Source organism: Medicago sativa, chromosome 7 (assembly GCF_051527215.1).
Source record: "Medicago sativa cultivar Bolivia chromosome 7, Bolivia_mono, whole genome shotgun sequence".
Lineage (NCBI taxonomy): Eukaryota > Viridiplantae > Streptophyta > Magnoliopsida > Fabales > Fabaceae > Medicago > Medicago sativa.
In genome coordinates, this window is record NC_140755.1 from 36271105 (window position 1) to 36392735 (window position 121631).

At 35.9% G+C, this 121631-nt stretch overlaps 3 protein-coding genes, 4 long non-coding RNA genes, 1 other non-coding gene and 3 pseudogenes across 12 annotated transcripts; 8 read left to right on the top strand and 3 right to left on the bottom strand.

Moving 5' to 3' along the window:
- The first annotated feature begins 21288 nt into the window (after window positions 1-21288).
- LOC146905963 (U-box domain-containing protein 13 pseudogene) lies at window positions 21289-22730 on the top strand (annotated as a pseudogene).
- Window positions 22731-22738: 8 nt separating this feature from the next.
- On the top strand, window positions 22739-32835 carry LOC146905964 (protein spotted leaf 11-like; annotated as a pseudogene).
- On the bottom strand, window positions 26973-31595 carry LOC146905965 (uncharacterized). 3 transcript variants are annotated; one of them, XR_015019281.1, is made up of 6 exons: window positions 31116-31595; window positions 30947-30979; window positions 28873-28921; window positions 28530-28597; window positions 28057-28156; window positions 26973-27256 (listed from the first exon to the last, which is right to left on the bottom strand). It is a non-coding gene; the product is annotated as an uncharacterized LOC146905965 (long non-coding RNA). The 3 variants fall into 3 exon arrangements; XR_015019282.1 differs by lacking the exon at window positions 28530-28597 and having other exon boundaries at window positions 31167-31595; XR_015019280.1 differs by lacking the exon at window positions 28530-28597.
- Window positions 32836-34500: 1665 nt separating the features above from the next.
- LOC146905966 (F-box/kelch-repeat protein At3g23880-like) lies at window positions 34501-36958 on the bottom strand (annotated as a pseudogene). The gene is made up of 2 exons (XR_015017919.1): window positions 35692-36958; window positions 34501-34788 (listed from the first exon to the last, which is right to left on the bottom strand). The product of XR_015017919.1 is annotated as an F-box/kelch-repeat protein At3g23880-like (transcript).
- Window positions 36959-46462: 9504 nt separating this feature from the next.
- Window positions 46463-48309, top strand: LOC146905967 (uncharacterized). The gene is made up of 2 exons (XM_085724084.1): window positions 46463-47225; window positions 47840-48309. Exons 1-2 carry the CDS (start codon window positions 46463-46465, stop codon window positions 48130-48132), a joined length of 1056 nt encoding a protein of 351 aa, XP_085580210.1. The 3' UTR covers window positions 48133-48309.
- Window positions 48310-51472: 3163 nt separating this feature from the next.
- LOC146905968 (uncharacterized) lies at window positions 51473-53818 on the bottom strand. Its single transcript, XR_015017922.1, has 2 exons — window positions 53481-53818; window positions 51473-51882 (listed from the first exon to the last, which is right to left on the bottom strand). It is a non-coding gene; the product is annotated as an uncharacterized LOC146905968 (long non-coding RNA).
- Window positions 53819-57660: 3842 nt separating this feature from the next.
- LOC146905969 (uncharacterized) lies at window positions 57661-58939 on the top strand. Its single transcript, XM_085728691.1, has 2 exons — window positions 57661-57761; window positions 57916-58939. The coding sequence occupies exons 1-2, from the start codon at window positions 57661-57663 to the stop codon at window positions 58937-58939; spliced, it is 1125 nt and encodes a 374-aa protein (XP_085584817.1).
- A 23-nt stretch (window positions 58940-58962) lies between these two features.
- On the top strand, window positions 58963-74746 carry LOC146905970 (uncharacterized). 2 transcript variants are annotated; one of them, XR_015017920.1, is made up of 3 exons: window positions 58963-59428; window positions 61233-65499; window positions 74536-74746. It is a non-coding gene; the product is annotated as an uncharacterized LOC146905970 (long non-coding RNA). The 2 variants fall into 2 exon arrangements; XR_015017921.1 differs by lacking the exon at window positions 74536-74746 and adding an exon at window positions 67304-67514.
- A 3897-nt stretch (window positions 74747-78643) lies between these two features.
- LOC146905971 (uncharacterized) lies at window positions 78644-79204 on the top strand. Its single transcript, XM_085728692.1, has 2 exons — window positions 78644-78979; window positions 79187-79204. The coding sequence occupies exons 1-2, from the start codon at window positions 78644-78646 to the stop codon at window positions 79202-79204; spliced, it is 354 nt and encodes a 117-aa protein (XP_085584818.1).
- A 5793-nt stretch (window positions 79205-84997) lies between these two features.
- LOC146905972 (uncharacterized) lies at window positions 84998-86843 on the top strand. The gene is made up of 2 exons (XR_015017923.1): window positions 84998-85203; window positions 86582-86843. It is a non-coding gene; the product is annotated as an uncharacterized LOC146905972 (long non-coding RNA).
- A 19581-nt stretch (window positions 86844-106424) lies between these two features.
- Window positions 106425-106532, top strand: LOC146905973 (small nucleolar RNA R71). Its single transcript, XR_015020863.1, has one exon. It is a non-coding gene; the product is annotated as a small nucleolar RNA R71 (small nucleolar RNA).
- Window positions 106533-121631: the final 15099 nt, after the last annotated feature.

Below are 121631 nucleotides of genomic sequence, written 5' to 3' on the forward strand. Positions count from 1 at the left end.
CCTCACAACATCAACAACAACAACTAATCATGAATTCATCACAATTCATCAACAACAACATCTCATATCAACAATTTTTGGGTGAAACACAAAGCGTACATATGTACATGATTTAAGCTTGCAATTTCATCATCAACAACTCAATTAACATTCAATTTACATACCCAAACATTGCATCACAACATAAGCATGAATTTCACAATTAAAATCAATTCATCAATTTCATAAAAATGGGTAAAAGGGAAAAGTTATGAAATTATGAGTGAAGCCTAACCCTCTTACCTCTAGCACCAAGAATCTCTAATCCAAGCTTCAATTTAGCTCCTAGATGATGACTTCCTCTTCTAGCTCTAGCCTCCAACCCCTTTCTCTTGTTCTTCCTCTTGAACCCTTATCTCTATCTTAATGTGAAAATGAATTGAAATGTTGGTAAAGCCCTCATTTCACTACCAACTAGTGTTTATATAAGCTCTACTCAATTGGGCTCAACTCACAATGTCTTAATGGGCCTAACCCATTTCTATTCTAACCCCAAAATGTTACTACTCACTTAACGGTAAAATATAACACTAACGGTCACTTAACGGTAAACCAAATAATTACCCCACTCTCCAACACTTAGTAAAATAATAACTCTCACTAAGCACTAAAAATAACCTTCAGCAAAAATTACAAAATTACCCCTGCTCTCAAAATGATCAAAATGCCCCTAAGTCCAAAATGACTAAAATACCCTTCTAACCCCAAATTCTACGGATCCCAACCAAAAATACACATGGAGGCAAATAATCACACAAGAGCACATATAACACAATTAAGAATAATAAAAATAAATCTAATCGAAAAATCGGGTTGTTACATTATTAAGTTGTAAAACGTTGAAAGAAAAGCTTCGGAATGCACCACCGACCACACAAAGAGCCAACAACCAAAAAGCATGCTGGCCAACCCAGAGAATTTCGCTATTAGCGACCCTGGGGCGATTTTCTTGGCTAAATTTCGCTATTAGCGAAATAATTTCGCTAATAGCGAGTTTCTTCGGGTCTGTGGTGCTGATTTTGCAATTTTGATCCAAAACTCGTCAAATTTGATCCTGCAATGCACCATAATCATCCAACAACATATATTGACTTTAAATAACACATTTCATGGTAAACTAACACGTAATCGACAAGAATTGATCAAAAGGACATTAGGGTTCTAAACCTCTCATTAACATAAATCCATACTTTTAACATGAAATTTACACAACCAAAGGGCGGTAAACTATCTATGGAACTCACCTAAACAAGTTTCTTGCATTTCCTTTAAGTTCCTAGCTTCCTCAAGATCAAACCCTAAATCAAGAATCCAAACTCAATCCATTCTCTTTGTTGTTTCTTGTCCATGAAGCTTCTAGGATCCTTGCTTGATTACCAACTGCATGATTTTTGGAAAGTTTAGGATAGATTGGAGAGGGGAGGGTGGCGCCATCCTAGAGAGAAGGAGGAGAGAAATATTTTACCAAAACCTAGAGAGAGAAAGAGGAGAAAATTACGAAGATTTCCACCCCAAATACACTTATATACCTCTTTGCGCGCAAATACCAGAATGTCCTTCGTCTTAGTCGTTTTAACCTGACACTGATACATAACTCATATTTGACTGATATTACTTACTAATATCTTCCGTCGTACTTAACATTCCTCATCATATTAGCTTTCCATGAACATTTATCATCTAATACATTTAACAGACAAAATTTCCTTTAGCTGACGAGCGGGATATTACAATAAATATATTTAATTGTAGCTATTTACGATTTTATATGTATATATCAAATAAATTATTTCCCTAAGAATTTTTAATATGGTATGTTAGGTAATGATTTAGTAATTTGTAATTTTTCGTTAAATTTTTAAAAAAGTTTACTTTTTTTAAATGCATATTTTAAATTTGTATTGGTTCTTTGAAACTTTAATACCTACAGGAAAGACTTAAGGTTTCTGGGATTTAATGTTCACGTTGGTTTATCGGATTGATAGGAAGAAGTCACGTGGCCTCCATTTCCTTTTCAAACTTTATATTGAAAATTCATTTCTAAAAAAAATCTTTTATGCACAAAGTGTGACAAAGGAGTATATCATTCCTACTAATTGTGAGAAATTTGTATTTTTTCTGAATGATTATAGCAATGTTTGACAAAAGAGGATAAAATTTTGAAGTCAATTACCTATTTTAGGAAAAACAATCTAAAATTTAATGGTGTGACCAGTTGTTTTTAATTTGGAACATGGTTAGAATGTGGACACATGGATAACCAATAATCTAAAATCTTATCCCCTCAAAAAAAAAAATCTAAAATCTTATACCATTAATTCATTTATTAAGCACGCTTAGGAATTACATTCATTTATTGGATGTTGATGATGTTCGGTTATCTACTAAGATTATTGAGACCATTATATCAGATGAATTCTTAGCTGCTTCAAGTTGGGAGAAGAAGGTTACGTTGTTTGTAAAAAAAGCATGAAATGTCTTGGTTAGTTTTTGTTTTTCCCGCATGCATATTAATGTACTATGTGGATGTAATTATCATGTTCTTTATAATTTAATTGTACAAAATTTATGTTTGTAGAATATTTCTGTTTCGGTGGCCAAGCATACTACAATATGGAAGTGTAGTTGCGTGAAGTTAGTAAACAATGAGACTGATGCCTTCTACCCTTGTCAGATTAGAAAAAAAAAACAGAAAGGAAGACCACAAGGTTCATTGGTATGCAGGATGGAAGCAATTTCTGAAAGAGGCTAAACTAAACGTAGGAGATAGGCTATGTTTGCTTGTGGATTATCCTCCTCACAACATATATGTTGAAATCGAGAGGTTGATTTCGAAATTTATCTTTTTGTATGCAAGGTTTTAATCTCCCACTGACCAAAAGTTTTCTTTAATTGTTTGGATGCAGGGCCAAAATGTCAGGGCGTATCTGATTATACATATATGGCTACTTTGGTGGGTTTGATTGATTGGATGGTGTTTGTGGATGCTAATGTTTGTAGCCGATGTTTCGTTTGGTACAAGGAAGAAAGTCCTCTTAATGTTCCTTCTATGGTGGTTGTATGTGATGTTTTGTATTTTAAGATAAAACTTTTATTATTCTAAGGTTTGTAATTCCCACCCTCCAATGAAAATTGTAGGAGAGTAGTTACATTCTATGTTTGCTTAATGGAAGTTTCTTAATGATGTAATTTTGAAGCTTGCAAATTTTCGGCGTTCATACATGTGAATAGATGTATCGTCCAATATTCATATGGTGACAAACTTTAACCCTTTGATTATTAACTTCTTGTGAATTTGAGAATCTGACGTGGACACCAAATTTATATATACATATAAATGGATATATCCTAAAATATTCACATGGTGACAAACATTATTTTTTTTATAGTCAATCTAAATTTGAATCAAAGTTGATTAATATACAATGAATTCTATTCTAAATTTGTAAGAGTTTGTTTAATTTATAATCTTGAGTGGTTAATGTAAAATTTAAGAGTGTATTTGTATTTAATTTTTAGTGTTCATAAGTTTTTTAATGCTCTCGCCTTGAATGTTGAGTATTTCCTCATTTATATATATAAATAGATGTATCTTCGAATATTCATGTAGTAAAAAAAATTTCTCTCAAAAAAAAAATGTAGTAAAAAATTTAATTTATTTGATTACTTAGTATTGATTCCAAACAAAATTGATCAATATATAAAGAATATCGTTAAGATTATAGATATGTTGTATGGAAAGAAGCACTTTCATATTAAGACTCTTTCTAGTTTCACCCCATATAATCATAGTTACACCCAAATTTATTAAAATTTTTACAATAATACCAAAATTACCCTCTTCATCTAAATTTCTAAAAACCCTTCTTTTACTATCATTCTGAACCCTCGCCCCTTTTTCACTCACAAACCACCATGGATATGCAATCAATACATACTAAAATCGTCAATTGAATCAACAACTCTTCCATTGATACGTACTAGATTAATACAAGTAAATGAATTTCATAAATTTCTTCAAGTTTCTATTTATCGTTTGCTCTATGATTTATGGATGTTTATAGTTGTTGTTAATTTCACGTTTGTCTATCTCCATTGATTTGTTTGATTTAAGTTTACGTAGAAAGGTAACGTAATTTAAGTTTACATATAGGTCTCACGTGAATTTAGTTTACGTACATATTCTAAAAAGGAATAACATACACCTAAACCCAGTTTACTTGGTGTATGTAAACTCAGTTTACATAAACTACGTAAACTCAGTTTACATGAACTAAAACTCAGTCTTAATTTACTTATGTAAATTCAGTTTACATAGTGTATGTAAACTCAGTTTACTTAACTCATGTAAATTGAGTTTACATACCCTAAACTCAATTTACATGAACTAAAACTCAGTCTTAATTTACTTATGTAAATTCAGTTTACATAGTGTATGTAAATTCAGTTTACATAGTGTATGTAAACTCAGTTTACTTAACTTATGTAAACTGAGTTTACATACCCTACGTAAACTGAGTTTACATACACCGTGTAAACTGATTTTACTTATACATAATTAATGTGCAGTGAACATGAATAAAGGGTATATTAGTAACTTTGGGGTGTAACTTGGATTATTTGGGGTGTGGGCAGTATCTGTCTCATATTAATGAACAAGTGTCTTTCAAATAAGACATTTTATAGATTCTATCGTATTTACTTTTACATTTATTTTTTGCATTTGAGGAAGATTTTGTAAAAGTTTTGTTTGATTTTTTTTTCTCCATTAATTGTGAATTTTTTTTTGTAATTTTTATATTTAGACTTTTATACCATTTTATTTCCATGATGAATAATAATGCAAATCATGGTGAAAATGCCTCTCATTCTTCCGTTGCTTCTAATTTTCCTCAAAGGGATGGAAGGCGTAATCTTGAATGTTTACTATCCCAAATAATGGAGGTCTTAAATAATGATTTCACATTATCTCGACCAATGAATCGGTTATTCTTAATCTAAAGCGGTTAATAAATAACATCGATGTATCTCACTGATGATGAGATGGGTTTTTGTCTTGCAATTAGGTTTTATGTTGATTTATTTCGTGTCAACATTCGTGAGTTGGACGTGGCCCTTACAAAATTTAATTTTGTTCAACAAGAACATGATGTTTTTGAAGATGAATTTAATTTGAACTGTTGTGAAAGTGACTCAAAATTTGAGTTTGGAGGCCAAAATTGATGTTTGCTGAAAGTACAAATCGGGGCCCGATTTTGGCTGTCTTTGGGAGCAGTTTGGTGCTGGAAAAATCGGCGCCCGAATGGTAAAAATCGGGGCCCGATTTTGCGTGCTGTTATTTTTCAGAAACGTATTTTCTGGGCCAGATTCGGTACAATTTTATGGGAGTTACTTTTACTATAAATATAGGCATTGTATCAGTGTAAACCTGGAGATAGAGGGGGCTGAAACAAGGGTTTAGAAAGGCAACAACAAAACTAGGGTTTGTATAAAGTCTGTCTCTTTGAAACAAACACTAGGTTTTGAGGGTTGCTTCACCTTGGGAAACACTATTAGGATTGAGTCTCTTGGTTACGGGAAGAGGCTGGGATTTGGGTAGAATTAGGCGGGAGACTTATTCTTGTAACCCATTGATATCTCTTTTGTAACGTTACTCATCATATAGTGGAACGGAGGGCTGCTCTCTCCCCCAGACTAGGTCAATTTGGACCGAACTGGGTCAACAAATTCTTTGTGTTCTTTCTTCCTTTTCTCTCGCTGTTGTTTTCTACTTTTGGCTTGTGATTATAATTGTTCCATACACTTTGATTTTAGTTGCTTAATTATCCCTTGCTCCACACATCAAGTTGTTATTGGTGTGAGTTTTTCATCGAATTCGCAACAATTGGCGCCCACCGTGGGGCAAGGGTAAAAGGATAATCTAGTACCATGGGTTCGAAGTGGGATATTGAGAAGTTTACCGGAGATAACGATTTTGGGTTATGGAAGGTAAAGATGGAAGCGGTGTTAATACAACAAAAGTGTGAGAAAGCTTTGAAGGGTGAAGGTTCGTTACCGGTCACCATGTCACGAGCGGAGAAGACCGAGATGGTGGACAAGGCCAAGAGTGCCATTATCTTGTGCCTAGGGGATAAAGTTTTGAGAGAAGTAGCAAAGGAACCAATCGCAGCATCGATGTGGGCAAAGCTGGAATCTTTGTATATGACAAAGTCTTTGGCTCATCGGCAATTCCTAAAGCAACAACTTTACTTATTCAGGATGGTAAAGTTAAAGGCCATCATGGAGCTACTTGTGGAGTTCAAAAAAATCATTGGTGATTTAGAGAACATTGAGGTGCGTCTTGAGGATGCGGGTGCTCTGATGGTGTGGTGTTGTTTGGAGGATGAAGAAGGTGATGTGTCTCACCTTGGGATTGATGCCTAGTGGAGCGGTGTTCGTCTGGAGAGACGTTAAACACTCAACATCAGCCTGGAGAGGCGGTGGTAAGAATACTCATGATCAGTCTGGAGAGGCGGAGGCAACAATACTCATGATCTACCTGTTGAGGTGCATGGAGTTTCAAGGTTGAAGACATAGTGGGATGTACGCATTTGCTAGTTGAGGTAGAGTACGCTCAGCTTGAGGTGAAGTTGAACACACCGGTAATGGTACGACTATGGAGGACCTTAGGTGCTATGCTCTATGGTGAGCAAGGGATTTCTTCATGAAGACGGAAGGCATTCCGAAGGTTGAAGAATGTATTGCACGGCTTGCGGGATTACCCTAAAAAAAGGCCAAGGGTGATTGGATGCAAGGAGACCTTCAAGGAAGCGGGAGATGTCATGTGTTGAAGATGTCATGGTGAATGCTTGTGGAACTACCTAAAACTCCTAGTGTAGTTGGACTGCAAGGACTCTTCGAGAAGACGGAAGACGTTCCGATGGCTGAAGAGGTTGAGGTAAAGGCTTGTGGAACTACCTAAAATTCCTAGCGTAGTTGGACTGCAAGTACCTTCGAGAAGGCGGAAGACATTCCGATGGCTGAAGGGATTAGGGTGTAAACTTGTGGAGCTACTTGGTGTAGTGGGAAGCAAGGGAAAGAGCAGCAAGGTGTTGATGTTAAATGGGCATCATCACTAATTTGGAGTCAAGGTGGAGATTATTGTGAAAGTGACTCAAAATTGGAGTTTGGAGGCCAAAATTGATGTTTGCTGAAAGTACAAATCGGCGCCCGAATGGTAAAAATCGGGGCCCGATTTTGCGTGCTGTTATTTTTCAGAAACGTATTTTTTGGGCCAGATTCGGTACAATTTTATGGGAGTTACTTTTACTATAAATATAGGCATTGTATCAGTGTAAACTTGGAGATAGAGGGGGCTGAAACAAGGGTTTAGAAAGGCAACAACAAAACTAGGGTTTGTATAGAGTTTATCTCTTTGAAACAAACACTAGGTTTTGAGGGTTGCTTCACCTTGGGAAACACTATTAAGATTGAGTCTCTTGGTTACGGGAAGAGGCTGGGATTTAGGTAGAATTAGGCGGGAGACTTATTCTTGTAACTCATTGATATCTCTTTTGTAACGTTACTCATCATATAGTGGAACGGAGGGCTGCTCTCTCCCCCAGACTAGGTCAATTTGGACCGAACTGGGTCAACAAATTCTTTGTGTTCTCTCTTCCTTTTCTCTCGCTGTTGTTTTCTACTTTTGGCTTGTGATTATAATTGTTCCATACACTTTGATTTTGGTTGCTTAATTATCCCTTGCTCCACACATCAAGTTGTTATTGGTGTGAGTTTTTCATTGAATTCGCAACATGAACGATCAACAACGTGCTGCAATTTCCAGTGCCATTGAGAAACTTTGGATTGCAAAAACCTCTGCTGATGATTATATCAATAAACTTGAGGAAATACCACAAGAAGATTATGATAAACGGTAAAAAATTGTCAAAGGTATTCAAGACTTGCAAGTTTCCTATATTGAGTTGTCCGAAGCAATTGATGCAAGTTATATTAGAAGAATGGATCTAACTTCAAGGTTGGCAGAGACAAAAATGGATTATGAAGAATCTCTCAAGGGGAGCAAATGAAACACATGGTTGCTTGAGCTTATATTGATCCCGCTTGGTCCAAAGTAACAAAGTTGACTAAAAGGCTAAAAATACCCAATTAATGTAACTCTATATTATGTTATTATTGGTGAAAACTTGCTGCTTTCAAATTTAAAAATCCTCTAAGGTTAATCAATTAGCCTCAGAAAACAATATTCAATAATCATCAAAATCTAAGCAAAACTACATAATACCTTATTTAAAAGTGACTTTGCACCTCAAACATGCTTATTACCAGTATTATTTTTAAACGGCTATTATTACACATAAAATGACATGAAAACCTAAACACTGAGAACCCACTTATATAACTATCTATTTTTGTATAGTTTTTTTATTTTGAGATTGTTAAGACCTCAAACATGATTAGTCAATCCTCTAAGGTTAATCATGAATTTACAGAAATAGTGTAATATCCCGCTTTTTCATGTCGCGACGTAATGCCTGTTAATGACAAAATGCGCGCGTTTAAGGTTATGGGTAATTTTGGTATTTGAGCGAGGGGAGTATTTAAGGACCTTAGGTCCCAAAATATTCATTTGTCTCAAGTTTTCTTCTCTCTAGGTTTTGTGCAAAGACTTAAGCTCTCTTCCCTCTCTAGAAATCGATCCCCATCCTTTCTTTAATCCATCATCACTTAGTGTTTTCTTCTTCAAGCAAGCAATTATGCAAGGAATGAGTAGCTTTTGATGGAAACAACTTAGTATTCTTGAAGCACACTTCCTCCTCTTGATTCCACTTAGCTAGGGTTTGGTGTAGGCATAGAATACTTGAGTTTCACTTCAGTTCAAGCAAGGTGAGTTCTTAGATAGCTTATACTACCTTTGGGTTGTGTGATTTCTTGTGAGACAATATGAATTATGTTAGTTTATGTGCTAGGAGAATTAGTACCCCTTTTTCCATTTATCATTGAAATTCTGTTGTTTGTTGCCATGTAATTGTTCTAAACTGTTTTCTATGTGTTCTGGGTATCTTGTGTGCATTGGAAACTCAATTTTGAGGTTTAGAGGTCAAAAACACGAATTCTGCAGGTCTGGTACTGAAGAACCTCGCTTAAGCGAGAAAATCTCGCTCAAGCAAAATCAATGTCGAATCAAATTTAAATCTCGCTTGGCATCTCGCTTGGATCTCGCTTACGCGAGATTCCACAGCATAACACTTTTTTTGAAAACTTTCTGTGATGCAGTGGTTTCGACGAGGTTTTTCCTTGCAGATTCTTATAACTTTTAAAAACCCCTCAAAGGCAAGTATTCATTGTACATTGCACCTAAAGATATTGGTAATGAAATGCATGAACAACATTAATAATTTCAATGACGAATAACACATGAGATGTTATGACATGATCCTGGATACGGGTAGGAAATAACACTAAGTATGGAAGAAAGCATAGAGCCTCGACATAGAAAGTCGAGAACTAGAATGTTATGCATGAACTTATGTATGTTAAGATGTGAAGCGAGTAGTTTAATCTATTCACTAAGAAAGTATAAGTAAGACATAGGTGTCGTGCCTCTTGTAATTCACACTAGGTTGAATCTCAAGGGGTTTCCATTAGGTGAAACGGGATAAGCTTCGGATAAGGGGCCCATACGACACTAAGGGAGTTCCGATGTTACCTTAGATAGGTTTCCATTGGTTAGATAGGGATTGTGCTCGGGATTACTCCACCCCGGGGATCTCCGTAAAAATGAACTCAGATAATGATATTGTTCAACGCTAACCTCTAACGTAATGAATACAACTATGTATGTTATGATTTTAGACTTGAGTTAGTTATGAAGATTACCGACGACGATCTTAGGTTTTCCTATTCGTCCGGTTTAGAGACGTGTCATGAATATGATAAGTTTTGGCCTGGATGCATTAGTGTATCTCGGTAAAGCGATCTTAGGTTCCCTCGATTGCCTTGAAACGTAAGTTGATAGATAAACCTTTGGCAATATGATATAGCAATGACGGTTCTAGTATGCACTACCGCTAGATAAGTATGTCCACACACGTATAATCAACCGTCAGGTTGTACTGTAGACACGAGGTAACCGTAGGTTTTCCCCGAGGTTACCTATAGCCTAAGATTAGATAGAACTCACTGAGACATTATGTCTCATCCCTTTCCTTATTTGTTCAGGTTCATCGGTTTCTCGTGGCAAAGGTAAGGAGAAAGCTTTGGATTGATCGTGCTTTGTGGAACCAACTTGGTGTTGGACTAGTTGATGCATATGTTACATTATAAGATGTGTTGTAATAAATTTTGTAAACAAGTTTCGTTCGGCTATCTTGTGAAAAATAATGTAACATAAGACTTTGGTTGTCTTTGTATCTGAACTCTCGACATGATGTCGTTTCTGTATATTGTATAATTAATGTATCCAATATCAGTTTTATCGCACTTATTGAATATTCTAGACACTTTCAATTTGGGCGTTACAAATAGTTTATTTATTTATTTTTTAAATGAAAAATATTCTTCTATACCATCAGATGTAGAATCAGTATCATCATGGTCAATGCTTTATATCTCCTTTTTTTTTATTCTTTGTAAATCAGCTGAATGTTCAATGCTCTATAATTTATTGGGTTAATAGTGTTTTGCCCCCTATAATATAGGTCATTTTTGGTTTTACACCCTGTAATTTTTTTTTGATTTACCCCCTGTAAAATATTTTTGTTTTGATTTACCCCCCTAATAGGTCATTCAAAAACCAATTTTTTATTTTTTTTCTTCAGAAATTCTGGTTTTTGAATGACCTATTAGGGGGGTAAATCAAAACAAAAATATTTTACAAGGGTAAATAAAAAAAAAATTTACAGGGTGTAAAACCGAAAATGACCTATATTACAGGAGGTAAAGCACTACTAACCCTAATTTATTTAAACATATGGCAGATAATTTACAAGCATTTATGTGCATGAGTACAGGAATAAAATTTGCTCAGTAAGATTACAAAAGGATACTACACTTTATTTATGTACATTTATATATTCAATGCATGTGGGTTTTGACAGAAACTTCACTTACATACGCTATTTGGCTTCTATATATTTCTATTTGGCCACCACCAAGGTTGTCAGACTCGCGAGTCTACATTGACTCAAAAAGGAACAACGTAGAGGAATTTCACATAGCACCCTGCAGCGCAACGCCGTTATAATGGCTGTTACTTACTATAAAGATCTAATCGCCAATAAAAATTGACTAATCCTTGGTAAGTATAAGTTAAACCATGATTTTAGTTCATGCTAAGCTTACAAACAAGTTTGTCATACAAAGAGAGAATCGAAAAAAATTGGAACAAGTACGTTGTATGCCGTACACAAATTCATACTAATTCAAACAAGCAAATCATCGAACAGAGACTTACCTTCAACAAGTCGATATCAAGCTTTCAATCTATCCCTTGGCATAATACCAACAAATTACATTGGTACTTTTAATTCTCTTTACTCTATTATCTCTCCAATTGTAGTGAATTACTTGATCTTGATGATTGATTGCAAATATCACTATATCACCATTCCCAGAAACACATAATGGGTTTACAATCGATCCAGGAACATAATCGTACTCATATTCACGAGGCCTATAATCCATTTGAAGATTTAGATAACTAATTTTAAGGAATTGAACCCAAGAATCTTCAACTCCAAATTCCTCCATTTGTCATATGATAAAATGTGTTTTCCTGTAATCATAAGAAAAACAAAGACAATCATTCAAGATAAAAAGAGTTGGAGGAAGTGTTGGAGGATTGCATAGCTCTTCCTCACAACATTGAGGTAGTAACAACCGTGTATATGTCTCAGTCCCCAACTCAAGCGAGATAATCACAAATTGTTCAATTGTAACATTATTCAAATGACAATTATATCGGTGACGGGCAACCAATTAATACTATTATTGAAATAAACACCCTGACTCGTAGAAAAACATAAAGGATGATACACCATTTAATTTTATTATCTTTTTTTCAAAGGAATTTTATTATCTTTTTATCACTTATATATTTAATTTCAATATCGTTTAATCATCACAACCTTCCAAATATCTTTATGCATGTGTGTCTGTTTTTTTGTCACGCTAATGCGTATAATTTTTTTTAGCGTTGCATAATGCGTATAATATTTTATAAAATTTTGAGTTTAATTAAAAGTACAAGTATAGATGCCTAAAACAATTACACTTATATATATTTTGCACATCTCTAATATGAAAATTAATGTCTATCAAAAATACAATCTTAACCCTTTTTAATTTTTTGACACGTCATCAAAATTATATCCTTTTGCATCTTTTACTTCAACCTCCCCTATTTTTTCTCTCTTAAAAACAAATTAAAACAAACTCACTCGATTAAACACACTAACTTAATATTATTTTAAAGAACAAACAAAGTTAATCTTAATCTCAATCAAAACAAATTTTCCTATAATTTAACTTCTAAACATCCAAATAGTTAAAAACACTTTATCTATTCTCTATCTCTAATTATGAAACTTAATGTCTACCAAAAATATAATCTTACCCCTTCTTAATTTTTTAACACGTCATCAAAGTTATATCCTTTTGTGTATTTTGCTTCAACCTCCCCCTATTTTTTATTTCTTAAAAACAAATTAAAACAAACTCACTCGATAAAACACACTAACTCAATCTTTTTTTTAAAGAACAAACAAAGTTAATTTTAATCTCGATCAAAACAAGCATTCCTATAATTCAACTTCTAAATATCTATAGAGTTAAAAACAATTTACAATCTATTATCTTTTTCTCTAATTATAAAAGCTAATGACATGTAAAAACACAATTTTGTCTCAGCTTAATATTTTGTCACCTCAACATATATTTACCATTTTTTGTCTTTTGTAACAAAAGATCCTATTTAGTTGAGAGATAAAATAACTTTTAAAAGATTGATCGACCTTAATCTATCTTAAAAAAAAATTCTCTAATCACGGGCACAACCCAACAAACCCGCATGCGAGCGCGAAATCAGGTTACAAAAAATATGAAAAGTGAACATTTGCGAACAATAGTTAATGGACCGACTGTCAACACGATATTAAAATTCAAGTGTCAACAACTCCCTAAATAAATCAGTAAACATAAAAGCTCTTTCGATCTTGAAGAACCAAAGTGCAGACAAACAAGAGACCTTGAAACGTGCAGATCTCAACATATTTGAAAACAATGGAAAATCAAAGAAGTCAGTCCACCATGTCATATTATAAAATAATATTTTTTTTATTGTTGTTTATTATTAATTATTATATCTTTTAGAAATATGAATATAAAACACTCAAAAAATGATAAATGAGTCACTAAATAATATAGTTATTCAATTCATATACGGGGCTCATAACGACATCTTTATCAATATTGAAATCTTTATTAATTTTAATATTTTCACATATTTTTATTTTAGCACTTCATAATATTTAATATCAACTATTTCAATGATTTTATCACGGGCAAATTACTCAAAAAAAATAAAAAAAAATCATGGTCAGTACATTAACCTCGAGGTTTCTTAAATAACACAAACATCCGCTATATTTTTTAACTAAACACTAATCTCCTTTTTTTTTTTATCAAACTGACAAGGACTTCCGTTATATTTTAACACGGTCTAAACTTTGTTAATTCTATTTTTTTAGCAATTAAATTCTTCATACGAGTATGAACTCACATAATTTTCGACAACTTATTGTTCTTGAATCAAGGTGATATAATTTTTAAACTCTAATGTAATAAAAACGCATATATCGAAAATTATTTCCTTTTAATTGATCAACCACAATGTCCATCCACCAAAATTCTTCTCATTTCTATATTCTCTTTTGATCTCTTATGTAATTGTCGATGTTTGATTCTAATTGGTGGTAAAAACAAATGTTGTTATTGTTTCTCCATTGCAAGAAAAAAAATCTCATTTAACTTAATTATGAAAATAGAAAACATATACAAACAAACCAAAATGACCGAAATTAATATATTTACAAAGTTATTGAAATGGATAAAATGAGGGGAGATTGATGTGTTTGAAAAATTAGAAGGGGTGTCTGTGTTATTTAAAAAAATCTCAAGGGAAGTCAATGTAGTTTGCCCTTTTATCATTAATGTCAGCTTTATTCATTAGTTTTTTTTTTCTTCTTATTTTCTTAATTCATATAGCAACACAATGTGCTTTGATGCATAACCCCCGCTTTGAATTAACCCGTGCGAAGCACGGGCCCGTGCTTAGCACGGGTTTGTTGCTAGTTTATTTTGTAACAAACTATGCATATATTTTTCTTATTCAAAAAAACTAAACATGTATGTTTCAATCCCCAATAACTATTTTAGTGGTCCCAAAACTTTAGTTTGAAAGTGAAGGGATAGATGTTGTTTCAATTGTTCGATGCTAGCCTCATCATTATCAATGATGATGATGTCGTCGACATAGACAGACAGATAGATGCAAGTGGTCGGTGAAGAATGTGTTGGAACATTAGTGTGATGTTGGAAAATAAATTGGAAGATTAAACACCAAGTAATCATACTTTGATCTAATGTTGTGTGAATTGAAAAAATAGAGTGTGGGGGTCCCACATAAAATAGAACACACACATTAGTAGTGTTTAAATTGCGGTATTTAATTTTAAATACTTAATAATAATAAAAATAATAGTAATTATTATTTTTATTCAAGAATATCACTTCCCATAAATTTAACTTATGGTGGTTGTGATAAGAATAAGAATTTAATTGAATTTCTTATATTTCCTTCATTCAAATCTAATAGTTTGTTTCCTCCACTTTTGTGGATTTGTTTCTTTTGATCCTATCTACAAGTGTTGTTGAACTGATTAATGGATAAACTTCATTTTAACTTTATCCATTAAGAGTAACTGTTGTCGCAATTTGTGCTAAAACAGTTACAGAATCTCTATATAAATAGAGGACTCCACTCAGTTCAAAAAAACACACCAAATCGGACAGTTGATGCTTCCTGTGCGGTTTCTCTCTTCTCCCTCCGACTTGTGTTAACGAGTTTCTTCTGCTTCTACTCCTTTCTGTCCCTTCGGAATTGAGAGTGTTCTTAAGACCATAGTCCCTTTTCGGTTTAATGTCCCGTCGGAATTAAGAGTGGTCCTAAGTTCATAGTCCCTTCGATAATCTAAGTCCCTTCGGAATAAAGAGTACTATTAAGATCATAGTCCCTTTCGTAATAATAATGTCCCGTCGGAATTATGAATGATCTTAACAGTATATAAATTATTTAAATATTTTTCTATTTGAGGAGAAATGGTGGTATCACCATATTTGAGTGGTCGTAGTACCATATTGAAAGTTTGGAGAACTTAAATGTTAGAATGGTGGAAACACCATATTTGAGTGGTCTTAACACCATATAGAATGGTAATAATACCATATTAAAGTGGTTTCAGTATTAAAGAGTGGTCTTAGTACCATATTTGAAGGTGTAATTCTCGAACGATTAACTACAGTGCAGTAGTTAATCGAACAGTTGTAGCTGGGCTTGTTTTTCCTGGAGGCGGCGTGGTTGATAGTCTACCTTGCACAATTTTGGGTAGTGCCACGAAATGTCTTAAAGAGAGTGACCTGGTCGTGACTCAACCTAGTAACAACGTCGATAGATAATCAAATTTGGAAATTCAAATACAACAGTTTGGAAATCCAAAAAAACAACAGAATGCAAGGAGATGACAGAGTTATCAGCTTCACATCTAGTCATGCCATGCTCTTGGAGAACATTGCTAAACCTTTCGAACCAAAGCTCGAGGAGATTGTTTCAAGCCATAGAGAGATAGCCGAAGTTGACAAACAAGGTGAGAAGTGCCATTAACAATGAATCCTGGTGGTTGTGCCATGTGCACTATTGAAGAATAACATGGAAAGTATAGAAACTCAGATGATCAAAGATAAGGAAGAGGAACACACTACACAACAGTTACTTGCAGCGCAAGCTAACTAAAACCCTAGGCTAGTTTTCATAGCTGTAACAAACTACAAGTTAGTTAGAGCTTAGGGCACAATCACATGTGTGATGTACATGCTAGCTTAGTATGGTACTCATATAGTTGAACTATAAATAACTGTAAGCATTGTCTTCACCAATTAATTCAATGATATTCTCTATTTTCTTCCATATTTCTTTCTTCTCTCTCTCTTTTCTGTTACAGTTTTACTTTCTCAATATGGTATCACGAGCCTCTTGATTCAAGAGAGCTTCTTCTTCCGCTTCGTTTCTTTGTTCCTCTTCTTCAATATCTTCTTCGTTTTCCTCCTCTGTTTTTCTGCTTCCATGGCACCTCGCAACAACAATGGTACAAGTTCTTCATATGAGGTTGCTCTTGATCAAACCAGCCCGTATTTTGTTCACCCTAGTGATGGTCCATCCTCTGTAACGGTTACGCCATTGTTGAATGGTTCTAACTATCATTCTTGGGCTCGTTCGATGCGTAGAGCTCTTGGGGGAAAAATGAAGTATGAGTTTGTTGATGGCACCATTCCACCAGTTACAGATCCGTTTGATCCTTCTTTTCGTGCATGGAATCGGTGCAACATGTTGATTCACTCATGGATCTTGAATTCAGTAGATCCTTCAATTTCTCAATCTATTGTTTTCATGGAAAACGCCATGGATGTGTGGAATGATCTCAAGGAGCGTTTTGCTCAAGGTGATTTGGTACGAATTTCTGAACTTATGCAAGAAATCTATTCTTTACAACAAGATTCCAAATCAGTTACTACATTTTACTCTGAATTGAAAGTGTTATGGGAAGAACTAGAGATATACTTGCCTATGCCTAGTTGTAGTTGCAGAGTTCAGTGTTCTTGTGAGGCTATGCGCACTGCTAGGAAAAATCACATTTTGTTGTATGCTATGCGCTTTCTTACTGGTCTCAATGACAATTTCAACATGGTTAAGTCTCAGATCCTTCTCATGGATCCTCTTCCTCCAATGAATAGGATATTTTCCATGGTGTTGCAGCATGAAAGACAGGGTAACTTTACACAAGGTGTTGAAGATTCTTTACCCTCTATCAATGCTGTGAATACTGGTAAACCTAAGCATGGTAATTCAGGAAATGTGTACAAGAATACCAATCAAGGTTCTACTTTCAACAAGAATAGGGTTTGCACTTTCTGTGGTAGAAGCAATCATACCATAGAAACATGCTACAAGAAGCATGGATACCCTCCTCATCTTCAAAGGAATTTTAATAATTCTTCTTATGCTAATCATGCTGCATCCTCAGAGACTGAAGGTTCCACTCCTGATGAGACTGGGAGAGTTGCTTCTACATCTATTACACCTGAGCAGTATGAAAGGTTAATGAGTTTACTTCAGGTTTCATCTTCTAAACAAGATTCAGTGCCTGCACAAGCTTCTGCGAATCAGGTTTTTTCTATGCCATCTGGTCATACATCAAATGGTAAGCCCAGTACTAGTTCTATTTTTTCTTTAACTTGTCATAGTTTTGCTCTGAACTCCTGGATCATTGATTCAGGAGCTAGTGATCATATCTGTGGAAATGTTCAATGGTTTCATTCTTACAATGAAATCACTCCCATGCATATAAAACTGCCTACTGGCCACTATGCAATAGCTAAACATGCTGGAACCATTAAGTTTAGTTCAGATTTTTCCATTAAACATGTGCTTTATGTTCCTGAATTTCAGTTTAATTTGTTATCTGTGTCAAAAATATCTGATTCACTAAATTGCATAGTTATATTTGATGGTTCCACATGTGTTATTCAGGAAAAGAATACTCAGAAGATGATTGGTTCTGGTGAAAGGAGGGATGAATTATACTACTTGACTCTACCAGATAAGGTTGCTTGCAGTTCAAGTACCATTGATAAACCTTTCACTACTTTACCTGATAGTGCCCTGTGGCATTTCAGACTAGGTCACCTTTCTTTTTCTAGAATGAATGCTTTACATTCTAAATTTCCTTTTGTAAATGTTGATAGCAAAGCTACTTGTGATGTATGCCACTTTGCTAAGCATAGAAAACTCCCCTTTATTCCCAGTTGTAATAAAGCTAAACATCCTTTTGAGCTAATACATTTTGATATTTGGGGTCCCATTTCTGTTAAATCCATACATGGTCATTCATATTTTCTTACTGCAGTAGATGATTTTAGTAGATATACCTGGTTAACTTTGATGAAAACAAAAGCTGAAACTAGACAACATGTTATTGATTTTATTACTCTCATTGAAAATCAGTTTTCCTGTCAAGTTAAAATCATAAGAAGTGATAATGGCCCAGAATTTCTCATGCCAAAATTTTACTCCTCTAAAGGAATTTTACATCAAAGAAGTTGTGTGGAGACTCCTCAGCAAAATGCTAGAGTGGAGAGGAAGCATCAACACATTTTAAACATAGTGAGGGCTTTACTTTTTCAATCAAATCTTCCAAAACATTTTTGGTCTTATGCTGCTATTCATGCTGTTTTCATCATGAATAGAGTGACCAGTCCTATAATTGACAATAACACTCCTTATTTTCTTTTACATAAACAGCCACCTGACCTAAATCAATTGAAAGTTTTTGGTTCTTTGGTTTTTTCTTCCACTTTACAAGCAAACAGAAATAAACTTGCTTCTAGAGCAAGAAAATGTGTTTTTTTGGGATATAAACATGGCATGAAAGGAGTAGTTTTACTTGACATTCACAATAAGGAAATTTTTGTTTCCAGAAATATTACACATCATGAAAATATTTTCCCTTATCAACCTGTTTCTTCACCATCTTTATGGAAATACTATCCTAATACTTCTCCTACATCTTCAAATCAAAACCAAAATCTTAATCCTTCTATTCATGATAATCTTACCTCTTCTGACCAAAATTCTCTCCATACTTCTCCTACACAAACACCACTAAACATAGATGATGATACTCATTCCATCCCTGACCCTACACATGCCCCTTCATCATCATCACCAACAAATACTAGAATTAGGAAGACACCTGCTTATCTGGCAGATTATGTATGTAATTCATCAACTTCTTCTGCACCATCACCAAAGTCTTCAGGTATTCTTTACCCTATTGCATCCTTTCACTCTTATGCACATTTATCACCATCACATAAGTCTTTTTCCATGTCTGTCACTCAATGTACTGAGCCAAAAACCTACAAAGAAGCTTGTCAGTCTGAATGTTGGTTAAAAGCTATGGAATCTGAACTAGATGCATTAGCCAAGAATGGAACATGGTCCATTGTTGATCTTCCCAACAATGTGAAGCCTATTGGTAGCAAGTGGGTTTACAAAGTCAAACACAAAGCAGATGGCAGTGTAGAAAGATACAAAGCCAGATTGGTGGCCAAGGGGTACAATCAAGTTGAAGGTATTGATTTTTTTGATACTTTCTCCCCAGTAGCAAAACTTACCACAGTGAGAATTTTACTTGCCATAGCTTCAATCAAGAACTGGAATTTACATCAATTAGATGTAAACAATGCTTTTCTACATGGAGACTTACAAGAGCATGTTTACATGACCATACCTGAAGGTGTCTCTAGTGAACCAAATAAGGTTTGTAAGCTACATAAGAGTCTCTATGGTTTGAAGCAAGCAAGTAGGAAGTGGTACGAGAAGCTGACCTCTTTGTTGATAGCAGAAGATTACACACAGTCACCATCAGATTACTCCCTTTTCACTCTTCAGCAGGGTCCTGATTTTACTGCTTTGTTAGTTTATGTAGATGACATTATTCTTGCTGGCTCATCTATCACAGAATTCACTAGAATCAAAACCATACTTGACACTCATTTCAAGATCAAAGATTTGGGAACTCTAAAGTATTTCCTAGGTTTAGAGGTTGCTCACTCCAAAAAGGGAATCTCTATTTCACAAAGGAAATACTGTCTTGATCTGTTGGATTCTTCTGGTCTTCTAGCTTCTAAACCTGCTACCACTCCTTTGGACACCTCAATCAAATTGCACCAAGACAATAGCAAACCTTTTGCTGATGTGTCTTGTTACAGGAGACTCATTGGAAGACTCCTTTACCTTAACACTACCAGACCAGACATCACACTAGCAACCCAACAACTGAGTCAGTTTTTGCATGCTCCTACTATTTCACACTACAAAGCTGCTTGTAGAGTCATCAGATATTTAAAACAAAATCCTGGACTTGGATTATTCTTTCCTAGACAATCTGACCTACAAATCCTTGGTTATGTTGATGCTGACTGGGCTGGGTGTATTGACTCTAGAAGATCAACAACAGGCTTCTGTTTCTTCTTGGGTTCATCCTTGATTTCATGGTGTGCAAAGAAACAGGCAACTGTTTCCAGGTCATCTTCAGAGGCAGAGTATAGAGCACTTTCCACTGGGACATGTGAATTACAGTGGCTTCTCTATCTTTTGAAGGATTTACAAATCACATGTACAAAACAACCTGTGTTATATTGTGACAGTCAGAGTGCAATTCATATAGCCTCCAATCCAGTGTTTCATGAGAGGACTAAACATTTGGAAATAGACTGCCATCTTGTCAGAGAAAAGGTGCAAAAAGGAATACTCAGGTTGCTTCCTATACCTACTGAAGAACAACTTGCAGACTTCCTCACCAAACCTTTGCCACCTCCAACGTTTCACTCCTTTGTTTCCAAGCTTGGCATGATCAATATCTATCATGCTTCAGCTTGTGGGAGGATATTGAAGAATAACATGGAAAGTATAGAAACTCAGATGATCAAAGATAAGGAAGAGGAACACACTACACAACAGTTACTTGCAGCGCAAGCTAACTAAAACCCTAGGCTAGTTTTCATAGCTGTAACAAACTACAAGTTAGTTAGAGCTTAGGGCACAATCACATGTGTGATGTACATGCTAGCTTAGTATGGTACTCATATAGTTGAACTATAAATAACTGTAAGCATTGTCTTCACCAATTAATTCAATGATATTCTCTATTTTCTTCCATATTTCTTTCTTCTCTCTCTCTTTTCTGTTACAGTTTTACTTTCTCAATATGCACCTCCTCCTGTAACAGGTCATCCCGAAATCCTAATCCTATTTATGCGTGGCATTTGGATTACCATCGATTATCTCCATCCTATTATACTTTTGTGGTTTCCTTGGATTCTATATCTATTCTCAAAACTATAGGTGAAGCTATGTCTGACCCTGGATGGCATGTAAAAGATGTAAAACTCTTTGTAAATCTGTGTAACTTGTGTCTTGTGTAGATCAGACCTCATATATTTATACTAGTATTTACGATCAATACATTGAATGCTTTAATTACTTAGCACTAACTTGGTAAGTTGTATAGTCTAGAGTTACCAACAATCAGTCTAGAGACTTCTATAATTCTAGGATTAATTAGCCTAGTGAATATCTAAATTTAACAATCTTCACTCTTTCTACAGACATATGACCGAGCGAAATGGCTTGATGCAGGGAATCGAACATGTCCTCACACTCGGAAGATTATTTCCAGCTCCATCGTCACACCTAACAATGTTTTATACCACTGGATATACAACTGGTGTAAGGAAAATGGACTGGAACCACCTAGAAGGTTAGTAAATTTCCGGCTCTGTATGGAAAGATCAGATGGCTCTTCTGAACTAATAGATCTTGATACCTTAATGAGGAAACTTACTTCCGGTTGCATTGAGGATCAGCGTTGAGAAACTTACTTATGGGTAGTCAAAGGACGGAGAGGTTTTTGTTAAATTGGCATATTGAAGTATTGTGAGTAATTAAAATAGGGATGTTTAATTTGTAGTTAAAAGGATTTTGTTGTCTTTTTCACATCTTTATAATTTGAGAATAGTACTTTTGTTGCGATCTCTCAAACGCTCATCCTTGCATTTCTTCTTGCAATACATGATCATGCTTTTCAAAAGTTGATTGCTGAAGCTGGTTTTATACCCCTCCTCGTTGATCTCCTCTATATTCATGATGCTGGCACCCAAGAGAATGCGGTTACTTCTCTTCTCAATCTATCTATCTACGAAGAAAACAAAGACCACATCATGGCTTCCAAGGCTGTGCTGGGAATCCTTCATGTTCTCAAGAGTGGTAATATGGAAGCTTGTACAAATGCAGCAGCCACCTTATTCAGCCTCGATGCAGTGGATGAGAGCAAATAGGTAATTGGTGCATCTGGAGCAATCAAAGCACTAGTTACTCTCTTTTGCGAAGGAAGTCGAAGAGGAAAGACCGAGTCTGCGAAAGCACTATTCACACTGTGTTTATACCAAGGGAACACAGAACGGGCTATTAAGGCCGGTATTGTGCCCAAATTGATAGAAATGTTAACAGAACCAGGTGGAGAGATGCGGGATGATGCATTGACAATCATGGTTCTAATAGTTAGGCACCCGGACGGAAATGCAGCAATTGGATCTATGAATGTTGTATCCACTTTGGTGGAATTAATAAAAAATGGATCTTCTGTGAACAAAGAGAACGCAACTTATTTGATTGTGTACCTTTGTCGTCGAGATCCAGTAGTACACTTGCCAATCCTCTCTTGGAATTGGCCGAAAATGGTTCAGAATGTGGCCAGCGGAAAGCTGCACAATTTCATAAGTTGTTAAACATTTAGAGACCATTATGAGTATACAATTGCAATTGTCAGCTAGGTTTTTGGTGCTGCTGTTGTCTCTATATGTTGCAGCTGCTGGTATAGGTAATAGGCAAAGAAATTTTTCCTTTTAATTTTTTTAGTTAAAATTAAAAGTAAAATTCGATTATAGTCGACAAATTATTTTGTTTAATTGAATCACTTGTGTTAGAAAACTAGTTTATAAGAGACTTTTGAGCACCTTTGATCTTCTCCCTTTTTCCAAAATTAATTTTCAGGAGCGCATGGTTTAAAATATACTCATTATGTATGGGTCTCCTAAAATAATATAACTATGTACGGGTAAAAAACCAAGTCAACCAAAGGAATTCCAACCACCTATATCAAATCAGATTTGTTTATTTTTTTTTTCTTTTTCCTATTGTTTGGAAACTCGGTATTCAGCACAAGATCAACTAATTTGAATGGTTCAATCCCATCATTACTTGCGGGGGCCATTTTTTAATCAGAGCAAAGCTATGTATGGACAAGCCCGCCAAAATTTGCAACAAATAAAATCGAACTTGAAACCTTGAGAGAAACACACAACAAGGTCCAAAGTCAACACAACTTAATCAACTATAGTGGGTTTCAAATTGTATTTTTTTAAAGAAACAATTCAAATCAAATTAGACTCTCTAGTACTTCAATCTTTTTTACCTTGATCCGATTTGATTACAACATAATGGTTAGTTGTATAGGTGCTTGTGAACTCGATCCCAAGTTTCTACCTTCCTCCCTCCCCGCGTGTGCATGGCCTTGAGGACACTCATGTATTAAAAAAATATTGTTGGATGATATAGTCGTCTTATGAAATCCTCACACTCCCAAACTGAACCCCTAACAAATCTTTACTAATTTCTCATTTATTTAAACCATGAATAGTCATCTTATGAAATCTTTTTGTGTCAGCCATATTATATGTGCGATGAAAACTCTAATGATAAACATAAGTTGCCAATATAAAGAGAAACACTTGTGTGGACCAGGACCAAGAATTTTGCTCCCTTCAAACTCGAGACTTTGCATAAAGGCCTCCGAGTTTAGTTCCACCGGAACCACCTTTAGTTGTGTACTTCTTAATGGTGCGTGTAATGCTATTATACTACTAATTTAAATTTCAACTATTTACTTTATTTGATGTGTTATTAACAAGGTTTAGTATTATTGATGATGTCACGAAAATCGAGGCCTAACTCATCCCTACAAAACTAGCTTTGTAAGGATGAGTTACGCCTCGATATTCGTGACAGATGATACTCGATTCACATGTAATAAAAATTATGGTTTTCAATTCTTTTTAGAGGAAAGACACTACTAACGTGTCGTGCCGTCTATTCGTTTTTTTAAAGTCATTATAATCTATCACACACGGGTGGAGGTTTTGGAGTTCGAATTCCGGTCTTGACATCCGATCTAATAATTTTGGCATTTTTTTTTGGTTGAGTTAGGATTTGAGGACTCTATCAGTTTTTCTATCGCTCACAATATCAATTTTGATATATATTATGATAAAATGTTTTTGATATATATGATTAAAGCTATTTTTATATTGTCTAATATTGTTCCTATTATTTCTTCAAACAAAAAATTGATCATATTTTAGTGGGCTGTTCATATTTTAATTTGGACATGTCATTTACCAGTGTTTGTTTTTTCTTTTGTAATTGGTTTTGTTGTTTGCTATTGTAGATATTTGAGAGAGAGAGAGAGAGATAGAGAGAGAGAGAGAGAGAGAGAGAGAGAGAGAGAGAGAGAGAATTAAATGCAAATTTAGCGATCTTGCTTCTCATTTTGAACAAGCTATAAGCGATATTTCATATGACAAACTTGATATTCCTGTGGATCTCACGGAGCAGGTGAAATATTTTACTTGCTTTGTAAGTATAAGTTGAAATGTGTGTGAGGTTAACTATTTCAATAGGCTTAATTGTGCAATTTTAATTCCTTTGGTTGCAATTGCTTGAAATTGGGTCGGCAATCTCATCATTACCATTTTGTTCCTCAGTTTATTAACCGTGCAAATATTAATGCTGGGAGTCTATGTCACCAATGTGTGCTGTCTTGGTCTAACATTGACAATTTGAGCGTGCACAACATTACAAAGGTATCACGAATTACGATTAGTTTAGGGCTACATGCACAACCCGATTTTTTGTACATTGTAGAGAAAGAGAGGTTAGAGCACATCCATCTATTTAGATAGTTGGGGGAACCAAGTTGTGCAACTTAAACACAATCTCATACATTGTTAAAAATTGAAACACAATTTCATGATTTTATGAACAATGTAATAATGTGTGTTTCATAGAACATTAGGCCGTGTTGGATTTATAAAGCAGAATGAAATGAAGATGATTTTGAAGTTAAAAGTAAACTCATGAAACATTTTCCCAAACCAAATAAATCATTGATTTCTCATTGATGTGTTGCTTATTGCATGAAACATCTTCAATTTCAAGATATTGATGTTCGGCTTTTATTGTTGTCATCAGGATGCACTTGTTAGTGCTTAGTTTAGAAGGGCCAAAGAGCATTTTGATCCACTTGGTCGACATTTATGAGCACCTGTTGTCTATCTATAACAAAAGTTCTGATGTGAATACTGAACCTGCTCCACTGCGTTTAATCTGTGATAAGCTACAATTTGTGAGTGTGGATGATATCAAACACGAGTCACGTTTACTACATAAGATGATTGTTGAAAAGGGTCGTCGCTATGAGAGAAGCACACGGGGATTGTCAACTGTGCTGAAAAGAATTGAAGATTTTTTGTTGAAGGAATCCGAAAACATTGCAAAGTTTCCGAGTGGGGATTGACATTTACCTCCTCATACTGATGAGCCATGAGTGAAAATACGTTGTCAGTCACCAGTTGTACCGAAGGAATTTTGCTGCCCAATATCTCTTGAGCTAATGAAAGATCCTGTTGCCATTTCCACAGGACAGGTTTTGTACCTGAGAAGTGATTGCTTAATTATTTTCTCAATAGGAATGTGAAAAGAAAAGAAAAAAAAACATGATTGTGTTATGCCGTGAAACGTTTCTACTTGGTGAAATTGTTATTCTCCTTCATTTATATAATTATAATTATAATTTCTCCTTAGTTTTCGTGGAATGACCAACTATGTCAAATTTTGTGGGATTGATGGCGTGTCTAAGGAGCACTCTATGGATTTAAATTTTAAAGAGCAGTCAATAACCAAGAATGATGCTCTGTAAGAAACTGCAAGAACAGTGAAGAAAGTGAGCTTTAAGATTGGGGTTTCTTATAAATAGGTAGGCATGTTTTTCTTATATAATGGATATATATACTTGGGAGACCAAATGAATCTTTTTTATGTTACATACTAATAAGTTTTTACTGGAAATACTTGTGAAAATATTATCAATTTTTCACTTAGAGTAATTTGATGTTACTTTGAGGTAAAATGCTGAAATTTGAAACATACATTAGTTTAAAAAATAACAGTTTGGAAATATGCAGTTAGCCATTAAAATCATCATGATTTGAAGAGGTATAAAAAAAAAAAATAGTGAATTTTGCGAAATGGAAGTCTTGGGTGTGCTGCCAGCAGTTCTTTATTGATATTCAAATTATTTTAATATACTTGAAAAGACTAGTATGACATTATTTATAAATTTTTTATGTGTACAAACTTTGTAATCCTATATTATCTTCACCCTTTCGGCAGACATATAACCGAGCTTGCATAAAGAAATGGCTTGATGCAGGGAATCAAACATGTCCCCACACTCGGAAGATTATTTCCAGCTCCATCGTCACACCCAACAATGTTTTATATCGCCGGATATACAACTGGTGTAAGGAAAATGGACTGGAACCACCTAGAAGGTTTGTAAATTTCACTACTACAAAATACCCCCTTTAATAGCGCTTATTTTGGCTCTTAATAGCGCTTCTCAAGCGCTAAGAAAGCCCCCGCTATAAAAGGTCAGGAGCCTATAATAGCGCTTTTGAAACGCTATTAAACAGCAGTGTTTCAATAGCGCTTTTAGAAAAGCGCTAATATAGCCTTATTTTTGTGCTACTTTTATACAGATGTTTCTTAGCGTTTTTCGCAAAGCGCTATCTTAATTATCCCCCCTTTAATAGCACTTTCATAAAAGCGCTAAAAAAAGTCCTATTTTTTTATTTTTAAAATTACATTTACACCTAAATGCATCATAATTAGGTATTGACCAGACAAAAAATATACATACTTATCGGAAACACTAATCATCCATTAATAGAAATAAACAACAATAATGTGTTGATCATAAACTTAATTACAAATGACATCAAGTGTACTCTTGCATAAAAATTCAAAGTCTAGACACAATACGTATATATATGAACGATGACAAACCTAAATTAACTAACAAAACCTTGGCTTTTTCCTCCAATTTTCCATACTAATTGGAACCTCCCGACGAACGATTCCAATGTAACTGACAAAACCCTGCCTTTCTTCCCCAACTGGTTGACCACGGACATTCCAACGAACCTGAAGTAAGATTGCATGGTATACAAAATGAATTCAGCAATGCATTAACAAATTCAAAAAGAATACATATTCACATGACATAGTATTTTTAATTGCGTGACGTGTTCACCGCTAAGCTTTTCACAATTGGCCTCTGTATACTACCTAAGAAAAATGGGATTTGTCATCTCATGTATACTCCATATATAAGACTATTTATGAGAGACAATCTATGAAGTATAAACACTACTAGGACTTAGAGATGTCGTGGTGTCTAACAGGCGTTAGTGTCCAACATTTCTATGACACTCGTACGACACGTGTCGAACAACTCAAACAACGGTCGAAAAAAGTTGGTTTTTTCTTTACTTCAACACTCTTTGGACTGTGTTGAACATCTATCTAACACTAATACGAGGCATGGCGCACAAGTAGGATAAATGTCTCTTTTTTTTTTCTTTGCTTCCCCACAACGTCGATTAAGAGTTAAATATATGTTGAAAAATGTTAATCAATGAGGGGTTATATACATTAAAGTTGATGCACATTTATGCATTACGGTGTCAATATCCTATGTTTAATAGATAATTAGCGGTCTCAATTTACCAATGATGAATGATAAATTGTCTAAAACACATTTTTTTAAAGAAATTGTCTAAAACACATGTCTATTTTAATAACATGGATTAGCAGTAAATCATTTATCCACCAAAAAAGAACATTAGATTTCATTTATAGTTGGCAGCTCGTTCTATATAATGAAGTCTTAATTAACTATCATTAAGAATTGAAACTAAAAAAGAACATAAGACCAATTTTACCATAAACTTTCAATATCCAACTTCAATGTCTTTACTCAAGCATTTCTCTAAACCATCCCATGTGCCACAAACCGAATTCAAATTCTTCTTGCTTGTCAATCTACAAACAAAAAATAGCAGAAAAGTTGGATGAGAAATTATAACAGCTCTCTCGAAGCCATTTTTATTAATAAAAAATAACGTTCAATCTCCGTAAAGATTAGCATGTGTAAGTTAAGCTTTTCATGAAATTTTCTGCAGTATTAGGAGTATCTATCTACACAATATCAGTCAATGAAATTTACTAATAATCATCATTATAAAGACAATTCATCCATGCCAATGATCTGTAATGAACTCTTATATGTTTAGATACAATATAATAGTCTTATGATACTGTGGTAAAGTATTGTTGATAAAAAAACTAAACCGAGAAGCTATAGTATTCAAAATTTTAAATTTAAGGCACACTTTCTCAATGTAAGGGACCAAACCTCTAAGTATGAAAAATGACATATGCTGCATCGGTCAAGGAGTTGTACAAAATTGGTAACCAAGTTCTCTGTTAGAAGAAGCAAACAAAACAACTTTATTGCAAGTAGTTCAAAGATATTTATCGAATTATTATGCAATATTGATTGAATGTCATCATAAAAAAAAAGCTTTATAGCTTTTGGTCTATCTCACAAAGGATTACAAAGTACAACAAATTTCAATCAGAGCAGAGATAATTCATCAACAGGAAGACACATGAATATTTATTGAAAACCATTCTAGTTGATTTAATGCCAATATCTCAAACAAAAATCTAAAGTACCAAGGAAGAGCATAAGCTACCTGTAAGGAACCATGGAATCTTCAAGTGGAGCACATACCCCTATAACCACTACATCAGGAAGCACATGTTGATTAGTACAATATCAACACCCTTCACTACTACAAAGGCAACCATTTAGTGAGAAACGGATGTATGCAACTATCCCAACTGTATATAGCATCATCCAGTGAAAATCTTAATCTCTCAAAGGCAGGTGTGTAGGCTACACAGTGTAGCCCAGAGTCAATTTATCAGGAAACCAAGTTCAAAATACATTATCTAAATTAGAAATATGACATCATATATTTGAACATTACCAAACCAGGAGCTCACTCGCTCGGTACCTTATGATGCATGGCCAGAACAAGGCTACGGATCAAAGCTCATGTTTAAATTTACTCTCATTTATATAGTACACCCATACAAAATGAGATAGCTTGATATGTTCTAATTATACTCCCCACATAACCTAATTGAAGAACAAGAATTGATTATGACTGGTTCAAATTACTTAGACTAAAAAGTTGAGGCAATGGACTTTGCTCAGAATAAATTCCTAAAACATTAATGTGTTTCGTTAACAACGATCTACATATTAGAACTAATGTATAATTGTCACTGATGTGTAAATTTGAACATGTTAAAGATGAAACATTTAACATTAAAAATGAGTCCATAAAGAAAAATATCATGAAGAGGTATTTCAAATGTAACCTAGAGAATGCTCAAACATTGATTAAGAGAAAAAAAAAGTCTCTGCATATACTTCAATGATACAATTGACAGCTGTAGGAAAGGATAATAAATTAAAGACTAAATCATATTAGAGACTACCAGATTGAAAATATAATGCATATTTGAGGTCAAGGGATGTGTTGAATGCTTTCAAAGCACTGCAAATAAAAGCATTATGCCCATATTTTTTTTGAACAAGAGAGACGTGTAATGAGCTTTCTATGTCCTAAACTTTTAGAGTAAGAACAACCAATAAATGGTTAGTACCTGTAACTAATTATTACATAAGAGCAAGAAAAATGAAATTGAAAAGGAATAAGATTAGGAGTGTATACCAGGGGCCCTGAAATAAACGAAATTGCATTTACATGACATCACTTGCATTTATCAATGAATGAAATATATACATTATAGACCAAATACCCCTTTTGATCCTTTAAGTTTGACCTTTAAGTTTGTCAAACTTAAAGGACTTAAAGGACCAAAAAAGGTATTTGACCTATATTATAATTAATTGTAGTTCTTCACTCCTTAAAACTCTCCAAGACAGAGTGAAATCATTTCTCTAATGTTTCATTTAGAAAATAGTTAAAGCATATAATAAGCATATTACTTTCTTACAAATAGGACTAATTGGTGTCAAAGTGTTCAGCACTTGGATGACATTGGGGTGCCAATGTCGTGTGACATTGGTCAACCACAATGTCACAAGTGACTTTCTTCTCACAATTTTTTGTTTTTGTTTTTTTGTACACTTGTGACATTGTGGTTGGCCAATGTCACATGACATTGGCACCCCAATGTAACCCAAGTGTGTGTTCTAATCTAAAAAGATATGACAATCCCATATTTCAAGAGGTACCAGCTATGATAATCCCAAATTCATGCATATACTTAATTTCTATGGGCACTCATCATCCTTAACACTATGGGCACTCAATTTCTAAGAATTGCTCACCATATTTCCATTGATCAGAACCTGTTGTTGTTGAAGAGTCACACTTGCCTTTTACATAGTAAGTGTATCATGAATCAAACACAATAAGAAAACCAACCACAAAAGCAAAATACACCCAAAAAAGAATTATATTAAAAAACACAAATTAAAACCATATCAGATCCAACAATAGTCATCATCTAAAACGTAAATGAATCCACAACCAGTATAATAAAAAGAAAATCTCATAAGGGATTTTATTTTTGGGTTTTAATAAAAAATTTTGATGAAGTTTTTCTGGTTTTAATAATACAACAATAAATAAAATTGCTGAAACTTGACAAAAAAAAACACAATTTTTAATCCAAAATTGAATTTTTTAAAGGAAAAACAAGATGGATATTGGATAATGAGGAACTCACCTCAACCTCAAGTAATGCCTCAACGCTTTCCACCTATATCACATAAAAGGGTTGAAAAAAAATAAATAATAATAAAAGATAAAAATACAGAAAAAGAAACAATTTTTTATGATTACAGATTCATTGTGATCAACATCCCAGTAGAGAATTTGTTAATCCTTATTTTTACCTGTTATTTTGGAAACAAAGAGGGAGAGAGATTTCTCCTATCAGTACGTACCTAATTCCAGTTGTGATTATCCTCTTTAGGGTTTGAATTGATTTCTCATTTATGGGTTCAATCAATTTTTAGGGTTTCAATTGATTTTTAGGATTTTGAATAATGGTTTCCATGGAATAATTTTAGGGTTCAATGAGGGAAATAAATGATGGTGCGTTCTTGAAGGAGAATGAGTTCGACGGATGAAAAAGGAATCTCGTGAATGGAGGGTGAGATTCGACGGAGGAAGGAACAGTGGTGAGTGATAGAGGAGAAGAAGAACATCTATTGAAGGGTTAGGTTCAGGTGGAACTGAGCAGAAGAATAGAGAAGGGTTGGGTTCGAGTGAGTTGGGCGAGAATGGAGAAGAAGGCTCCAGACTCCAGTGAGTATTGAGGTGTGACTTACATAGAAAAATGAAGAAATAATACTTGGTCTATATTTTTTTTCATTTTTTTTTTATTTTGGATACATGCATATCAGAGTGCTTTGGGAGAAGCGCTAACAAAAGGATACTACTTGTATTAGCGTTCATCCAAAAGCGCTATCTAACCCCCATTTTATGACACTGTAATAGCGTTTTTTGAAAACCGCTAATATATGGTGACCTTTATAATAACGCCCGACCAAAAGCGCTAAAGTAAGTCTCCATATAGCATTTTTCATAGCGTTTTAGTAAAAGCGCTATTAATGAAGCGCTATTGTATGCCAAAATTGTAGTAGTGTTTCTGGCTCTGTATGGAAAGATCAGATGGCTCTTCGGAACTAATAGATCTTGAATTGATACCTTAATGAGGAAACTTACTTCCGGTTGCATTGCGGAGCAGCGTTGTGCAACAGGTGAGCAATATACCAAACAAACTTATTTTTCTGTCTCCCCGTCCCTCTCTCCTGTGGTCATGCAAACACACGTTCACTGAGTGTGAAAGCAAAAGAACCAACCCAATCTTGTGCGAGACTTTTTGCTAGATACATTTGGTTCTAAACAAAGTTTGATGTTGTATGTGGTTGTACAATGATCACTTCTTTCATTTGAATAACCGGAACTAGTATCTCTAATCTATCCATTGTTAGATGACATAATGTTTTGGATTTAATAAATTAAATTTAGGGTTTTATTGCAGGAGATCTCCGTCTTGCAATACATGATCATGCTTTTCGAAAGTTGATTGCTGAAGCTGGTTTTATACCCCTCCTCGTTGATCTCCTCTATATTCATGATGCTGGCACCCAAGAGAATGCGGTATCTTCTCTTCTCTATCTATCTATCTATGAAGAAAACAAAGACCGCATCATGGCTTCCAAGGCTGTGCTGGGAATCCTTCATGTGCTCAAGAGTGGTAATATTGAAGCTCGTACAAATGCAGCAGCCACCTTTTTCAGCCTCTCTGCAGTGGATGAAAACAAAGAGGTAATTGGTGCATCTGGAGCAATCAAACCACTAGTTACTCTCTTTTGTGAAGGAATTCGAAGAGGAAAGGGCGAGGCTGCGAAAGCACTGTTCACATTGTGTTTATACCAAGGGAATACAGAACGGGCTGTTAAGGCCAGTATTGTGCCAAATTGAATGTTAACCGAACCAGGTGAAGAGATGCGGGATGATGCATTGTCAATCATGGTTCTGATAGTTAGGCACCGGGAGGGAAATGCAGCAATTGGATCTATGAATATTGTATTCATTTTGGTATAAACACAGTTAGAGACCATTGCGAATATACAATTGCAACTGTCAGCTAGGTTTTTGGTGCTGCTGTTGTCACTGTATGTTGCAACTGTTGGTATAGATAATAGGATAACATGATTTATAAAAGTAAAGAAATTTTTCCTTTGAATGTTTTTAGTTAAAATTAAAAGTAAAATTTGATTTTAGTCGACAAATTATATTGTTTAATTGAATCACTTGTGTTGGAAATCTAGTTTATAAGAGACTTAAAGCTAGCAACAGTTTACTTTAGTAAAGCTACAGCATTTGTTTTATTATTTATTATTATTTTTATTTTTATTTTTGGTGTTAAACTTCCTATTCCAAGATTAAAAAAGCGTAGTAATCCCGAGTTCGGATGGGAGGTACAACATTTGTTTTATTGTTTTGAATATTGAGTGCTTTTTATGATTAATAATTTAAGTGTAAATTTGGGTTATTTGCTAAGAGACCAATCATTTGAAGTGAAATTTCATGAACATGAATCATTTACTTGCCAAGAGTAGTTGAGGTTGCATGAGTAGCTTAAAACAAGAGGCATATGGCTTCACTTTCTCTCCAAAAAAATCTATCGAAAAAGATCTCATAAGAGCCAACTGTGAGGGTCATTAAGTATGGGTCTCCTAAAATAATACAACTATGTAGGGGAAAAAAACCAAGTCAACCAAAGGATTCCAACCACGCTATATCAAATCAGATTTGTTTATTTTTTTCTTTCTTTTTCCTATTTTTTGGAAACTCGGTATTCGGCACAAGATCAACTAATTCGAATGGTTCAATCTCATCATCACTTGTGGGGGGGGGGGGGGGGGGGGGGGGAATCTTTTAATCAGAGAAAAGCTATGTATGGACATGCCAGCCAAAATTTGCAACCAATAAAATAAAATCGAACTTGAAACATTGACAAAAACACACAACAAGGTCCAAAGTCAACGCTACTTAATCAACTATAGTGGGTTTCAAAATGTATTTTTTAAAAGAAACAATTCAAATCAAATTAGACTCTCTAGCACGTTAATCTTTTTTACCTTGATCCGATTTGTTTACAACATAATGGTTAGTTGTATAGGTGTTTGTGAACTCGATCCCAAGTTTCTACCTTCCCCCCTCCCCGCGTGTGCATTGCCATGAGGACACTCATGTATTAAACAAAATATAGTTGGATGATATAGTCGTCTTAAGAAATCCTCAAACTCCCAAACTGAACCCCTAACAAATCTTTACTAATTTCTCATTTATTTAAACCATGAATAGTCTTATGAAATCTTTTTGTGTCAACCATAAGTTGCCAATATAAATAGGTCACCCTTTTTTTTTTTGAAGAGGAAAATAGGTCTCCCTTTAAACTCGAGACTTTGCATAAAGGCCTCCGAGTTTAGTTTCACCGGAACCACCTTTAGTTTTGTACTTCTTAACGGTACAAACTATCAACTTCTTTAAAAAGTGAATCAGAAATAGGTTAACTGTATCCAGATCAAAATGGTACAATTACTATCAATTCTTTGCTAGCCTAGCTCTTCTGAGCATTTAGTCGCTATCTCTCAGTTGAGGAGAAAAGAACATATCACATGATCAAAACTTTTCGACTGCTCAGAAAATTATGAAAAAACGTATTTTGTTAACAAAATGGTATGAATAAAAAACATATGAATGTACCAAGAAACATATGTAATGCAAATATGTTGTCATCATCATATAACATATTATCCAACAACCAAGCATTTTCCTACTAAGTTGGGTTGACAAATAACATATTATCCTTGCAATCAAATTAAAAAAAATAAAATGATAATCAGTACGTAACAGCCTGCAACTTCAGTTCTTGATATAAATAAGCTAGCATTAAGAATTGATCAAGTCCTCTTTGTATGAGCATGGTCAGTGCCTCTGCTTTATTGGGAGAGCAAATGAAACACATGGTTGCTTCAGCTTATATTGATCCTGCTTGGTCCTAAGTAACAAAGTTGATTAAAAGGCTAAAAATACGGAATTATTGTAACTCAATATTATGTTATTATTGGTGAAAACTTGCTGCTTTCAATTTCAAAATCCTCTAAGGTTAATCATCAAAATCTAAGCAAAACTACCTAATACCTTATTTAAAAGTGATTTTGCACCTCAAACAGTTATTATTACACATAAAATGACATGGTTAAATAACCATTCTATATTTCCTTTTTAGCCATATGCACTACAATTTATTCTCTGTAGATTACCTGAATGTTCAATGCTCTATGATTTATCTAATTTATGTCACCTAAACATAAGGCAGATAAATTACAAGCATTTATGTGCATGAGTACAGGAATAGAATTGGCTCACTTAGATTACAAAGGATACTATACTTTATTTATGTCCATGTATATATTCAACGCATGTGGCTACATCCAAGGTTGTCAGACTCGTGAGTCTACATAGACTCAAAAAGGAACACAATCTAGTGTAGTTTCACATAGCGCAATGCTGCGCAACACTGTAACAATGGTTGTCATACAAAGTTCTTAGTTCATGCTAAGCTTACTAACAAGTTTGTCATACATAGAGGGAATTGAACAAAATTGAAAATAAAATAGATAATTGTTCAACAATATAATCAAATCAAAACCATCATATGAAAATAATCACAATGTGTATATATGAATTGAATTGGTTCAGCTATGCTGTAAAAGGGATGATATTGAACTATTGATGATGGCATGAGAGATTTATATCATAGTACCATACACAAAGCTCAAAATTAGGATAGTAAATAAAACCATGATATGAAAATAATCACACAATTCACTGTGCACTATACACACACTAAAATAATTTCAAATAAGTAAATTATCGAACAAAACATACTTTCATGAAGTCGATACCAAGTTTTCAACATATCCCTTGGCCTCTAACCACCAAATTTGATTGGTACTTTTAATTCTCTTTACTCTATTATCTCGCCAATTGTAGTGAATTACTTGGTCTTCACGATTGATTGCAAATATCAATGTATCACCATTCTCTGAAACACACAATGGAATTACAATCGTTTCGGGAATATAATTGTAGTCCAACTCATGAGACCTATAATCCATTTGAAGATTTAGATAACTAATTTTAAGAAATTGAACCCAAGACTCTTCAACTCCAAATTCCTTCATTTTAAGAAATTGAAATCATAAGAAAAACAAAGACAATCATTCAAAATAGAAAGAGCTGGAGGAAGTATTGAACGATCACGTAGCTCTTCATCACAACATCGAGGTGGCAACAACCGTGTATATGTCTCTGTCCCCAACTCAAGCGAGATAATCACAAATTGTTCAATTATGATATTCTTCAAATGACAATTATATCGGTGACGGGCAAACCAATTAATACTATTATTCAAATAAACACCCTCCCTCGTAGTAAAACATGCAGGATGATACACCAATTCCACAGGGAAACAATCAATATTTCTCCAAACATTATCACCTAAAGTAAAAACTCTTACCAAAGATGTCACAAGGCTGTTCTCAATTTTCAAACTTAACGACACCACCTTGTAAGTATCCATTAAATTATCATAACCAAACACGAACCTGCAAATATTTTCCCAGGGATCACTGTTGTGATATTGGCGAAAAGACATTAATGTTTCAGATATAGTCCTTGTGGCCGGGTTCAAGAAAGAGAACGAGTGGTCGGTATACGTAGCTAAATCTGATGAAGAACAACCTTGCAAGCAGACCAATCCATTGCACGAACCAACCATGCCCCTGGCGTTCTTGAAATTGAATTGGTAATAAGGATCGTCGTCTGTAAGGGTGATAGAATTCGAGGAGGAATCCACCAAACGAGAGATGGGTACTGCCCTACTATCTACTAAACCTTGGGTCATTTTTGAGAGAAGTGCTAGGTGTGTCATTCGTGTCGATTGCCTTTTAAGGTGCATTTTGACGAAGACTGAATCAGAGAATAGGGTTTTCCACGACTTGCATACACACTTCATCCGTAACAGAGATTTTACATCGAGAAAAGTTAGGAATTCGACAATAAGTTCGGCATGGAGAATTACCAGAAGCGCCGCCAGTTTGGGCTGAGGAGGGATATTCATGAGAACGGTGCGGTGCTGTTGTTGAAAGTGAAACCCTTTGAATTATTGTCAAGGAAGAAACCCTATCTCGGATTTTGTTTGCGAGTATTCATGATATATACACAACGCTTGTATCCCTAGTTGTTATTTTAATATTTTTTGAGCAAAGTGTTATTTGTTTTGTTTTTTTTTTTTTGAGGGCAACTTTTATTTTATTTTTATCTTTTTAAAAAAAAAATTGTTAAAAAAGAGCGAGGTTATCTTTTTTTTGGTGGTGGCCGGGGTTTGAACCCCGGACCTTGCATATTTTATGCATTGTCCATATCAACTGAGTTATGCTCACGAGGACAAGAACGGGGTTATTTAATTACTAGTACATATTTTTTAACCTACTAATCCATTTTATAAATACTAGAGAAAAGACGGGCTTGCTCTAAAGTTTGAGAATTTTGAACTGTGTTTTTCTATGAAATTTTGAATTTGATTAAAAGTAAAAATATAAATGAGTTGTTGCTTTCAAATTATAACAAACCAAAATTTATCTATTTTAATGACACAAATGATATAACAAAAAATATAATCTAAATTATTATCTTTTTAATGACACCAACCCTAATCATTATCATAGAAAAAAATTATTTTTGGGTATAATTGGGATAATGAAAAGGTTTGGCCAAAATCTTATATTTTATTTATATATAGTATAGATATATTCGATCTAGTTTGTTACACTTTCTAAAGCATAAAGGAAAAACTCGGAAATATATTTATATTGTGTTTGTTACATTTTTTTTTTACTTTTGAATTCACTCCCATCAATTATATTCTTTAAAGGACAAAAGATACGGAAAAGTTGATATATCGTGGAGAATAAAGATTGAGTTTGTTAGACTTTTTTTTAATATTTGAATTTATTATTATCTATTTGTTATATACGTTATTTGTATTTTAATGGTAATTTGGGAAAGAGAAAGAGAAAGAGCCAACCCAAAAAGGCTAAAGGGGGCTATTTTCTTTATATATATAACTAGCGAAAAGATGAGCACTTTGCGCCAACGTTTGAAAATTATGAACGATGTTTTTTTATGAAATTTTAATTTTGATTAAAAGTAAAAATATAAATGTTTTTTTGGAGGGTTAGGTATCAGATCTGCTAGAGAGGCGAATACTTGTCTTTTAGGGAAGCTAGTTTGGGAACTTTTTCATAATAAGAACAAGCTTTGGGTGTCTCTTTTTGCTGCCAAGTACTCAGCAGGGCCGAATTTACTTAGTGCTTCCATCACGAGCAGCAGCTCCCCTACTTGGTCTTCTATTATCCGTGCAAAGAATGTTCTCATCAGTGGTTACTCGTGGCGCCCGGGATCAGGTTCTTCTTCCTTTTGGTTTAGTCATTGGAGTGAGTTCGGTCCCCTAGGATCTCTTGTCCCCATCATCGACATCCCTGACCTCCACCTCACGGTTAAAGATGTTATTGCTAAAATCCAAAGGTCCCTTATGCTGTACACTCCTCTTCCTCAAGTTGTGACCGACTGCATTAACAATATTAATTTCAGGTTCAATGATGCCATTGACGACGCCTTCATTTGGCCCCATAATAAAAATGGTACCTATTCCGCCAAAAATGGATATCAGTGGCTGCTCTCCCTCTCCGGAACTGACACCGACATCCATTCCTGGTCTTGGATTTGGAAACAGAAAATCCCGGAGAAATATAAATTTTTCATCTGGCTGGCTTGTCACGACTCTCTCCTTACCTCGACCCTGCTTCATCACTGGCAGATCGTTGTTTCTGCGCTTTGTTATCGGTGAGGTGACTTTGACGAAACTGTTTTACATTGCATCCGTGACTGTAATTACTCAAAGATCATTTGGCACCACATCGGTTTTTCGGACCCCTCATTCTTTGCGATAACAGATATTGAGGTTTGGTCAAGAATGGTTTAAAAGGCATCCATGCTAGTTTGTTTGCTGCAGGGTTATGGTGGATTTGGCGGAGCCGCAACGCGAAGTGTTTGAGCAATGAATCCATGTCGCTTCAGAGGCTGGCTTCGAACATTAGCTATTTTGTGGAGGACATTAATTTTTGATTCTTCTAGCCCATGCCGGTGATGGATTCGGACATATATGTTAGATGGAACAACAACAATTTCAACTGTACAATTTTGAACGTTGATGGGAGTTGTATTGGTTCTCCGACTTGGGCAGGTTTCGGTGGTTTAATTCGTAACAGTGCTGGCTTTTATCTGTCAGGATTTTTAGGATTCCTTCCTTCTTCTTCTGACATTTTACAAGCAGAACTAACTGCTATATATCATGATATCACTCTTGCAATTGATATGGGCATCTCAATATGGCTGTTTATTCTGATTCCCTTCTTTCAATTAACCTCATCACTGGCATCAGCTCGAAGTTCCATATTCATGCTGTTCTCATCCAAGATATCAGAGACAAGCTTTCTCTAGGGAATTTTTCGCTCCACCACACTCTCCGTGAAGGAAACCAAAGTGCTGACTATTTGGCTAAGCTAGATGCAATTTCAGATGTTGCAATTCTTATTCATCAGTCGCCTCCTGATGATCTTCGCCCTTTGTTAAAGTCTGATGCATCAGGGACTATGTTCCTGAGATCCTAATCTCTTCCTGTTTCTTTTGTTTTCTGTTTTTTTTCTCTTTTTCTTATCTATTGTAACCAAAAAAAAAATATAACAAATCAAACTACAATGATTATATATTTCAATGTAAACAACAACGTAATAAAAAAAATATAATCTAAATTCTTATTATTTTAATGACACCAACAACAATCTTTAGTATAGAAAAATTTGTTAAGGGTATAATTGGGATAATGAAAAAGTAAGTATAGATACACTTATCTAGTTTGTTACACTTTTTAAATGATAGAGGAAAAAAACGGACATTTTTGTCTGTTACACTTATATTTTAATATTTAAATTTATTCTTATCTGTTTGTTACATCTGTTATTTGTATTAAAAATTGATGACATTTTTGGAAAGAGAAAAAGTCAGCCCAAAAAATGCTGAAAGGGGTTGTTTTCTTTATATATAATATATAGATTTTAGATTATAGATTATGGCTGATGCTACTCACACCCCAAAAAACACAAGTTACACCCCAGACTGACTAATATACCCTTAAACTAAAATAAAAATTTCAAATTAACCTAAAAGCCTTTCATCCATTGCTTAAGACTATCACTTAATCATTGAAATCTGGAAACGTAATCCTAATTCACGTATTCCTCCTTCCAAACACTCACCGCGTTTTTGAAAGCTATCGCTCTTATATACATACGTAAACTTAATTTACATTAACCTATTACTTGTGAATAATATGTATGAATTGCTATTCTTGAATATATCCTTTTATTTCCAATGTTCATAATAAATGTTTTTCATGGATTATGATGATGTAATGCTAACCCTCAGTGGTTTACCACCTACCTTTCTGTATGGACGGGTAGATGGAGTGCAAGATGCTTAGTTGTTGCTTGTTGATGCCGAGGAGTGGAGTTCCTCTTTTTCATGCAAGTGTCTAGATTAGGGCTCTGATCTAGGATAGTCTTTGCATGTTGTTTATTTGACTTTGTATTTTGGGAGTTGTGGAGATATTCTGTTATTTGAGATTTGGAGAATACATTTGTATTATGTTTGGAGATCCAGAGATTTTTATGAATTTATCTGTTTGTTCCGCTGCTATGTTGTGTAACATGATCTTTATGCATGTATGATTGTGGTTTATTCGGAGACGTAACATCTATTTCTAGAATATTTCTGATATATTCGCGCGTTTTATCGCTTAATAGAAATAGGGTGTTACAGTTACATTTGCAAAAATATTAAAGGACATGTGTAATATTCATCTTGTAAGTAATTATAGAGATTGTTTGAATAATGTTTAGGGGCATGTACAAACAATTTTATAAGTTTATTAGTAGAACAAGAACAATGTTCAACTCACCTAAACATTTTATTAAAAAAAATGGATGCAAAATAAAGAATATAAAAATAATGATAGTTTTATCACACACCTAGATAAGAGTAACAGATTACGTACCCATCAAAGACAATGAATAAAAAGAAAATGAAATGGGAGATAAATTAACATTCATTGGTAGAATGTTAGAGTAAATAATTATGGAAAACACAATTTTCAATGTAACCACAACTACCTTAGCAAATAAGAGTTGTTCTTTCAACAAAATTCTCCTATCTCCGAAACCTGCACATACTATATATAAAAAATAAAAAAAGGAATTCCATTGTAGAAAATGAAAGAGGGAAGTATGAAAATAAATTTTTTGACAGAAGGGAAGTATGAAAATGAAAACTAAAGAAAATGGAAGGGACAGAAAGAGACACGTGAGCAGTGGAGGAGCCAGGATTATTATAAAGTATAGGCAAAAAAAATTGTAACACATTCAGATGGGTTTACCTAAGAAATTGCAAGCAAATAATAAAAAAAACTAAAGAAATTGCCCAATTTATAGGGGTTTATATAAGAAATTCAGAGGGATTTACATAAGAAATTGAAAAAAAAAATTGGGCCAGAGCCCGGGCAACTGCCCAGGCTAGCCGGGCCTTTAAACCTCCCCTGCGCGTGAGTAGTGGTTAGTAATCAAAGGAATAAAAACAATCGATAAAAAATGTAATTGAAATGGCCTATATAGCACAGTTAGTTTTTTATATGCAAATTAAAAATGAGTAGAATAGCAGCAACTAAGAAATGTAACCGATTATCTCAATGAGAAAAGGTAACCAATGGATTTTTTTTTTATAAATAGACCCATGAGGTATTAATCATGCATCATTCATAAAGTCAAATTAATGGAGAGTTAATTAGTAATTTATATGGGAAATGAAAATTAAAATGAAAATTGGCATGTAAAAAAACATGTATTAGAGCAAGTCTCAATCTTAGAGCAAAAGTTAAAGAAATTGGGAGTTTTGTTAGAAGAACACATCAGCAAAGTGTAGCTTAGAATACATGTATATTGATTGATTGATTGATTGATTGATGATTGATGATCATTTTACAACTATCTTAAACATGATGTAAATATTGTCCATGAAGGTTAGAAGAGCAAAATATTACCACTTAATTTAAATAATTAAAAATAATTTAATATATAAATAATTTAATTGAAAAATAATGACAGATTTTTTTTTATCCAGCTTTGCCATGTCAATAATAAGGATGACACATCACCAAAATTGACGGCGGATTAAAAAAACTCTAGAAATGTATGATAGAGAGACCAAAAAGCTGGTTTAGAAATAGAATGACGAAAATTTCAGTGAAGGTAAAATAGGGTCTTCAAAAGTGCATAGTATAATATTACCGTAATTAGGAAATATCAATAAAGAGAGTGATAGAGAAGAAGTGAATTTTTGTCCTCCTGAGTTTAATTCATTTGTTGTGGACGTTGTGTTATTTATGTAGGGGTAGGAGTTCGAACATCATATTCTCCATCGTAAGAGGTAAATTTCAAGTCAGTAGTCTACTTGATCAAAAAAAGAAAAGAAATTTATCCATAAGCACAATTGTGATGGTAGTTACACATACATTTGATATGCACTGGTACAAAGTTGAATTTAAAATTCTCCACTTCGCGACACTTAGTGTGAGTTTCGGCGATAAATTCGTTAGAAGAAAAAAAAAGAATTTTGTACCGTAATCAGGCAATCTTTTGATTGTAATTAATTTCATATTTTATTTGCAGTAATCTCTTAAACATTTTCAATGGAAAGGCACTAACAACAAAGGAATTCACTTGGTAAACTGGAAGAAAGTATCTAGTCCGAAACAGGTTGGCGGATTGGGCATTAGGAAAGCTAGAGAAGCTAATACCTGTCTTCTTGGAAAGCTTGTTTGGGATTTGGTTCAGTCAACAAATAAATTATGGGTCAACATTCTCTCCAATAAATACACTTCAGGGTCAAACATTCTTCATGCCACCTGCAATAGTACCAGCTCCCCTTCATGGTCTTCAATCATTAAAGCAAAAAATATTCTTTGCAATGGTTACATTTGGCGTGCTGGATCAGGCTCCTCCTCCTTTTGGTTTCACAATTGGAGCTCACATGGTTTGATTGGTTCTTTGGTTCCCATAATTGACATACATGATGTCCACCTTACCGTTAGAGATGTCTTCACTCACAACGGCCAACACACTCAAGCTCTCTACACTATTCTGCCTCCAACAATAGCGGAATTCATAAACAACAAGCAAATCAGATTCAATGATAGAGTTGAAGATGCCACCATCTGGAGCCATAGCAAAAATGGGGTTTACACAGCTAAAAGTGGTTATGCGTGGTTAATTTGCAATTCTGATCCAGTTATCACCACGCCTTCATCTTACACTTGGTCTTGGATATGGAAGCTAAAGATCCCCGAAAAGTACAAGACGTTGATTTGGCTCGCATGCCACAATGCGATCCCTACCTTATCACTTCTGCACCACCGTCAAATGGCTGCCTCTTCTACCTATCCGAGATGTGGAGATGATGAAGAAACAATTCTGCATTGTCTTCGGGACTGTCGATTCTCCTCCCATATTTGGCATAGGCTCGGTTTTGTTGCTCAGGATTTTTTCACTGAAATTAATCCGCGTAATTGGATCAAAAACCATTCTGCTGGATACCTTTCTTCTCTCTTCCTCGCTGCCCTCTGGTGGACGTGGCGGCAGCGTAACTCCATGTGCCTTAGCCAGGATCCTTTGTCCCTTCCTCGGATCATCTGCAATATCCACAGTTCAGTGATTGACATTCGGACAGCTTTTCATTCTGCTCCTGTCCAGCATTCGGAGAGTTTAGTTCGTTGGAATAATAACAACGCCAATTGTGTTGTGCTAAACACAGATGGAAGCTGTTTGGGCTCCCCTATGCGAGCAGGCTATGGAGGGTTATTGCGAAACTCATCAGGTTTCTTCCTTGAAGGGTTCTCGGGTTACATCGGTACAACGACGGATATCTTGTTTGCTGAGCTTACGGCAATTCATAGAGGTCTACTAGTTGCAATTGAATAGGGAATTGAGAATTTAGTCTGCTATACAGATTCGCTTCTTTCAGTAACACTGCTATCCAACAGTACATCTCGCTTTCATGCGTATGCGGTTTTAATCCAAGATATTCAAGACCTGCTTTCCTCAAGAAACTTCTCCATCCATCATTGTTTTAGAGAAGGAAATCAATGTGCTGACTTCATGGCAAAGCTTGGAGCAACTTCGAACGAAGAGTTTGTGAGACATGCATCCCCTCCTTATGATCTTCTCCCTCTGATCAGACTAGACGCCATGGGAACTTCGTTTCCTAGAGCTTAGGCTTGTTTTTTTTTGTTTTTTCTTTTTTGTTGTTGCTTTTCCTCCTTTTTTAGCTTTGTAACCAAAAAAAAACAATTTCAAGTTATCCCACGAATTCAGTTTGTGAAATAATAAATATTATAACGTGTGCTTAGTATGATTTTTTTTTAGGGAGTGTGGTTAGTATGATGTAAAAAAAAAAAACACAACAATGATAGGTAGACACCCTTAATGTGTACACCGCTTTGTACCACTCTGAAAAATTTCAGTTAACCCAATATATGGTCTGTGTGACCACATTTTTTTAGTGCGTGACCACTATTTATTTGGTTAATTAACTAAGTGGAAAAATAGTGATCGCACGCATTTTATAGTTGCGTGATCACATTTTTCAGCTTCTAAATGCTGAAAAAATAGTGGTCACGCAACTGAAAAAATGTGGTCAAAGAGACCATATATTTGGTTAACTGAAATTCTTCAGAGTGGTACAAAATGATGTACACATTAAGGGTGTCTATCAATCTTTATTCAAAAAGAAATAGTTATGCTTAATATGACATTCTACAATAAAGTGTAATTACCACCATAAGATTGATTTTAAGTGGTAAGCAATTTTGATAACTTAAATAAGTGATCGTGAATTATTGAAAATGCTATAAGCTATTTTCCTTTTTTTTCAAAAAAAAAAAAAAGAGTTCAATCTTCAGCTATTGCATACAAAAAAAATAATAATAAAGTTGAGAGGGGAGAATTGATCTTAAATGCGAACTAATTTCTCAATGAAGATTAATCAACAATAACTTTATACAATTTTCAAAACATGTATAACATTTCTAAAAATTTGAAAAGTATCAAACTTTATTTTAATTAGTTTTAAAAATGGGTTATTTCTAATTTGTCTTTTATATTTCCTCTATCGCAATTGTTTGCAACACAAGTCTTCAATTTCCTTGTTAGGAATTTAAAATAAACAAATGCTTTAAAACTAAATACTTTCAAAAAGCAAACAAACCCTTATTAAACATGTATTATACATTTTCTCTACTAAACCTTTGTGTAATGTGCATAGCTAGTTATGCACTCGTCAAAAGAAGAAACATTGATATGTAAGCCATCAACATAGTGCAATATTAATTTGATAGGAAACATTTTAATATCATAATTAAAGTGTCATAATTTTCAGAATAAAGTATTGTGTCTTGATAATGAGTAAAAGTAACACATTTCTATTTCCAACGCATTGATTACATATATTTTCATAAAATATTACCATTTAGAGGTTCTTGTTTTTGTGAGGGAACCATTTAGAGGTTCTTAAAGAGCGTCCCAACGACACTCGTTAACATTTCCCTTAAGTATTTAATGGAGGCATTTGAGGGACAAAATAGTGGTACATACAGACAGAGCAAGAAATAATTTTGACAATGGTTAATAGGTCTTTACCCCCCTGTAATATAGGTCATTTCCAGTTTTCCCCCTATAAAATTTTCTTTTTTGATTTACCCCCCTGTAAAAAAAAATTGTTTTGATTTACCCCCATAATAGGCCAAACAAAAACGAAAATTTCTTGAAAAAAATATAAAGTTGGTTTTTGCTTGATCTACTAGGGGGTAAATCAAAACAAATTTTTTTTATAGGGGGTAAATCAAAGTCAAAAATTTGCAGGGGAAAACCGAAAATGACCTATATTACAGGGGGGTAAAGATCTATTAACCCTTTTGACAATTGCAAAAATGTCCTTCAGAATTTGGTGAGGTCAATAAAAAGAATTTTGATTGTCATTTTAAAAAAAAATAAATATCGATTGTATTTTATTTTTAAGAAAAGGTATCGATTTTATAAGAGTGTAAATATATACCATACCATACGTATATATTCCCCTTCCTTTAAGAAAAAAAAAACTAATATTCTCGCTGGTGCTCAAAACTAATAAGTATATATTCCCCCTACACTTCAGTATTCCCTTGAACCCCTTCCCAAATTTGTCCTTATGTCTTGCACTAACAAGCATGAATAAAGAAACAATTTAGTTTGCCCCTTAAATTCAAATAAAGTTCAATGAATTTGGGCATTAACTAAAAAACATAAATAAAGAAACAATGTTTATAACACATAAAGAAAACCGCAATGATATTAGGCATTAGCTCCTATAAATAGATCAACTCTCACACTCTCTCAACACACCAACATCACTCCTCTCCCTCTCTTTCAAGGTTGCCTTCTCTTAAACCAAAAAAATGGCCAAAACTCTAGTATTGCTTTTTGTCTTTCTCCAAATAACCTCTTTCATAGCTTTTGCTGAAGAGCTAGAAACTTTTCATCACAAACCAGCAACTCCACTTCATCCTCCAACTAAGTCACCGGTTCATAAACCATTAGCTAGCCCACCTCACCACAACCACTCACCATCCCATTCACCTTCTCATATTCACACTCCTTTACATCCTCCTCACCCTGCTAAACCCCCGACCCATAACCACCATCAACATCAACATCATTCACCATCCCCTAGTCCATCTCATGTTCACACTCCTTTACATCCTCGTCACCCTGCAAAACCCCCAACCCATCACCACCACCATCATCATCATCATCATCACTCTCCCGCACATGCCCCTATTAAGCCTCCGGTTCACACTCCTTTACATCCTCCTCACCCTGCCAAACCTCCAACCCATCAACACCACCAACATCACTATCCATCCCCTGCCCCTTCCCATTTTCACACTCATTTACATGCTCGTCATCCTGCAAAACCCCCCACCCCTTATCATCATCACTCTCATGTTCATGCTCCTATTAAGCCTCCAGTTCACACACCTTTACTTCCCCCTCACTATGCTAAGCCTCCGACTCACCACCATCATCACGCCCCAGCTCATGCCCCTACTCACACACCTCTTGTTTCAAGAAACTTGGCCACTGTTGAAGGAGTTGTTTATGTCAAATCATGCAACCATACTGGTGTTGACACCCTAAAAGGAGCTACACCACTTCTTGGTTTGTTTCTCAACTTTATATGCCTCAACTCTATTTTATTTTATTTGTCTTTTTATTTTAAAAAGTATTTTCTTTTATTTTTATTTTTGTTTTTCTACTATCTTTTGTCATGTGGAGCATTGCCTACAATCTTGCATGAAGAGTCAAAATATATAAGTAATATATTATGTCAAATTTAGTTTATTTTTCACACATTCTTTTGGCTTAATATTTGATGTACAATGTAGATAGATCTAAAAATATTATTACAACCATAGATCTAATATATTGTGTCTGTGTATATACATTTTGTTTGTGTTTTTTTCATTGACATGACAAGGTTGTAGAAGAATACTTCCATAGTTACACCATTGTTATGACAAGGTTGTAGAAGAACTTCATTAGTCACACAAACATAATAACACGTCATTATATTTGCCTATAAAATAACACATTATTTAATTATTTCAAAAAAACATTTTATTTAATTATTTTATTTTCTACCTTTTTTATTAGTGTGTGTCCAAATTGTTATGTATTATTTCATAAGAGTTTTGACCAAAACCTTCTCCAACGTTATGGGTTATTTGTTGCTAAAAGACAATTAAATTGTTATGTTATTTGAAAAATTGAAGGTGCCATTGTGAAGCTCCAATGCGACAACGCCAAACACAAGTTTTTCCTTAAAGCTAAAACTGATAAGAAAGGCTACTTTTATATCGGAGGCCCAAAGAACATTGCAGGTTATTCAACTCGCCATTGCAAAGTTGTTTTAGATAGTGCACCACAAGCACTAAAACCCTCAAATCTTCATGGTGGTCTTACCGGAGCTCTTCTTAAGCCAGTGAAACAATCAGTGTCTAAGAGGGTTTCTTCAAAACTCTACACTGTTGGACCGTTTGCATTTGAGCCCAAATGTCATCATTGAGGGAAATATCAGTGATTTAAGTTGACATAAGTTTCTTTTAGGGTTTAGGCCTTTGTTTTAACTCTGTGTTAAAATATGGTGTTTGGATCTTGAATATAATAAGAAAACGGTTTATCGCACTTGTTTACTCTAATCATTATTACCCACCGCCGCCCTTCTCTTTTGGGTTGTTTTTAAGTCGCCATACCATCTCCCTATTTTTGTTGCTTAGAAGTTTTCTTATTTTTGCTCTATGGCATTTTGTTTTGGTCGTTGTTATGGCTCAGCTATTTTTCCTGGTAGATCATTACTTTTTTTTTTTTTTATCTATTTACCTCTTATTCAAATACATATATCTTGTGCTTGGATTTGAGTTTTTCCAATTTATCTTTGCCGATATTAAAAAAGACAACATGTGATTCCTCTTGTATAAGGCACAATATATGTTCTCATCACTCAACTCAGTTCAGAGGAAGTAGAAAATTACATTACATGACCGTTATATTATTTTGGTACAAATCTAAATGTATTTTACTTTGACTTCATATAAAAATCTAGTACAAACAAATATTTAAAAGAATTAAGATAACATCCTATCTTATATAAAAGAAGAAATCGAGCAATGCAAACGAAGAGGAGGTGTAGAAAATTAGATACATAACCGTAGAAATATTTTGAAACAAATCTAAACATATTCTACTTTGATTTCCTTGATTGCCTTCATAAGTATTGAGTTGGAGTTCTTAGAGCAATCATGGCTTTACTTCCTAACACGAAGGAATTTAATTTATGTAAGTTTACTACAAAGAACAAATAAATATGGTGGTAGAAAGTGTAGAAAATGCACCAATTATCTTGTTTACATTGTTGCACAACTTGAATATGCAAGATATGATCTTACATCAATGTGAATGAAAGTGTCAAGTGGGGGAAAGAGATGAAAATATATGTGTGTGTTAAGTAGTGGTTAGAAAACGTTGTACTAAAATTGAAAAATTAAGCTAAAATATTAAACACTATTTATTTTTGTGTGTATAGGTTGCATTTGCAAGAATATTAAGGGACATGTACATTGATCACATTATAAGTAATTGAATTTTGATTGAATCATTTTTATTTATTTTATTAGTGTGGGTTATATTTGCAAAAATATTAAAGGACATCTTGTAAGTAAATAGAGATTGTTTGAATAATTTTTAGGTGCATCTACAGTCAATTTTATAAGTTTAATAGTAGATCAAGAAAAATGTCAACTCAGCTAAACTTTTTATTAAAAAAAATGGATGCAAAATAAAGAATATAAAAATAATAAAAGTTTTATCCCACACAGTGATAAGAGTAACATATTACATACCCATCAAAGAAAATGAATAGAAAGGGAATGAAATGGAAGATAAATTAACATTCAGTGGTATAATGTTAGAGTAAATAATTGGTGGAAAACACAATTTTCAATGTAACCACAACTACCTTTGCAAATAAGAGATTTTCTTTTAACAAAATTCTCCTATTTCCAAAACCTGCACATACTATATATAAAAAATAAAAGAAGGAATTCCATTGTAGGAAATGAAAGAGGGAAGTATGAAAATAAATATTTTGACAGAAGGGAAGTATGAAAATGAAAACTAAAGAAAATGGAAGGGAGAGAAAGAGACACGTGAGCAGTGGCGGAGCCAGAATTATTATAATGTCTGGGCAAAAAAAGTTGCAACACATTCAGAGGGGTTTACATAAGAAATTGTAAACAGATAATCAAGAAATCTAAAGAAATTGTCCCAATTTATAGGGGTTTATATAAGAAATTCAAAGGATTTTACATAAGAAATTGCAAAAAATTTGGGCTAGAGCCCAGACAACTGCTCAGACTAGCCGGGCCTTGAAACCGTCCCTGCACGTGAGTAGTGGTTAGTAATCAAAGGAATAAAAACAATTAATTAAAAGATGTAATTGAAATGGCCTATACAACAGTATTAGTTTTTTATATGCAAATTAAAAATGAGTAGAATAGCAACAACTAAGAAATGTAACCGGAACTACGTTAGAAATAATTTTTGCCGCCGCTCCTAGGGTTAGCGCCGCCGCTCCCCCTTGTGAGGGATTTTGCCGTTCGTTGAGAATCTGTCTCCCCTGAACGTGTTTGTTGTGGCCTTGTGCTATTTCCTTCGATATTACTCCTTTTTCATAAAGATGAAGATGACGATGATTATCTTGCCTTCTCGATCATGTCCTTTGTGTTGTGAGTGATTTCTTTCATAGTCAGCGCTGTTGTTACATGTGCCATATCTGTCCATAGTATTCTTTTCCTCATAGATAAAGATTATGCTAGTTCCATTGCCTTCTTCGATCATGTGCTTTGTCTTGTTGCAATTGCCGTCATCTATATTTTCATACAAGGTATAATCCTTTTATTACACATCTATCTTTCTAGAAATTAAGGATTGCTTCAAGTTCTTTATTCATACAATTAGTGGTTTTGGGGATTGCATTTGGTGGTGCATACTATGAATAACCTAGTGATTGATGAAATTGATGCCACGAGTTGATTTGTTTGAAGGTTTGTATCAAATTTTACTTAAAGAAGATGAGGAGAGTTTCCACTACGGATATTGTTATTGATGATACTGCCATGTCTTTGTTGAATACCGTTGAGAGTAATGAGTATAATAGGATGGAATTGTCGAGGTTTGGGGAACCTGAGCGTGGTTCCAAAATTAAAATATTTAGTCCGCTACTATAAGCCAGACGCCCTTTTCTTAAGTGAGACGTTAGTCCACTCGAATAAAACAGAAGCTTTTCGCTATTTGCTTGGTTTTGATAATTGTTTTTCTGTTAGTAGCAATGGTCGAAGTGGTGGCTTAGCACTATTTTGGCGTAACTCTTTTGCATCATTTTGGCTTAGCACTACACCATTTTTCAGTTTAGGCAACGGCACAAAACCGTGGCTATAAGGGTCAAAACCGTAGCCAAAACGAACACACCACGGATATCCGTGCGTGGTATATACGGCCGTTGCCTATTCGTATAGGTCACGGTTATTTCACTTTAAGCCACCAAATGCTACAACCGTCGCCTAAATGTATGAAGAGGCCACGGATTAGCTAATCGCTTTAGACCACGGTTTTGTTTAGGCCACGGCTTGCAGTCACAGTTTTAGGCCACGGTTATTCCTAAAGCCACGATGCAAAACCGTGGCAAAAAGGAAACTTTTTTTTTTAAAAAAAAGTATACATTACTAGCGTATCCCCCATATACCCTAGGGTGATGTTGGATTTTTCAAAATAATAGTAGCCTAGCCCTTGATTCTGCACATACATTTTATATAAGATACTCCTAATGTCTTTTTATCAAGATGCACACAATAATTAGATTTTTTTCAATTTGAATACATCAAATACTTCAAACAACAATCTTGAAATTATACAAGTATTTTAATAAGTACATGCCAAAAATAACATCTAAATGTTTAATGAAGTGGTTACATCTTAAATCAAAATTATAATCGATTGACAATACACTTCAATTTATACTAGACTTTTGACACCTAAACTTCAAGACTTTCAACATGCTAATGAGCCCAAGGCTTTTTGCAAGTGCTGAATGAATTCTTTCTTGAATAAATAAAGAATAAATAACGAGGAAAAAAATATAAACTTACAGTCATGATAGTTAAAATTAATTAGCTACAATATACTCTTTTTCCAATTAAACTCGTCTAATTTTCTCCCAAGTCTCCAAACCGTATCTTCTTGCGAATCTCCGCACCTTTGTCTGCAACATAAAAAATAAGATCAAATAGAAGAATATCAATTGAGACCAAGCAGTCCAGAAACGCCCTTACTCACTTTTTCAATTAGCATAGGACAATGCAACCTACAAAATTAAATATAGATCGTTTTGTAGAAGGTAATAGCCTCACCATTCAAATACAAGATTTTGGTAAGACATGACATTGAACGAATCAATTTTAACTGTGGAAAACAATAATTGTAATGTTAAATCAGGAATAAATGTACATACTTTTCGGTTAAAGATTAAATGAGGACGCATAATTGTTTGCTCCTCTTCTTGAGAAAATTGTTATCTCTTAATGAGATCTTAAATAGTTGGTGCACATTACTCTATAACTACTTCAAGATAGTTAAGAACCACAAAATTGCAAAAGAAAAAATGAACTATGAAGAATCTATAAAGGATGGATATTGACAAGACACTAACACTACTAATAAAAAAAAACAAAGGACACCGGCACACCGCTGCATATATATTTAGTTCCCTAATATATATATATATATATATATATATATATATATATATATATATATATATATTAATTTAGTTATATAGGTATCAAACATCGGTTCAAGGAGTGTCAAAGTAAAGGAAAAAAACTATTTTATTTTGGGCACTTACATGACTTGTCCGACACATGTAGTACAAGTGTCAAACAAGTGTCGGACACCACGACACGTCTAGATAGTAGGAATATTTTTTCTGCTCATTCCTATTAGAAAATTGTTAGGAAGAACCCAATATGCCCATTAACAAGTCATTGGGGGTGAACACTCAATCCACATGTTAACTTATATATGATGCTACGTGTTTCTTAACCACTTTATGTTAAACTATAAACAAATTTAGTCCAGAATGAACAAATAAAGTATAGACTTTCTAACATTCATTTGAAAAGTGTAAAGAGTACACATGTCATCATAATTATCTAACCTCAAGCAAAATCATCTCAAGCCTAGTTAAAAAATTTCATCCCTATTCCATAGTTACCATTAGTGAACGATTGTGACTCACTCCTCGTCATTTATTAAACTCATCTTTTAACATTAAGACTAGAGAAATTATCCAAATTAAGACACTTGAACCAAACTCATCAACATCAGTATCTTTTTCAACATAAAAAAAATCATGATGTAGCTATCATATCAACACTAGGAACAATTCCAGAAGTTATAAAATAACTTAATCCTACACAACTAAAACCTCTAATACATTTGTTAATGTTATACAACTTTTAAGCAACTATCAACAAACCCAAAATACCCGCTCATAAACTTACGCTCAAAATAGAATTTGTTTATTGTATAAAAATAACCTAAAAATTCCAATTTTAGATTCAAGAAAAAAGGGAAAATTAGAGTAACAAAATAAAATAAAATAAAAAAACTCAGTTTTTAGGTATAAATGAGATAAGATAAACATTCAATTGAACATAACAGTCCAAGTCACACAAAAATTGTCAAGATCAAAGCCAATTTCAGATTATATAGAAAATGAAATTTAGGGGTTCATTAGGAATTTAAATTTTTTTGATTTTCAAGTATAAACTGAGCAATTTAAGGAAGGAGGAGACTTACCCTTGAATTGAAGATGACCACAACGCCGTACAAACTTCGACACGGTGGTTCTATCAAATTAGTGTGCGACGAAGATAAAAGGGTGAAAATGATGTGCTAAAAATGAAGCTCTATTTAGTTCAATGGAAAGCTTGTGTGAAGAGACAATAAAAATGGTCTTAATTTCTCCTATCAATGCATGTGGCGGTCGGAAGTGCATGGAAAGGAGTATGTTGGCGGTGTGGTTATGAAGAGAGAAAGGGGCTTAGTTTTTGTGGCTCTCAAATTGTGTTCTACTGTATCGATGGAGATAACAAAAGAAAAGAAAAAAATAAAACAAAAAGGATAAGTGGGTGGGGTTAAATTTTGAGAAGGCCATGAAAGATAAAAGATATAAATTATATAATCATTATTGTGTGGTTAGTATATCATGAACGTGTAACATGAAAGATGGAATGTGAGAAATAGAAATAAATAATTATTTTATTTTATTAGGTGTACTCTTAATTAAGAGTTCAATAGTGGTGGGTTGACGGTTCTAAATAATTTTGTACACATAACCATTCAAAAAAATTTAGAATTGTTATATCAATTAATATTTTTAATTTACGTGACAATATAGAATGTTTTGATTGCTCATACGTGTAAAGTTTTTTAAATTGTCAACCCACCACCATTAAACTCCTTAATAATGGTTGAGATTCCATTTTTTCAAATAAAATAAAATGTTTTGATTGGTCGTATGTGCAAAGTTTTTTGAACCGTCAACCCACCACCATTAAACTACATAATAATGGTTGAGATTCCATTTTTTAAAATAAAATAAAATAAAACAAAATATCTTTAAATTAATAGGATTAAAAAGAGAAAGCTTCTAGAAATAAATTATATCAAACTAACGGAAAGATGGACTCTCACGTGTATGTCTTACCGCTCTTTTTATTGCGCTAATGCTTGTAAATTATGAACGGTATTTTATATAAAATTTTGATTTTGATTAAAATTACAAGTACAAACATTTGCGACTTTCAAATTGTAACAAAACTTTTGTCAATAATAATTTTAATTAAAATTTAAAATAATATTTTTAAAGGATAAAATAACACAATAAATAGTGCAATGAAAGTGTAAAATATATATACCTATAATTTTAATCTAAATTAAAATTTCATAAAAACTATTGTTCGTAATGTACACACATTAGCGCAATAAAAAGAGCAATCAGATGGACACAGAGTGTCCGCCTGAACGCTAGTAATAATATATATATATATATATATATATATATATATATATATATATATATATATATATATATATATATATGTCCCACGAAAATAAAACTACTCGACTATAATATGAAAAATAATTTTTTAGGGGTATAATATTAACAATATTCTTTACAGTACACAATATCAACAATATTATACACTATAAAAAATTTATTTTAATCTTATTTGCCAAATATACTTTATCATAGTATATTTTTTTTAGGTGTTTATTGTAGTCAGGGTTGGCCTAAGTTTAAGCCACCCAAGTAAGGACTCTAGGCCTCAAGATTTTGGATTAAAAAAGTGCTTAAAAAGTTAATTTAGCTATAAATATTTTTTTTGATTGATTTTTATTTTGTGGTGGTCGAGGTTCGAACCCTGGACCTTGCATATATTATGCATTGTCCATAGCAATTGAGCTAAGTTCACGAGGACTTAGCTATAAATATATAATATGACTTATTAATAATCAATATTATCTAGCATAATTGGTCAATTTTAGGGCCTCAAATTCTTTTGGTCCTAAGTTCAAATCCTAGAATCAACAAAACTTGATTTATTATGCTATTACTTAGCATTGTGTTAATTTTTTAAATTTCAAACGACCTCATTATAAAATTTGCTTTAGGCCTCTTGATATGTTGGACCGGCCCTAATCATAGCATATTCAAATTGAGATCTCTTTTTATTAAGGGTAAATTACACAAGAGATGTTTTTTTAAGTTATTTAAATAAGTTGGTCCTTTAAGTTTTTTTCGTACCACTTATATCCTTTGAGTTATTTAATTATTATAAGTTGATCCTTTAAGTTTGTTTTGTGCCACTTAGGTCTTTTAAATTATTTAATCGTAAAAATTTGAGGAATTTCAAATCATAAAAACAATTTTACATTATAAATGATTAGGATTGGATCCAGCTCAAGCTATTTGTGCTCGTGCAGGATCTCTTCTTACTAGTTGGAGGAATGCTCAGACTATTCGTCATCCTATCCCTCAGCATCCCGCTACCTCGAATGACTTGAAGTGGATTAAACCAAGTCCCAGCAGATTTAAATGTAATGTTGATGCGGCCTTTTCTCAAGCTCGGAATCGGGTTGGCATTGGTGTGTGTGTTCGAGATGATGAAGGTCGTTATGTGTTAGTGAAGACTGAATGGATGACTCCGCTCCTTGATGTGGATTTGGGTGAGGCTTTAGGTTTATTATCAGCTATGTACTAGGTTCGTGATCTGCAGCTGGATATTGTGGACTTTGAGCTTGATTTCAAAACTGTGGTAGATAGTCTTTATGGTAGTAAAAGTGGCGTCTCTACTTTTAGCTCAGTAATAAATGATTGTAGACGCCTATTAACTTCTGATTTAGTAACCTCTGATGTTAGGTTTATTCGGAGACAAGTCAACGAAGTCGCTCATAGCTTTGCTAGAGTGGATTTGCGTCATGCTAGTTTCCATATTCATATTAGAATTCCATCTTGCATCTCTACTATTATTATGCATGAAATGCAATAAGTTTCTTCTTGTCAAAAAAAAAAACCTTCAAAAATATAAAAATTCATATTAAATTCATGTTTTGTTAAAAAAATTCTAATTTTTTTTGGGAGATATTCTTATAATATTATGAAATTTTTAGTAAAATTTTATTCAAAAATATGAATTCTACATATGAGTTCACTTTAAAGGATGAACCAAAAGTGAAGATGAAAAATTTTAGAGGGACTAAAAGTTGAAGAAATTTTTTAGAGGGACTAAAATGAAATGTTGATATATTTATAGAGACAAAAAACATATTTAACGTTGATATTTATAGGCACTTGACAAAGTACTAATATATTGGGGTGCCTACTTCGTTGCTACTATCTCTATCCCCTTTAATGTTATTTTGCTCCTAATTTAGTAAAAAAAAATATTATATTTTATTTAATTTTTAAATCAATGATTTAGTTGTAGTTGATTATTAAACCTTCAAAATTAGGAAGATAAATGTGTTTAAGATATATGTGACATAATATTTTTAGCCCACAAAAAAGAAAAGGAAAATTCGTAGGTTATGAAATATTTTGTTTCCTTAGATTGCAAATATTATTAGCAACGGTTATTAAGTGTCGCATAATATTTACCAAAACCGTTGCAAGAATAATTTTACGCCACGCTTTTATAGATGCAGCCTATTCAAAACGAAAAGGCACGGTTCTGAATCATGGTGTAAATAGCAACTCCCAAAATCCGTTGCCTAAAAGGAATAGGCAACGGCTACGTTATTCCAACGGTTTTAGAGTCGTGGATAAATCTAAATAGGCAACGGATTTATACTGGTCACCTGACAATGTATAGAAACCTGCCAACGTGTATAAATCCGCGGCCTATACACCTTTAGGCAACAGTTATTCAGCCGTGGGCTAAATTTTCGTTGCCTAAAGCCTAAAATGGTGTAGTGTCCCCCTTGTGAGGGATTTTGCCGTTCGTTGAGAATCTGTCTCCCCTGAACGTGTTTGTTGTGGCCTTGTGCTATTTCCTTCGATATTACTCCTTTTTCATAAAGATGAAGATGACGATGATTATCTTGCCTTCTCGATCATGTCCTTTGTGTTGTGAGTGATTTCTTTCATAGTCAGCGCTGTTGTTACATGTGCCATATCTGTCCATAGTATTCTTTTCCTCATAGATAAAGATTATGCTAGTTCCATTGCCTTCTTCGATCATGTGCTTTGTCTTGTTGCAATTGCCGTCATCTATATTTTCATACAAGGTATAATCCTTTTATTACACATCTATCTTTCTAGAAATTAAGGATTGCTTCAAGTTCTTTATTCATACAATTAGTGGTTTTGGGGATTGCATTTGGTGGTGCATACTATGAATAACCTAGTGATTGATGAAATTGATGCCACGAGTTGATTTGTTTGAAGGTTTGTATCAAATTTTACTTAAAGAAGATGAGGAGAGTTTCCACTACGGATATTGTTATTGATGATACTGCCATGTCTTTGTTGAATACCGTTGAGAGTAATGAGTATAATAGGATGGAATTGTCGAGGTTTGGGGAACCTGAGCGTGGTTCCAAAATTAAAATATTTAGTCCGCTACTATAAGCCAGACGCCCTTTTCTTAAGTGAGACGTTAGTCCACTCGAATAAAACAGAAGCTTTTCGCTATTTGCTTGGTTTTGATAATTGTTTTTCTGTTAGTAGCAATGGTCGAAGTGGTGGCTTAGCACTATTTTGGCGTAACTCTTTTGCATGTACAGTACTTAATTATTCTGCTAATCACATCAATGTAGAAGTTAATGATTTGAATAAGGGAAAATGGCAATTCACTGGTTATTATGGGTTCCCCGAGGGTAGTAGAAGGCGTGCTTCATGGGATTTCTTGAGAAATCTTGCGAATAATACCTCTCTTCCTTGGTGTATTTTAGGTGACTTTAATGATATTCTTGATGCTCGTGAAAAAAAGGGGGGTGCTATTCGTCCTAGATGGCTTATAAATGGTTTTAGGCAAGCGGTGTCCGAGGCGGGGTTAACTGAAGTTTTCATGAAAGGTTATCCGTATACTTGGTTTAAGAGTTTAGGAACGCCTAGAGCTGTTGAGGTCAAGCTAGATAGAGCTCTTGCAAATGCAGATTGGTTTCACATGTTTCCTAATGTTATGGTTGAGAATTTAGCGGCACCGGTTTCAGACCATTATCCACTTCTCTTAAAAAAGGAGGAGTCCCAACGTATTTGGGTTCCTAGGCAATCTTTCAAGTTTGAAAATGCTTGGTGTGTGGAACAAGGAATTTATGATATTGTCTCTGACAGTTGGTCTTCTAGTGCAGGTATGCAGGTTACTGACAAGCTTGTAGTTTGCGCAAATGATCTCAGCTCATGGAATAAGGCAAACCGAAATGGTATTAAGCAAGAACTTGATGATTGTCGACGTGAATTGAATCATTACCGCAACCAAGGGGCAGCGGCTGATCCAAACACATTGACAAACTTGCGAAAGCGTATGACGCACCTGATGTTTCAAGAGGATAAGTATTGGCGGCAACGAGCAAAGACTCATTGGTACCGTGATGGTGACCTTAATACTAAATTTTTTCATGCTTCAGCCATGTCTAGAAAAAAGGTAAATCGTATTAATTTTTTGGAAAACGATGTGGGTGTCCGAGTTTCAGATGAACAGGGTATGCGCCATGTAACATCCCGCTTGTCAGCTAATCAAAAGTTCGTCTGATGAATGTGTCAGAGGACAAATGATCATGGAAATGTCTATTAATGGCATAAATCAGGTATGAGTTAGATATCAGAGATTAAGTGTTACAGAACGTCAAGTGCGACGAAAGATATTAATGAGTAATATTAGTCAAGAGTGGACTTAAGCATCAGTGTCGGATTTAACACGCTTGAGGCAAGGGTATAATGGTATTTGCACACGGGAGAGATATTTATATGTTGTTGGCCCAAAAATATCTCATTTTTCCAACTTCCTTCTCTCTCTAGGTTTTTGGGTGAAGAATTCTCTCTTCCTTCTCTCTAGAGGCCGCCCCCTTTCCTCCTCTCTAGCCCCTCAAACTCTTCCAAGATCATCAAGGGATAGGCAAGCATGAATCAAATAAGCTTGTGGGCAAGGAACAACAAAGGGAATGAGTAGAAGCTTGGATTCAAGTTAGGATTTGAACTTTGAGAAGCTTGAAGCTTGAGGCAAACACAAGAAACAACCTAGGTGAGTTCCATAGATAGAATACCCACCTTTGGGTTTGTGTAATCTTGTAGAAAAATCATGTTTTATGTTAGTTTTGCTTTTATGAAATTTAAGTAACCCCAAGGTAATTCTTGTTGTTTACATGCTAAAAATTGCCATGAGATATGTTTAAATGAAGCTATACATGTTGTTGGATGTATTGGTGCATTACAGGGTCCAATTGGTCGAGTTTTGGGTCGAAAATGGCGAAAACCCGTAGCCGAAAGCACCGAAAACGCAAAAATTCGCAGCGCTGCGCCTGTACAACGGCGCTAGGCGCCCACAAGTCAGGGAGCCAGCGCTAGGCGCCCTCCCTCTGGCGCCAAGCACCCCAGACAGGACAACGTTCGCGTTGTTCTGCGCTCGGGTGCTTGGGGGCAGTCGCGTGGGGGTCCGTAGCGATCGTTTCGGTGTATTCTTGTACTGTTTTTACTTATCTTTCTACTGGTACAAGCTTGGCTTTATCAAATCATGAAATTTATAAACGGCTCATACTTGGGTTTACGGCATTTTTGGTCTTCAGAAAGTATTGAAAATTTGCAAACATCGTCAATTGATCCTTGCACCATTAATCATGGCAATCTTAGCATGTATTACAAGGATGGCTCAAGAGAGTTTTAGCCGAATTATTCGGGTAGCAAAGAACTAGGCATGGGATGAAAGTAGAGCCTTGACATAGCTTGTCAAGAACTAGAATAGTTAGTAGAGAATAGAATGTTAGGCATGAGTAGTATGCTTGACTAGTTGCGAAGTGGCATAGAGTAATCTCTTCGAATAGAAACTAGAGTGCCATACGAGTATGGCAAGACGTGAATTGATTAGATATCTCTTCATGTAGTAAGTTAAGCAAGCACATAGTTTACCTCTAGTCGGATCGCATAGACATCCGAGGTAAAAGAGATAGCTAGTATAGATTTAATACTCATGCATATATTTAGACCAAGATTTTAATGAAGCTGTGAGGCGATTAGATATCTCTTCACCTAGAAGCTTTAGCAAGATGTAGTGGTCGTGTCTCTTGTGTCCACACTAGGTTGGTTCAAGAGGTTTCCATTAGGTGAAACGGGGTTAGCCGAAAGGATCCCGCACGTCACTGCAGGAGTGCTGTTGGTTATACCTTAGATAGGTTTCCATCGGATAGATAGGGATTGCGCTCGGGGTTACTCCACTCGGGGCTTTCCGTAAAATGAACTCAGATAATATTTGTTTGTTAAACGCTAACGTTATGAATGAACTTGACTATGCATATTTGTTAGATATATTTATATTATGTCATAGAGCCTTGACGTAGGTCGTCAAGAATTAGTAGAGCCTTGGCGTAGATCGTCAAGAATAGTAGAACATAGACGTAGATCGTCAAACTAGCATGATAGCAGGATGGAATATGTTGTTAGATACAACATAGTTATGCATAGAGCAAGTATAGAGAAAGATATACCGTTGACGATATTAGGTTTACCCTAATCGTCCGGGTTAGAATCGTGTCATGATTATGTTAGACTTGGGCCTTAATGCGTAGAGCGTATTCTTGGCAATGCGGTTTTAGTTTCCCCTCGACCGCCATGACACGTATAGGAAGTGAAGCCTCTAACAGTGAGATAAGACTCTGACGGCCCTAGTATGCACGACCGTCTAAGTATGCAAGTCTCCACACACTTATAATCAACCGTCAGGTTGAATTTTAGACATGTGGTGACCGTAGGTTTCCCCTGAGGTTTCCTATAGCCTAGGATTTAGGGGAACTCACTAAGACATTATGTCTCATCCCAATCCTTATTTGTTTCAGATAAACAGGTTGGATTAGCAAGCTAGTAGCTGAATGGATGTTACGACAAGTGTTCGTTCGTACCCGCTGCAGGATGAGATGGATAATCAATGATGCATTCATAACATCTTTAGAAAAGTTGAGTTGTATTATTATGTACGAACGCATTTGGTTGTATATATATTCATTCGTAGTTGTTTTGTTGTAAAATTTTAATGTATCCAATACTAAACTTAACGCACGTGCTAGACATTCTAGATACGTCTAGTATGGGTGTTACATTTGGTATCAGAGCAGGTCGATTCAGACCGTGCCTTGGGTCATTAAGTTACAACAAAGGTAGTGGGACCATTGGGTTCCGGGTGAATGTTCTAGTTGTTGTTGTTGTTAGTTGAGCCTGATCAACTCAATTTAGCATTCAACGATTAGAATGGATGCCTGAGAGCTGAATAGGACCCTGGAGGAACGAAGTATGTGATTAAGATGCACCGGAAAGTAAGAACTCGGAATGAGTATTAGTAAAAGGTTGATCGTGCCAGTAGGTGGCCGGTGAATTAAGCAAGTATAAGTATGAATCCTTCGGGAATGTAAGGCAATGTTAAGAAGGGGCGCTTAGACAGCGTTGGGTAAGTTGTTGATGATACTTCGTATACCCGTAAGTGGAGAATACAAAATATCTTAGCAGGACCTGAAGCTTCAGTAAGGGTCGTAGTTAGAACGGAATTGTATTCCAGAAAGTAAGCGCAAGGCTCCAAGATAGAGAGCAGTCGACGTAGGTTGACGGGATTAATAGACTCTCAGGATTAGCGTTATGTTATTGAGATTATGGACTTGAATGTTCAAAGTGAACGAGGTTCTAGTGTTCGGGAAGCTACGTTAAGCGGTAACGCGGAGAAGTAAGCTATTCGTAGTAGAAAAAGGATTCAGTGAAAGTTTTATGTTAACAGGAATGAAGCATTAGTTTCCAAAATGCCGAGAGTTGTATCGAATTAGGTTGATGCTTGCCATGCATATGTAGTAGGATATTTTAGATGTTGGGAATGACTGATGTGCATTAAATTACTTGAGAAATAAAAATTTATGCAAACTATGTTTTGAAAAAAAAATTGAGCTGAAGAAACTCATCAATAGCGAACCCAGAGCAAAAAATTTCAGTTCGTCTCTAGGGAATGCAGTGACTATTGGAGAGTTGTCTTCACCATCTTTTATGCAATGAGAAATTGTTTTTTTTTTATATCGAGTGATGAATGCATATCACCCCCTAAAGTTTCAAAAGGGAAAAAGGCATGGGCAACCATCAACGAAACTCGATCCGGTTTAACGTGACTTTGGAAGTTAATGTGTCAAGAAATAAGAATGAGTTTAGACCAAGATTTTAGAGGCACCAATATCTAGAATGGAAGTTACAGATGTGAAGGCATAAAGTAAGGAGTTAAAGTGGTGCAGTCATATGAAATCACGAGGATTTGGATATCGCAGAGTTAAGAGTACCCCTCGAATCTATGTTTTGCTTGATGAACTTGCGAAGGCTCGTTAGGATGTTAAGTTGTAAAGTTTACATGATTTTAGAAAGACATACGCATATGGGTGATTGAAGTTGATATTTTTTTTGAAATTCAAAATGAAATTTTGTAGGTACCGGTTTGTTACGACTCGTGTAGTTTGGGCTAAACTCATTAGGACTAAGATTTGATGACACATACGTGTTATCAACTCGTCCTGGGATTTTAGAGTAACGACTGGGACCTAGACTCAGTATATGTTTTATATATAGTTGTAAATCATCAACGTCAATGACCCGTGTGCTAATTTACGAAATTTTATTAGAAAAAAAAATTTATTAACGAGCAAGCATAGGAAGGATTGAGCAAAACATAGTATACGAGATACGAAGCTACAATGTTAGAGACATAAGGAAGTATGTCTGAGTGCAAGATGAGTCTACCATGGGATGTTGTAAACGCGTTTCATGGAATAGTAGTTATGTAATAGCAAAGATGTGCTCCTTGAGTTAAGTTGCTCAGGAATAAGAGTACGTATGACATTGATATGTCTAGAGGTAAGTTTCCTTGAGGTTCAATCTTACCAACAAAGAGTAGAGCGAGGTTGCAGAGTAGCATGCAACATAGAAGTATTGAGCAGAGTTCAAGCAGACATTAATGTAATAATAGAAGAAGAATAAAGGTTATTCGTCTCGACGGATCAGAGTAATGGTTGATGGCAACCGATGGGAATCAGAGTAGCGCAACGGAAGTTAATTAATTAATTAAGTTGCGAACAGTAGCCATGGAACATGGAATTTTGTAGTAAGAATCCTTGTGGAAAAAAAAAATGTTCGAAATAGAGATACCATTTCAGTGAGAAGTATTATGTGGAAAGCGAAGAGTTCTCGTTATGTTAAGTAAGTATAGATGCTTATGCAGCCAGTAATGATTAAAGTAAAAGTTTAAAGAAAGCATCTTCACTCAGGTAAGATGAGAAAGACTAGAGTTAACACAGATGAATTAATCGAGTTGCCTTTTGGTGATGTCTAATTCGTAGAAGAGCTGTTGGTTAGTCAGAAAGAGTATATGCTATGTTAATGGAGTACGATTGATGAGTTATGCCTGACGAAGTACATACCCTCTTATACCATGCTTGTTAAATGATATCGATACCTTCTAGAATGGTGTCAAGCCATGATTTTATAACTTTTAAGGATAAGATTGGTATTGAGGAACTTGGGAACGATGTTTATTTTAAAAAAAAAAACATGAAATTTCACATTGTTAAAACTGATGAGATACGTCGTAAGCGGGTAAGCTCACTTAAGACGTACAGACTTCAGAACCAGCTTGTTAGAGACAAGTGTGAAGGAGAGTCATAAAACCTTTTTTTTCAGATATAGAGACTCGTCCTGTGGTTCTGCAGTACTAGTATAGACTCAGTTTTAAAATGATATTTTCTAGTCATGCATCTATTCGTTCCAAGTGCCTATGTACCAAAGTTTAGACACTCTTAGAAACAAAAGCTAGAATGAGTATCGTTATTAAATAACAAGCAATGGCGCTAGAAAGTATGCCAATACTAGAAGATAGAATTTTATGAATGACAATACCCATGTGATACTCATGTCGTACGAGATGCACAGATTTGTGCTTTGAGTGTCCAATGCAAGTGCAAATGGACTTAGTAGAAAGTTTCAAGAGCATGTGAATCACCAGACAGGTTAATAGATTGTCAGATGAATCGGTGTAGTTGAGCTCACTTCTTTATGCCAAGTTAAACGAGCTACCCATGAATTACAGTTCAGGGAGACTATGAAGATTATGTATGCGTGATAAGATGTATGCATGAAAAGATGTGTTAGATACAAGTAAGCACTGCAGAGCAAACCTGGATATCAGTAGAACTCCAGTTTAAAGGCAAATCCTAAGTGTTTCAGATAGAGAAAAGTTACTTAGATGCAGAGTTCATGCTAAGCAGAGAAGGAATATATCCGAGACAAGCAATCCTCATATATCAAAAGTTAGTTTTAATCACTATGTTCTTAGATAGTTCTGTGATTGAGGAAGACGTTAAGATAGAAAAGATCATGTTCGTTTATGCGGACTGAGAAGAGGCAGAGTTACGTGTTGATAAGGAAAGTATATTTCAAACTCCTTGAAGTGATTTTAATCAGATGCAATATAGCAGGAACCAAAGGAGACAGATTTTAGTTGCAATGATTGTAGATGATTTCTAAATTTCGAGGACGAAATTTTTTTTAGGGGGGTAGAGTGTAACATCCCGCTTGTCAGCTAATCAAAAGTTCGTCTGATGAATGTGTCAGAGGACAAATGATCATGGAAATGTCTATTAATGGCATAAATCAGGTATGAGTTAGATATCAGAGATTAAGTGTTACAGAACGTCAAGTGCGACAAAAGATATTAATGAGTAATATTAGTCAAGAGTGGACTTAAGCATCAGTGTCGGATTTAACATGCTTGAGGCAAGGGTATAATGGTATTTGCACACGGGAGAGATATTTATATGTTGTTGGCCCAAAAATATCTCATTTTTCCAACTTCCTTCTCTCTCTAGGTTTTTGGGTGAAGAATTCTCTCTTCCTTCTCTCTAGAGGCCGCCCCCTTTCCTCCTCTCTAGCCCCTCAAACTCTTCCAAGATCATCAAGGGATAGGCAAGCATGAATCAAATAAGCTTGTGGGCAAGGAACAACAAAGGGAATGAGTAGAAGCTTGGATTCAAGTTAGGATTTGAACTTTGAGAAGCTTGAAGCTTGAGGAAAACACAAGAAACAACCTAGGTGAGTTCCATAGATAGAATACCCACCTTTGGGTTTGTGTAATCTTGTAGAAAAATCATGTTTTATGTTAGTTTTGCTTTTATGAAATTTAAGTAACCCCAAGGTAATTCTTGTTGTTTACATGCTAAAAATTGCCATGAGATATGTTTAAATGAAGCTATACATGTTGTTGGATGTATTGGTGCATTACAGGGTCCAATTGGTCGAGTTTTGGGTCGAAAATGGCGAAAACCCGTAGCCGAAAGCACCGAAAACGCAAAAATTCGCAGCGCTGCGCCTGTACAAGGGCGCTAGGCGCCCACAAGTCAGGGAGCCAGCGCTAGGCGCCCTCCCTCTGTTGCCAGGCGCCCCAGACAGGACAAAGTTAGCGTTGTTCTGCGCTCGGGTGCTTGGGGGCAGTCGCGTGGGGGTCCGTAGCGATCGTTTCGGTGTATTCTTGTACTGTTTTTACTTATCTTTCTACTGGTACAAGCTTGGCTTTATCAAATCATGAAATTTATAAACGGCTCGTACTTGGGTTTACGGCATTTTCGGTCTTCAGAAAGTATTGAAAATTTGCACACATCGTCAATTGATCCTTGCACCATTAGTCATGGCAATCTTAGCATGTATTACAAGGATGGCTCAAGAGAGTTTTAGCCGAATTATTCGGGTAGCAAAGAACTAGGCATGGGATGAAAGTAGAGCCTTGACATAGCTTGTCAAGAACTAGAATAGTTAGTAGAGAATAGAATGTTAGGCATGAGTAGTATGCTTGACTAGTTGCGAAGTGGCATAGAGTAATCTCTTCGAATAGAAACTAGAGTGCCATACGAGTATGGCAAGACGTGAATTGATTAGATATCTCTTCACGTAGTAAGTTAAGCAAGCACATAGTTTACCTCTAGTCGGATCGCATAGACATCCGAGGTAAAAGAGATAGCTAGTATAGATTTAATACTCATGCATATATTTAGACCAAGATTTTAATGAAGCTGTAAGGCGGTTAGATATCTCTTCACCTAGAAGCTTTAGCAAGATGTAGTGGTCGTGTCTCTTGTGTCCACACTAGGTTGGTTCAAGAGGTTTCCATTAGGTGAAACGGGGTTAGCCGTAAGGATCCCGCACGTCACTGCAGGAGTGCCGTTGGTTATACCTTAGATAGGTTTCCATCGGATAGATAGGGATTGCGCTCGGGGTTACTCCACTCGGGGCTTTCCGTAAAATGAACTCAGATAATATTTGTTTGTTAAACGCTAACGTTATGAATGAACTTGACTATGCATATTTGTTAGATATATTTATGTTATGTCATAGAGCCTTGACGTAGGTCGTCAAGAATTAGTAGAGCCTTGGCGTAGATCGTCAAGAATAGTAGAACATAGACGTAGATCGTCAAACTAGCATGATAGCAGGATGGAATATGTTGTTAGATACAACATAGTTATGCATAGAGCAAGTATAGAGAAAGATATACCGTTGACGATATTAGGTTTTCCCTAATCGTCCGGGTTAGAATCGTGTCATGATTATGTTAGACTTGGGCCTTAATGCGTAGAGCGTATTCTTGGCAATGCGGTTTTAGTTTCCCCTCGACCGCCATGACACGTATAGGAAGTGAAGCCTATAACAGTGAGATAAGACTCTGACGGCCCTAGTATGCACGACCGTCTAAGTATGCAAGTCTCCACACACTTATAATCAACCGTCAGGTTGAATTTTAGACATGTGGTGACCGTAGGTTTCCCCTGAGGTTTCCTATAGCCTAGGATTTAGGGGAACTCACTAAGACATTATGTCTCATCCCAATCCTTATTTGTTTCAGATAAACAGGTTGGATTAGCAAGCTAGTAGCTGAATGGATGTTACGACAAGTGTTCATTCGTACCCGCTGCAGGATGAGATGGATAATCAAGGATGCATTCATAACATCTTTAGAAAAGTTGAGTTGTATTATTATGTACGAACGCATTTGGTTGTATATATATTCATTCGTAGTTGTTTTGTTGTAAAATTTTAATGTATCCAATACTAAACTTAACGCACGTGCTAGACATTCTAGATACGTCTAGTATGGGTGTTACATTTGGTATCAGAGCAGGTCGATTCAGACCGTGCCTTGGGTCATTAAGTTACAACAAAGGTAGTGGGACCATTGGGTTCCGGGTGAATGTTCTAGTTGTTGTTGTTGTTAGTTGAGCCTGATCAACTCAATTTAGCGTTCGACGATTAGAATGGATGCCTGAGAGCTGAATAGGACCCTGGAGGAACGAAGTATGTGATTAAGATGCACCGGAAAGTAAGAACTCGGAATGAGTATTAGTAAAAGGTTGATCGTGCCAGTAGGTGGCCGGTGAATTAAGCAAGTATAAGTATGAATCCTTCGGGAATGTAAGGCAATGTTAAGAAGGGGCGCTTAGACAGCGTTGGGTAAGTTGTTGATGATACTTCGTATACCCGTAAGTGGAGAATACAAAATATCTTAGCAGGACCTGAAGCTTCAGTAAGGGTCGTAGTTAGAACGGAATTGTATTCCAGAAAGTAAGCGCAAGGCTCCAAGATAGAGAGCAGTCGACGTAGGTTGACGGGATTAATAGACTCTCAGGATTAGCGTTATGTTATTGAGATTATGGACTTGAATGTTCAAAGTGAACGAGGTTCTAGTGTTCGGGAAGCTACGTTAAGCGGTAACGCAGAGAAGTAAGCTATTCGTAGTAGAAAAAGGATTCAGTGAAAGTTTTATGTTAACAGGAATGAAGCATTAGTTTCCAAAGTGCCGAGAGTTGTATCGAATTAGGTTGATGCTTGCCATGCATATGTAGTATGATATTTTAGATGTTGGGAATGACTGATGTGCATTAAATTACTTGAGAAATAAAAATTTATGCAAACTATGTTTTGAAAAAAAAATTGAGCTGAAGAAACTCATCAATAGCGAACCCAGAGCAAAAATTTTCAGTTTGTCTCTAGGGAATGCAGTGACTATTGGAGAGTTGTCTTCACCATCTTTTATGCAATGAGAAATTGTTTTTTTTTTTTATATCGAGTGATGAATGCATATCACCCCCTAAAGTTTCAAAAGGGAAAAACGCATGGGCAACCATCAACGAAAATCGATCCGGTTTAACGTGACTTTGGAAGTTAATGTGTCAAGAAATAAGAATGAGTTTAGACCAAGATTTTAGAGGCACCAATATCTAGAATGGAAGTTACAGATGTGAAGGCATAAAGTAAGGAGTTAAAGTGGTGCAGTCATATGAAATCACGAGGATTTGGATTTCGCAGAGTTAAGAGTACCCCTCGAATCTATGTTTTGCTTGATGAACTTGCGAAGGCTCGTTAGGATGTTAAGTTGTAAAGTTTACATGATTTTAGAAAGACATACGCATATGGGTGATTGAAGTTGATATTTTTTTTGAAATTCAAAATGAAATTTTGTAGGTACCGGTTTGTTACGACTCGTGTAGTTTGGGCTAAACTCACTAGGACTAAGATTTGATGACACATACGTGTTATCAACTCGTCCTGGGATTTTAGAGTAACGACTAGGACCTAGACTCAGTATATGTTTTATATATAGTTGTAAATCATCAACGTCAATGACCCGTGTGCTAATTTACGAAATTTTATTAGAAATTTTTTTTTATTAACGAGCAAGCATAGGAAGGATTGAGCAAAACATAGTATGCGAGATACGAAGCTACAATGTTAGAGGCATAAGGAAGTATGTCTGAGTGCAAGATGAGTCTACCATGGGATGTTGTAAACGCGTTTCATGGAATAGTAGTTATGTAATAGCAAAGATGTGCTCCTTGAGTTAAGTTGCTCAGGAATAAGAGTACGTATGACATTGATATGTCCAGAGGTAAGTTTCCTTGAGGTTCAATCTTACCAACAAAGAGTAGAGCGAGGTTGCAGAGTAGCATGCAACATAGAAGTATTGAGCAGAGTTCAAGCAGACATTAATGTAATAATAGAAGAAGAATAAAGGTTATTCGTCTCGACGGATCAGAGTAATGGTTGATGGCGACCGATGGGAATCAGAGTAGCGCAACGGAAGTTAATTAATTAATTAAGTTGCGAACAGTAGCCATGGAACATGGAATTTTGTAGTAAGAATCCTTGTGGAAAAAAAAAATGTTTGAAATAGAGATACCATTTCAGTGAGAAGTATTATGTGGAAAGCGAAGAGTTCTCGTTATGTTAAGTAAGTATAGATGCTTATGCAGCCAGTAATGATTAAAGTAAAAGTTTAAAGAAAGCATCTTCACTCAGGTAAGATGAGAAAGACTAGAGTTAACACAGATGAATTAATCGAGTTGCCTTTTGGTGATGTCTAATTCGTAGAAGAGCTGTTGGTTAGTCAGAAAGAGTATATGCTATGTTAATGGAGTACGATTGATGAGTTATGCCTGACGAAGTACATACCCTCTTATACCATGCTTGTTAAATGATAACGATACCTTCTAGAATGGTGTCAAGCCATGATTTTATAACTTTTAAGGATACGAGTATGGCAAGACGTGAATTGATTAGATATCTCTTCACGTAGTAAATTAAGCAAGCACATAGTTTACCTCTAGTCGGATCGCATAGACATCCGAGGTAAAAGAGATAGCTAGTATAGATTTAATACTCATGCATATATTTAGACCAAGATTTTAATGAAGCTGTGAGGCGATTAGATATCTCTTCACCTAGGAGCTTTAGCAAGATGTAGTGGTCGTGTCTCTTGTGTCCGCACGTCATTGCAGGAGTGCCGTTGGTTATACCTTAGATAGGTTTCCATCGGATAGATAGGGATTGCGCTCGGGGTTACTCCACTCGGGGCTTTCCGTAAAATGAACTCAGATAATATTTGTTTGTTAAACGCTAACGTTATGAATGAACTTGACTATGCATATTTGTTAGATATATTTATGTTATGTCATAGAGCCTTGACGTAGGTCGTCAAGAATTAGTAGAGCCTTGGCGTAGATCGTCAAGAATAGTAGAACATAGACGTAGATCGTCAAACTAGCATGATAGCAGGATGGAATATGTTGTTAGATACAACATAGTTATGCATAGAGCAAGTATAGAGAAAGATATACCGTTGACGATATTAGGTTTTCCCTAATCGTCCGGGTTAGAATCGTGTCATGATTATGTTAGACTTGGGCCTTAATGCGTAGAGCGTATTCTTGGCAATGCGGTTTTAGTTTCCCCTCGACCGCCATGACACGTATAGGAAGTGAAGCCTATAACAGTGAGATAAGACTCTGACGGCCCTAGTATGCACGACCGTCTAAGTATGCAAGTCTCCACACACTTATAATCAACCGTCAGGTTGAATTTTAGACATGTGGTGACCGTAGGTTTCCCCTGAGGTTTCCTATAGCCTAGGATTTAGGGGAACTCACTAAGACATTATGTCTCATCCCAATCCTTATTTGTTTCAGATAAACAGGTTGGATTAGCAAGCTAGTAGCTGAATGGATGTTACGACAAGTGTTCATTCGTACCCGCTGCAGGATGAGATGGATAATCAAGGATGCATTCATAACATCTTTAGAAAAGTTGAGTTGTATTATTATGTACGAACGCATTTGGTTGTATATATATTCATTCGTAGTTGTTTTGTTGTAAAATTTTAATGTATCCAATACTAAACTTAACGCACGTGCTAGACATTCTAGATACGTCTAGTATGGGTGTTACATTTGGTATCAGAGCAGGTCGATTCAGACCGTGCCTTGGGTCATTAAGTTACAACAAAGGTAGTGGGACCATTGGGTTCCGGGTGAATGTTCTAGTTGTTGTTGTTGTTAGTTGAGCCTGATCAACTCAATTTAGCGTTCGACGATTAGAATGGATGCCTGAGAGCTGAATAGGACCCTGGAGGAACGAAGTATGTGATTAAGATGCACCGGAAAGTAAGAACTCGGAATGAGTATTAGTAAAAGGTTGATCGTGCCAGTAGGTGGCCGGTGAATTAAGCAAGTATAAGTATGAATCCTTCGGGAATGTAAGGCAATGTTAAGAAGGGGCGCTTAGACAGCGTTGGGTAAGTTGTTGATGATACTTCGTATACCCGTAAGTGGAGAATACAAAATATCTTAGCAGGACCTGAAGCTTCAGTAAGGGTCGTAGTTAGAACGGAATTGTATTCCAGAAAGTAAGCGCAAGGCTCCAAGATAGAGAGCAGTCGACGTAGGTTGACGGGATTAATAGACTCTCAGGATTAGCGTTATGTTATTGAGATTATGGACTTGAATGTTCAAAGTGAACGAGGTTCTAGTGTTCGGGAAGCTACGTTAAGCGGTAACGCAGAGAAGTAAGCTATTCGTAGTAGAAAAAGGATTCAGTGAAAGTTTTATGTTAACAGGAATGAAGCATTAGTTTCCAAAGTGCCGAGAGTTGTATCGAATTAGGTTGATGCTTGCCATGCATATGTAGTATGATATTTTAGATGTTGGGAATGACTGATGTGCATTAAATTACTTGAGAAATAAAAATTTATGCAAACTATGTTTTGAAAAAAAAATTGAGCTGAAGAAACTCATCAATAGCGAACCCAGAGCAAAAATTTTCAGTTCGTCTCTAGGGAATGCAGTGACTATTGGAGAGTTGTCTTCACCATCTTTTATGCAATGAGAAATTGTTTTTTTTTTTTATATCGAGTGATGAATGCATATCACCCCCTAAAGTTTCAAAAGGGAAAAACGCATGGGCAACCATCAACGAAAATCGATCCGGTTTAACGTGACTTTGGAAGTTAATGTGTCAAGAAATAAGAATGAGTTTAGACCAAGATTTTAGAGGCACCAATGTCTAGAATGGAAGTTACAGATGTGAAGGCATAAAGTAAGGAGTTAAAGTGGTGCAGTCATATGAAATCACGAGGATTTGGATTTCGCAGAGTTAAGAGTACCCCTCGAATCTATGTTTTGCTTGATGAACTTGCGAAGGCTCGTTAGGATGTTAAGTTGTAAAGTTTACATGATTTTAGAAAGACATACGCATATGGGTGATTGAAGTTGATATTTTTTTTGAAATTCAAAATGAAATTTTGTAGGTACCGGTTTGTTACGACTCGTGTAGTTTGGGCTAAACTCACTAGGACTAAGATTTGATGACACATACGTGTTATCAACTCGTCCTGGGATTTTAGAGTAACGACTAGGACCTAGACTCAGTATATGTTTTATATATAGTTGTAAATCATCAACGTCAATGACCCGTGTGCTAATTTACGAAATTTTATTAGAAATTTTTTTTTATTAACGAGCAAGCATAGGAAGGATTGAGCAAAACATAGTATGTGAGATACGAAGCTACAATGTTAGAGGCATAAGGAAGTATGTCTGAGTGCAAGATGAGTCTACCATGGGATGTTGTAAACGCGTTTCATGGAATAGTAGTTATGTAATAGCAAAGATGTGCTCCTTGAGTTAAGTTGCTCAGGAATAAGAGTACGTATGACATTGATATGTCCAGAGGTAAGTTTCCTTGAGGTTCAATCTTACCAACAAAGAGTAGAGCGAGGTTGCAGAGTAGCATGCAACATAGAAGTATTGAGCAGAGTTCAAGCAGACATTAATGTAATAATAGAAGAAGAATAAAGGTTATTCGTCTCGACGGATCAGAGTAATGGTTGATGGCGACCGATGGGAATCAGAGTAGCGCAACGGAAGTTAATTAATTAATTAAGTTGCGAACAGTAGCCATGGAACATGGAATTTTGTAGTAAGAATCCTTGTGGAAAAAAAAAATGTTTGAAATAGAGATACCATTTCAGTGAGAAGTATTATGTGGAAAGCGAAGAGTTCTCGTTATGTTAAGTAAGTATAGATGCTTATGCAGCCAGTAATGATTAAAGTAAAAGTTTAAAGAAAGCATCTTCACTCAGGTAAGATGAGAAAGACTAGAGTTAACACAGATGAATTAATCGAGTTGCCTTTTGGTGATGTCTAATTCGTAGAAGAGCTGTTGGTTAGTCAGAAAGAGTATATGCTATGTTAATGGAGTACGATTGATGAGTTATGCCTGACGAAGTACATACCCTCTTATACCATGCTTGTTAAATGATAACGATACCTTCTAGAATGGTGTCAAGCCATGATTTTATAACTTTTAAGGATACGAGTATGGCAAGACGTGAATTGATTAGATATCTCTTCACGTAGTAAATTAAGCAAGCACATAGTTTACCTCTAGTCGGATCGCATAGACATCCGAGGTAAAAGAGATAGCTAGTATAGATTTAATACTCATGCATATATTTAGACCAAGATTTTAATGAAGCTGTGAGGCGATTAGATATCTCTTCACCTAGGAGCTTTAGCAAGATGTAGTGGTCGTGTCTCTTGTGTCCGCACGTCATTGCAGGAGTGCCGTTGGTTATACCTTAGATAGGTTTCCATCGGATAGATAGGGATTGCGCTCGGGGTTACTCCACTCGGGGCTTTCCGTAAAATGAACTCAGATAATATTTGTTTGTTAAACGCTAACGTTATGAATGAACTTGACTATGCATATTTGTTAGATATATTTATGTTATGTCATAGAGCCTTGACGTAGGTCGTCAAGAATTAGTAGAGCCTTGGCGTAGATCGTCAAGAATAGTAGAACATAGACGTAGATCGTCAAACTAGCATGATAGCAGGATGGAATATGTTGTTAGATACAACATAGTTATGCATAGAGCAAGTATAGAGAAAGATATACCGTTGACGATATTAGGTTTTCCCTAATCGTCCGGGTTAGAATCGTGTCATGATTATGTTAGACTTGGGCATTAATGCTTAGAGCGTATTCTTGGCAATGCGGTTTTAGTTTCCCCTCGACCGCCATGACACGTATAGGAAGTGAAGCCTATAACAGTGAGATAAGACTCTAACGGCCCTAGTATGCACGACCGTCTAAGTATGCAAGTCCCCACACACGTATAATCAACCGTCAGGTTGAATTTTAGACACGTGGTGACCGTAGGTTTCCCCTGAGGTTGCCTATAGCCTAGGATTTAGGGGAACTCACTGAGACATTATGTCTTATCCCAATCCTTATTTGTTTCAGATAAACAGGTTGGATTAGCAAGCTAGTAGCTGAATGGATGTTACGACAAGTGTTCGTTCGTACCCGCTGCAGGATGAGATGGATAATCAAGGATGCATTCATAACATCTTTAGAAAAGTTGAGTTGTATTATTATGTACGAACGCATTTGGTTGTATATATATTCATTCGTAGTTGTTTTGTTGTAAAATTTTAATGTATCCAATACTAAACTTAACGCACGTGCTAGACATTCTAGATACGTCTAGTATGGGTGTTACACGCCAGGTTGCAAAAGGGTATTTTGAAACATTATTTTTGGAAAGTAATAGCACTCGTGCACCGGTTTTAGACATTATTGAAAAAGTTGTTTCTGATGATGATAATGTCAACCCGGGTTTTTTTCAACATTTTTGGTTTGTTTGTAATGCTGATATTTTTCAGGAATGTTGTGCGTGTCTCAACAATAATCAATTTCCGCGATCACTTAACTCTACAAATATTGCTTTGATCCCCAAAGGTAATGAACAGAAATCCAGAAAGGACTGGAGGCCGATTGCTTTATGCAATGTTTTATATAAATTAGTGGCAAAGGTTCTTGCAAACAGACTTAAAAAAATTCTGCGTAAATGTATTTCTGAAAATCAGTCAGCTTTTGTCCCAGAGAGGTCTATTCTTGATAATGCCATGATTGCTATTGAAGTGGTTCATCACATGAAAGTCAGTAAGAAAGTAAGAGATAAAAATGTTGCACTAAAGTTAGACATCAGCAAGGCCTATGACAGAATTGACTGGCTTTACCTTGAGGAAGTGATGATTCAAATGGGATTTGATAGACAATGGGTCCGATGGATTATGATGTGTGTTGAAACTGTTGATTATTCTGTCATTGTTAACAATGAGATGGTGGGTCCGATCATACCAGGCAGGGGGCTGCGACAAGGAGATCCGTTGTCGCCTTATTTATTTATTTTGTGTGCAGAGGGTCTTTCTGCTCTCATCCGTAAAGCTGAACGTTGTGGAGATCTCCATGGCATATCTATCTGTACTAATGCACCTACTATTTCTCACCTTTTGTTTGCAGATGATTGTTTTTTATTTTTCAGGGCAGATGAGAAAGAAGCGCAAGTTATGAAGAATATTCTTCATACTTATGAGTTAGCTTCAGGACAGGCTATTAGTCTTCCAAAATCTGAAGTTTTCTTTAGCAGTGTTGTTCCAACGCACTTGAAGGATACTATTTCAAACATTTTAGGTGTCAGAGCGGTGATGGGAACAGGCAAGTATCTTGGCCTTCCATCCATGGTGGGCAGAAGTAAAGAGGCAACCTTCGGATTCATCAAAGACCGTATTTGGCACAAAATCAATAGTTGGAGTAGCAAGTGTTTATCAAAAGCTGGCAGAGAGGTTATGATCAAATCGGTATTACAGTCTATCCCATCTTACATTATGAGTGTTTTTTTACTACCAAATAAATTAGTTGATGCTATTGAAAAAATGATAAATGCTTTTTGGTGGGGTAATGGCGGTAATATGCGCAGAGGGTTACATTGGATGTCATGGGAAAGGTTGTCAGTTCATAAGAATTTTGGAGGTATGGGCTTTAAAGATTTGACGTCTTTTAATGTGGCTATGTTGGGCGAACAGGGTTGGAGATTTCAAACTGATCAGTCTAGCCTTGTTTCCCGTTTATTTAACGCTAGATATTTTCCTAATTCTGACTTCATCGGGTCTAACATCGGGTCTAATATTGTGCGGTGGAGAATAGGTTCTGGTGTAAATATACCGTTTTTAGGTGCCCCTTGGCTTAAGGACGGCTTGTCTTTATCTACAACTAATCCAGTTTTTGAGCCTTTGATGCAGGTAAATTTAAGCGAGTTTATTGACCAAGATTTGAAGGTGTGGAAAGCGCCCCTTATTTGTAGCTTGTTTGATGCGCACACTGCCCAAGCTATTCTTGACACACCGCTTCAGTCACTTGTTACGGAAGATAAAATGATTTGGAAAGGGGAAAAAAGTGGTAAATATTCTGTTAAAAGTGCGTATAAAATATGTGTATCTGAAATTGCTGATAACTCTCATATGCATGTACATGGCCGGTGGAACCTTATTTGGAAATTGAAAGTACCTCCTAAAATCAAGAATTTTCTTTGGCGCGTGTGTCGTGGTTGTTTTCCGACACGGGCTTGCCTAAGTAGTAGAGGCGTTTCTTGTCCACTTGATTGTGTTCAATGTAGTAACAATTATGAGGATAGCATCCATATTCTTATTGAGTGTCCTAATGTTGTTCAAGTATGGAGAGATGCGAATTTATGGGACACAGTTGATAGGGTGCTTCGGCAAGACTATAATATTCATGCTCTTATATTTACTTTTTTGCAGAATTTTTCTTCAGGGCATTGTGAACTTATGGCCACGATTATGTGGAGTCTTTGGAAGAGCCGAAACATGAAACTTTGGCAGCATCAGAATGAAACTAATGTGCAGGTTCTTCAACGTGCAACTCACTTACTAGAAGAATGGAAAGCAGCCCAAGACATCAGGTCTCACAATAACAACCACAATACCACACCACAGGTGCGCAACACAAGTATAGAAGAGGATCGTTGGAAGAAGCCGGCACCTGGCAGGTATAAATGCAACATTGATGCATCCTTTTCCACTTCTCTTAACAGGGTTGAACTGGGCATGTGCCTTAGAGATGATGATGGTGCATTTGTTCTTGCAAGAACAAATTGGTTTTCTCCTCTTTGTGATGTAGAGGTGGGAGAGGCGGTTGGTTTGCATACAGCCTTGGATTAGATCTCTAATCAACAATTTGATAATGTCGATTTTGTACTTGATTGTAAAAGAGTTGTTGATTGTGTCAATTCTACTTTAGATGATGTCAGCGAATTTGGGTGTATTATTACTGCTTGTAAACAGCTGCTAGAGGATAGATTTCAGAACTCTCATGTTGAGTTCAATAGGAGGCAAGCAAATAGGGTAGCTCACGAGTTAGCTCAGGCATCCCTGTCTAATCCTAGCCCCCATATTATTGATGATGTACCTACATGTATTTGGCATATTTTAGCAAATGAAATGCAATGAATTTATTCCTTCAAAAAAAAAAAGAAGAAATGTAACCGATTATCTCAAAGTGAAAAGGTAACCGATGGATTATTTTTTTTAAATAGACTTATGATGTATTAATCATGCAACATGCACAAAGTCAAATTAATGGAGAGTTAATTCATAATTTCTATGGGAAAAGAAAATGAAAATGAAAAATCGCATGTAAAAAAAACATGTATTAGAGCAAGTGTCAATCCTCGAGCAAAAGTTAAAAAAATTGGGAGTTTTTATAGGACACGTCAGCAAAGTGTAGCTAGAATACATGTAGATGGATATGAAATCATTTATAGAGAAATACAACAACTTGGGGAATAAGCATCAATGACTTAAGAAACAAAAACAATATGGCCAATAAATTGATAATATGACCCAAGAACTCAATTGTTATATGGACATCCACTTATAATATTCATAACACTACTAACATATGAAAACTGATGTTCACATTTGAAACAATGCGAGAAAACACCAGTAAATGACCTAAATGCCCTTCGGTACTTAACTGCAGAAGGAACTAACCGACGGTAGTTAACTGCCACCGAGTCCATCGGTAATTAAATGCCGATGCGATTTCTGCTACAAATTGCAGGCATAACCAACATTACTCTCTCATCCATTATCACTCTCACAACTTAAAATCTCTCTCAACTCAAAATCTCTCTAAAATCTCATCCAAATTTATTCAACAAAATCACAAGTAATCATAATGCTATTAACATACATTTTAGTTGTTATAATTGTTTTTCTTTTTTTAATAATTTTAGTTTTAGGTTGATTTATATTTTGCTGTTTTTTTTTTTTTATAATTTTAGTTTTAGAGTAGATTTACAAGTATGATATTATGATTCATTTGTATAGTACATGTAAGTTGATTAATTTTGTTAAGATGTTTGCATGTTTATGTTATAGATATGAGTTTTAGGGTTTATGTATAATTTGCACTCCAAGTGTTTGATGAAATGTTTGAATAAGTTTTTCATTGATTTTTTAATTTCTTTTGGTGTATATATGAAACAATGGACAATTTGTTCAAAGCTCAAGTACGTTTCAACGGTGGAAACCCTCATTTGTTCAAGGTTCGGGTTGATGTCACGCTAAAGGATCTGAAGGATCAATTGAATGAAATCAATCAAGGACTCAACCCCAAAGACACAAGGAGGGTGGAGGACCTTCAGTATGCACGTCCCGGTTATTTGCAGATCGAAAAGATAATGCTGACAGATGATGACTGTGTGAGGAGCATGTTCTCCAGATATTATCAGGAACGCATGTTCCCGAGGATTGAGATGGAAGTTACGTTGCTGAGATCGCCTGATGATATTCTCAACAGTATGATTATGCCAGAAAATTATGTATATGTAGTATCATTATTATGTAGTGTCTTTATTTTGTTGGAATTTAAGTTCAATTCTTGTTAGTTTGCACAAAATGTCGGCATTGAAGTGTCTTATACGGGTCGAGATTTGCAAGCTTCTTTGAAAAGTCAAAGAATGAAGAGAACACAACATGTATTTTACAAATCAACTTTATATGTATTCACATCAAATTCCTTTGTATAGGATGAGTGGGGCGTATGAGAATGCACCTCATTCCTTTACGTCCCTACTCATCCTATATGAAGGGATTCGATGTGAAAACCTATAAAGTTGATTCGGTAGAATGCATGTGTTGTTCTCTTCATTCTTTTGAATTTTCAAAGGACGCTACAAATCTCTACCTGAAGTATAAGATACTTCAATGCCGATATTTTCCGCAAACTTTCAACAATTTAATTTAAATCCAACATCATGATGATACCACATATATTTAGAGATAATTTAATGTAATGTAGATGAAATAAAATTGTGTATTTTTTAAATTGATTTTGTGTTCTTGTGCAACTTTATTAAAATTTATTCAATACACAAATTTATTCAAAACACAACTTTATTCAAATTTATTCAATTCCAAGATGTGCGGCATATCAAAAAAACTAAAAAAAACATCCAACAAATCAAGACATTGCAGGCTATTACATTTAATCATCTCCCTCGTCGCTTAAGTCAATTGGGTTGTCCTCGACAGTCCCTGGGGCACTTGCTTTTGGTTGACGACCGAAATAACTTGTCCTTCCGCTACGTTTCATCTTTTTGAAATTGTACATGGGGACCTTCGCCTTGCTTTTTTGTCTAGTTCCTTCACATTCGATTACGTGCCATATCACAGTTGATTTTGCTTTCTTCTTCTCACCCTCCTTTTTCAACTGAACATCACCCTGATTCTGAGAGATATCTACACAATGCAAATATCGGAGATCAAAACCTACACTAATCCTGTAACACCCATACTAAATTTATCTAGAATATTTAGCATGTGCATTAAACTTAGTACTGGATACATTAAAATTACAATAATAAAAATTTCTTATGAACAAAATATAAAATTACTTGTCTATACATCTGAAATAGTACCACCGGCGAGTACAAAATACATGCAAATGACGAATTACATAATTGTCTAGCTTCTTCTGCTACTTCATCAAGAACCATCCTGCTTGCAAGCCACTTGTGCATCTGGAATAAAATAAAAGGGATTGGGGTGAGACAAGATGTCTCAGTGAGTTCCACCTATCCTAGGCTATAGGTAATCTTGGGGAACCTAGGATCGCCATCTGTTTCTAAACTCAACCGAATTTGGGTTTATACAGTTTTATCATACAAAACTGAGCGATCGGGGGATAACTAGAATCGCTGTCTGAAATACTAACATGATCCTTATCATAATGTCATATTATTATTCATATTCATAGTCATATTCTTGTACATAAACATAATCATAATCGGTGATATTAAGTTAGAAATGTTAGCGTTGAACAAACAATTAATCTGAATTGATTTTACGGAATAATCCCGAGTGGAGTAACCCCAGAATTTATTCCCATAACATAACCGGTGAAATTCCTAAAAAGGCTAACACCGGACTCCTCTTATCGTCGTGGACTGAATGCCTGTCCACTACTAACGGGGAACCTCAACTCCACTACTAACGGGGAGCCAACTCCACTACTAACGGGGAGCTAGAGGGTCACGACTTAACTTATTTCTTATAATCATGAATTAACCTCAACTCCACTACTAACGAGGAGTTAGAGGATCGTAACTTAAATAATTTTCTGATAACTGAAATAACTCTCAACTCCACTACTAACGGGGAGTTAGAGAGGCATACTTTGTCTTAACTGATTTCCTTATAATTATCATAGTCTGAATTTGATAATAAAGACGTAGTGATCCAGTCTTTGACTTGTAACTAATGACATAATAATTATGTTCTTGTAATGGTAGTTACCCAAATTAGTAGCCTACCCATGAGTTGTTTCTATAACTAATTTGTTCTAAATGGATCTCTTATGTCAATGTGTAATAATCATACGATGGCACCTAAGTCGGAGGATTGGATAATGTTCTTTGTCACATAATTTGGAAAATAAGTATTTCACATTCTAGCCGAACAATGGTCAATTTTCATATGTTAAATATTCCATTTCAAATAATAAGGTAATTTGAAAGTAAAACTAGTAACTAAAAACATATGTCAAGTTCAATTTTCCAAAACTATATATATATATATATATATATATATGTATATGTACCGAAAGTTTCAACTTAAAATTCTACCCTCCAACATTAGGACTAATCTAGTGTTACACATTAACATGAGAAAATTTTAGAACAAACTAATGGGGTATCTAGCCATGTTATAATCATTCTAACTATGTCATAACTTTCTATTTCAACTTTATATATATATATTCCACAAGGCATAATTCAACTACCCAAAAGGAGGGTTTACTAACTAAGGAACTCACCTTTAACCACTTGAAATGGCTTAGGCTAGTCTCGCTTTTGCATTTCAAACTTCAACCAACTTCCCGCTCAACCATGAGGGCATTTTTAATCAACCAGAAATCATTTATAACTAATTTGAATTCACATTGTGGCTTATTTCAGAAAAATCCACATCAAACCCGTAAGCCATTTTTCAGCATAAATTCCAAACTTTAAATGCGTTTTCTGAATCCGTCTCTAATCCGAAACGTACAAAATTTATATCCAAACTGAAGGGGATTAAGCGTAGAATCCAAAAATCCAATAGTAACTCGATTATAGGTTACACAGCAGTGTATACAAGTCAATGAAGTGATAAAACTTTAGGACTTAGTCATGGATCACTAGATACAAGTTATGGCATATCATCAATAATAAAGAGTGGATAAAGAATCGTGTACCTTGAATTAAGTTGATGAAGGATAACCGCTGACAACTATGAGAGGGATAACTACAATCATTCCATTTAGCTTTAGGTTTTCACAGCGTTGTTCTTAGTAATTAACCGTCTGATGGGATGACGTTTAAATAGCTAAACGGCTGAGGGCAGGGACCTCTCATTGGGCTTAGTTAAATGGTCCAACCCATCACGGTCCATTTAAAAAGAATAGCCCAATCACATATATTCATGGCTTAAATATGTGTCTAGTCCTTGCAAATAGGCCTCAGTTGAATTTTAGTCCCTGTACTTACTAATCCTCCCATTTTGCCACTGTAAATATTAATCATTTGAAGTTTAGTCCTAATATGGTTTTTTTTATGAGGTGGAGGGTGATTAGCAACGTGGCGCTTACGTGGCCAGTGATGACTGGATGCACAGGTTGACATGTCATCAAACCAGATTGGAAAGGACAGTTTTGCCCTTAATTAGATAAAGGAATGGCGAAATGATGAAAATGCCCTCTTCTTCTTCCTCCCCCTTCCCTCTCCCTCTCCTTCGGTTTCAAATACAGAATCAACAATTCTTCATAGAACAACTCTTCATTCAATTCCTTTAATAAACACATATCCACTGTCTTCTTCAATAATTCTTCATTCAATTCCTTCAATAAATTCATTCCTCTCCTTCAAACAACACAAATGGCGTACCAAACACAGATTCCTTCGGACCAACACACAGATTCAATCCTTTCACAACTGGATTCCTTCGGACCAAACACAGATTCAACTCATTCAAACACATAACAAGAATCCAATCACAAAAACAAAATCGATAACCGTCGGCGCCGCCTCAATCACTCAAAAATGTTACCGCCATAAACGTAGCTCAGGAGGAAATTGCTCTCCGATCTGCACATTAACATCCTGCTCCGCCTCTAAAGCCTTCATAAACGGCCTCAAAACGTAATCTAAAACGACATATCCTCCACAACGTCACACACAAGCAGATCTCATAACCCTGAAAAGGTTAATGTCTTCAAATGCATCATCTGGAAAAATACTGAAAAGGTTTCAAGGATGATGGATCTGTGATTTTTGGAAAAGGAGAAGTGATTGATGATGCCGTCGGATTTGATGTTTGGTTGGGATTCATGTTGTTCAAGAGGTGATGCTGTCTCAATGTCATCGACGGGATTCAATGACGGCGGTGGTGCTGTCTTGTCGGAATATGAAACTGAGCGAAGAGCGGCGGCGACGGTGCTGTCATCATCGGGATTCATGAAGAATTGGACGAAAACGAGCGGCAGGGGAAGGATGAAACAGAGAAGAACGTTGAAATTTTTCTGTGTTTTGCAAACGTTGTTGTTGTTGGTGATGCTGCAAACGTTGTTGTTGTTGGGGGTAAGAAGAAGAAAGAAGAAGTCAGGGGCAAAATCGTCCTTTCTCCGGTCTCAGGATTCATTAAGGGCAAAATGGGAACTTCGCATCCCAAAATCTGAGTCAGCCTGACACAAACCCAGTCACTACACGCCACATCAGTGCCACGTCGCTAATCACCTGCTACGTAGGCGGATTAACTTAATTTGGACCAAATTTTAAGTGATTAATAATTGCAGGGAAGGTTTGGGAGGATTAGTAAGTACAGGGACTAAAATTCAACTGAGGCCTATTTGCAGGGACTGGACACATATTTAAGCCTATATACATCAACTAATTAGTGCTTAACACAATAGACCATAATTTATATTATGACATCAACTTATAATAATTGATTATTGTCAATCCATAATTGACTAATTAAATAATTAATCCAACAATCTCCCACTTGGATGACAATACTCAATTACTAAAAGAATAAAAAAAATTCACTTGTCATAAAGAATTTAAAATTTAAAATTATATGTATGGTCAAAGCATTAATAATTCAAAAGAGAAGTAAGCTTTAATGCTGCAGAAATTGAATCCGATAGGAAAAACAAATCATACAGATCAAAAACTCACTTTTCTAACAAATGATGAATTTATTTTGACACTTTGAATTGAAGAGAATGTGTCATTAAAGAATGGCCCAAGCAATTTAAAAATGCTATAACAAACTCTCACCAACCCAAAATATTGTAGACTTAATCAAATCATCATGAGTTACAATACTCATATATACAAGTCTGTGGTTAGTGGTTCTGCCAATGAATTTTCAATTTTATAGAAGTCATATATCCACATAGGTATACAAATAGTAATTACTTATAGGGATAGCCTATTAAGAGAGTGTAATTACATTTAGTCAAAAATCAATCAATGTTCTATGACATTCAATTAATCCAAGTTTTAGCAAAAGCGTGACTATGAAAATCCATAAAAACAAAATAGGAAATTCAAGAATCCCCAAATTGGACTAACATAGTCACTTAGTTTGAAGAAAAAGGATGTGGATTAATGTCAATAACAAAAGAACATTTATGATTATCTCAAATTATAAGTACCACAAGAACACAATATCATACTCGATAGGAGTATTGATATTATACATTGTACTTACTATTTATGACCTCATAAAATGTGGAATGTTGGTAAAACAGAAGCACAATATATATTTGCATGCAACGAGGTTATTGTGCATATTCCAACAAAATTGACTTAAGCATCCAATTATGATGCTCATTGAGATTGATAGAATTTTAATATATATATATCTCAATATAATAGAATGAGACTAAAGTTTAAAGTCTCTTAAGCTATGCCATATTTTATAGTGTGCACAAGAGTATATGGCAATGACGAGAATAATATTGTGTACACATTTCTCTTGATCTCACATATATATAAACAAGAGTGAGATTTCTCATTTGAGCTCATAATATATAGTGTTGTGTACACACTCCCACTGATCCCACATATATTTAAACAACAGTAAGAGGGATTCTGTAATCTTCCGCTTATTAGAGACTGACATATTATTTGGAACGATAAATTTCAAGAGTTTAAGGCAAAGGGCGTTATTGACGTTTCACGTGGAGAAGATATTTTATGTGGGTTAGGACCACAAATCTTCATAATTGTCTTTCCTCTCTCTCTCTAGGGTTTCACAAGTTTCTTGCTCTTCCTTCTCTATAGAACCATGACTCCTCTACTCATCACAATCCAAGATTCTCATCCATAAACTTCTCTTAATCTTTCTATAAGTTGAGAACTAAGTAAGAATAGGGCTTTGCTAAGGGTGTTGGTAAGGAAGCTAGAAGCAACTACTCCAATCATTTTCTTTCATCTAGGGTTTGATCTTGGAGTTGCCTTCAAGGACTAGAAGTGTGAACTTTCTTCAAGTTATTGAGGTAAGTTCTTAGTTAGATTCCACCCCTTGGGTTGTGTGTGATTATGCTAGCAAGAATATATATATTTTTAGGGTTATACATAGTGTATGTGTTTCCCTTTCCATACCATGCTTACTTAACTTGCTAATACTTGCAAGATGAAGGTTTTACAGGTATTTTATGGTCCATAGAGGCATGATACACTTTGGGATACTTGGTTTTGATGTTTTTGGGTCAAAAATACCATTTTTAGGGGTGCTGGACCGTCCTAACTCGCCACGGCGAGTAAATAGCTCGCTAGGCGAGCTAGAACTCCGAAAGGGGGGTCCTGCTCGCCCCCAACTACCACCTGTGAGCTGCTGCTCGCCTCCCCAGCAAATCTACTCGCCTAGGCGAGTAAGGTAGTGAGACAGCTCACTGTTTTGCTTGCTTTTGGCAGGCGTGGGGATTCGCGATGCAGTTTTCTCTGTGGTGTCTTTTTACAAATATGAACCCCTCAAACCAAGATTCCATTGAGCATATTTGAAATGATTTTCTTGATTGAGAAGCAAGTATTAATTAATCGAGTAATACATGGTATGTGAGAGAAATTGGTGGTATAAGATCGGGTAGCGAATCATACATCAGGTAAAGGGATGTTTATAGAGCCTCGACTTAGTTTGTCGAGAACTAGATATTATGCTTGAATCTTTATTTATATTTAGACGTGGACGATTAGACATCATATTCACAAATAAGTTTAAACAACTAGTTGGTGATTTGTCTCTTGTGATCTGCTTAGGTTAGTCTCTAAGGGATTCCATAAATGGAACGGGATTAGCCATGAAGGGCCCGTATGTCACTTAGGGAGTACCGTTGGATATACCTTAGATAGGTTTTCTTCGGTTAGTTAGGGATTGAGCTCGGGATCACTCCACCCCGGGACTTTCCGTAAAATGAATTTAGATATTATTGTTGTTCAACGCTAACTCCTAACTAATTATATTATGTTATGAGACGATGTTAGATACATTCTAGTTTATGTGATAGAGCAAGTAAAGATAGATGTGTCATTGACGATCTTAGGTTTCCCCTAATCGTCCGGCGTAGTAACGTGTTATGAATATGTTTTGTAGGCTTCGATACGTAGAACGTATCTTGGTAAGCGGATTTAGTTTCCCCTCTTCCGCCATGACACATATAGGGGTATCAAGACCTTTAAAAATTTAAGAAGAACCCTATGACGGCTCTAGCTTGCACGAACGTCTAGGTATGCAAGACTCCACACACGTATAGCCAACCGTCAGGTTGCAAAGTAGTCACGTGACAACCGTAGGTTTTCCCCCAAGGTTGTCACTAGCCTAGGGATAGATAGAACTCACTGAGACATTATGTCTCATCCCTCTCCTTATTTGTTCAGGTTCACAGGTCTCTCGGGGAAAAGGTAAAGAAAAAGCTTTGGATTGATCGTGTTGCATGGAACTAACGCGGTGTTGGATTAGTGATGCATATGTTATATTATGAGTCGTCTTGTCATGTACTCATGTAGATAGACATGTTCCATAAACCTTGAGTGTAATAATGTAACATATGTCTTTGGAACTTTGTTGTATCTAAACACTTCGTCTTGATGACGTAATCAGTATTGTATAATTAATGTATCCAATATCAGTTTTAGCGCACATTTGAATATTTTAGACACTTTCAAATTGGGCGTTACAATTTGGTATTAGAGCAGGTCGATTCAGATCGTGCCTTCGGTCATTAGGAATACAATCTAAGTAGTCGTTCTTTTTGAGTTAAGATATTGATCCTCATTGTTATATTTGGTTGAAATTGATCACTTTGACTTAAATATGACAGTTAGAGCGATTATGTCTGGAGCACAAAGGGGACGAGGCCGGCCAAGGGCTAATCAGAATGTGCAGGATAATGCTAACCCTGATGTTCAGATGTGAGCACAGATAATGCAACAGAATCAACAGATGATGCACTTGATGCAACAACAGATTCAGCAGAATGCTCAGTCCCAACAACAGTGGGATGCAGCTATGCATCAATGTCCTGGAGCGCATCAACAGAATCAACCGCCTCCCGTTGTGGGGAATCCAGCTTTCCGAGAGTATAATCGGAACCATCCTCCAGAGTTCGATGGTCGCGGTGAACCGCCAGAGGCCAAGAGATGGATTAAACGTATGGAAAGGATCTTTCGTATGGCTGTTTGCACTGAAGAAGAGAAGGTTATTTTTGTGACTAATCAATTTCGTGGTCCGGCGGAAGATTGGTGGGAGACTGCTCGATGCCGTATGGTACATGATGGTATGGAGAAAAACTGGGACAACTTCAAACAAGTGATGTTAGAGAAGTATCTCGCTGTGACATACAAGGTTCATAAGGAGCAAGAATTTCTTCATATGAAGCAGGGTAGTATGTCGGTGACCGATTTCACCAAGAAGTTCGAGGAGTTGTTCTCATTACTCTACCCACAATGAGTATGCTGGTAATGATATGTGAAAGATGAATCAGTATAAGCATGCTTTGAGGGGAGAACTTTATGCTGTGGTCAGTCAATAGAGGTTGACTAATTTTGATGAAATGGTGCATAATAGCTTAGAGGCTGAAAGAGGATTTGACAAAGCTGTCAAGGAAGGCACTACAACTTTTGATAGAAGAAGAGGAAACTTTGTTGATAGACATCATGAAAAGTTGAAGCCAAAGGGGTCACCACAGAAAGGGAAGTAGTCGGGTTCTTTCAAATCTTATCCAACTTGCAAGAAGTGTGGAAAGGCACATATGGGAGAATGCAGGCTGGGTGACAATTCATGTTATACTTGTGGTCAAACGGGACATTACATGTCAAACTGCCCGTATAGAGGAGACAAAGGCAAAGGTGTGAGTACCACAATGAGCAGGGGCAGGGTTTATTCATTAGATGGAAAGAAGGCTCAGGCTAACGAGGATTTGATTGGTGGTACGTGTTTTCTTGGTCAGAATCCTATTAATGTTTTATTTGATTGTGGTGCATCCTGTTCTTTCATTTACTTTCAATGTGTTGAGGCTCTTCAGTTGTCTGTTTCATTGTTAAATCCCCCTATGATGGTAACTATGGCTACTGATGGAGGTATTATGACAAATTATGTTTGTGAAAATTGTCCGATCACCGTATCTAGTAAGACATACTATATAGATTTAGTGTGTCTACCGATGAAGCAACTTGATGTAATATTAGGCATAGACTGGTTATCCGCAAATCATGTGTATATAGGATGTGCAGAGAAGAGTATTTACATGCCTACCAGTAATACGATGGAAGGAGTAGCTTTGTCAGAATTGCTCAAGCACACGTACCAGATGGCTCGATTTATTTGTGCTCAAGATAAAGGTTTTTATGTTATGCTCACTGTGGCTTTAGAGTCAGAAGTAGGTCCCAATGACATTCCAATTGTGAGCGAGTACCTGGATGTTTTCCCGGCTGATATCACAAATTTACCACCAGAAAGAGAGATTGAGTTTTCAATTGATTTAATTCCGGGAGCCGAACCAGTGTCAGCAGCACCTTACAGAATGTCTCCCTTGGAACTCAAAGAATTGAAAACCCAATTGGAGGAGCTTATTCAGAAGCATTTCATCAGACCCAGTGTATCTCCTTGGGGTGCACCGGTTCTGTTGGTCAAAAAGAAGGATCGTAGCATGAAGCTGTGTATTGATTATCGTCAGCTGAATAAGGTGACCATCAAAAATAAGTATCCTTTACCAAGAATTGATGATTTACTTGACCAACTTAAAGGAGCATCAGTGTTCTCGAAAATTGATCTCAGGTCAGGATATCATCATATACGCATCAAGTCTTTAGATGTGTCCAAGACGGCTTTTCGGACACGTTATGGACACTATGAATTTTTGGTTATGCCTTTTGGTATGTCCAATGCTCCAGCAGTTTTTATGGATTATATGAACCAAATTTTTCAGCCCTATTTAGATCGATTTGTCATTATTTTCATTGATGACATATTGGTTTACTCTAAGAATCCGCAAGAGCATGCTCAACATTTAAGAATAGTGTTGGATATCCTTCGGGAGAAGCAATGGTATGCAAAGTTCAGTAAGTGTGAGTTTTGGCTGACGGAAGTCAGGTTCCTAGGACATGTCATTTCTCAGGGAGGGGTGGCAGTTGATCAATCGAAAGTTGAAGCTGTTCAAAATTGGGCAAGACCGAAGAATGTTTCAGAAGTCCGTAGCTTTTTGGGATTAGCCGGTTAGTACCGACGATTCATCAGGAAGTTTTCTCAAATTTCTCTACCCTTAACCCGACTCACAAGGAAGGTTGTACCCTTTGTGTGGGATGAAAAATGTGAGAAGAGTTTCAGAACTCTGAAGAAGAAATTAACCCAAGCTCCGGTTTTAGCTATACCAGATCCGGAAAAGAATTACATTGTATTTTGTGATGCGTCAACAAAAGGACTCGGTGGAGTGCTTATGCAAGAAAACAATGTGATAGCTTATGCATCTAGGCAGCTTAAGACGCATGAAGAAAATTACCCCACTCATGATTTAGAATTAGCAGCCATAATCTTTGTTTTGAAGATATGGAGACATCACTTATATGGAGCACATTTTGAACTCTTCAGTGATCATAAGAGTCTGAAATACTTATTTGATCAAAGAGATTTGAATATGAGACAACGACGTTGGATGGAGTATCTAAAGGACTTCGACTTTGATTTGAAATACCATCCTGGTAAGGCTAATGTAGTAGCAGATGCTTTGAGTCGCAAGGCCTTAGCCCAAGCTGAAGTTATAATGCACGTGTGTAAGATGTATGAGGAGGTAAGAGATCTTAATCTTGAAGCTGCGGAGGATGATGATGGTATTTGGTTACACCAATTGGATGTTTCATGTGATCTACGAGCAAGGATCATACAAGCTCAGAGTACCGACTTAGAACTTTAGAGAAGAAGTGTTCACCCAGAATTTTCTAGGGCTTCGGATGAAGCGGTATTGTTTGAAGGAAGAATATGTGTTCCAAATGATCAAGAGCTTAGAAGGTTGATCTTGGAGGAAGCCCACAAAAGTAGTTTCTCAATTCATCTTGGAGCTACTAAGATGTATCAAGATAAGGAGGGATTATTGGTGGCCTGGCATGAAGACGAACATTGCTGAGTTTGTAGCAAGATGCATAGTATGTCAGCAAGTCAAGATAGAACATCAGAGACCGGCTGGTATGCTTCAACCACTGGAGATTCCTCAATGGAAGTGGGAATGTATTACAATGGACTTTGTAGGAGGATTTCCCCGTACTCAGAAGAGTCATGATTCTATTAGGGTGATTGTGGATAGATTAACCAAGTCAGCTCATTTCTTGCCGGTTAAATCAACCTACAGGGCATCGCAGTACGCCGAATTGTTCATATCGGAGATAGTTAAGTTACATGGGGTACCAGTAAGCATCGTGTCAGATAGGGATCCAATTTTCACCTCACACTTTTGGAAAGCTTTTCAAAGAGCTTTGGGAACTAAATTGAAGCTAAGCACGTCTCACCATCCTCAGACCGATGGACAGTCAGAGAGAACCATTCAAACTTTAGAAGATATGTTGCGTGCATGTATTTTAGAAGATGGTGGAAGTTGGAATCATCACTTACCATTGATAGAATTTTCCTACAACAATAGCTATCACTCGAGTATCGGAATGGCACCCTATGAAACATTGTATGGAAGGAAATGTAGAACTCCTTTGTGTTGGGCAGAGATTGGTGATAAGAGCATTATTGGACCAGAAATCATTCAAGAAACAACTCTGAAAATTAAGTCAATTCAGGAAAAGATTAAAACAGCTCAGAGTCTTCAGAAAAGTTATGCGGATAATAGACGAAGACCTTTGGAATTTAATGAAGGTGATCACGTATTCCTAAGGGTTACTCCTAAGTTGGGTTTGAGAGGTGTCTTCAAAACCAAGAAATTGTGCCCTAGGTATATAGGACCCTTTTTGATACTCAAGCGTATCGGACCAGTGGCTTATTAGTTAGCTTTACCTCCAGCTATGTCAAGATTGCATGATGTGTTTCATGTATCACAATTGAAGAAGTATATTCCAGATCCTTTCCAGCCAGTAGAATTAGACTCTATAGAATTGAGATCGGATTTGACATTCCAGCCGGAACCAGAAAGGATAGTAGATCGTGATGTCAAATCCCTCAGAAACAAAGAGATTCCTATAGTGAAAGAAGTATGGAAGGGTTCGCCAGATGGGGAAGCTACATGGGAGCTTGAATCGGAGATGTTGAATCAGTATCCGCATTTGTTTTCAGGTATATTCTAAATTTCGAGGACGAAATTTTTTTTTAAGGGGGGTAGGATGTAATATCCCGCTTATTAGAGACTGGCGTATTATTTGGAACGATAAATTTCAAGAGTTTAAGGCAAAGGGCGTTATTGACGTTTCACGTGGAGAAGATATTTTATGTGGGTTAGGACCACAAATCTTCATAGTTTTCTTTCCTCTCTCTCTCTAGGGTTTCACAAGTTTCTTGCTCTTCCTTCTCTCTAGAACCATGACTCCTCTACTCATCACAATCCAAGATTCTCATCCATAAACTTCTCTTAATCTTTCTATAAGTTGAGAACTAAGTAAGAATAGGGCTTTGCTAAGGGTGTTGGTAAGGAAGCTAGAAGCAACTACTCCAATCATTTTCTTTCATCTAGGGATTGATCTTGGAGTTCTCTTCAAGGACTAGAAGTGTGAACTTTCTTCAAGTTATTGAGGTGAGTTCTTAGTTAGATTCCACCCCTTGGGTTGTGTGTGATTATGCTAGCAAGAATATATATATTTTTAGGGTTATACATAGTATATGTGTTTCCCTTTCCATACCATGCTTACTTAACTTGCTAATACTTGCTAGATAAAGGTTTTACAGGTATTTTATGGTCCATAGAGGCATGATACACTTTGGGATACTTGGTTTTGATGTTTTTGGGTCAAAAATACCATTTTTAGGGGTGCTGGACTGTCCTAACTCGCCACGGCGAGTAAATAGCTCGCTAGGCAAGCGAGAACTCCGAAAGGAGGGTCCTGCTCGCCCCCAACTCGCAGCTGCGAGTTGCTGCTCGCCTCCCCAGCAAATCTACTCGCCTAGGCGAGTAAGGCAGTGAGACATCTCACTGTTTTGCTTGCTTTTCGCAGGCGTGGGGATTCGCGATGCAGTTTTCTCCGTGGTGTCTTTTTACAAATATGAACCCCTCAAACCAAGATTCCATTGAGCATATTTGAAATGAATTTCTTGATTGAGAAGCAAGTATTAATTAATCGAGTAATACATGGTATGTGAGAGAAATTGGTGGTATAAAATCGGGTAGCAAATCATACATCAGGTAAAGGGATGTTTATAGAGCCTCGGCTTAGTTTGTCGAGAACTAGATATCATGCTTGAATCTTTATTTATATTTAGACGTGGACGATTAGACATCATATTCACAAATAAGTTTAAACAACTAGTAGGTGACTTGTCTCTTGTGATCTGCTTAGGTTGGTCTATAAGGGATTCCATAAATGGAACGGGATTAGCCATGAAGGCCCGTATGTCACTTAGGGAGTACCGTTGGATATACCTTAGATAATTTTTCCTCGGTTAGTTAGGGATTGAGCTCGGGATCACTCCACCCCGGGACTTTTCGTAAAATGAATTCAGATATTATTGTTGTTCAACGCTAACTCCTAACTAATTATATTATGTTATGAGACGATGTTAGATACATTCTAGTTTATGTGATAGAGCAAGTAAAGATAGATGTGTCGTTGACGATCTTAGGTTTCCCCTAATCGTCCGGCGTAGTAACGTGTTATGAATATGTTTTGTAGGCTTCGATACGTAGAACGTATCTTGGTAAGCGGATTTAGTTTCCCCTCTTCCGCCATGACACGTATAGGGGTATCAAGACCTTTAACAATTTAAGAAGAACCCTATGATGGCTCTAGGTTACACGACCGTCTAGGTATGCAAGACTCCACACACGTATAGCCAACCGTCAGGTTGCAAAGTAGTCACGTGACAACCGTAGGTTTTCCCCCAAGGTTGTCACTAGCCTAGGGATAGATAGAACTCACTGAGACATTATGTCTCATCCCTCTCCTTATTTGTTCAGGTTCACAGGTCTCTCGGGGAAAAGGTAAAGAAAAAGCTTTGGATTGATCGTGTTGCATGGAACTAACGCGGTGTTGGATTAGTGATGCATATGTTATATTATGAGTCGTCTTGTCATGTACTCATGTAGATAGACATGTTCCATAAACCTTGAGTGTAATAATGTAACATATGTCTTTGGAACTTTGTTGTATCTAAACACTTCGTCTTGATGACGTAATCAGTATTGTATAATTAATGTATCCAATATCAGTTTTAGCGCACATTTGAATATTCTAGACACTTTCAAATTGGGCGTTACAGATTCTCATTAGTGATTACTGATATAAAAATATTACAATAATGTAATATTCAATAGTGGGATACTTAGTTGCTAGTGCAAAATTATTAACATAAGTGGTTATATAATTTTAACTAACAGAGTTTCATGAACTCAACCACATATTTTGCACATAAGCATAGCAGAATTATTAACACAAGTGGTAACTCAAGGATAATATAAAACCTCTTAAATACATATTTTATCAATGGCAGAATTGGGTTTCATAGTTAACCACATATTCTGCATTTGGAGTTAAGGAGAATGTAAATTTTCATTTAAGAATTTTATAACACAAGATCTCCTTTTCACAATTAAAATTCCAAAGAATTTTATACATATAGTAACCTTCATATGACAGAGTATGATGATTATATAAAAAGTTTATCATCATATGAGTGAGATAAGTCTCTTATTATTATAAAATAGGACATAAGACTCTTTTCACAATTTTAGTAACTCACTCAAAACTCAAATGCTACAATTATACTTTCACACATTTGAGAAGAAAAAAAAATTAGGTTACAAGCAGCGGAAATACACAAGACTTATATTTTATTATTACTGAGGATATAAGAGAAAATAGTCATAAGCTTCCATAAGTATTAAAGAATAGCAATAGCATAATTAATATCCTCAATATAAGTCTCTACAATAATTTCATATCTAAAGTTATGAAACAAATAAATATATTTGTTTATGAGATATAGTTAATTGACATGTAGAATTTTTCTCACTTGTTGAATAATGATATTTTCTCCACTTGGTGGAGAATGATAGTTAAACTATCTTACCCACAAAAGGATGATTATGTTAAGTAATGTCATACTGATAGGGTTTGTCCATCACGTTACACAATACATAACAATGATTCTCCCACTTGATAGAGAACTAATCATGATAGTTGAATTAAAAGTTTGAAAATATTTTAAATAAAATATTCAACTATTTCTCTATCACAAAATGATATGTAAAGTAACGTCACACCGATAGGGTATGTCCGTCACTCACATAACAAAGGGATAGTAGCAATCTGATATATTTATATATATAAAAAATCACATTTAGGTAGAAATTTAATTCAACATGTAATAATATTGGATTGCAAAATTTATACAATTTTCTACATGTCTTTTAATAGAGTAACTTACTTATTGTAATCTCATTCAAGGACCTTAATGATAATAATAAGTAAGAACTATATCATCACAATGTACAATTCTTATGTCTCAAAATTTAAACATTGATAGAGTATTATAATTATAATTGACATAAGTATAAAAATTTAAGGTACACTGAATAATAGCAATTATATTAATACCAACACACCGATAGGGTATGACTGTCACCAATATAATGCATATCTATTTAACAAAATTTGCATAATTGTATCCACGATAGGTGAGATTACAATTATACAAATCAATAATGTTTATGCTTAAGAGAATATGATAAAATAATATCATGCATAAACAATTGTACTTAATTTACTCAACTTCGGTCATATTCAAATAATAGAAAAATGTGCTTAACAATATTCTAAATTAGCACATCATAAATATGACTTTAGAATTTCTTTTATATGAAGTATTATAATAACAAAAGTTATTATTTCGAATACAAGTGTGTCAAATAGTTTTTTTTTAATTTATCCAGAATAGAACTCTTAGAATAAAATTTTCAATACTCCCACTATAATCTAGAATTAGAATATAAATACAAAATGGAGTATTATAGTAAAATATATAAGAATTATAGAGTTCTATTTAGAATATTCTGGAAAAAGGAATTCACTTCTATATAGGATATCATAATTGCACAACAAAATAGAAGAATGAATAAATGTTTTCATATGTGCAATAATATATGATAAGTCACAAGAAGATAAAATAATTAAATGACGACTTACCTCGCACTGTGTGACATTCATCCTTATACTTAGAGCCAATGATTTTTGATGACTTAACGAGAATATCTTATAATATAGTCATCTCAGAATAATCATGAATAGAGAATAAGTCATTATAGCTAAACATATATGAGACTCTAATTATAAATCATTATGATTCATATAAGTGTTCAGTTGTAAGGATGATTTAACATTGCCTGAATTCTCAATATGTTGTTTTGATAATATTTAACGGATAAACAACAAGGAGGTGTGCAAATTTTAATTCATAATTAGGATTTTAGCATAAAAATGCAACAATGCATTATTCACTATGTATAGTATACATAGTTTAACATAATTGCGATCCAAATATTTAATTGCGACAAGGCACATTATTAGATAGTTAATGATGTTTGTCACAAAATTTAGAGTAATAAGCAACGAGTCTAGATTAGAGAGTATAATAGAAAACATAATGTATATTAAAGAGAAATATGCCAATTTTTGATTCAATTCATATAAATGACATATATATACAACACACTATACTCATTTTGAAAACAAAATATTATGAGGACCCTTCAAAACAATTTGTGACAAGAATCAAAGACAAGTGTCTTAGTTTAAATATGTCGCCAAAAGAATGATCAATTAGTGAACTTTGGATCTTTATGCTAAGACAATATGAATTCAAGAATATCTTATATTAGAATATTTATAATGCCAAGAATATTTAAAATTGTAAAAATTAAATTAATTATACTTGACATTAAAATTAATAAAATTGAGTCTTCTATAAATTCACAATAGTAACATTTTAATTGATTAGATAGTTAGTGTTACTAATATAAGAGAGAATTTTCAAAAATAGTTTAGGCCTCAAATATTGAGAATATCTGTTTTGAAATAAATTATTCTCAGTTTAATTAATATAAGATCTATTCAAGATTTGACAAAATTTTGAAACCCACAAATCAAGAATATATATGCTATAATAGTCAAATTACTCTTGACTTAATAAACAACTGAGGGTATCGACAAATCCCAAAATATAGTAATTTAGATAGAATATTTGCTAGAATATACAAAATTGAGTCTAAGAATTTTCACAATCATAACACTTTAAAAGAATATTTTATACAGGTGTTATTACTATAAAAAGTATTTTCACATAAGATATTTTAGACTCAAATGTATATGAATAAGAAATCTTTACTCAAAATCTAGAACATATGATATTTTACAAATACAATTTATCTCCAAATAATAATGTATAAAAAATCAACATGTATCAAACTATTCCAAATTTATACCAAAATAATCAGAGAATATAATAATAATAATAATAATAATAATAATAATAATAATAATAATAATAATTTGGCATAAAATAAAATAAAAAAATGGTTTTTTTATTTTTTTTTATTTTTTAAAACTCTGGATACGAGACCTTCATCCTACTTTCCGATTCCCAAGTGGCACTCTCACCAGTTGGTCCAACCCAAATGACCTTCACTAAAACGATCTCTTTGCCTCGCAACCGCTTCACCTCGCGATCCTCAATCCTAACTGGCCAAGTCTCAACGGTCAAATTGTCCCTTACTTCCAAATCATCCACTTGAATCACATGAGACGCATCATACACATACTTCCACAACTGGGACACATGAAACACATCATGATGATTCGACAAAGACGGTGGTAACGCAATCCGATACGACACAACCCCAACCTTCTCAACAATCATAAACGACCCAACAAAACGAGGAGTCAACTTCCGACACTTCAAAGCACGTCCAACACCGGTTACAGGATTCACTCTCAGAAACACATGATCACCAACCTGAAACTCAATGTTCTTCCTCCTCTTATAATGATAACTCTTCTGCCTACTCTGAGACGCTTTCATCTTCTCTTGAATCATCTTAATCTTTTTCGTTGTCTCTTGCACAACCTCTGGTCCTAACAAAGCACTTTCACCTGACTCATACCAACACAACGGCGTCTTACACCTTCGACCATACAAAGCTTCAAACGGTGCCATTCTGATACTAGAATGAAAATTGTTGTTATAAGTAAACTTAATCAACAGTAAACATTCAACCCAACTGACACCTTGCTCCAAAACACAAGCTCTCAACAAATCTTCCAAACTCTGAATAGTCATCTCCGTCTGCCCATCAGTCTGGGGATGGTAAGCAGAACTCAACCTTAACTTAGTTCCCAAAGCAGCTTGCAAACTCTCCTAAAACTTAGAAGTAAACCTCAGATCCTGATCTGACACAATACTAGAAAGAATACCATGCAACCTGACAATCTTCTCAATGTAGATCTCAGCCAACCTTGCCACAGACATATCGGTCTTGATAAGAATAAAATGTGCCGACTTCGTCAACCGATCAACAATCACCCAAATCAAATCAAAACTCTTCACAGTCTTCGGCAATTGTCCAACAAAGTTCATAGAGATACTATCCCACTTCCACTTTGGCACAAACAACGGTTGCATCAAACCCGACGGCTTCTGATGTTCAATTTTTGACTTCTAACAAATCAAACAAGCATACACAAACTCTGCGATCTCCTTCTTCATTCCAGGCCACTAAAACAACCTCCTCAAATCCTGATACATCTTCGTCGCTCCTAGATGAATACTCAGACTACTCATGTGACCTTCGTCAAAAATCCGCTTCATAAGCTCAAGCACATTCAGTACGCAAACTCGATCACGAAACATCAAAATGCCATTCTCGTCCAATCTGAAATACACACCTTTACCTTGATTAACCAACACCACTCGATCTACGAGTTCCAAATCTTCCTTCTGACCATTCTTAATCTCTTCCAAAATATTGCTCGTCAGCTTCAACATTCCCAATCTCACACCATCCGGCGTCAACTCACTAACCAAACTAAAATCTCGAAACTGCTCAATCAACTCCAATTCCTTAACCATCAAAGAAGGCATATACAAAGACTTCCTACTCAACGCATCTGCCACCACATTCGCCTTCCCAGGATGATAGCTCAACTGAAAATTGAAATCCTTAAGATATTCTAACCATCTTCTCTGCCTTATATTCAACTCTTTCTGATCAAACAAGTACTTCAAACTCTTGTGGTCACTAAACACTTCCAACTTAGAACCATACATATAGTGCCTCCAAATCTTCAACACAAACACAACTGTCGCCAATTCCAAGTCATGAGTCGGACAATTCTTCTCATGCACTTTCAACTGCCTCGACGCATAAGCCATAACTTGACGATTTTACATTAACACACCACCAAGACCCATTTTAGAAGCATCACAATACACAACAAATGGTTCCTTTGGGTTCGGCAAAATCAACACTGGCGCTGAAGTCAACCTCTTCTAACTCTTGGAAACTCTCCTCACACTTAGCTCCTGTTTCATGAGCTCTTTCTTCAGCTTCTTGTTTTCTCTTTCCAAATCAGGATTCTTTTGCAATAAACTCAGTTCAGTAGATGTTGAATTGAAGTTGATCTTGCTCAGGAAGATTAAGTCCAAGTCTCTGGGATGCACACTAGTAGGAGTGAAGTCAGTAACCTCTCTTCGTTTTATACTTGGGGGATTCTGCACCCAAGTTCTCAAAATCTTAACTTGTTGCAGATTGCTATCAACTCCCTTTAGCCAATCTTGCAACTTTTGCTGAGCAGAAGCTTGTGAAGGTGAGAAAAACACAAGAAGGGGGGTTGAATTGTGTTTTGAAAAATTCTTCGTTTCTCCTAAAAACTGAACACACCGATCAGAGGCTAAGAGAGACAGCTTCTGAAGTGATGATCAGAATCTAAATGCAGCGGAATAAAACAGAGAGAGAGAAGAAGAACGACACAAAGCAATTATACTGGTTCCTTCCACAATCCGGAAGTAGTCCAGTCCCCCTTGCACTTCCAAGGAGATTTCACTAAGAGTAATATCTGATTACAATTGCTCAAGCACACAAGCAAGAGACTTCCTTTGCTCAAGCACACAAGCTAGAGACTTCCTTTGCTCAAGAACACAATCAAGAGACTTCCTGCTCAAGCACAACTGCAAGAGACTTCCTAACTAAACAAAATTACACAAAAAATTGTTTAAGGTTGAACACTTGATATACAATCAGAGGTGCTCACAATACAAATCAGATACAGACTCAATGGACTTAAGAATTTCTAAGATATGACTTTGAGACACAGAAATTCTAAGTGAATGCAGAACAATTTCAGCAGAGATTTGACACTTATAAAAGTATTGAGAGTCTGTTGTTCAGCATTACAAAATCTCTAGGTCTTCACTCCTTTATATAGAGGTGTGAAAGAGACGTTGTGAAATTGCCAGCACCCAAAGAGTCGTTGCTGAAGCTTGATCTTTCACCTTTGATCTTTTGCCTGATTTGGTTGTTGTCCTATGAAGAACTAATTTGAAATCCATTCCTTATCCAAAGGAACATCTATGCAGGCGAAGCCGTATTCTGGAGCTGTTTTCTTGTCTTGTAGCGTGGACACAAAACAGAGTAGTGGAGAACGTGGTTGTACAATTCGTACAAATGTCAACGCTTTCGTCCAAATTGCAAGCACATGCCTTCAAACACCTTTGAAATGACCGTTGCAAAATTCCACTAATCCTTTGTAGCATTTTCGAATCCAATAGACAGCTTTTGCAGTGATAATTCTTCAATTCTTGAATCTTTGCAAATCCAGTTGATATTCAGCTTCTGGTGAAATAGCTTCTGATGAGGCAGCTTCTGATGATGCAGCTTCTGATGATATGACTTCTGCAGCTTCTGATGATACGACTTCTGGACCTCTTGTCTTCAGGAGCACTATTCTTACTTCAGAAGCGACTTAACTTCAGGGGCACGTTGCCTTCAGGAGCGTCCAAGCTTCAATTATGTTGTTTGCTTTGCTCTTTATTTGCTCATTCAGAACCAATGATGATGTAACTTTTTAATTATGGTCCTGTACACTTGAACAAATATTAGCTAGTCCAATTTACAATTTTTAATACCTTGTTATCATCAAAACTCTTTAAGGTTCATTGTTAAACACATTTTGTTCCAACAATCTCCCCCTTTTTGATGATGACAAACAAAAGTATTTAAAAATTGATCAATTGTTGTTAATCTAATTAACAAGTTGACTTTGGGGTTCTGAGGTTTGTAAGCTTAGAATCTGAGGTTTGTAAGCTCAAACTCCCCCTGAGTCTGATCGTCTTTAAGGTGAGGTTTGTAAGCTCCCCCTAAGTTCTATCCAGGTTAATTAAATTCATTTTTCGCACAATAAAATTATCAGAGCTTTAAAAAATGAATCATTGAAAGAATTAATTTAGAGATAAGAAGAATGGTTCAATTAATTTTACTTGAATTTTGATACTCCTTCTTTATTTCATAGCTTATACCAATAAGGTAAAAAAATGATAGAAGTTTTTCAAAAAATTCAAATGCCCTTAATGGGGCTCAGAGCCTTTAAATACTTGTCACATATACTCCCCCTTTTGTCATTATCAAAAAGATTAAAAAAAATAGGCATAAACGACAAAAAGATTTGAGAAAAACTCAAACATGAAGAGAGTATAATAGGAAAATAACTAAGTCAATCAGAGCAATGTAAATGAATAAGAATATCCAGGCATTATACATAAATCAGAAGTAGCTAAGCAGTCAGAACCATTAAGCATTCAGAAGCATAGAGAAATAAAACAAGATGGTTTCAGAATCAAGGACTAAGAATTTAAAACAAACAACAAACAAAAGATAACAATAAGGTGTGCAACTAAGGGTTGGTTTGTTGTTGTTTCTTCATCTTCTCCATTTCTTCAATTTTCTTCTGCAACTGTTCTTTAAGAAATTGTTGCCTTTGGAGAAGAGCCTGTTCCCTTTCTCTAGCCTCTTGCTGCTGCTGTGCCATCTGTTTCTTCAGAAGCTTACACAAACTTGCTTCTTGATAGAGCCAAACCGCAAGCGCACGGCCTATCGAAGTAATAGTAGTAAGTAGAGTATCGTTCCGCTAGGGAGTTGTGAATCCAATTAGCTTTTAGAGAATGATTAGAAGAGAAGAAAGATTATGAAATAGGGGGTTAATTGCTGAAGATAAATAACAATAATAATAAAAGAGCCTTGGGATTATTGGTTTATCATAATAACAAACCCTTCACTAAACAAGACTTAAACATCTAATTTCATGGTTTACACCTTAATTTCTAAAGACCGGTTTCCCTTAGCCCCTCACCTTTCCGATGAAAGTCTGGTGAGAGTTTACTTCTAGTAACCAAGCCTATTTCGCTGACATGATTACTAGAAGATGCATAGAGGATTGAAACTACTCTTTGTCTCAATAATTGCAAAGACTATTTCACTGTTTTGCAATTATTGTCTAGGTTCACTTGTTCCAACATCAAGACTCCGCTCTCGCTTTATGAATTGATGTTTGGGATGATGGATTAACGATTATCAAACCCTCCGCTTTCGCTTCCACAGTTTGATAATTGTTAATCCACGTTAAGACGGTGAATCTAGATTAGAAATTAGGGTTACATAGAAATTAGGGTTTAAGCTTGGTTTGTTTAGGATTATGTCATTAGACTTACCAACAATCCCAAGACAAAGAAGTGTCTACTCACTAACGTTCATTGTAGACATAGGGGAAGAAGAGAGAAAGCAATAAAGTAAAACAACAATAATATAAAAGTGAACTTTTATTCTGAGAACAAAAGATGATTGTTTATGATGGAGTGCTACTCTATTTATAGCTTTACAATTGACTTAGAAACTAAGCTACTATAAGGGCAAAACAGTAAAGCTGCAACGGAGTAACTTGGGCTTGAAGAAAAGCAGCAAAAGTGGTCCTGGAGGGTGGCACGGCCGTGCCACATGTTGGCACGGGCCGTGCCAAGCTTCTGACTTGGTAGAGACATATTTTTGTCTCGTATCTTCGTATTCTTGTACTGTATTTGCTCCAGTCCTCTTTCTTTTGCTCCAAGACACCTTCCACCATATATTCGTTCCTAAAATATAATAAAAGACAATTTAAAGTAAAATATTCTAAAAGGAAATAAACTGCAATAAAATAAAATCAAATCTTAAATAAAACTAAACTAAATAAAGCAATAAAATAGACTATCTATGACTCATCAAACTCCCCCACACTTGAATCTTTGCTTGTCCTCAAGCAAAAGGCAACAGACATAGCAGCAACAAAAGATTTGATTATGGCAATATTAAGAACAAATGTCTCAAAAGAAAGGCTTTGCTTCAAGTACACTAATTACAACTTCAAACACTTCTCATGAACCTATTCTACCCAACATCAAGTCTCATGTGAGTGTGTGTGTGCAGTCCAACCCTTTTCTTGCTCCTGTATAAGACAGATATTATGAGGAATAGGTTCTATCCTTAATGCTAAAGTAACCGAGAAAAGTCCTTTCTTCATTCCATATAAGAGTGATGGGAATTTAAGTTAAGATTGAATTAATTTAACAATTAAGCACAAGGGGCTGCAGATGCTTAGGGGCTATCTATCCTCGTAGGAAGTCTTCTCGGATGTAATTGTCCTTTCCCCCTAGATTCAAAATCACCCTAAGCAGCGCTGCAAAATTATTTATTTGTTTCATCTCCGCGTAGGAAGTCTTTTTGGATGTAATTGTCCTTTCCCCCATATGTTGGTGCCATTCTCCCGCCCCATTTAACATTAACAAATTAATAAGAATATAACAATTAAGAACAATTTGATTAATTTTCCCACACAAACTTATACTACTTTTACTCTTAAGACTTTAAAGGGTCTAAGTTAACACTAAAGATAGAACGTGTTCCTTAAAATACCTATTCATACACTTGCTCAAAGATTGCAACTGGGTGCTTTTCTCATTGGAGATTTTTCACAATAAAACAAGATGTGGGTATAGCAAGAACACAAGAAACACAAGAAACTACTTTATGTACAAGAAACAACTTTTAAAGAAGAGACAAAACAAAAAATTTTATGCCATATTTTACATTAAAAACAAGCTACTAATCATGCCTCTTGCTATAAAAACAAAACAAAAGAATAAAGTTCAAGGGAGTTTGGGAACACTACGACTCTAGACACTTTATTAGGCCCCCCCCACACTTAGGAGAAGCATTGTCCTCAATGATTCAAAAGAAAAGAAAAGAGAAGAAGAAGAAGAAGAAGATGAAGAAGAAGAAGAAGAAGAAGAAGAAGAAGAATTAGAATAGAGAAGAGTAGAGGAAGAGGAAAGCTCACAATTTTATTGAGGTCCATAGTGGACTTTGGAGGTGAAGGTGTTGCATCATGTTTCGGAGCATTTGATTGTTTTCTTCATTTATTTGATTGCTCCTTTGGACATTGGTTCTTTCAACACCTTGTCTTTGTTGCTCGGTGCTTTATTCTGTGAACTTTGGTTTGCATCCATGCCCGCCATTCATCATTATAGCTTCCACCGGCTTCTTGTTCATGGTGCAAGTTTGCACCTACCTCCGCTTTATCACCACCATCATCACCATCATTATGTACCTGTGGGTTAGTACCAACATAAAGCAAATTTTCCACCACCTCCGAATTATTTAAGTCCGGATTAGATAGAATAATCAAACAATAAGCTCTAATAATTTTCCATTCATATTGGTAATTGTGGTCATGAGTTCTAAGGAAGGACAAAGTAGTATATAAGTCTAGATAATAGTTCCCCTCTATCCTCTTGATCCTTTAATTCATACTCACCCCAAACTTCCTAGCAATAAAAGTGATGATTCCACCTACCATTATATCACTCTAATCATCCTGTTTCTTTTTAACAATTGAAACAATATAATCATGCAAATAATAGCAAATGTTAATAGAATGGTTATAAAGCATAGCCCACAACAACAGCTCATCAATCCTCTTCATTCCTACCTCTTTCCTACTTTATATGGTGCAAGCCATAACCCTTTGAAGGTACCTAAGCACAGGGTTGTGTTATTCAACAACCTAATCATATGTTCATCCATTCCTAGTCTATCCATAACATTAATCATCAGGGTACCTGCAAGCATAGATAGTTCTAGAGATTAGAGAATTGTACCTATTTCTTTGCTTGGAATCCTTGATTTGGATCCCATGATTATGAGTTGTTGATTGCTTCTTGGTTGCACCACTTCTGAAGTCTTCAGTCTAGTTACCTTTCTTCTTTGATTCCAATTGACCTTAGTTGATTTGGTGTGGATTTTGGGTGAAGGTTAGGGTTTTGTGTGCGAAAGGTTGGTTTAGTGATGGGGTTGGGGTTTAAATAAGGTTTTTGAGTTTATTGATGAAGATTGGTGGAGAGATTATGGTTTGGTGAAGTTTGAAGAGAGTTATGGAGGTAGAATGAAAGAGGTTGTTTTGAATAACATAAAAAAATAAATAAAAAAAATAATTTTTTTTTTTTTTTTTCTTCAAAATTTTTTTTTTTTTTTTTTTTTTGGGTGAAAGGTTGGCACGGCCGTGCCAACATTAGCACGGGCCGTGCCAAGCTTCTGTAAAAAGAGGGAAGAAATTTTTTTTTTTTTTTTTTTTTTTGAGGATTTTTTTTTTTTTTTTGGATTTTCTTTTTTTTTTCTTTTTTTTTTTTTGGTTTTTGGTCAATGGCTTCAACTTTCTTTCTCCTTTTTGCATCATATTTGGACAAATACCTACAAAACAAATTAAAATAACACAAAACAAAAATAAAAGCAATAAAATTCATGGGTTGCCTCCCACGAAGCGCTCGTTTAGAGTCATTAGCTTGACGGTTAGAAAGTGGTTTATCTATCCTATACCCAATCTTTCAGAAAGGGACAATGGCATCAAACTAACATTCTCTCCCAAATCACACATGGCTTTGTCTATAGTTTCAGATCCTATGACACAAGGTAGGGAAAAGCTTCCTAGATTCTTAAGTTTAGGTGGCAATTTGTTTGGAAGTATTTCAATAATATTCATAAACTGCTCATCTAACTTGGACTCATCAAACCCTTGTGTTAATGGAATTTCATGCTCATGAGATGGTGAAACGAATGGCTTTTCATTCTCTCCTATGGCTTTCTCACTTTGAGGCTCATCACTCCCTATCTCTCCTTTATTGTTCTTAATTTTCACAACGGGGTCCTCTAATTGTTTACCATCCCTAAGAGTAATAGCACTTATATGGTTTTTGGGGTTGGTTTCGGTTTGGTCTAGGAGGACTTCAGAGGATTGTGAGGAAGTAGCCACCTGTTGGGGTACTTGAGAAGTCTGAGTCTCATGCATCTTACTGTGAGTAACTATGGAGTCTTCTGTTGATGTAAGTTTGGCAATAGAGTCCTTCAAAAATTCAGTTTGATTTTCAAGCTCTTGGAGCTGCTCGGATTGATTTATACAAAAATTTTCTAAAAAAAGTTCCAAGCTGGATTTTTGAGGGACTCTTTGGTTGTTTGCATAACTGGGTGGTGTTGTTTGTTGTCCAAAAAGATTTTGAGGGGTTTGAAAAAAAATTTGGTTATTTTTAAACCCTTGATTATATTGAGCATAGTTTACTTGCTCAGGACTTCTAACAACACTACCGAGTTGGCAATCAATGCCAATATGGCCAAATACACCACAAACTTCACAAAGAGGTGATACAGGGGGAGGTGTGACAGCACTAGTATTTATTTTATCAAATTTTTGTGTGAGTGCGTCAACTTTAGCAGCTAGATGATCAAGGGAAGAGTTTTCATACATACCTACCTCTTTCTGAGAGGGTGAAGGAGTAACATTAGTGGTGTCCCTTCCGTAGGTCCACTGATAGTGGTTTTGTGCCATGTCCTCGATCAAAGCATATGATTCTGTGTATGTTTTGTTCATCAGAGCTCCACCTGCAGCTGCATCAACATAAATTTTTGTGGGATACAAAAGGCCATTATAAAAAGTGTGAATAATAAGCCAATTCTCTAAACCATGATGGGGACAAAGTCTAAGCATTTCTTTGAAACGCTCCCACGCATCGTAAAGAGATTCTCCATCTTTTTGAGTGAATTGTATGATTTGTTTTCTTAAGTGAACAATTTTAGAATGAGGAAAGAATTGGGCAAGAAAAGTTTGCCTCATTTGTTGCCATGAAGTGATAGAACCAAGTTTTAATGAATTAAACCAAGCACTAGCTCTTCCCCCTAAGGAAAAAGGAAAGTAGTGCAGCCTTACAACCTCTTGGTTTGCATTCACGGTTCCACTGAGTCTTAAAAAAGTTGAAATATGAAAATTCGGATCCTCAGTGGTTGATCCGAAAAATTGATTTTGCTGAACTAACTCAATAAGTTCAGGTTCTATTTCAAAATTGTCATCAACCGTTGGGTACACAATAGCATCGTATGACTCATTTGAAGATGGGATTGCATACTCTATGAGAGTTCATTCCTTAGCCATATCGTTATTATCTTCCCAAGAAGTTAAAGGCAAAAGAAGAAATAGAAAAAGATTTTTTTTTTAATATAAAATAAAATAAAATAAAGAGAAAGATTTATTTATTTTTTTTTATATGAAGTAAATAAAATAAAATAGAATCAAATAGAGATTTTTTTTTTTTTTTTAGAAAGAAATATAGAAACAATAAAATAAAATAAAATAAAACAACGAGAAAGTTTTTTTTTTTTTTTTTAGTCTAATCACTATTAAAAAGTTAATCAAATTTCAACAACTCCCCGGCAACGGCGCCAAAAACTTGATAGAGCCAAACCGCAAGCGCACGGCCTATCGAAGTAATAGTAGTAAGTAGAGTATCGTTCCGCTAGGGAGTTGTGAATCCAATTAGCTTTTAGAGAATGATTAGAAGAGAAGAAAGATTATGAAATAGGGGGTTAATTGCTGAAGATAAATAACAATAATAATAAAAGAGCCTTGGGATTATTGGTTTATCATAATAACAAACCCTTCACTAAACAAGACTTAAACATCTAATTTCATGGTTTACACCTTAATTTCTAAAGACCGGTTTCCCTTAGCCCCTCACCTTTCCGATGAAAGTCCGGTGAGAGTTTACTTCTAGTAACCAAGCCTATTTCGCTGACATGATTACTAGAAGATGCATAGAGGATTGAAACTACTCTTTGTCTCAATAATTGCAAAGACTATTTCACTGTTTTGCAATTATTGTCTAGGTTCACTTGTTCCAACATCAAGACTCCGCTCTCGCTTTATGAATTGATGTTTGGGATGATGGATTAACGATTATCAAACCCTCCGCTTTCGCTTCCACAGTTTGATAATTGTTAATCCACGTTAAGACGGTGAATCTAGATTAGAAATTAGGGTTACATAGAAATTAGGGTTTAAGCTTGGTTTGTTTAGGATTATGTCATTAGACTTACCAACAATCCCAAGACAAAGAAGTGTCTACTCACTAACGTTCATTGTAGACATAGGGGAAGAAGAGAGAAAGCAATAAAGTAAAACAACAATAATATAAAAGTGAACTTTTATTCTGAGAACAAAAGATGATTGTTTATGATGGAGTGCTACTCTATTTATAGCTTTACAATTGACTTAGAAACTAAGCTACTATAAGGGCAAAACAGTAAAGCTGCAACGGAGTAACTTGGGCTTGAAGAAAAGCAGCAAAAGTGGTCCTGGAGGGTGGCACGGCCGTGCCACATGTTGGCACGGGCCGTGCCAAGCTTCTGACTTGGTAGAGACATATTTTTGTCTCGTATCTTCGTATTCTTGTACTGTATTTGCTCCAGTCCTCTTTCTTTTGCTCCAAGACACCTTCCACCATATATTCGTTCCTAAAATATAATAAAAGACAATTTAAAGTAAAATATTCTAAAAGGAAATAAAATGCAATAAAATAAAATCAAATCTTAAATAAAACTAAACTAGATAAAGCAATAAAATAGACTATCTATGACTCATCACTTCTCTGGTCAAGTAGTCCATTTCTAAGAAGAAAGGCTGGTTTGCCAGGAGCAGTGTAGGATTTCTAACTCTGAGACTCTGATTCAGATTTTCCATAAGCCTTCTGACTGAAGCTTGCTTGACTCTGATGCACTTAGCCTTTATGTTTTCAATAAGCTCAGTTGCCCGGTTCTGAAGTGATGCCCAGGAGTCTTCATATGCGTTGGTGAGATCAATTGTCCTCCTTTGATCCACCAGATTATGCATTTGAGAGAGAATAGTGAGTAGCTCAGCATCAATATATCCAGATTCCAGGATGTTTGTGGGTGGTTGTTCAAGAATTTCAGGATCAGAATCACTAAGTTCAAGGTCTTGAACAGGGCTAGAAATTGGAATGGTGATGTGTTGAGTTGGGGTTGAGGTTGATGGCTGGTCAGAAGCAATGTGTGCGGTAGAGGTTAGGTCTTGGACATTGACTTGAGAGTTGTCAATATCCATGGGAGTTGGTTGGGGTTCAATGTGCTCTGGTTGGGTTTCAGTTTCAGTTGGTGGTTGTTGTGGTGAAGTTGATGTTTGAGTGTTGAGTTGGGGGTCAATGGTAGCTGTTGGTGATTGTGGGGGTGTTGTGGGTTTATGTGGTTCAGGTGTGTGTTGATGGGGGTTTTCTGAAACAACATTTTCAGAAGCAGCTGCTTCTGGAGTTGTTTCAGAGGCTTTTTCTGAGGTAGATTTGTCTATAGGTAACTCACCTGAGTAGTGGAGAGCAAGACTGTCTAAGACAGAAGTGTCTTCTTCTTGCTCAGTTGCTTGTGGTGAAAGGGGTGAAATGGGGGTAGAGGTGACTGGAATCTGACATACCTTGACTGAAGAGCCAGCTACTGAAGTGGTAGCACTAGGTGCTTTCAGAACCGCTTCTGAAGCTTTAACAGCCACTTCCTTGACTTCTTCAGACTTCTTCTTGAAGAATTCATCACAATTCTCCAGTCTTGAAGCCTTGAGCCTTTGATCCCTTTCCAGATTATGCTGAGCTTCTTTCCTTTTTATCTCAGCTAGCATCTGAACAGCTTGCTCATCAGCTTCTTTCTCCATATCAGAAGTCACTACAACCATTGGAGTGAAGGTTAGTTCAGATGCCTTCTCCTTATGCTCATTTCCCTTTATCCCATCAAAAGCTTTGTTCAGATGCTCTTCTGTGATGATGGACTTTGATCTGCCCTTACTTCTTTTCTCGGGAATAGAAGCAGCCCTAATTCTCTTCTTCTCCTGTAAATCTGCTAACTTAAAAGCAGCAATTTCCTTAGCCATTCTGGCCTTGGCAGGAGTCAGCTCAACCATAGAGCCTTTTATATCAACAGGTGCCTTTTTCTTCTTCAGCTTGGGCTCAGCTTCCTCTTTTTCTACTACATCCAAAGCTTCATCCAGTTTTTCCTTGTGATAAACTGTTTCAGCTTTCCCCCTCTTTCTTTTAACATCCTTCTTTTGCTTGCCCTTATCAGTAGCTGCTTCTGATGCAGTAGCACTCTTAACCTTCTTCACTTTAGCAGGAACAGCTTCCTCCTGAGTGCTTGCATCTTCTTCCAAGACATACTCAGCTACTGATTTAGCCAAGATTTTAGGATTACTTTCCTCAAAGATTGAAGGAAAGTTCCTCATAATCTCAGTTTCTTCTGTGGTCATCTCCAACCACTTTTCATCTTCAGGAGCCTTCTTGATAAACTTCATAGAGAATAAGCTCCTGCTACTGATAGTCCTTTCAGCAGTAGACACCTCGAAGCAATTATCAGAAGCACTCCTTGTATTTCTCAAGAAATCCAGCACTCTTCCTTGATGAAAGATCTCAGACAATAATCTTCCATAAGGCACTTGCTTCCTTCCTCTGACAGTGCTTTCATTTATAGCCCAGCAGAGATGATCCATTACATATCTTGGGAAGTTTATCTTTTCCAGAATAGCCATGAAGTAAATTGCTAGCTTCTGTTGGTTGTTAGGTTGATCAGACCCTCCTGCTCTTTGAAAGAAGCAATCATTACTGAATTTCACCAACATCCTGTTGTGAATCTCCATTTCAGAAGGCTTGGCATCTTTCTTCCCACCCAGAAGAGTGTTGTAGTAACCTTGTAGCAGGACATCTTCCTTCTTGACTATTTCTTGGAATCTTCCCTCTGCATTCATTCTACAAGCTTTAGCTATAACGTCCTCAGTGATGGTTATAGGAATGCCCATCACTTCAGACCTTATTTCTAAGCTATCAAATGATGTAGGATTCATATCCATGGTCATTTTCCCTTTCTTTGACCCAGCTTGTTTTCTTACGACTTTTGCAGGCTTTTCATTGTACACTTCATCTCTTAACCAAAAGTCCTTGACCAAGTTCACATACGTTGGCCCATTTAGCATTTTGAAATACCGAGACAGCTTCTGAGTTTCTATCAATCCTTCCATTTTCACTTCGTACTTCTTGAGTGAAGCAAAGTCCACCGGTGACTCTACTTGAACTATTAAGGATTTCCATGGAATATCCATAGTCTTTTCTTTGTAGACTGACCCATATTCTGGTGCGCTTTGCATGTTTGATGTAGATTCTGAAACATTTGAGCTTGATGATGCCATTTGATGATTCACGAAGATTTGAAGAAGATGAAGATTTTAGGGTTTTAAGGTTGAGAGAATGCGCTTACTTCGCAAGAGGTTTGAGAGCAAATGTGTTTGTTGTGAGTGAGTAGTGTGTTAATTGACAAAGTGTTAAAAGTAAAACGATTGCAATTCAAAAGAGACAAACAAACATAACATTAATGACAAAATTGGGGGCGCGTGAAAAGTACTTTCAAAGCTATTAAATCATCATTGCCGTTTTAGTTATACACCAATACATACAGGCCGCGTCAGAAGTTCACAGAGTAACTACCAAGTTAGTGGGCCAGAAGTTACTTTTTAAAAAGTAACTCCCAACGTTTCCACTAATTCAACTATTCAGAAGCAACAAATCCAGCTTCTGGACTTCAGATGCTGACGTCATCATTATCAGAAGCGAGTTTTCCTCAGAACCTCAATAAAGAGCTTCTGATGGACTACTGCTTCTGAACTAACTTCAGAACCTAAAATCCTATTCAGGAGCAAGCAAGCATTTAATCAGATACAAAGTGCATGTTCAAATTTTTCTTTATAAAATCAAATCTTTCAACAGTTAAAGGCTTAGTAAATATATCAGTCCATTGATTTTCAGTATCAATGAATTGTATATCTAAAATTCCTTTTTGAACATAATCTCTGATAAAATGGTGTTTGATTTCAATGTGCTTAGCTCTTGAATGCAAAATTGGATTTTTTGACAAACAAATAGCAGCAGTATTATCACAATAAATGGGAATACTGTTAGCAATTATCTGATAATCTTCCAACTGATGTTTCATCCAAAGTAGTTGTGTACAACAACTTGCAGCTGAAATGTATTCTGCTTCTGCTGTAGACATAGCAATAGTTGTTTGTCTTTTGCTAGCCCAGGATATAAGATTATCACCCAGAAATTGACAATTGCCACTGGTTGACTTTCTTTCAATCCTATCACCAGCATAATCAGCATCACAGAATCCAATTAGCTTATAATCTAAGGATTTCCTATAAAGGAGTCCAAGATTAGTTGTTCCCTTCAAGTACCTGAAGATTCTCTTGACAGCAGTCATATGAGATTCTCTAGGATCTGATTGGAATCTTGCACACAAGCATACACTGAATAAAATATCTGGCCTAGATGCAGTGATGTATAACAAAGAACCAATCATACCTCTATACAGCTTCTGATCTAATTTAGCTCCTTCATCTTCTTTGCTTAAGGTGCAAGTAGGATGCATTGGAGTGTTCATCACTTTACAATCTTCAAGTTTGAACTTCTTCAGAAGCTCCTTTGTATGCTTAGACTGATGAACATAGACTCCATCTTTGCATTGATTAATTTGAATGCCAAGGAAGAACTTCAGCTCTCCCATCATGCTCATTTCAAATTCTTCCTGCATTAACTCAGAAAATTCCTTGCAAAGAGATGCATTAGTAGAACCAAATATTATATCATCAACATATATTTGCACAACAAGAATATCTTTCCCAAGGGTCCTTCTGAAGAGTGTAGTATCAACCTGTCCTCTTTTAAAATCATTCTTGATTAAGAAATTACTTAGTCTATCATACCAAGCTCTGGGAGCTTGTTTCAAGCCATATAGTGATTTCTTCAGTTTAAAAACATGGTCAGGATATTTAATATCCTCAAATCCAGGAGGTTGCTTGACATACACTTCTTCTTCTATGACACCATTTAGAAATGCACTCTTGACATCCATTTGATATAATATTATGCCATTGATGACATTCTGTCATTACATAATATTAGGGACTTATTGTGACATTTTGATAGAGTTCTCATGCAATTTATACTGTTCTGGAGTGCAAAAAGTTTAAATATTGAAGTCTGTTCGAAGGAAATCGCGCCACGCCAATTTCAAGCCGTGCTGCGATTTTTGAAGCAAAATTACATCCTCCCTGTTTGAGGGAAATCGCGGCACGCCTATATACATGGCGCGGCGCGATTTTGATGGGTCAGGCCCATGACTTCTATAAATACTGCACTCAATCTGAAGAACAAGGGTTACGATTTTGGAGAGCAAAGTGCGATTTTGAGACATCAGAGACGGCTAGAAGGGCGATTTCTTCATCCTTTTACCAATTCATGTATGTTTTAATTATTTCATTGATTATGCTATTTGTAAACTCGATTATGAGTAGCTAAATCTCTCAGAGATTAGGTCAGAGATGAATCTATGTAACCCTAATTGATACATGTTGCTGTGAAACTCTATTACTTATTAATGATATTCTAGTTTTCATTCAATTCAATTGTTCTTAATGCTTTTTATATCCTGATCAAATATAAACATGATTTTGTGAGAACGAATGACTACTGACCATAGCTTTTGACTTAGACCTAATTGAATTGTTCTAATAAACATGGTTAGTCTAGGAATGGATAATCGTTTGTTAGTGATATTAGGTTAACGTGCTTAAACCTTTGATGATTATTAGACCACCTAAGGAATTAGGGGCTGTAGTTTAAAAAGAGGGTCCTAACTCAAGGGATTGATTAGGGCTAATTTGTTAACTATCGTGAAATTAGAGAATCATTAGTAATAATAGGTACAGTAACCAATTAGGGGAAACATAGAGGATTCGACAGACCTGATCTCATCTCTCTCCATATTTTCTTAATCAAACCTATTTCTTTTATTTGATTTCTTAAAATCAAACCAAATCTACTGCCTAGTGGCAAACTAAAATAAACCTTTATACATCCTATTTTTATAACGCAATTGAATTATTGAAGTTAAAAACAGTCCTCGTGGGATATTTTTACTACTTCGATAGTATTTGGTGCACTTGCGAAACGTCTATCAAGTTTTTGGCGCCGTTGCCGGGGACTGTTGAATTATTTCAACAAGGCAATTACGTTATAATTTAGGGTTTTTGCAATTTACTTTTCTGTTTTTAATTTTTATTTTTCTGTTTTCATATTCACTTGATTACTTTGCGTTGTGCAGTGCTACTAAGGTATTTTGCTGTTTATGCGAGGTAAACAGAGCTCAGACGACCTAGAATACGATCCGAAAATTGAAAGGACTGCTAGAGCACTTCGGAATGCTGTCCGATCGCAAAGGTTAGCTCAGTCCGTTCCACCGGGTGTTCGAGAACAAATACCGGAGCCACTCTCAACTGAATCTGAAACAATCTCTTCTCCTAAATCTGCAACTATGGAAGGAGAAGGAGTTGTACCACCGAGACCTAAGCTAGGAGACTACGGGTTAGCCACTCATCGCGGTCAACTGACCCACACTTTTCAACCAGCTAACCCTGTAGCTTTCGACATCAAGACAACTGTCCTCAACGGTTTGAGGGACAAGCAATTCGATGGGACTGAAGCTATGAGTCCTCATGAACACTTGAGCCGCTTTGCTGAAACCTGCGAGTTTTGTGTGCAACCAGCCACCGTGACTGAAGCACAAAAGAAGCTAAGGCTGTTTCCTTTCACCTTGACGGGAAGAGCAAAAGATTGGTTGCTGACAATACCAAACGGGACTGTCCAAACATGGGAAGAGTTAGAGCTGAAGTTCTTGGAGAAATATTTCCCTATGTCTAAATATTGGGAAAAGAAGATGGAGATCTCTAACTTCAAGCAAGGAGAAGGTGAATCATTATATGATGCTTGGGAGCGATTTAACTTACTTCTTAAGAGATGCCCAAATCATGAGTTCACCGAGAAACAATACCTCCAAATCTTCACTGAGGGGGTGACTCCAAACACTAGAATGTTCTTAGATGCTTCCGCGGGAGGTAGTCTCAAAAGCAAAACTGATCATGAAGTACAAGCTCTAATTGAAAACATGGCTGGCAATGAGTATCGTGATCAAGCTAAAAAGAAAGAAAGAGGATTGTTTGGGGTGAGTGAACAAACTGCTATCCTTGCTAACCAAGCAGCTATGAACAAACAAATCGAAGCTCTAACTAAGGAGTTTCAAGGCTTCACTTTGGCTCATAAGCAACAACAAGTAGCTGCAATCAAGTGTGACTTATGTGGTGAAGAACATCCCAACGGTGAGTGTGTTCCAGAAGGATCAAGTGAAGAAGCTAACTTCATGGGAGGTTATCAAAGGCAGAATCAATACTACAATTCAGGCATAAATAAGCATCCAAATCTAAGCTACTCAAATAACAATGCTTTGAACTCTCAGATGCTCACTCCTCCTCAACAACAACAAAGGAAGCCATCAGCTTTTGAGGAAACTATGATGAACTTCATGAAGATGACTCAAGGCAACTTTGAAGAGATGAAGAAGAGTCAAGAAGCTGAAAGAAAGAACAATGAAGCTTCTAGGAAGATGCTTGAAACTCAACTGGGGCAATTGGCTAAGCAGTTAGCTGAACAAAACAAAGGCGGATTCTCAGGTAACACTAAAGATAACCCTAAGAATGAGTCTTGTAATGCTATTGAATTGAGGAGCAAAAAGGTTTTGACACCTTTAGTTCCAAAAGCTCAAAAGAAGGATGATGAAGTAGTTGAGATGGAGGAGAACGGTGTAGTTGAAAAAAATGATGAGGGTGTAGTTGAAAAAGAAAATGATAATGGAGTAGTTGAAAATGAAAGGAAGAAAAAAATAGAGGGAGAAAAAAGTGAGAAGTTAATTGATGAAGATTCAATCTTGAGGAAGTCAAAGAGTCAAATTTTGAAAGATGGAGACAAACCACAGGTTATTCCATCATATGTGAAGCTTCCATACCCTCACCTTTCAAAGAAGAAAGAAAAGGATGAAGGTCAATTCAAGAAGTTCATGCAACTTTTCTCACAACTTCAGGTGAACATTCCTTTCGGCGAAGCTCTTGATCAAATGCCGTTGTATGCTAAGTTCATGAAAGACTTGTTGACTAAACGAAGGAAGCCTAAGGATGATGAGAACATTGCACTTTCTGAAAACTGTAGTGCTATTCTTCAAAAGAAGCTGCCACCTAAGCTGAAGGATCCTGGTGCTTTTACTATCCCTTGTTCAATTGGACCGGTAGACATTGGAAGAGCTTTATGTGACTTGGGAGCAAGTATAAATCTGATGCCTCTTTCAATGATGAAGAAGCTTAAATGTGGGGAACCAAAACCAATAAGAATGACCATTACTTTAGCTGATCGGTCAATCTCTTATCCCTTCGGTATACTTGAAGATGTGCTAGTCAAGGTTAATGACTTGGTGTTCCCGGCAGATTTTGTGATCTTAGATATGGCTGAAGATGAGGATATGCCACTCATTCTAGGAAGACCTTTCCTTGCAACTGGCCGTGCTTTGATTGACATTGAGAAAGGAGAGCTAATGTTGAGATTCCATAAGGAGCAAGTAGTGTTTAATATATTTGAGGCCATGAAGCACAAAGATGAAAATCCCAAGTGTTACCGGATTGACATTGTTGAAGAAATAGTTAAAGATGACTCTTGTGAACATCAACCAACACACCCTCTTGAACGTGCAATTGTGAATTCTATAGAAAAAGGTGAAGATGATGAAGATCTTGAAGTAAGTGATTGTGTGAAGCAACTAGCAGCAAGCAAGCAAGAGTTGGGTCCGGTAAAAACAGAAGAATTAATGGGTAAGCACTCTATAGATGCTCCTATTTTGAGTGGAGAAGGAGAGAAAAATCCAGAATTAAAAGAACTCCCTTCTCACTTGAAATATGTTTTTCTCACTAAGGATGCCTCTAAACCAGTAATCATCAGCAATACCTTGACACCTTTGGAAGAAGAAAAATTGATGAGGGTGTTAAGAGACAATCAAGGAGCTTTGGGGTGGAACATTTCTGATTTAAAGGGTATTAGTCCAGCTTATTGCATGCATAAAATACACATGGAGGCTGAATACAAACCGGTGGTTCAACCTCAAAGGAGACTTAACCCAACAATGAAGGAAGTGGTAAAGAAAGAGGTGCTGAAGTTACTAGATGCAGGTATGATCTACCCTATCTCAGATAGCTCATGGGTAAGTCCAGTTCATGTGGTACCCAAGAAAGGAGGAATGACGGTGGTAGCAAATGAAAAAAATGAATTGATACCTACCCGCACCGTCACTGGTTGGAGAATGTGTATAGACTACCGGAGGTTGAATACCGCAACAAGAAAGGACCACTTTCCATTACCATTCATGGATCAAATGATTGAGAGACTGGCTGGCCAAGCCTTTTATTGCTTCTTGGATGGGTATTCAGGGTATAATCAAATTGCAGTGGCTCCGGAAGATCAAGAAAAGACTGCCTTCACTTGTCCATTCGGTGTGTTTGCTTATCGAAGGATGCCCTTTGGGCTGTGTAATGCGCCGGCAACCTTTCAAAGGTGCATGTTTTCCATCTTCTCTGATATGATAGAGAAGAACATTGAGGTATTTATGGACGACTTTTCTGTTTTTGGTAAGTCTTTTGATCAATGCCTGTTCCATTTAAATGCTGTACTTAAAAGATGCACCGAAACTAACCTTGTTTTGAATTGGGAAAAATGTCATTTTATGGTAACCGAAGGTATAGTTTTGGGCATAAGATAAGTGCTAAAGGCATTGAAGTGGACCAAGCTAAGATAGAGGTTATAGAGAAACTTCCTCCACCAATCAATGTTAAAGGAGTGAGGAGTTTCTTGGGGCATGCCGGTTTCTATCGGCGGTTCATAAAAGACTTTTCTAAAATTTCCAAACCCCTCTGTAACCTCTTGGTCAAAGAAAACGAGTTTAATTTTGATTCTGAATGTCTAAATGCTTTTTCTTTGATTAAAAACAAGTTGGTAACTGCACCAATAATCATTGCACCCGATTGGGATTTACCTTTTGAACTTATGTGTGATGCAAGTGATTATGCTGTTGGTGCAGTCCTAGGCCAACGCAAGAACAAATTTTTTCATGCAATTTACTATGCAAGCAAGGTTTTAAATGAAAATCAAGTTAACTATTCCACAACTGAAAAGGAATTGCTTGCGGTAATCTTTGCATTGGAAAAATTTCGTTCTTATCTAATAGGCTCCAAAGTCATTGTTTTTACAGATCATGCAGCTCTCAAATATCTCTTAACAAAAGGGGATTCAAAGCCTCGACTGTTGAGGTGGATCCTATTATTGCAAGAATTTGATCTTGAAATTCGTGACAAGAAGGGAGTCGAGAACGTGGTAGCTGACCACCTCTCAAGGCTGGAGAATGACGAGGTAACAAAGAAGGAGAAGGCCATCAAGGCCGAGTTCCCCGATGAACAGCTGTTTGCTATTGGAGAAAGACCTTGGTTTGCTGACATGGCAAACTTTAAGGCCGGCAACATAGTTCCTGATGATCTGACCTACCCTCAGAGGAAAAAGTTCTTCAAAGATGCAAACCACTACTTGTGGGATGACCCGTATCTGTTTAAGGTAGGTACTGACGGTTTGATTAGACGTTGTGTTGCAGGTGAGGAAGCACATAGTATCATGTGGCACTGCCATAGCTCAGCTTATGGAGGCCACCACAGTGGAGAAAGAACAGCTGCAAAAATTTTGCAAAGTGGATTCTGGTGGCCCACCCTTTTCAAAGATTGCCACGACTTCGTCACAAGATGTGACAAATGCCAAAGGACAGGTAACATATCAAAGAGGAATGAAATGCCCCTAAAAGGAATCATTGAAGTTGAACCATTTGATTGTTGGGGTATTGATTTTATGGGACCATTCCCTTCCTCTTACTCTTATCTCCATATTCTAGTCTGTGTTGATTATGTCACAAAGTGGGTTGAAGCGATACCATGTGTTGCTAATGATGCCAAAACGGTTGTCAACTTCCTTCAAAAGAATATTTTCACTAGGTTTGGAACCCCTAGAGTATTGATCAGTGATGGGGGGAAGCATTTTTGCAATAATTTTCTTGAAAATGTGCTCAAAAAGTATAACATTAAGCACAAAGTTGCAACTCCCTATCACCCACAAACTAGTGGTCAAGCAGAGGTTTCAAACCGACAGCTGAAACAGATTCTGGAGAAGACAGTTGCGTCAAATAGGAAAGATTGGTCTAGGAAATTAGATGACGCACTGTGGGCATATAGGACAGCCTTTAAGACCCATCTTGGGTTCTCACCCTATCAGTTAGTATATGGGAAGGCATGTCATCTTCCAGTCGAGCTGGAACATAAAGCTTATTGGGCCATTAAGGCCTTGAATTTTGATCAAGTAGCCGCTGGTAAGAAAAGAATTTTGAAACTTAATGAACTTGAGGAGATGAGGCTTAGAGCGTATGAAAATGCACTCATCTATAAAGCCAGGACAAAAAGGTATCATGACAAAAACTTAGTGCCTAGGGATATTAACTGTGGACAACTAGTTTTGTTGTATAATTCCAGGTTGAAGCTGTTTCCTGGGAAGCTCAAGTCAAAATGGTCTGGACCATTCTTGGTCAAAAGTGTGTCACCATATGGAGCTGTTGAACTAGTGACACCTGAAGGAGATCGAAGTTTCAAAGTTAATGGACAAAGAGTTAAACCATACCTAGGTGGCGACCTACCTAAAGGAAGAGTGGCACTCATTCTGAAGGACCTCTGAGGATCCTTAGCAGTCAAGCTAGTGACGATAAAGAAGCGCTGGGTGGGAGGCAACCCACTAGATTTACTTTGTTTTTCAATACATTCAGTTTTTATTTTCTTTTTAATGTCGAAGTCCATTGAACTATTTCCCTATTGTAATTGCTCCTGCACTTGTTTATTATTAATGAATTTGTTTTGTTTCATGTGACCTATTCCAGTTTAGTAACAGTTGTTTGATGAAACGGTATTCCAAAAGTTCTAAAGGAGGGGTGACTTGATTCAAAGGCGAAGTGTACGGCGTTGCTAGGTAGTCACATACTCCCAGAAATCTCAGCCATAAGGTTCATTGCCAAATCTTGTTTTTCAATTTACTTATATTTAGATTAGTTTTCCATGCAACTACATTTCTAGAACTTGCATTGTTTCTCTATTATTGATTGGTCTTTGTCAATTACACACTGAGGCAAAAGTGCTTGGTCCTGTGAGCCTTTTTGAAGCCTACCCTGTTTTAATTTGTTGAATTTATCCTTTCTTAACCAATTGTGAGCCGGTAGGATTAGAACTTTTTGTTCGGTGACAAACTACATTACAAGCCTAGAGACTTTTAGGACTTGTCCCTTAATGAATTTCTGAGTTAAGGCATTGTAGAATGTTGCTAAAGATTAAGTTTGGGGTTGCTATTGGAATTTGCAACCAACTAAGTTTGGGGTGGGGATACTAGAGAATAAGAGAACAAAAATGAAAAGAATTATGAAATTGTCATGCAAAATATACACAAAAATGGTGTATCAAAAAAAAAAGAGAAATTGAATGATGAAAAAGGGACAAAACATTGAAAATCCGAGTAACTTCAAGCTCGAGAGTCCCTAAATGTTAAAAATATTCTCTAGTACCTTTGCATTGATTATATTCCCACAAGGTGAATGAATGAAGGAATGAATTTTGTGCTTTAACTTCCGTAGGAATGCCTAACTCAAATTTTGTGTAGCCTACTTATCCAAATATATCCCACCTTTCACCTAAGCCCCGTTATAACCCTAAAGACCTCAAAAGTGTGTAATGATATTGACTTTGATTGATGTTTAGAAACTTTTCAAGCGTATGGTAATATGTAGACCTGCATGTCGACTGGTAGAACCCTGTTTCAATTGAATGCGTGGAGTTGTGAATTGGTGGATGCGAACAAGTCAAACTAGCTCATCTTTAGCTAGAAGGAGAATGAACTTTTGGGTACTATCGTTTTGTCAGGTAACTGTTATTTTACTGTCGTTTGTCACTGTTGCAAGCAAATTCCTTGAGGACAAGGAATGGTTTAAGTTTGGGGTTGTGATGACATTCTGTCATTACGTAATATTAGGGACTTATTGTGACATTTTGATAGAGTTCTCATGCAATTTATACTGTTCTGGAGTGCAAAAAGCTTAAATATTGAAGTCTGTTCGAAGGAAATCGCGCCACGCCAATTTCAAGCCGTGCTGCGATTTTTGAAGCAAAATTACATCCTCCCTGTTTGAGGGAAATCGCGGCACGCCTATATACATGGCGCGGCGCGATTTTGATGGGTCAGGCCCATGACTTATATAAATACTGCACTCAATCTGAAGAACAAAGGTTACGATTTTGGAGAGCAAAGTGCGATTTTGAGACATCAGAGACGGCTAGAAGGGCGATTTCTTCATCCTTTTACCAATTCATGTATGTTTTAATTATTTCATTGATTATGCTATTTGTAAACTCGATTATGAGTAGCTAAATCTCTCAGAGATTAGGTCAGAGATGAATCTATGTAACCCTAATTGATACATGTTGCTGTGAAACTCTATTACTTATTAATGATATTCTAGTTTTCATTCAATTCAATTGTTCTTAATGCTTTTTATATCCTGATCAAATATAAACATGATTTTGTGAGAACGAATGACTACTGACCATAGCTTTCGACTTAGACCTAATTGAATTGTTCTAATAAACATGGTTAGTCTAGGAATGGATAATCGTTTGTTAGTGATATTAGGTTAACGTGCTTAAACCTTTGATGATTATTAGACCACCTAAGGAATTAGGGGCTGTAGTTTAAAAAGAGGGTCCTAACTCAAGGGATTGATTAGGGCTAATTTGTTAACTATCGTGAAATTAGAGAATCATTAGTAATAATAGGTGCAGTAACCAATTAGGG

Bases quoted from the DNA above. Each gene is read 5' to 3' on its own strand.
- LOC146905969 (XM_085728691.1), top strand. From the start codon at position 57,661: ATGAGGAGAGTTTCCACTACGGATATTGTTATTGATGATACTGCCATG. The intron at 57,762-57,915 runs GTTTGGGGAACC...TTCTGTTAGTAG, and splicing joins AATAGGATGGAATTGTCGAG to CAATGGTCGAAGTGGTGGCT.
- LOC146905971 (XM_085728692.1), top strand. From the start codon at position 78,644: ATGGACAATTTGTTCAAAGCTCAAGTACGTTTCAACGGTGGAAACCCT.
- LOC146905967 (XM_085724084.1), top strand. From the start codon at position 46,463: ATGGCCAAAACTCTAGTATTGCTTTTTGTCTTTCTCCAAATAACCTCT. The intron at 47,226-47,839 runs GTTTGTTTCTCA...GAAAAATTGAAG, and splicing joins AGGAGCTACACCACTTCTTG to GTGCCATTGTGAAGCTCCAA.